General features: G+C 39.3%; 2 protein-coding genes across 2 annotated transcripts; one reads left to right on the forward strand and one right to left on the reverse strand.

Moving 5' to 3' along the window:
* Nucleotides 1-27,618: 27,618 nt before the first annotated feature.
* On the reverse strand, nt 27,619-103,886 carry LOC100630328 (nuclear envelope pore membrane protein POM 121-like). Its single transcript, XM_070234704.1, has 4 exons — nt 103,819-103,886; nt 69,673-69,796; nt 57,219-58,927; nt 27,619-34,364 (listed from the first exon to the last, which is right to left on the reverse strand). Exons 1-4 carry the CDS (start codon nt 103,884-103,886, stop codon nt 34,361-34,363), a joined length of 1,905 nt encoding a protein of 634 aa, XP_070090805.1. The 3' UTR covers nt 27,619-34,360.
* Nucleotides 103,887-125,621: 21,735 nt separating this feature from the next.
* Nucleotides 125,622-127,879, forward strand: LOC100057862 (heat shock cognate 71 kDa protein-like). The gene is given in 1 exon segment (XM_070232855.1): nt 125,622-127,879. A coding segment is annotated over 1 exon segment (1,941 nt). The 5' UTR covers nt 125,622-125,695; the 3' UTR covers nt 127,637-127,879.
* The last annotated feature ends 1,856 nt before the right edge of the window (nt 127,880-129,735 follow it).

Consider the following 129,735-nt stretch of genomic DNA (forward strand, 5'->3'; position numbering starts at 1 on the left):
TTTTGTACATGCTGATGTCTTCTATGATAAAGCATGTATTTTTACAAAATCTGTATACAAAAAAAGTAAAATGTATGTTTTCAGTAAAGAAGGTATGAAGAATAGAGATATTTTTCTTTGTTTTGTTAAGAAAGATAAATGTGTACTAAAGTATGTGGGGGGGGAGGAATAAAGACATGGGACAAATTCTGAATATAAAAAGTAAATGACAGAAGATTTGTGAAAGTAAAGCCCTGAGGAGTTTTGTGCATAGTCAAGTTGACTAAAGTAAGCTGGTGGAAAATTAGGAATTTGGCTTTCTCTCTTAAAAAAGTAATTTTCTTAAACTTTTGGTCTGCTCCTTTTTGTAATAAATTGTGTGTGTGTGTGTGTGTGTGTGTGTGTGTGTGTGTGTGTGTGTGTAGGAAGATTGGCCCTGAGCTAACGTCTGTTGCAAATCATCCTCTTTTTTTTTTCCTCTCCAAAGCCTCAGCACATGGTTGTATATCCTAGTTGTAGGTCCTTCTGGTTCTTCTATAAGGGACAGCACCTCAGCACAGCTTGATGAGCAGTGTGTATGTCTGCACCCAGGATCCAAACTGGTGAATCCAAGGCCACTGAAGTAAAGTGCATGAACTTAGCCATTTGGCCGTGGGGCCAGCCCCTGATCTGCTCTTGATAATGAAGTTATAAAAGGCCTTTCTTTATTTTTGAGTAAGTCTACCTAAAGGACAGAATATCTATACTTTATTAAAATAATTTCCTATGTTCAAGAGGACTGAGGTCTCTCTATTAAGGTTTTTTGACTGTTTTCACTCTCTGTTTCTCTTTGACATCTTCTGTTGTCACCTTGATTGAATGGATAACTAAGCATTCTTTCCTATTTGACCAAGTGTTTTAAAACTTTTTGATACTTTTGACAAACTTCCCCCAAAATTAAAGTCTTTCTTTTGAATTAAAAAGGAACTTTTAAAATTTCCAATCAGCCTTGAGACTTCACAAAGAATTTGTTCTCACTTTCTATAAAGAGGAAGGTGCTAAACTGATTAGATTTATTTGGTATGTTAAATTACATGGGAAATATTATCAAATAAATAATAATAAGCCTTCCTAGGTTATATTGTGTGCATAAACGTTATTAAGTGTTTTAAAAATTATACAAGATTCCTAAAATTCTGATCTATTCTGATGATGATTCATAATTCTGGTTATTATCTTAAGGTGTTGTATGCCACAGAAATAGTCAAGTTTCTTTGTCAACTGCCATTTTTAAGTATTTTGTCATTTGCACACAGTTGTTTTACTCTGATGTTTTTGCAAATGTGTTTCATCTTCAGAGAGATTCATAGAAAGGACTCTGACACTTGCTCTAAAATAGAGGTTTCTGGAGCTAGCCCAGTGGCACAGTGGTTAAGTTTGCGTGTTCCACTTCGGCAGCCCAGGGTTTGCAGGTTTGGATCCAAGGTATGAACCTATGCACTGCTTGTCAAGCCATGCTTTGGCAAGCGTCCCACATAAAATAGAGGAAGATGGGAACACATGTTAGCTCAGAGCCAGTCCTCCTCAGCAAGAAGAGGAAGATTGGCAGCAGATGTTAGCTCATGGCTAATCTTCCTCAAAAAAAAAAATACAGGTTTCTGATAAACTTTTAGATTATGAAACTGAGCTGGGTAAAAAATTACAGAACTGTAACTGAAAAACTGATGGCCTCAGGAAACTGCTAACAGAAGATCAAGAGGTGGTTACATGAAACTAAATGAACTGATAAGGACGATTATGATTTTTATGACATTTTGTTTGAAATATTGCTCATTTTTAATGATTTTTTCAGGTTTAAAGAAAACCTTTTCTCTTTTTCTTAAGGTAAATATGACATAACAATTTGGAAAATTAAACTTTTGTAAATAGAATTGAAACATTTACCTTGTTCTTCCTACCTTATCCCTCCAGAATTTAGAAACTCTTAGTGAACAAGTATTATTTTCATGGCAATATGGTTGTTTGCATAAGTTCAATAAGAATCTGTTCTCCTTATATCAGGACACATTTGGAAACACTGGTTATATTACCAAGGCTTTGACATGAATATCATATTTGAGAGATACATACAAACTCAGATATGACCAGACAGCTTTTGAAGAACAAAGATTGGACTTGGTAAAATAAAGCCACGTGGAAATATTGGCCTGATACCTTGCTTACAGGGTTCCCAGCAACCTTACCAGGTATGTAAAGCAGGTCACTTCTCTGGTAGGTGCAGAGTATCCCAGGATATTTGGGGGACCTCAAGAAGAGAGAAATTCACCAGAATCTGTAGGTATTTCAGGCAGAATCTGATGATAAGTCCTTGGTCTGGCTTTCCTGGCCTCGCAAGGCGTTTAAAGTTCAATCTGAGATTCCTTATAAAAAGTTCCAGTAAAGCAGATTTAAAAGAGCTGATATGGTCAATTGCTATTCTTGCTGTACTTATCTAAGTAATTGGGCCAAGTTTACTAAAACTAGACTTATTTTGCAAGCCAATGAGTCTTAGGCTGTCTTTGGTAAAAAATGAGGGTGATTTTAGAGAGAAAAATTGTTTCAATTAAAACAGTAACACACATTTGTGGATGTTAGGTTTTGGTTCTGTTCATTGTCTTTGAGGTTTTATTTTCTACCTGTAAACTGGGATATATTTTTAATTATTCTAGTCTCCTGAAATATCTGGCTACAAATCTCCAAACTAACATTTTCCATTTTTTCCATCATTTTCATTTGCAATCATGGAAAACTGAAACTACCCTTTTTCATGAAGCCCTGAAAACTGAAGTGGGACATCTTGATATAAACTTTAAAAATAGTCATTCCAGTTGCTGTGTAGCCCACTCAGAAAGATACCTGAATACCCAAAGACACCATCAGAGACATTTCAAACTGAAAAAAAATGCTTTGACCTTGAGTTCTGGAAATCTTCTTGATTGGCTGCCCCCTGGGCTCGGGAACTGATTTATAATTTGCACCATTAACCTGTTTTTTTTCTTTATCTAGAGATACTTCTTATTAAATACATGCTTACTTACATACACAATATAGGCCTAGCTTTGGGAGCCTACCTGCATCACCACCTAACTAAGAAACTGGTTCAAGAAGTGGAAGAACCTATGCCCCTTATCAGCAGGTATCCCCAGAGATATCATGTCCAGACTGATTTGCAAGTCTGTTTTCTTGGGTTCCCCAAGGGATTAACTCTATTTTTCAGGGACTATTAAAATTTGGATTGTCTATACTTCTTACACTCTGGTAAGATATTTAATGTGCCTTTAGGTGTTGCTCCAAACTGTTGAACAAGGTACAAAAGTTCTAATAATACAAAACGTCAACCTGAAGCTGGGAACAAAAAAATCTTTCCAAATGAGTGCTAAACAGTTTCATTCCTCTAACCCAGATCTACACCCTGATTCAGCAGGAAGTAACTAGATTAGTCATCACCCTAAATCACTAAATGGAGGAATGAACATAAAATAGGGGGTAAATTGATACCAACCCTGATATCAGTTAACCTACATTAAATCCAGCATATATGGGGTTAAAACCAAAAACATCCATTCCCTTTCCCTGCTTACTCCTTGGCTTCCTGGCACCAGAATCCACCATCCACCATGGAGGAAGACAACCAAGGACATCCACCTGTAGATTCCCTTGTCTTGCCATCCTCTCGTTCTTGCAAACAGCCTCACAAGGCCAAATGCAGGCTGATGGGAAAGTGCCAACCAGCCAGGTCACAGACTCCCCCTCCCTACAAGCAGCCATATTCCTCACAACCTTTAAAACCCCTTGCCTCCCATCTTTCATGGAGATTAGAGAAATTTGAGGGCTCACTCTTGTCTCCCAGCTGATGTCGCCCCAAATAAAAACCCTTTCCTTGCCATAAACCTGGCATTCCAGTTTATATTTGGCCCCTCTTGTGTGGTGGGTAAAGAACCTGAGTATGTGTCTAGTAACAATTAGACTCTCAATGTTGAAAATAACTTGGAGTTGCAATACACAAGAAGATTATACACAATTTCTCAACTGGCACGTTTATGTGGCACAATCTTATGAACAAAGGAATACAAGTTTGCAATTTGGCTGGCATTTACAGTGGAGTATTTGATGACAGAAGGGGCCAGGTATCCAAGTCCACATTGTCCTGACCACTTAAGTGGGAATCCTTTATTTACTTTGCTGTTACATAAAATAAAAATACCAGTGTGGTTCATAGACAAGGTTAGAACTGAACCTGTAGTTCCCAGGGTCTGGAGTATTCCATGACCTTTGCCACTGGTACTGTTAGTGCCTAAACAACTTCATTTTCCATGCAGTTCTTTCAATCTGTGAGAACAGAACAGATTGAGGAATAGCTGGTACAGGAGGCCTGCAGTCTGATTTTGTCAGCTATAAAGCCTGGTATTGTCACCTGACCAAGAGAGTACAGATTTTTTATCCACCCATATATAGTTTGTGGTATTGGGCAGCTTAACCATGAGGGCAGCTGCAATACCCCAAGTTGTACACGGGTGGCTCATAAGCCATCCAGAACATTTGGTGCTTTGGCAAATGTTTGTGCTGAAAGGAGTAGTGCTAGAGTCACTTATAATTCCCTTGAGAGGTTTGAAGATGCCACCTGTGGAATCAAACCACAGAGTTTGATTGCAACATTGTCCTGTGTCATGTTTACTTTCAATGCAGAGGGAAAAACTTCCACCTGTTGTCTTTACCTGGGCAAGGGACAGTCCTGGGGCTTCTATAGAGGCTTTCCTGGGCCCAAGTGACTCACCAGGAGAAGAGGCAGAGTGATGTCTTCCTTGTCAAGGATGCCATACCCTGTCGTTCATCCATCTTCCGTAGTTAGCCCACCTGGTGTTCACATCAGCAGGAACAGAGACTAGACAGATTCTTTTGTGCTATCTAGCTATTGACGTAACCAACAGTCAGAATGATTAGTTAGCATGGCCAGGGTTTGGTAAACTGGCATAAGGGGGTGTTTGATCTGTGCTCAACCTGTTGAAAAAGGGAGGGTTAGTAAAAGCAAGACACACGTTGGAAAACAGCCCAGAGTGGAAATTAAGAGAGGGGAAGTAGGACAGATAGAGACCAGTGTTCTCCAGTCAGTTTTCTAATAAATTATTGGAATGAATACATATACTCATTAATAGGTTTTCTTGGTGTGTGTGTGTGTGTGTGTGTGTGTGTGTGTGTGTGTTTGGTTGTATTTTTATGTGTGTGTATGTGTATATGGAGTTTTAAAGCAAGGGGGAGAAAATAGGTGAACCTGAGTGTTCTTGATCTATGATCTTGGGAAAAGCTGTTTATTTTGTGATGACAGCTGCTTCTGGAGCCTGGGAATTGACCCTTGAAATCCTTACTTTAAGGCCACCTGTGGGGACTGTCTCCCGGTTGTCTTGGGAGTGATGTTCTGGGTCTATTTTGGCGTGGCTTGCATGGACCCAGGAAGACTTTTCCTTTATTTTGATAGCAGTGTAGGTGGTCAGTAGGGCTGCATAAGGTCCTTCCCATTGAGGTGACAGCATGTGTTTTCTTCTAAAGACCTTGATGTACACCCAATATCCTGGTCAAAAGGGATGGCAAGGCTTGTCAGACGGTGGGGCCCTCCTTTTACCTGTTGATGATATGCTTCAAGTATATTAGTTAATTTTTGTATATAGCTAGTCATAGCATCAAATTGTTCACTTAAGTTCCCATAACATCCACTTAATGTGGAAATGGAAGGTTTAGAGATGCCAGTAGGCACTGAGTGTCCAAAAACTATTTCAAAAGGAGTCAATCCATGTCTCCTATTTGGAGTATTTCAAATCTTTATCAGGGCCAAGGGCAGAGCTTCTAGCCACTTAAGTCCAGTTCCTTGACAGACCTTTCCTAAAGTCCTTTTTATGCCTAGATTTTTATGTTCCACTTGCCCTGAAGACTGGGGGTGGTATGGGGTATGAAATTTTGATGAGTACCCCAGAATTTTTGCAAGCAAGTGGTTTATCTCTGCTGTAAAATGAGTTCCGTGGTCTGATTCAATCCGTAAAGGAATGCCCAAATGAGGAATAACTTCAGTTATTAATTTCTTTACCACTGTTGTGGCATCCATATGTCTAGTCAGATAGCATTCAGTCCCTCCACTAACCATGCAGACCATAACCAAACAGCGAGAGTAGCCTAAAGCCAGAGGCAAGTCTATGAAGTCCACTTGGAGTGTTGCAAAGGGCAGTGTGGGCCAGGGAGGCCTTCCTGGGGTATGCTGATCCTGCCCAGAAACCTGGTGAGACTTGAAAGTGGTGCACTGGGACATAATTTGGTCAGAAATCTTATGGATGCCAGGGAGAAAACAACTGTCTTTTAGTTCCTTAGCCATCCCCCATTTGCACATATGTCCCATTTGGTGGGAGATAAGTGCAAGCAAAAATTGAAAAGAGCAGGAGCTACAGGAAGTCCATTTGTCTCAATATATAATACATCTGATAATTGTTTGGCACCCTTTTGCATCCAATTGTCTTTCTCAGATTGTGGGGCATTTGCCTGACAGTTAATATCAGTCAGGGGTAAAGGCAGGTTTAAAAGTTGAGTGGGAAAAGGATAAGGGGGTCTGTTGTGTGCTGCATATTTAGCAGCTCTGTCAGTCCTGTCATTTCCTAAAGATAAGATATCAGTCTCCTTAGTATGGGCTGAACAATGAACATCAGCAACTTTAGAAGGGAGGTGAATAGCTTGTAATAAGGCTGCTATTAAGCATCCATTAAAAATAGGAGCTCCTGCAGAAGTTAAGAATCCACGGGAAATGAAAAATTCACCAGAGGGACTCAATAGCAGAGTAGATGATACAGAAGTACGGATCAGTGAGCTGGATGAAAACAAGAGGAAATCACTCAAGCTGAACAGATAAAAGAGAAAAGAAAAAGACTGAGAACAGTCTAAGGGACCTCTGGGACAACATCAAGTACACTAACATCCATGTTATAGCTGTCTCACAAGGAGAAGAGAGAGACAAAGGGGCAGAGAATCTATTTGAAGAAATAATAGCTAAAAATTTTCCTAACCTAAAGAAGGTAATAGACTTCCAGGTACAGGAAGCACAGAGAAGACCAAATAAGACAAAATCAAAGAGGTCCACAACAAGACACATTATAATCAAAATGTCAAAAATTAAAGATAAAAAGAGGATCCTAAAAGCCACAAGAGAAAGGCAATAAGTAACATACAAAGGAAACCCCACAAGGCTATCAGCTGACTTCTCAGCAAAAACCTTACAGGCTAGAAAAGAGAGGCACGATATATTTAAAGTGCTGAAAGGAAAAAACCTACAGCCAAGAATACTCTACCCAGCAAGGTTATCATCCAGAAGGGAAGGAGAGATAAGGAGTTTCCCAGACAAGAAAAACTAAAGGAGTTTATCAGCAAGAAACCAGTTTTACAAGAAATGCTAAAGGGACTTATTTAAATAGGAAAGAGGAGACCATCTTGTAAAAATAAGAATAAGAAAAGTAGCCCAAAAAAAGGTCCATTAAATGTCTGGTAAAGGCAAATATACAGTAAAGGTAGACAGTCAACCACCGAGAAAGATAATATGAAGGTCAAAAGACAAAAGTACTAAAATTATCTATTTCAATATAAGAAGGTAACAGATACACGTGCACAAAAAAAGAGGTTAGATATTATATCAAAACCATAAAATGTGTGAAGAGGGGAGTAAAAGAGTAGAGCTTTTAGCAGGAGATCAAACTAAACAGACCATCAACTCAATATAGATTTCTATATACATAAGTTATTATATATAAACCTCATGGTAATCACAAACCAGAAACCTATAATAAACACACAAATAATTAAGATAAAGGAACCCAAACATAACCCTAAAGAAAGCCATCAAACCACAAGGGAAGAAAGGAACAGAGAACTACTAAAACACTCAGAAAAAAAGTAACAAAATAGCAGTAATTACATACTTATCAATAGTTACTTTAAATGTCAGTGGATTAAATGCTCCAATCAAAAGGCATAGGGTGGCTGATTGGATAAAAAACAAGACCCATATATACACTGCATACAAGAGACAGATTTCAGATCTAAAGACATTCACAAACTGAAAGTGAAGGGATGGAAAAAGATACTCCATGCAAACAGTGAAGAAAAGAAAGCTGGGGTGGCAATGCTTATATCAGACAAAAATAGACATTAAAACAAAAACTGTAACAAGAGACAAGAAGGGCACTACATAATGATAAAGGGAACAATCCAACAAGGGGATATAACTCTTGTAAATATCTATGCACCCAACAAAGGAGCACCTAAACACTATAAAGCAAGTATTAACACACATAAGAGGAGAAATAGCCAGTAACACAATAATAGTAAGGGACTTTAACACTCCACTTACACAATGGTTAGATCATCCAAACAGAAGATCAATAAGGAAACAGTGGCCTTAGATGACACATTAGACCGTATGGACTTAGATGATATATTCAGAACATTCCCTCCCAAAACTGCAGAATACACATTCTTTTCAAATAGTCATGGATTTTTCTCCAGAATTGATCACATATTAGGCCACAAAACAAGTTTCAGTAAATTTAAAAGACAGAAATAATACTAAGCAGCTTTTCTGACCACAAAAGTGTGAAACTAGAAATCAACGAGAGGAAGAAAATCAGAAAAGCCGCAAATATGTGGAAATTAAATAAAATGCTACTGAACAAAGATTGGCAATGAATAAATCAAAGGAGAAGTAAAAAATACCTGGAGTGAAACGAAAATGAAAACATGAAATGCCAAAATTTGTGAGATATGGCAAAAGTGGTTCTAAGAGGGAAGTTTATAGCAATACAGTCCTACCTCAACAACCAAGAAAAATCTCAAATAGACAATCTAACAGTGCATCTAAAGGAACTGAAAAAGAGAACAATCAAAGCCCAAAATCAGTAGAAAGAAGGAAATAATAAAAATCAGAGCAGAAATAAGTGAAATGGAGACTAAGAGAACAATAGAAAAAATAATTGGAACTAAGAACTGGTTCTTTGAAAAGATATACAAAATTGACAAAGCTTTAGCTAGACTCACAAAGAAAAAAGAGAGATGGCTCAAATAAATAAAATCAGAAATGAAAGAGGAGAAATTACAATGGACACCTGTGACATACAAAAGATTATAAGATAATACTATGAAAAGCTATATGCCAACAAATTGGATATTCTAGATGAAATAGATAAATTCTTAGAGTCATACAACCTTCCAAAATTGAATCAAGAAGAAATACAGAATTTGAATAGACCAATAACCAGTAAGGACATTGAAACAGTGATCAAAAACTTCCCAAAACATGAGTCCAGGACAAGACAGCTTCCCTGGTGAATTCCACCAAACATTCAAAGAAGGCTTAATACCTATCCTTCTCAAACTAGTCCAAAAAATTGAAGAAGGGGGGAAGCTTCCTAACTCATTTTATGAAGCCAATATCACCCTTATACCAAAACCAGACAAGAACAACACAAAAAAAGAAAATTACAGGCCAATATCACTGATGAACATGGATGCAAAAAATCCACAACAAAATACTAGAAATCAAATACATTAAAAAGATCATACACCATGTCAAGTGGGATTTATTCCAGGGATTCAGCAATGGTTCAACATCCGCAAATCAACCAACGTGATACACTACATTAACAAAATGAAGAATAAAAATCACAGGATCATCTCAATACATACAGAGAAAGCATTTGACAATATACAGCATCCATTTATGATTAAAAAAAACTGAATAAAATTGATATATAATGAAAGTACCTCAACATAATAAAGGTCATATATGACAAACCCAGAGCTAATATCATTCTCAATGGAGAAAAACTGAAAGCTACCCCTCTAAGAACAGGAACCAGACAAGTATGCACACTTTCACCACTCTTCTTTAACAGTTTTTTTCCTTATATGCACAATGACAGCTTTAGCTAAGCCTTGGGTCTCTTGGAGCCAAATTAATACCTAAGAGGGAGATGCCGCAGGGTTGGGGAACATGTGTGGTTTTACAGAGTACTTTCTCATTGCATGGACGTTTTCTTGAAGTTGGCAGAGGACCTCTGTCATCTACGCTATTCCATGACCCAATTTATCCTTTCACAGGAGACTTCTTGAAGTGATGAGAACCCTAATGGGTTCTTAACTGCTCAAGCCACATCCACCAAGTTTGCAGCATTTTTAGCTTCCAAAATGCCCTTAGCAACAGCTTTCACTTCATGTGCATATTAAGCCACAGCATAGTTTGTCTAAACAGACGTCCATCTGGTGAGACTGCAAACTCACCTGCCTGTGAGGCTGGCCCACACAACAGGCTATACGGCCTATGCCTACGTTCTACCCTAGGGTATTTCCTTCTTATGACATACAACACAAAAGAAAAAAGAAAAACAATGACTATCTCTGGGAGGAAAGGATCAATAGAGCCAAGAACACTCTACTGAATTCACCAGAGTCACTAAAAACACAGGAAACTAGTTTCCCAAATATTTTCTCCTGCCAATCTAAATTTAGAAAGAGAAAAAATTATCACCACTTGCTTCCACTTCCACCCGACTCCACAGATAAATTCCAGGAGGCTGACATAGTAAGAAAACTTACCTTCTGCCAGCTTTCATCAGGTGACCCAAGATCTCCTCATCTGCAGTCATTCCAGGGAGAAAGCAGTTCTTCCAGCCAGAGAAGGCAACTTGCCAGCCAGTGGGGATCCTGCCAGCAACACCAAAACTGTAGGGGAAGAGGGAGAATTCCTCCCTAGCCCTTTCTCTCTAGCTCTTACGGCTGGCCAAATAATTAAAAGGGCAGGTTAGCAGGAGAAAATAAAACAAAGTTTAATGACATATCTACATGAGAGAAACCCAGGAAAACTGAGCAACTAGCCAGAATGACCAAAGCTGCCACCTTAAATATCATCTTCAGCTAAAGACAAAGGAGGAGGCTGGGGGTAGTGGTTTGGGACTTCAAAGAGGAGGAAGGAAATTTGCATGGAGACGGAAAAGCAAATGTTTCTTAGACATCTGTTTGCTGGGCCCCCTATAGAGAATGTGGCCCAAGAGACAGGACTTCTATAAGATGGGCTTGTTGGTGCCTTTCCTAGCACACCTATTTGACATTATACTATAGTTATCTTGTGGTATTAGCTCCTTCCTGGATCAGGCCTACTGTGTTAAATTCTTATAGGCAGTTTGGGGGAAGATCAAATGTTCTTCCTGAATCTTCTGAGCCTTTATTGTCTTCAGCTTGAAATAATCTGCATACCAGAGTGGCACATCTTGGGGTGGCCTGCCTTGAACCCCATCATAGCCATCATCAATGACAACTGAAAAGATCTCGGTATAGGGCATAGTCTGGTCTGGTCTCTGATGCATATCCAGTAAAACAAAAGATTATCAGGAACTAACACCAGATGTCTGCACACACCCAGAGATCAGATGCCTCCCCCACCAGAAGACCAACCCTCTATATAACTGGCCTGTAGTCTTTGTTCTGTAAGATGTTTCTTTCAGACATTAGCTGGCCATCTTACTCCTTGCTAGCAAATTATAATAAAACCCTTTTTCTCCTACTACCTTGCCTCTTGTCTATCGGCATGTCTTGCAGTGGGCAAATGAGTCCCCTTGGGTGGTGACAAATTGTCTTACAAAAGTATGATTTTTGTATGTAGAACTGAGGATGCTGACTCTCTGAAGTTGTTTTGGTAAGTCTTGTGTTTTGTATTAGAGAGAATTTTCAGTAATTTTAATAATTGGGAGTTCCCACTTAGAGGTTTGGTTACCTGCTTCTCTGAGAACTTTCACCAATGCTATCTCCCAGTTCCAGCTTTCGTTTTTCTCTTGCTTTTGTCAATGCAAATAATCAACAATCAATCTATAAGTCAAAGTTGGGGTGAGTTAATTGTATGAGCCATTTGAGGACTCTAGCCCAGGAGAAGTGACCCCCACTAGGGAAGGAAGCACACCAGAGAAGCAAGGTGTAACCCATGATTATATATCATTTTGGAACAAGGAACATACATCAACTATGACAAGAATACATTTTTTTCCTCTTCACTACATTCACAAGATGTTTTCCTATGCATAGCAGGTCAGTGGTCACAAGACATACACAGCGGGTCAATTTGACTCTACTTTCTGAGAAGAAATGCTTATTTTTAAAGAAATTCTGATATGGGAGGGAGGCATACATCCCTATCTTTAAGGGCATCATTCTTTGCTTTGGTATAGTGTAAGTGTTTAAAGCAAAAATTCTCTCCTGGACAACAGGCTAAAGAAGGAAAATCACATGATCATATCAATAGATGCAGAAAAGCACTTGACAAAATCCAACATCCATTCATGATAAAAAAAAAAAAAACTAAGCAAACTATGAATAAAGGGGAAATTCCTCAACTTGATAAAGAACAGCTACAAAAGCCCTATAGCTAACATCATACTTAATGGTGAGAAACTCAAAGCTTTCCCACTAAGATCAAGAATAAGGTAAGGATTTATTCTTTCACCACTGCTTTTCAATATTTTACTGGAAGAGCTAGCTAATTCAGTAAGACAAGAAAAAGATATAAAAAGTAGACAGATTGAAAAGGAAGGAATACAATTGTCTTTCTTTGCAGATAGCATGACCATCTATGTAGAAAATCCAAAATAATTGATAAAAACCTCCTGGAACTAATAAGCAATTATAGCAAGGTTATAGGATATATGCTTAATATACAAAAGTCAATTATTTCTCCATGTACCAATGATGAACAAGCAGAATTTAAAATTAAAAACATATTACCATGATGGATACATGTCATTATACATTTGTCCAAACCAATAGAACACACAACACCAAGATTGAACTGTAATGTAAATTATGGACTTTGAGTGACCATGACTTGTCAATGTAGGTATGTCAATTGGAACAAATGTACCACTCTGATGGAGAATGTTGATAATGGCTGAGACTATGTATGTGTGTGGGCAGGGGGTATATGGGAACTCTCTGTACCTACCTCTTAATTTTATTGTGAACCTAACTGCTTTAAAAAAAACCCAAAACCATATTACCATTTATATTAACAACCCCAAAAATAAAATATTTAGATATAAATCTAACAAAACATATAAAATATCCATATGAGTAAAACTACAAAACTCTGACAAAAAATATAAAAAAAAAAACTAAAGAAATAGAAGGATGTTCCATGGACAGGAAGACTTAATATCATCAAAATGGCAGCTATTCCCTACTTGATCTATGAATTCAATGCAATCACAGTCAAAATCCTATTGAGTTATTTTGTGGCTATTTAAAAACTTATTTTAAGGATTGTATGAAGAGGCAAAAGACTCAGAATAGTTAACTCATTATTAAACAAGAAGAACAAAGTAAGATGACTGACACTACCCAACGTCAATATTTACTATAAAGCTACATAATCAAGACAGTGTGGTATTGGTGAAAGAATAGACACATCCATGGAAAAGAATAGAGAGCCCAGAAATAGACCCACATAAATATAGCCAAGCAATCTTTGACAATGGAGAAAAGACAAAATACTGGAGCAAAGATAAACTTTTTGACAAATGGTGCTGGAAGAACTGGACACCCATATACAAAAAAAAGAATTTAGACACAGAATTGACACACTTCACAAAAATTAACTCAAAGTGGATCAGGCAGTAAATGTAAAATGAAAAACTATAAATGTTCTAGAAGATAACCTAGGAGGAAAACTAGATGACCTGAGTGTGGGGATGATTTTCAGACAGAACACCAAAGCATGACCCATTAGAGAAACAATTGATAAGCTAAACTTCATTAAAATTGAAAATTTTCTGTGAAATAAAATGTCAAGAGAACAATAAGACAAACCACAGACTGGGATAAAAAAAGACACATAAACAACTGTCTTCCAAAATATACAAATAACTCTAAAAATCAACAATAAGAAAACAAACAACCCAATTAAAAAATGGACCAAAGACCTTCACACGTACTTCACTAAAGAGGATATCTGGAAGACAAATAAGTGTATAAAAAGATGCTTCACATCATATGTCATCAGAGAAATGCAAATTAAAACAACGAGATACTGCTACACACCAATTAGAAGCAAAATCCAGAGCACTGACAATATCAAATTCTGGTGAGGACTGTGGAGCAACAGGAACATTCATTCATTGCTAGAGGGAATGGAAAATGGCAGAGCCACTTTGGAAGATAGTTTGGCAGTTTCTTACAAAACTAAACATACTCTTACCATATGATCCATCAATCACACTCCTTCGTATTTACACAAAGGAGTTGAAAACTTATGTCCACAGAAATAATCTGCACATGGATGTTCATAGCAGCTTTATTCATAATTGCTAAACTTAAACAGAAAGGACACTACAATAATAGAAAATTACAGGCCAATATCCTTGATGAACACAGATGCAAGAATCCTCAAGAAAATACTAGCAAACCAAATTCAATAGTACATTAAAAGAATCATGCACAATGATCAAGAGGGATTTATCCCTGGTGTGCAAGGATGGTTCAATATATACAAATCAATAAATGTGAAACACCACATTAATAGAATGAAAGATAAAAATCATATGATTGTCTCAACAGATACAGAAAAAAGATTTGACAAAATACGACATCCTTTCATGATAAAAACTCTCAACAAATTGTGTATAGAAGGAACCTACCTCAACATAATATAGGCCATATATGATAAGCTTATAGCTAACATCATTCTCAATGGTAGAAGGTTGAAAGCTCTTCCTCTAAGATCATGAACAAGACAAGAGTGCCCACTCTCACCACTCCTATTTAACATAATATGGGAAGTCCTGGACAGAGACAACAAAAAGAAACAAATAAAAGGAAGAGATAAAATTGTCTCTGTTTCCAGATGACATGATCTTATATAGAGAAAATCCTAAAGACTCCACCACAAAACTGGTAGAACTAATCAACACATTTAGCAAAGTTGCAGGATGCAAAACAAACATACAAAAATCAGTTGTGTTTCTATACACTAACAACGAACTATCTGAAAAAGAAGTAAAGTTAGTTTTTGGATGGTGAACGTGATGTAATCTTCACAGAATTCAAAATATATTATGATGTACATCTGAAAGCTATATAATGTTATAATTCAATGTTACTGCAATAAAAAATAAAAATTTTAAACAGAAATAAAAACAACCCCATTTACAATAGCATCAACAATAAAATATTTGGAAATAAATTTAACCATGGTGGTGACAGATCTGTACACTGAAAGCTATAAAACATTGATGAAAGAAATTAAGAGAAAGATAAACAGAAAGATGCCCTGTGTTCAGGGATGGGATGAACTAATATTGTTAAAATGTCTATACCACCCAAAACCATCTATAGATTCAATGCAATGCTTATCTAAATTTGAAGGACATTTTTCACAGATGTAGACAAAACAATCCTAAAATTCCTATGGAATCTCAAAAGACCCCAAATCGCCAAAGCAATCCTGAGAAAGAATAGAAAAGCTGGAGACATCACATTTCCTGATTTCAAACTATGTTACAAAGACATATTAATCATAACAGTATGGTACTAGCATAAAAACAGACATATAGACCAATGGGATAGAATCAAGAGCCCAGAAATAAATCCATGCATATACAACGAAGTAATATTTGACAAGGGAGCCAAGAATACTCAATGGAGAAAGGACAGCCTCTTCAATAAATGGTGTTGGGAAAACTGGATATCCACATGCAAAAGATTGAAATGTGGTTGAAGACCCATGTCATACACCACTCACAAAAATTAACTCAAGATGAGTTAAAGTATTAAATATAAGACCTGAAACCATAAAACTCCTAGAAGAAAACATAGGAAGAAACCTCATTGATACTGGTTTTGGCGATGATTTTTTGGATATGACACCAAAAGCACAAGAAACAAAAGCAAAAATAAACAAGTGGGACTACATCAAACTAAAAAGCTTCTACAAAAGAAGAAATCAATAACATAAGTTTTTTCCTTGAGCAAATGAAAGGAAGGGATGAGCTGTCTTTTTAGTCATTTAGCATTATTAGGAGGCAAAGTATAACTCAAACACAGTAAAAGCCCCATTATAAAATGCCTGACTGTATCATAGATTAGTTACATCGTCAGTTAGTCTATGTCCTGAGTGAAGAGTAAGGAGCAGTCAGTGTTTTATGAAAAGCATCCTCCTTGGGGAAATCTGGCGGACTAAAGATTGCATTGTTCTTACATAAAAATAAATTTTTTAAAAAGAAGAAACAATCAACAAAATGAAAAGGCAACCTATGAGATGGGAGAAAATATTTGCAAATCGTATATCTGATAAGGGATTAATATCCAATATATATAAGAAACACATACAGCTCAATAACAACAACAAAAAGGCCTAATAATATGACTAAAAGATGGGCAGAGGACCTGAATAGACATTATTCCAAAGAAGACATCCAATGGCCAAGAGGTGTATGAAAAGATGCTCAACATCACTAATTATCATGGAAATGCAAATCAAAACAACAATGAGATATCACCTCACACTTGTTAGAATGACTATTACTAAAAAGACAAGAGATAAGAAGTGTGGCAAGGATGTGGAATAGGGAACCCTTGTGTACTGTTGGTGGAAATGTATATTATTACAGCCACTAGGGAAAACAGTATGGATGTTACTCAAAAAATGTTAAAAAGAGCTACCAGAGGCTGGCCCCATGGCTGAATGGTTAAGTTCGTGCACTCTGCTTTGGCGGCCCAGGTCTCATGGGTTCAGATCCTGGGTGCAGACATGGCACCACTCATCAGGTCACGTTGAGGCTGTGTCCCACCCGGTACAACCAGAAGGACCTAAAACTAGAACATATAACTATGTACTGGGGGGCTTTGAGGAGAAGAAGAAGAAAAAAAACCCAGAAGATTGGCAACAGATGTTAGCTCAGGTACCAATCTTTAAAAAGAACTACCATATGATCCAGCAATCCCACATTTAGGTATATATCTGAAGGGAATTAAATCACTATCTTAAAGAGATATCTGCACCCCCATGTTCACTGCATCATTATTCACAATAGCCAAGACATGGAAACAACCTAAGTGTCCATCGATGGATAAAGAAAATGATAAATAGATTACAGAGAGAGAGAGAGAGAGAGAGATCACCCATAAAAAATGAGAAATCCTGCCACTGCAACAAGATGGATGGACCTTGAGGGCATTATGGTAAATGAAATGACAGACAGAAAAGACAAATACTGCATGATCTCACTTATGCATGGAGTCTAAAAAGCTGAACTCAGAAATAGGGTAGATTGGTGGTTTCCAGAGGCTAGATGGCGGAAGAAATTGGGAGATACTGGTCAAATAGCACATCATCATCAGTTATAAGATGAATGAGTTCTGGGGATCTAGTGTACAGTAGGGTGAGTATAGTTAACAATACAGTATTATATAGTTGAAAGTTGCTAAGAAAGTTGATCTTAAATGTTCTCAGCAAGAACAAAAAAAAGGGGTATTTACGTGAGGTGGTGGATGTGTTAACTAATCTCATTGTAGTAATCGTTTCACAATATATTTGTGTACCAAATCATCATGTTGTACATCTTAAACTTACACAATATTATATGTAAATTAAATCTCAATAAAACTGGGAAGAAAAGAAAGCTAGTCAACCTTTCACTGGCTACTCCATCTGAAAAGCAGTATGGGAAAATAAAGGGGGTCAATTGCAAAAGGTTTAGATAAAAGGGAGCCAGACTTAGGTGTTAGTTGAATACTGTCCAGGAAAGAGAGACTCAAATCCACTGGGAAAGTGTCCACAGTAGTCAGCTTTGTTGGGTTGGAGATGCTTCAGATAATATCACCATCGTAGTCTGTTCAGGCTGCTATAAGAAAATACCACAGACTGGGTAGGTGGCTTATTAACCAGTTTATTTTTCAGTCTGGAGCCTGAGGAGTCCACAGTCAAGGTGCCAGCCAGTCTGATACCTGGTGAAAGCCCACTTCCTGATTCATAGACAGTCATCTTCTTGCTTCTCACGTTGTGCAAAGTGAAGGAGATCCCAGGGAGCTGTATATATACACTGAAATACTACTCAGCCCTTAAAAAAAAGACAAAATTGTACCATTTGTGAGAAGATAGATGGACCTTGAGAGTATTATGCTAAGGCAACTAAGTCAGACAGAAAAAAAACAAATACCATATGATTTCGCTCATATGTGGAAGATAAACAAACACATAGATAAGGAGAACAGATTGGTAGCTACCAGAGAGGTAAGGGGGTGGGGGAGGGCACAAGGGGTAAAGGGGCACATAGGTATGGTATGTGACAGATAAAAACTAGACTATTGGTGGTTAACGTGATGCAGTCTATACAGAGGCTGAAATAAAATAAGGTACACCTGAAATCTACACCATGTTATAAGCCAATATGACCTCAAAAAATAATCAAAATACATATTTATACATCTAGGCATATCATATTCAAGCATCAGAATATCAAAGACAAAGTCTTGAAGGAAGTTGGGGGTGGAGACAAGGGGGGAATACCTTATCTATAGAGGAACAAGGATAAGAATTACATCAGAAGCCATGCAAAAAGATAGTGAAGTGAAATATTTACACTGCTGAAAGAAAAAAAATGCCAACCTAGAATTCTGTATCCAGTGAAATGGCCCTTCAAAAGTGAAGGAGAAATAAAGTCTTTCTCAGATTAAAAGAAAAATGAGAGAATTTGTCACCAGTAGACCTTCCTTGCAAGAAATCTTAAAACAAATTTGTCAGAGGTAGAAAATGATACAGGTTGGAAACATGGATCTACATAAAGGAAGAAAGAATGTTAGAGAAAGAACAAATGAACGTATAGTAAAATCTTTTACTTTTCTTATTCTTCATTACTTAACAGATACGGTTTATTCAAAATAATAAGAGTAACAATGTATTTGGTGATTGTAGCTTACAAATAAGTGAAATGAATGACAGCAATGCTATTAGGGATGGGAAGGAGGAACTGGGAATGCTCTGTTGTAAGGTACTTGTACTTCCCATGAAGTAGTACATTGTTATTCGAAAGTGTATTTGGATTAGTTGTAATCATATATTGCAAATTCAAGGTCAACTACTAAAAAAAAGTATTTTAAAAAGCCATATAATTGATATGCTAAGAGAAAATGGAATTATATTGTTTAAAAACAATAAAACAGACCCAAGGTGAAGTCACTTGCCCCCAGGACAACAAATCAAGACCTATTTGCAGTTTCAGCCCCTCCCGAGTATGACCTTAAAGCCCATCAGTCCAGAAATTCCTGATCAACACTAGTGAGGTAATCTATTTGCTAAGACCCAGCAACCATGCTCCAAAGAAAAGTTACCTTGCCTGAAACAATCTTTTCGTTTCTTCTGCTAATAACTTTCTTGTCCTGCCCAGTTTCTGACTATAAAAATCTTTTTTTTGTATAGCTCCTCAGAGCACCTTTCTATTTACTAGATGGGAAGCTGCCGCATCGATGAATCATTGAACAAAGCCAATCAGATCTTCAAATTTACTTAGTTGAATTTTTGTTCATTAACAGATTTAGTGGCAGCAGCAGGACCAAAAGAGACTTCCAGCAGCTTCTAGAGCAATGAGAAACACAGGCATAGTTCCCAAACCCTTTGAGTTCTGCCTTTCTTGCCATTTCTGAGGGCCACTGGCAAGTTCCTCTTGGTTCTGAGCTCCACTTTCTTTGCTTCAAGCTCCCAGTCTCACCGGCTTTCCTTTACAGGGCAGGGCAGCTTGACTCAGTAGACAGTTCTACCTGGAGCCCAGTTGAGCTGGTGGATGGTTCCGCCTAAAGCCAAAGCCCTAGACTTTCAGATCACCATTCCTGGGCTTTTGCCAAAGTCCCATGGGAATTGTTGGGGGTCACCAGCCAACGTCAGACTAGATCTGACTTAAAAACTGGACTGAGTCATATCTGAGCTATACTGGGTCCAATTTAAGAACTGGACTGGAAACAGGATGGGATTAGGTCTGATTTAGGCTGCCTGGGTCCACTGGGAGGCCTCAGGTGAATAAAACTTTGTTTAAATGGGATTCTTTATATCCACAGAGTTCAGTATGCCATCTTCTGTCCTACCTGCTTATATTATGTATAAGAACTGTAGTCCTGGAAGTTGCATCAACATGGCAAAATTTTACTAAAAACAAAGTAAAATTACAGTGGCCATTATGGGGAACTTCCTATTAGACAAGATCATTCATTTAAGAAGTGCACTTGAGAGCAAGGGATCCCAAGTTGAAGAAACAGAATGAGATCCCTGTTTTAATTGGTATGCAGAAGCTTCCAAAGGGCTTCAAGATTCCAAAATAGCTTCCTTAGAAGATTCATTTCAAAAGGGTGATGAAAAATTAAAGGCATAAGAGGTGACCTAAAAGATGATAAGATGGATGTGACTCTTACTGCTCTTCTCTATCCTTTTTTACCTGAGTCATCACATGTTAGTAATTCTCTGTCTGAGCTGCCTTTCCATTCTGAAGAGACTATTAGACAGTTACCTTTTAAAATAAAAGTACCTGAGGTTGCAGACGAGACCCCTCAGGCATCCTTCACCCCTTGGTCAAAGATGGAACTAAGAGCTGTAGTTAAAGAATTCTTAAACCTAGGGTGCAACCCCAAAAGTTTTTGAAGAATTTAGAGTCATTATCAGGCCTATAACTCTAAGTTCTGGATCTTCATCAGCTCATACACACGTTGGTAGGATCTGGGGAAGCCCAAAAATAGATGGAGGAAACAAGATGGCAAACCCTTGAGGATGATATTTGAGGTCCTCAACCAGAAATGGCTTGCAAAGTAGCAACTGAACTTTTTTTGTGTGAAGAAAATTGTCTCTGAGCTAACATCTGTGCTAATTCTCCTCTATTTTATATGTGGGACGCTTCCACAGCATGGCTTGATAAGCAGTGTGTAGGTCTCTGCGCAAGATCTGAACCCATGAACCCAACCTGCCAAAACAGAGCATTCAAACTTAACTGCTACACCACAAGGCTGGTCCCACAATGGAACTTTTATAAGCCATTCCTAGAGTCTTCCCTGCTCATGCTGAGTGGCCTGTTACACAAACACGCAGATTTTAAAGCTTGGAAGCCCTCTTTCTATGGCATTGAGGTTCCATACAATAAATAAGGTCACCAGCCTGCTCCAGCTGCCTCCGTTGTAAATGGATTATCTCCTGAGATTAGTGGATTGATTAAAAGGCAGAAAATAGGATGAGAGTCTATCAGCCTGACTGAACTCATGACTATAGCTGAGCATTTTGAAAGGGTCCTGGAGATCCTTTCAAAGGATCCTTTCACAGATCACAAACAAAAACCCACCAAGATAGTAGCTTTATGGCTACAAGCTCCAAGGCCAGAGACCCAAATAACACCTGGGCCTCCCACATTACACCCTCTTAGGGTTCCATCATCAGAAGATGCTGGTCCAAAGATCAATGTCTCAGCTGTAATCAACTAGGACTCTGGAAAACAGATTGCCCTTAAAGCTTCTCGAATGTCCTCATATCTACCTTCAAAGGAGGGTCCCTCCCACAGCTGGCAAGACTCCAAGGGGTTGCTGGTAAACTGATACCAGTAATCCCCTTACACAGCTGAGGGGAAACTAAAGGCAAACTTCGTGGGAAACCATGCCAAATCCTAGTTCATACTGGAGCTACTTCAAACCCCACCCCCATAGGACAACAAATCCCTTGGAATAAAAAGGAAGTTTCCACAGTGGGGATATCTAATAAGGTTTAGAGAGAATTTTTATTTCAACCAGTATGAATGACTCTGGGACCTTTTACTGATAAATATTCCTTTTTGCAATGTGATACAGCTCCAGTCAATCTACTAAGCAGAGATCTCCTTTCCAAATGAAAAAGGGCTAATACATTTTGCTTTCAATGGAGACCTCATCTTGGCATGTCCTGACCAAGCTGTACATGTGTTTCTTACAGTCCAGCCTTGAATAGAAGAGGAGGAGTGTCAACAAAAGTCCCTGATTTAATCATGGTGCCTGAAAATCTGCGGGCTACTTCTAGTGCTGACATTGGAAGTATAAAAATTGCAGAACCTATAAAGATTAAAAAGATATAGCTAAACCTCTCCCTAAATTACCTCAATATCCATTAAAGCCTGAAGCTGATACCAAGCAAGGGCTCGATCTGCTTGCTGCGAGATAAAAGGCCAAGCAGGATGTGGTAGAGAAAGAACTTTAATAAGTAATAAGCTGGCAGATCAGAAGATGGGGTACTATCATCCTAAAAAGAATCCATCTTAAAGAGATTGGAGGTGATTTGGAGGTGACTTATATAAGGCAAACAGGGTTGGGGAGGGGCTCAGGAGTATGAGCTGATGGATGACCGTAGACTCTTGGACGCCTCTCCATAGCGGATCTGCTGAATGCAACATTCCTGAGGAAACTAAGAAAACCTCAGTTCCTTCCTTATCTGGCACGGAAGCAACAGTTTGGGCAGAGGACAAAGAAATTTTCTACTAACTTATTCTTTTTCCTGGTTACAGATTAGCTTGCTTACATGTAGTTCTAAGCATTTTTTCAAAGCGCATTGTGAGAATAAGACCGGCAGGGGAGCATGTGGCCTTGGGGGCTGAAGTTCTCCATGGGCTGCCTGTGTAAATGGGGAGGGGCGGTTTCTATGTGTTGCACACGGTGGGTCTTTAGTCTATGAAGTGCAAAGCTCACAATGGGCCCTTTTAACTTCTCAGTGCTCCTGTGTGATGCTTAGTGAGGCAGAGGGCTGTCAGCGAGCTACCTTCTTATCAGCGGTCCTCCTGCTGTTCTGCAAAGCAGCTCAGAAGCTTTGGTTACTTTGTTTAACACATTAACCTGGTGGGTACAGGCACAGTTTCATCCTAATCAGGGAAACTTTAACTCCTTTATCCTTGGTGTCAAGGCCATGCAGGGCCTCATAGTCATAGTAGAAGACCTGATCCCCCAAGGGCTGACCGTGCTCTGTACCAGACCCTGCAACTCACCAATCTTTGCCAGCTCAGAAATCCCATGGATGAGGCTGGCAATTTGTCCAGGACTAAAGAGCTATTAACAAGTTATCCTCCATTTCCCAGTTGTCCTGAACCTGAAAACCCTTTTGTCACAAGTTTCACCTGATTCAAAATGGTTTAATGGTTGTAGACTTTTGTTCAGCCTTTTTCAGCATTCCTGTTGTCCACACAAATAGATAAGAGAGAGAGTTAATGAGCTAATGTGAGGACTAGCCCAGAAGCGCTGTCTTGCCCAGGGAAGAAAGCACTCCAGAGAAGGTGGTTCACAGCAGGTTACATACTGTTTCAGAACAAAGAACATACAGCAAGCAGGACAGGAATACAATTTTTTTCCCAAAGTCACAAGGAGATGTTTTGCCACACATCAACTTGACCTTGGTTCTCTGGGAAGAAAAGCTTATCCTCAAAGACGTACTGGTATTGGCGTCAGCGAGAGGGATCCATCCATTCAATCCCCCATCTTTAAAGACTGCATTCTCTGCTTTGGGAAAATGTCTGAAGCAGATGTTCAGGGCATGTTTGGTGGGGTATAAATCAGGCTGCTCTGGGAAAAGCAAGTTTCAGACTGAATAAGATTTAAACCAGAATGGCTTCCCCATATACCTCAATATGTGAAAACTTATTATTATTCTTATTATTTTCATCACTGTAGACCCCAAAGCTAATGTCTATTTGCCTTTACTTGGAACAATCGACAATCTACCTGGACAGTCATGCCTCAAGGGTTCACCGAGGCCCCTTCTTATTTCTTCCACGTGCTCCACCAAGATTTAAATGCCCTTCAGTTCCTTGGGAAATGGACCCTTTGACAATATATGGATGACCTCTTCTTGTGCTAGCTACCAAAGAGGCATCCATAAAGGATTCCATTTATTTGCTGTAACAGTTGGCTGAAAAAGGACACAAAGTCTCTAAGAAAAAATAGAGTTATCTATAGACACTGTATGTTTATTATTTCATTACCTAGGTCATAACCTAAGCACTGAAGAAATTCAGTTGTCTCCAAAAAGAATTAAACTAATCCAGGAATTTCCTAGACCCACAGCTAAATGACAGCTTCCTGGGTTTCTAGGCTTGGCTGGTTACTGCAGGCTATGAGTTCCCAACTTTTCTCCATGAGCTTCCCCACTCCTTGAACTTACTAGAATTTCAGTCCCTGAACCCCTTCCTTGGGAAGATAAACATGAGCAGGATTTTATAAGACTAAAACGAGCTCTGCAAGTACTGCCTGCCTCAGGACTACCTAACTATGTAAAACCTTTTACTTTATTTGTGCATAAAAGGGATAATCACACCCTGGAAATCCTCATAGAAAGAACATGGCAATAGGGGCCAGCTCAGTGGTGCAGTGCGGAGCGAGGTCCCGGCGGCTCCGCGTTCGGGGACGCCCCTCGTGGCCTCGGGCTCCGGGCGCAGCGCGCGGCTGCCCCTCGGAAGTTTCTGAAAAGAGGCCCCGCCACCGCCTTTGACCCGGCCCACTTGAGGCCCTGGAGACAGAGTCTCCTGGAGCGCCGTCCTGAGCCGGATCCCTGGGGGCTCCGCCAGCGTGGCGGGTGAGGTATTGGGGGGTCTGCCCCTGAGACTCAGGGGACCGGGGACCGTGAGCAGGAGGTGCGGACATGCCGCCTTCGGGGGCTGCAGGTTCCCGCCTGGACTCTAACCGACCACTGTTGAAATCCCAGCTGGAGGCGAGAAAAACGACTTAGAAACCTGCGTCCCCGTCTTTAGGTATTGATGCCCTTTAGTGAATCTTTGTACAACTAGCGTGGAACTTTGCAGTCCTGGCTCAGAAACGCTGCTGGTTGTCCTGGAGAGGGTGTGACCGCAGGACACTGACAGAGGAACAGCGCCTCTTTGTGGTCACTGTGTGGCGGCTTCAGTGATGCTGGGAAAACCTCAAATGCTGGTGAAGCTCAGTGATGGAGCAGGCGAATGACAGATGCCGCTGGGTTGCGGAGAGCTTCTGAGCAAATTAGAGCAATGGAAGATGGTTTCTCCTGCCAGGCTGGGGAACGTCATAAAATAGGTAACACCCAGTGTTTCCAGGAGTACGTGGAAACTGGCGCCATCGGAAACTGCTAGAGGGCAAAGGAAAAATGGGATGCTTTCCCTGGGAGCCTTTTGGAATAAGGAATCAAAAGGCTTTCTTAAAAGTGCATCCGCTTTAATCTAGCTCTTCCTCTTTTATGAATTTGTCCTTCAGATTCTGCTAAGTAGAAAAAGGGATAGTAAGTTAAAGGATTACACAAGCATTGGGTATCATAGCAAAATTAAGAAAAATATGCGATTATTTAAACATAAAATTCATATAATGGACTACTATGCAGGTATTAAAAATGATGCTGTGACTATGTTGTCATTGAAGTGACTGCAAAATATTGCCAAATTAACTGAAAAAAGGGTTTAAAACAATATGTACTCTGTGTCACAGGCTGGGTTCTTCAGAGCACATGATGTGGAGCCTGTGGAATAGGGGGAATCAATGAGGGACGAACACCCAGGAAAGAAGGAAGCAGAAGCAGGCTCAGGCAGAGGGAGGAGTCAAACCATGACACGGGGCTCAGGAAAACTTCAGCCTGCTGACAGGGATCCAGAACAAGCACAACCCGTCAGAGTTGGCTGGCTCCACACAAGGTGGCCAGATCTTTATATGCACCCCTCTCTCTCAGGCACAGGAAGGGGCTTCCAGGGGAGGGCCTGGCCTCTGGAGGCATCTGTCTGCAGCCAGAGCCGTCCACTGAACAGACTCCTCACAGGAAGGCGGCAAGTCTTCCCTTAGATGGAGAGCCAGGCAGTGTGTCTCTACATCCAGCACACTGCAGGTACATGTGGTACGTGCTGTATGTTTTCAGAAAATAAAGCACACCTGTCTTTCCCCATGGAAAAATCCAAAAGAGAAATAAAACAGGGACTCCAGCAGAACAACTGGCAAAAGTGAAGAGGCCTTGACTGGCCACAGGGTGCCCAGATTAAACCTTTTTTCTGGTGTGTTGGTGAGGGTGGTTCTGGGTGAGATTAACGTTTGAATCAGTGGGCTCAGTAGAGTAGATGACCCTCCCCAGTGTGGCTGGGCATCAGCCAATGCCTTGGGGGCCTGAACAGAACAAAAGGCAGGGGAAAGAATTCACTCCTTTTTCTTCCTATCTGATAACTTGAGCTGGGGCATCTATCTTCTGCCCTCGGTGCTTCCGGTTCTCAGGCCTTCAGATCTGGACTGGAATCTACACCATCAGCTTCCCTGGTCCACAGACCTTGGGATTCAGACTGAATTACACCACCAGCTTTCCTGGGTCTCCAGCTTGCACATGGCAGATTGTGGAATTTCTCAGTGTCCATGATTATCTGGAGCAATTCCTTATAATAAATATCTTTATTTAGAGAGTCACGTGCCCCATAACAATGTTTCAGTCAATGACAGACCAACTATACAATGGTGAGCCCGTAAAATTAGTACCATAGAGCCTAGGTGTGCAGTAGGCTACACCATTTAGGTTTGTGTAAGAACTGTAGGGGAGGAAGACATTTCCTCTACCCTCTCTGGGTTCATCTGGCCGGAGAAGGAATTAAATTCACATGAGACAGAATAGCAGGAGAAAATTAAACAAAGCTTTATGAGGACCATGGCCCAGGGCCTTTCTTCCCTATGGAAGAAAGGGCTCCGAAGAAGTGGGGTGCACAGAGTGGTTATATACCCCCAAACAGGATGTTTCACATATGACTGAAATGTCCCTCCCACAATATTCAAAAGATTACCCTGTTGGCACAGCGCTTGATGGACACAGCAAGTAGTGGGTCTGCCATCTTAGTGGGCATAGCAGGAGGCAAGGCTATTGTCTCAAGCTGGGCGGTCACAGGTGAGCGCAGAAATCAGTTCCTAGCCTAAGGGAAGATGCTTAATCCTTAAGGAAATGCCAATGTTGGGAAGGGGAGGGAAGTTGCACCTTTATCTCAAGGGCCTTTGTTCTTGCCATAGTAAATGTTTTAAAGCAGATATACAATGCACGCCTTGGTCAGGCCCTTTTGGAAAGACAAGGTCAGGCCGAATTAGGTTTACACCAAATGGGTTCCTCATGTACTCCAACACATCCCATTGCTTGCCATTTCTATTTGTCAATGTATAGATGGGAGAGGCTCAGGCAAGCCCAGCAACTCGCCAAAATGGCCAAAACCACCACCCCAAACATCATATCCAGCTAAAAGACAAAGAAGGATGTTGGGGGTAGGGGGAGTCAGTTACAGGAGGTTACCAGACAAGCACAATAAACAAATGCAAATTTAAGTCCTTGCCTTCCCCATTGATTAAGAGTTTCTAGAGAAACTCTTGATGTCAATAATGTCAAAATGTCAATAGTGAGGCAGTCTCCCCTGTTTTACTATCCCTCAGGACTGCATGTTTTTACCCACGACCTCATGGCTGCATTGCAGGCTGGTCCTGCACACTCACGTCCGGCTCTAGATGACGAAATTCCACTTAAAATCTCACTAGGGCTTCTGTGGTGATTGGATAAAGTGACCTTAACATTTATATGAAAGACAATATCACTGGTTAATTGCAGACAAATTTTAAATAAGAAAAATAATAATGGCAACTTTATTAGACATTAGAAAACACAATGCCATTGTAATAAACAGTTTACTATTAATAAGGGTAAAGACAAAATAATGCAATTAGAGCCAGGAGCAAGATTCCAGAATATTTTATTTATAAGTAAGTTGGTATTTTGGTGAGAGAAAAATAGACTATCTAATAAATGATGCTGCAGTGCCTGACTATCTGTAAGAAAATATACTGGACCATAACCTTAAAGGATATAATGCGGTGCTTAAGGATTAAACAAATATTTAAATATGGAAAAACAAAAAGTAACCTTAGCAGAATGTATTGGTTTTCTATTGTTGCTGCAACAAATTACCACAAACTTAGTGATTTAAAATGACACAAACCTATCGCACAATCTGGAGGTCAGAAGTCCCATGTGAGTCTCACTGAACTGAAATTAAGTGTCAGCAAGGCTGTGCTCCTTCTGGAACATCTAAGGAAGAATCCAATCCCTTGTCTCTACAGCTTCTAGAAGCTGCCTGCATTCCTTGGCTCCTGGTTTCTTGCACTTTCAAAGCCAGCAACCGCATCCCTCCAGCCTCTGCCTCTCTTGTCCTCACAGCTCCTTCTCTGACTCAGAACTCACTCTCCTGCCTCTCTCTTTCACTGACTGGGACTCTTGTGACTACATTGGGCCCACCCAAATAATCCAGGAGAATCTCCCCATCTCAAGGTTGGCTGATTGGCATCCTTAATTCCATCTGCAGCCTTCACTCCTTTACTCCCCCTTGCCATGTAATAGAAGATGTTCACAGGTTCTGGGGTAAGACACGGACATCTTTGAGAAGGCCATTATTCTGCCTACCACAGAGGCTGAAGAGATAATCTAGGAGTTGGGGAGCAATTTCAAACCAAGACGTGAAACCCAAAATCCATTTATTAACCAAATAATATGTTTTTAAACTCATAAAAAATACGAAAGGCAAAAAATATGATAAACAATATGGAAAGGAAAAGTAGATTGGGGAAAATGGATATATATATATGTAAATGAATAAGATAAAAAAATATACAACATATGGATTTCCAAATTGAAAACAAAATTAAAAGAAAAAACCAGTCAAAGCATATCAGTATCAAATTCACAGGGCAACTAAACAAATAGCAAACACATATTTGAAAAGGACTCTCCTAGTAGTGGGAAATGCAAGTTGAAATTATGATAAAATGATGAGCTATCATCTTACTTAGACCTATCAGACTGATACAAAATGAAGAACAGTGAAGACCCGTATTCCAAGTGATGTGCAGGGTGCAATCAGCCCATCCCACACCACTCCCGAGGTGGAGGGATGCAGGGGGAGTAGAGGGAGCTGCGTTCTTTCCCTGTCTCTGGCCGGGGGTAGGAAAACGCAGCAGGTGGGTAAGGCCAAATACTGCAGCCCCAGCTGACTCCCCTCCACCCAGGAAGAAGAGAGTCCTTTTGGCCAGCGCTGGCCGGGGCACTGTGAACTGCAGTCCTGTTTCCTGTGCCCGTGAGGCAGCTCTGCTGAGCCTGCCCCTGCCCCTAGTCTCCTCAATTACGAAGGCTGCCTTCCACAGGCCTGAGGGCAAAGAGGACCCCTGCCAGCGAGTATGGTCAGTCTTCTGGGGTGGGGGAGCCAGCAAGTCTTCTCTGGTAGGCTGAATAATGGGCCTGCAAATATGTCCACATCCTAGGCCCCAGAACCTGGGAATTTGTTACCTTGTGGAGCAAAAGAGACTGAGTAGACGTGATCAAGTTAAGGATTTTGAGATGGGAGGGTATCCTGGATTACGTGGGTGGGCTGCATGTCCCAGTTAGAGGGGGGCAGGAGAAACCAGTCAGAACGAAGGCAATGTGATGATGGAAGCAGAGGTTGCAGTGAGGTGATTTTAAGATAGAAGAAAGGGCCACAAACCAATGAATACAGGTGGTCACTAGAAGCTGGCCAGGGTAAGGAAATAAATTGTCCCCTCAGACCTTCCAGAAGAAGCCAGCCCCACCAACACATTGACTTCAGCCCAGTAACAGTGATTCCAGACTTCTGACCTCCACAACTGTGAGAGAATAAATGTTGTTTTAAGGCGCTAACACAGTGGGAATTTGTTCTGGCGACGATAGGAAACTCACACATCCTCCTGGCAGCAGTAGGCAGGTGCTCTGTCCTTCCTCTCAAGGTCTCTGGATGGCCGCTGCCTCTGATCTGCTGCTAAACCTTCCTCTTCCTGTTGACCAGGCTCCCATCTGGCCCAGGGAGGAACTGTCACTGCCAACCTCTCTCCACCCAGGCCCACCAGGGCCCCAGGCCTTGCCAATGGGAAGTCCTGCTGGCCTGGAGATGGTGGAGAGGGCCAGAGATGCATTCCAACTGTGACGAAAGCAGGATCTCCTGATGAGGGTCCCCATTTGAAGATATGTGAGACAGTGTTCAGCTTCAAAATCTTAGAAATGTCTTGGAATTTTCTCCTTTACAGCTGGAGGGAATCTCTGCCTCATGGCACAAGACAGAGCAATCTGACCAGAAGTATCTGGCCTTCCAGGGGAGATGAAAGCTGAAATGGAAGACCCGGTACAGAGTTGGGGAATGTCCCTGGAGTGTCCTCCTTCCCGGATCCCCCGCCAGGGTGAGTGTCTTCATTCTGGACAAGCAGAGCTGGACAAGAGTCCCCTCAGGTCCACCTTCTGGAGCTTTCTCTGCTCTGCTTCCCATGCCGAACCTTCTAGAACCTCCAGTACTGCCCCCTCCTGGAGGCTGTGAGCACCGAATAGCCACCGTTGCCCCATACTCCCACTCATTGCTGTCCTAGGCTTTCCCTCTCTCCCCCAGAGAAAGACTCCAGCGAGAAGAAGCTGGTCACTCAGACTGTAACACCCTGCCTGCACCAGGCAGCGAGCCTGGAGACAGGAGCCCTGCCCTTATTTCTCCTCTTTGCCCTCAGACTCTCCTTTGTTCTGTTCTCTCCATTTTCTTCCCTAGAAATTCTCCACTTTTCTCCGTTTTGGTAATGCTCTTAAAATGGGTTTGCTCAGTGCATTAATGGAGAGGGGCAACCCTGTTCCTCCTCAGGGCCTTTTCCAGGAACCTGGCTCTCACCCTGGGGGGAAACCCCTGTCGATGCAAATAATCCATAATCAATCTGTAAATCAAAATTGGGGTGAGTTATTATGAGTCAGATCTGAGGACTAGTTGGGGGACTTCCTTCGCCAAGGAAGGGCACCAAAGAAGTGGGGTGTACAGAGTGGTTATATACCGTCTTGGAACAAAGAGCATACATCACATATGACAGGAATGTCCCTTTTGCAATTGTCATGAGATGCTTGGCTGGCACAGCAGATCAGTGGTCAGCAGGTCAGTGGTCACAAGGTGAGCACAGCAGGTCAGTAATTAATCTTTAGTTTCTGAGAAGTGATGCTTATCCTTAAAGAAATGCCAATATGAGGGGAAGTTACATCCCTATCTCGAAGGGCATCATTGTTGTCTTTCGGACATAGTAAATATTCTAAGGAGATGTACAACGTATGCTCAACAGGCCACGCCAGGCCCTTTTGGAAAAACGAGGTCAAGCTGAATTAGTTTTAAATCAAGTGGTTTTCTCATATCCTCCAATATATCCTGTTGCTTATTTGTTTATCATCCCCTAAATGCAGGTGGAAGGCCCGCTCCCATCGGGAGGGCCGGACGCAAATGAGCGGACAGCGCTCCCGGAGCCCGCGCCTCTGCCTCGCTCCCAACGCTGGAACGCCCGCAGCCCGGAGCCAACCGCTTCTCCCTCGGACCTTGCCTCGGGGCTCCAGATCCTTCCGAGTCTCCCGCGGCCCCTCTCACTCTCTCTGCATCCCTTTCCGTGCTAGCTTGAGTTTCTTTCAGGCTTCTGCTTGTCTGACCCCCCTTCTTTCTTCGAAATTCTCCCCTTTCTCTCGTGGCTTTCCCACCCCAAGTGAAACAGGTGTTTCATTTAAAGGTTTAGGGCGGCTGGCCCACAGAAGCAGCGCCTGGTCGTAACGCCCCCCGCTTTGGTCGGGGACGCTGGATGTTGGGCCCGCCAAGGTCTCAGGCCAGACGTTGCGAGCTGGAGAGGGTCCCTGCTCGGCCAGCGCCAGGCAACTGGTTCTTTCCTTCTTCCCAGTTCCAAGGAGCGGCGTACGGGGTCTCCCTGAGGACGTCAACATGGGGGTGAGAGCACCTCTTCCCAAGTCTCTCTCCCTCCCCGGATGTGGATCTCGGGAGGGGTCCCTGGGCGCCCGGGAGCCCCTTTAAGGTTTAGTAATGATTGAGTGGAGACCTGCCCTGTCCTCCCACCTACCTCCGCTGGTCAAAGGCTACTTCAAGTGGAGAGAAGTTCGCCGCGGTAAGGAATCCTGTTTCAGGTGGTGAGGCAGGAAAACAGGTCCTCTTACATATCGCAGGGACAAACAACTTTCTTTTTTGGAAAAACAATTTGACAACGTCCAATAGCATTAAAATATATCTGCCCCTAGACCCAGTCATCTCATTCCTGGATATCCATTCCGAGGAAATAATCACTAAGATCACATACAAGGATGTTATTGCAAAATTTTTCCTGGTGCTCCTCAATAGTGAGAGGCCTAGTGCATTGCAGTTTATTTCCACTGTGGGTTAGGGCCTCAGAATTAGTGTTAGGGTTTGTAGGACTAGGGCATGGGGATTAGGGTTCCAGTGAGGATCCTACTGTTAGAGTTTGAGTTAGGGTTGGGGTGAGGCTCACAGGTAAGATTTGGGTTGGTACCTTAGGCTTAGGTCCTTAGGGTTAAAGTGACTGTCCGGATTAGGTCTTAAAAAGAATGTGCTAGATCCCTATCATCTGATTCATGTGTATTTCTCAGATGTGTTTAGGAAGAAAAGTAAGATGCAGAGAAATACATACATCATAATCCCATTTTTGTAAACCAAATGGTGACCAACTTTCTCTGGGTGCCATTTATGTTTATACATATATATTCACATGAGAATGTCATTAACATTGGTTAAAGGCAGGGAGAGGAGGGGAAAAGATTTTTTTTTTAAGCTGCACTTCAAAGAAGGGGCACCCACCTCTTATGACCTCACTGACCTCACAGGGAAACAATCACCTGTCCCCAAGCTTCCCTCTTCTGCCTGGCTCCCATCCACCTTTCCATGTCTGTGGACACCTTGATGTACAAGATGAGGAATACAAATGCTATCCACATCCTTCAGGAAAGATCCAGACCCTGCCTTTCATGGCCCCAACACACAAAATAGAATACAATACAAAGTTCACCATCTCAATAATAAACCTAAGGCCTCTAGAAGAGAGTCTCACCTGCAGAAGCAGGGGTGTTGTGTTCTTGCAGGACACCATACAGAAGTGGCAGTGGTGGGGGCCCCTGTTCCAGGTCAGTACTTGCCTCATCCAAGGGGCTTCTGCTCCAAGAACCCAGAGTCTCTTAAGTTGTGCTAGACACTCGTCCTGCACTTAAGCCTTGAGGAATCTGGTGTGAATCTCCTGAATCACTCATCATATCTTGAGACCCTGAGCTGAGGGCCAGCCTACTGTGTAGCTGTCTGTCACTATTAAAGGAAGGAGGAGAGTCCTGGCTGTAGCCAACCTTCTGAGTCCCCTGGTGCTGCCACCCCCTGGTGCTCAGCAAACAATGCCAGGCTCCAGCCCTAAGCAGCGAGGGTCATATAATGCCTGTCTGGCATCTGTCATTTCACAGTGAGTGACCCTAGCCCAGGACAGGCTGCTATGGTACCCTTCCATCCTCCACACCCGTGAAGGGGTGCCTGGGGGATGATTTAGAGTAGGATTGTTTTGCTCTGTATCTAACGCTAGGTTCTCACCTCACCAGTCCTGTCCCTGTCCCATTCTAGAACAGTCTGGCCCTCTTCTGGTGCTGGCCACACAGGGCCTTTGGCCCCAGTGTTGGTGGGACATCTTGCCCCAGTCTTCCCTCCTCCTTCAGGACTTACCTCTGAGGCAGGTCTCGGGCCCTGCTTCTCTTTTATCATGGCTCGTTGAAGTGCTGCCCTGTAGCCCTCACTACCTGAGAGCAGGACACTAAATTGGATTCAATCAAGTTAGCAATGGAGAGAAGATGTGTAGGTGAAAAAATGGGTGGCTGGAAGCAGGACAGTGGGGTGGGAAGGTAGGTGGAATTTATGGAGAACAGAAACAAGAGAGAAGAAGGAGGGTGTGTGCAGGACAGTGGACTGGCATCTATCCTCAACCTGGTCCCATATTATCTGACTTGATATCAGAGGTTGAAGCTGATGGTGCCACTGAAGAGGAGTTTTGTGATGCTCTGGACAAAAGCACAGATTCTTCAGTGGCATGACACATAGAGTGGCTCCAGGAGGAGGAAGGGGCACTTCCCCCAGGCTCTGCATGGAAGCTGTGATCAGTATGGTGCCCTTGAGGAAAGAAGGGTTGAGGAGTACCCTGATGAGGAGCTCTCATGATGGCCAAGGGAAGTGGGAGGGTTCTCTAAAGGGCTGTGTGGGCCACAGATGGAGCGAGAGGGGAGGAAATCATAATAAGAGATAACATGCCCCGAACACTTAAGTATAGGTCAGATACTACATATAGCACTTTAGATGAGTATCTTCTTTAAGTGTCAAAGTGACTCTACATGGAATGTGATAATCCACTACATGTACAGAACACAGCCTAGGCACTCAGGTTTGAAGGTCAGCTCATAAGCAGATGATCATGATGTCTCCATCCTCAAGTTATTTAATTGCTCTGGGTCTTAGCTCCACTACCTGTAAAAGATAAAAATAATAGTGACTACATGAAGAGGATAAAAGGGCTAATAAACGCGAAGCACTTGACCTCATGGAGGACTCACATGAGCAAGTATAACTCTCACTTACTATGATTATCCCCATTTCTACTGTAAGTAAACAGAGGGTCAGTGACTTATCCAAGACACATACTGGGTTGTACAGGATCCACATTTGAATGGCTGACCCTGACACCAGAACACAAAATCTTACCATGGAAATGCATTTGCCCAATGGACTCAAAACTCAGAGTGTCTTCAGATGACCACGCCCTAGTATCCAGGTGGCAAGGGGATTTAAGTGTCAACCCAAAAACTTTATACCAACCTATATATCTCTCAAAAGTAAGGGCTAAAAAAATCATTGAAGACATAAAATTACTAAGAGAGCTTCCTCCCACACAGCATCACCAGAAGAACTATTGAAGAATAATGTCAGCAGGGCAAAAGAGGGCCCAGAGAATAGACCGGGATACAAGAAAAATGGCCCCAGAAATGTATAATTATATAATATAATTAATTTGTTTACCCATTTTAAGAACATAAATGTCCAAATAACAAAAAATCCATGGGAATAGTTGATGGATATTTGTGCTAGGACCCTTGTGAAGAGGATACAAATATGGGGGAAAAATGTTACTTTTGTTAGAAAATTTATAATTAAACTGATTTGGGGATGGGAATTCCAGAATGGCAGAGCAAGGAGGTCAGAAAATTCTCTCCTCAAAGAGCAATGTTAGAGACACCAGATCCAACTGGTGTAGGTTGTGGAGATGATGTATACTTACTTTTCTCTGCTTCTTCCCTCTAATGCAAATACTACCTTGTAAATTATTAAGCAGACAACAATAAAAAGACTCTGAAGACTGGAAAAAATAAAGCAAACTGACTATGGACCTCAGGATTTGAGGAATGACATGTGATGAGTTCCCTGTGTTTTTCTTTTTAATCTCTTATATACCCAGGACTTGGTGCCAGAGAGGTCTGAAACCTGGATCAACCAACAGGCATAGACAAAAAAACATAACAGTGAAAGCCTGCTCTCTCTGGCCAAAGGACAATAAAAGGGAAGCCCAACAGAGACTGAGTGGGGAGCCTCAACCTTCACTCCACAACTGAGTCACCAGCCAGCTACCTCAAATGCCCAAAGCAGCATCAGCAGCAAAGTCCTTGGTCTGCCTGCCATCACCAATGGCATAAGGAGACGGGAGAGCAGTGGCTTCTGACCCACCCCCGTTTCCAATATAAGGTGGCCCAGGGACACCAGGAAACACTTTTTGTCCCAAAGACAGCACCAGCAGGCATTGAACAGGAGCACCAGGAGCTCCAGAAGAATGAAGCAGACCAGAAGAGCATTGCAAGGCTCTGAAAGCTAAACCGTCAAGTTCACAAAAATAGGCTGGAACCTACAGGCTAAACCTACACAGACAAACAGCCTGCTAAATAGAAGACTGAAATAGGTTCAAGAGTCTCTTACATAACAGCCAAATGTCAGGGAAAATAGAAAATCATTCCTCATACTGAAGACTACAGAAACTGCAATTTGAATGAGAAAGAACAATCAACTGACACCAATACCAAGATGCAACAGATGTTGGAATTATCAGGCAAGAATTTTAAAGCAGTCGTCATAAATATGCTTCAATAATCAATTACAAATTCTCTTGAGACAAATGAAAAAAAATTAGAAATTTAAGTAATAAAATTAGAAGTTGTAAAAGAAGAACAAAACGGAGATCATATAACTGAAAAATAAAATAACTAAAAGTTTTACACTTACTAGATGGACTCAATAGTAAGTGAAGATAACAGGATAGAATCAATGAACTTCAAAACAAGTCAATAGAATTTACTCAATTTGAAGAGAGAGAACAGAGACAAAAAAAAAAAGAGAACATACTCTCAAGTAGTGGAAGAAATAATGCCTAAAAATGTCCAAAATGTGGCAAAAGACACAAACCTACAGATTCAAGAAGCTGAGCAAATCACAAAAAGGATAGTAAAAAAAATCCACACCAAGACACAACATAATTAAAATTCTGAAAACTAATAATTAAATTTCTGAAACTAACAAGGAATTTTAAAGCAGCCACAAAGAAGCAAGATATTACATAAAAAGGAATGCCAATTTTAATGACAGCAGATTTCTCACTAAAACAATGCAGGCCAAAAAGAAGTGGCACGTTTTTCAAGTGCTCAAAGAAAAGAGCTGTCAATCCTGAATTCCACATACCTATCCTTCAGGAATAAATAGGAAATAATGATATTCTCAAAGGAAAACTAAGAGAATTTATTGATAGCAGAATCTACCCTTAAACATTCACTAAAGGAAGATCTCCAAACAGAAAGAAAATAGTAGCAGAGGGAGGCTGAGACCTTCAGAAAAGAAATATTATCAGAATGGATAAAAATAGAAGTAAATATACAATCTTTCACCTCATGAGCTTCTTTAATCACATTTTATTGTTGAAGCAAAAGTTATAACACCATCTGACATGGTGCTCAATGTATATAGTGGAAATACTTAAGACAATTGTATTTAAAAAGTGAGGACGGTAAAGGGAAGTAAAGTTTCTACATTTCACTTGAAGTGGTAAGACATCAACACCATAGGCTGTGATATTACATATACTTATGTTTATGCCTTTAGTAAATACCAAGAAAACCATACAAAAATGATAGGCTGAAAAACATTGCAAATAAAGTGGAACTGTAAAAAATGTTCAAGTAACTCACAGGGTGGAAGGAAGAAGAAACAGAGGAATGAGAAATAGTGGGAACAGACAACAAATAAGATGACAGAAGCATGCCCTAACATATCAATAATTACTTTAAGGTGCATGATCTGAATACACAAATTAAAAGACAAAGATTGGCAGACCTAACCATGCATTGCCTACAAAACACTCACCTCAAACATTATGACATAGGTAGGTTGAAAGTAAAAGGATGAAAAAAGACAAAACATGTATGTAAACATTATTTTTTTAAAAGCAGAAGTGGCTATGTTAATATTAGGTAAAGTAAACGTCAGAGCAAAGAAAATTATTACGGACAAAGAGAAACGTTACATAATGACACAAAGATCGATCCACCAAGAAGATACAGTAATTCTAAATGTGTATGTACCAACCAACAAAGCTTCAAAATACATAAAGCAAAAAGTGAAAGAGCTGAAAGGAGAAATAGATAAATCCACAAATGTAGTTGGGGACTTCAGTGCCCACTCATCAATTGATAAAACTAACAGAAAATCAGCAAAATAGAAGGATTCAACAATGTTATCAATAAAAATAATTTAATTGACATTTATAGAACACTCCCAACAACAGCAGAATACACACTCTTTGCAGCACCCATAGAACATTTATTAAGGTAGCCCTTATCCTGGGTCATAAAACAAACCTCACAAATTAGAAGAATTGAAATCATAGAGTATGTTCTCTGACCATGCTAGAATAAAACTAGACATCAGTTACAGAAAGGCAAGAAAAAAATCTCCAGTACTTGGAAATTAAACAACATGCTTCTAAATCATTCATGAGTCAAAGAGGAAGTCCCACAGGGAATGAAATATACATAGATTTGAATAAAAATAAAAACACAATATATCACAATTTGTGGGATGCATCTAAAGCAGTGCTGACAAAGTTATTTATAGCAACAAATGCTTACATTAGAAAATAGAAAAGAACTGAGTAGAACTCAATGATCTAAGTTCCTATCTCAAGAAACTAGAGAAAGAAGAAAAATAAATATCAAGTGAGCAGAAGAATTAATAAAGACAAAGGCAGCAGTCAATGAAATTGAAACAGGAAAATATTTTAAAAATTAAACAAAAAGCTAGATCTCTAAAAAAGAAAAAGAAAATTGGTAAACCTTTAGCAACGCTGATAAAGATAGAAAACACTAGTCACCAATTATCTGTAACTAAAGGGGATAGGACAACAGATCTCACAGCCATTAAAAGAATAATGAGGGAATACTATGAATAAATTTATGTTCATAAATTTGACAGCTTAGAAGAAATGGAGGAATTCCTCAAAACTACAAACTACTAAGACTGGTGAAATAGATAACCTGAATATTCCTATAACTAGTAAAGATATTGAATCTGTAATCATAAATCTCCCAAAGAAGAAATCTCCAAGCCCAGATAGTTTCACTGGAGTATTTGCCAAATATTTGAGGAAGAATTAATGCTAATTTTATACAATATTGTCCAGAAAATATAAGAGAATGGAATACTTCTCAACTCATGTTTTGAAGCCAGTATTGTTCCAATACCAAAACCAGATAAATACAGCACATAAACAAAAAGACCAAACTGTTCATGAATGTAGATGCAAAAATCCTCAACAAAATTTTAGCAGATCAAATCCAACAATGTATAAAAATAGTATGGGCGGGCTCCATGGCCGTGTGGTTAAGTTTGAATGCTCTGCTTCTGGTCCAGGGTTTCGCAGGTTGGGATCCTGGCCGTGGACACGCACCACTCATCAAGCCATGCTAAGGCGGCATCCTACATAGCACAACCAGAAGGACCTACACCTAGAACATACAACTATGTACTGGGGGCCTCTGGGGAGAAGAAGGAAGAAAAAAAGATCAGCAACAGATGTTAGCGCAGGTGCCAAACTTTAAAAAAAAATGTTGATTCTTAAAAATAATAATACACCAAGACAAAGTAGGATTTATTCCACGTATGCACAGCTGGTTCAATATTCTACAATCAATCAATGTAATCTACCATATTGACAGGCTAAAGAGGAAAAATCATATATGATCATATCAGTTGGCAACAGAAAAAAACTTGACAAAATTCAACAGCCATTCATGATTTTAAAAAACAAAAATTCTTACTACAGTAAGAATAGAGATCATCCTCAACCTTATAAAGAAAATCTTACAAAAAACCTACAGCCAACATCATAATTAATGGTGAAAGATTGAATGCTTTTCCTCTAAGATCAGGAACAAGGCAAAAGTATTCACTCTCATTCTTATTCAACAAGGGAAATTCCAGCCACTGTAATAAAGCAATTAAAAGTGATAAAAGGGATATTTATTGGAAAGGTAGAAGTAAAACTCTCTCCATTTCCAGATGACATGATTGTCTATGTAGAAAGTCCCAAGGAAATCTACAAATAAAAATCCTCCAAAAATGAATTAGTGAGTTTGATCTGGTCTCAGATACAAGATCAACATACAAAAATGAATTGCATTTCTTCATACTGACAGTGAACAAGTAGAAACCAAAATCAAGGCCACAATACCACTTATAATTGCTTCAGAGAAAATGAAATACTTGGTATAAATCTAACAAAATATGCACAGGATCTGTGTGATAAAAATTACAAAATGCAAATGAAAGAAGATGTAAATTCTTGGAGAGACATACCATCTTCAAGGACTAGAACCTCAACATAATGAAGATGCCAGGTCATCTATAGGTTTAACACGGTCCCTATCACAGTCTCAGCAAGGTTTTTCACAGACATAGACAAGCTAATTCTAAAGTGCTTATGGAAAAGAAAAGCTCCCAGAATGCTCAAAACAATTTTTAAAAGAAGAAAAGTGGTGGAATCACTCAATGTTAAGTCTTACCGTATAGCTACAATAATTAAGACAATGTGGTACCAGAAGAGGAGAGACAAACAGACCAATGGAAAACAAAGTACAGAACCCAGAAACAAACATACCCAATTGATTTCTGATAAAGGATGAAAGAAATTCAATGGAAAAAGGATAGTCTTTTCAAACAATGGAGCAGAAGCAATTGAATATACATAGGCCAAAAAAGTGACACATGACCTAAACCTCACACCTTACAGAAAAAGTAACTCAAAATGACCATGAACTTAAATGCAAAACTATGAAACTTCTAGAAAAATAACCACGAGAGGAACTATTCTGGACCTAGAATTGGCAAGGAATTCTTAAATTTGATACCAAAAGCATGAACCATAAAAGGAAAAATTGAAATATTAGACCTCATCAAAATTAAAATCTTTTGCTCTGAGAAAGACTGTTCAGAGTATGAAAAGACAAATTACAGACTGGGAGATAATATTTGTAAATTACATACCTTACAAAGGAATTATATCTAAAATTCTTATATAAGAATAACTCTCAAAACTCAACAGTAAAACAAATAATCCAATTAAAACATGGGCAAAGATGTGGATATATATTTCACCAAAGAGGATATACAGAGGCAAATAAGAAAGGAAAGATGTTTAACATCGTTAGCCATTAGGGACAAATTAAAACCACAATGTGATATTACTACACACCTATCAGAGTAGCTAAAATAAAAAGTAGTGATAATGCCAAATGTTGGTAAGGATGCAGAGAAACTGGATCATTCATGCACTGCAGGTTGAAATATAAAATGATACAGCAGTCTGGAAAACAGTCTGGCAGTTCCTTTGAAAACCAAAATAGACTTACCATATGACCCAATAATTACACTCTTGAGCATTTATCATAAGGAAATGAAAATTTATTTTCATGAAGAAACTTGTTCATAAATGTTCATAGCAGCCTTATTTCTAATAGACCCAAACTGGAAACTACCAAAGGTTCTTCAATGAGTAAATGGTTAAACAAACTGTGGTACCTCCATACCATGGAAGACTACTCAGCAATTAAAGAAATCACCATCAATATACACAATAACTTGGATGAATCTCAAAGAAATTATGCTAAGTGAATAAAGCCAATCTCCAAAGGATACTGTGATGTTGTGACTTAAAACAAGAAATATATATTTGGTCTTTGTCCTGTTTCTGATACAGAGCTCCTAAAACCCCTGTAATTTCCTAAGTAATAAGAACAATGGAAGTATCTTTTGTTATAACAATTTTTCTTTTGTCCTCAGTTTCTGAAATAGCTTCAGAACAATAAAGGTGAAAGGAGTATCTTGCTATTCACAGTAAGCCCCTTTAAACCACACCCGAGTTTGTTAAGGAGGTGACTTTTAGAAAACCCCTACGTAAGCTAAGGAGAGGGGCTGGTTGCCAGGGGAACCAACCATGATTAGAGGGTTGGAACTTTCATCCCCAACCCCAACCACTGGGGAAGGGAGAGGTGCTGGAGATTGAGTTCAGTCACCAAAGGCCAATGATTTAATCGATCATGCCTATGGAATGCAGACTCCATAAAAACCCAAAAGGACAGGATTTTGAGAGTTTCTGGGTTGGTGAACATATCCACATGCCTGAAGGGCGGCACACCTCACTTCCATGGGGACAAAAGCTCCTGTGCTGGAGACCCTTCTGGACCACCCTGTGTACCTCTTCATCTGGCTGTTCATCTGTATCTTTATAATATCCCTTATAATAAAGTGGTAAACATATGTAAATGCTTCTCTGAGTTCTGTGAGCCACTCTAGCAAATTTATTGAATGTGAGGAGGGGGTTGTAGGAGCCTCCAGTTTGCAGCTAGTCAGTCAGAAGCACAGGTAACAATTTGGACTTGTGAATGGAGTCTGAAGTGGAGGCAGTCTTGCGGGACTGAGCCCTTAACATGCGGGATCTGATGCTATCTCCAGGTAGCTAGTGTCAACATTGAGTTAATAGCCTGCTGGTGTTAGAAAACACACATCAGAGATACATACTGCATGACTTCATTTATATAACATTTATGAAATAACATGATTATAGAAACGAAGAACAGACAAGTGGTTCACAAGGGTTAGGGATGGGTGGGGTGACTATGAAGGTGTAGCAGGAGGGAATCTTGTGGGGATGGTACAGTTAGCATAGTAAATGTGGTGTTTACATGACGTTCCATGTGATGAAACTGTATAGAGCTATATATACACACACAATGAATGCACGTATAATTGGTGAAATCTCAGTAAGTTCTATGGATTGTACCAATGTCAGTTTCCCCTTTTTTATGTGGTACCATAGTGAGTCACAATATTAACACTGGGTAAAAGGTGCACAGGACCCTCCTGTACATTGTCTGTGATATATAATTAATTAAAAATCATAATTTTAAAAGCAATGATAAGACTGGGAAAAATTGTCATAAATAACAGTTTCAGGATTCTTAGTAATCCACCAAAGGCATACAAGTTGAGAAATATCAACAAAAACTACTGAACTTCGGGAGAGAACAATGGCAGTATGGTGCATTTAGCTTGGGTATTCCCATCTGCCCACCCCCAGCTCCGTCACCACAGTATTTCTACCAGAGAAGAGCCAGCTGTGAAAACCAGAAACTTTCTATTGCAGGTGGCTGACTCGATTTGTAGCAGAGAATATAATAAACCACATCTGAGTGTGTTGTTGGAAACAGTGGCAATCTTGATGGAGAACAAAATGGGAAGGCTAACATCACAGGAAGCCTAAGGTTGGATTTCTTGGTTACAGCAAGCAACAGACTAGAAGAATAGTCAGAAATTTAGTAATGAGATCTGGGAAGCAAGAAAGGCATAGTGAGTCTTAATAAATTGCCACATACACCTAGAGATCTGGAAGTCTATGCACAATGGTCAAGGCTGAATGCAGGCTCAGGAAAAACTAGAGAAGGCTCTAGCCATGTGCAAGTCACCATCCAAAGGTGAGCTCTTAATGCATGCACAGGGGATATGCAGAGACTTTGTGAGAAGCAAAAGTTTGAGTTAGACTTATAAGTGCCTGAACTTTGATGTGTTCCCCAATCCACACACAGATCTACCAGCAAAGGGTGGAAACCCTACTGGCTCAAAATGTTTCAGCACAACTTTTGACCAGTTGTTGGCTAATCACAAAGATATGCTGATGCACAGACAACCTCTAGGAAGCCAGGCTTAAAAATCAAAACAAGGGGTCAGTCCAGTGGCACAGCAATTAAGTTCGCATGTTCTGCTTCAGCAGCCCAGGGTTCGCCAGTTTGGATCCCAGGTGTGGACCCACGCACCGCTTATCAGGCGATGCTGTGGCAGGTCCCCACATATAAAGTAGAGGAAGATGGGCATGGATGTAGCTCAGGGCCAACCTTCCTCAGCAAAAAGAGGAGGATTGGCAGTAGATGTTAGCTCAGGGCTAATCTTCCTCAAAAAAAAATCAAAACAAGAAAAAAAGTGAGCATAGATATCAGTGGCTGCTCACCACGGAAAAGGCAGACTCCACAGAATTTGCCCAGGCAGGTCACTAAAACAGACAAACAAAAGCAACAACAAAAAAAACCTTCAGAGTAGGGAGAGTCAGAATTCAAGTTTGTTACGTGCATTATCTAAAATGTCTAGTTTAGTTTTCAACAACAACAAAAATTTAATTTTAAATGCAAAATAATAGGGAATTGTGACTCATACTTATGGAAAAAACTAGACCATAGGAACAGTTTCTGAAGGGGCCAGTTTCTTGGACACAGCAGATAAAAATTCAAAGCAGCTATTATAAATATGTTCCAAACGCTAAAAGAAAATGTTTAAAGAATTAAAGGGAGACAGCCCTGATGGTCTAGCGGTTAAAGTTAGGCACTCTCACCACTCGGGGGTCCTGGATCCATTTCCCAGTCACAGAACCACATCGCCCATCCAGCTGCCATGCTGTGGGGTGGCTCACATAGAAAAACTAGAAGGACTTACAACTTGGATGTACAACCATGCACTGGGGCTTTGGGGAAAAAAACAAAAAAAGAAGCAGCTTGGCAATAGATGTTAGCTCAGGAGAATCTTTCCCTGCAAAAAAATTTTTTAAAGAATTAAAGGAAAATATGACAGACTTATAAAATTAAAAATTTCAATCAAGAGAAAGAAATTTTTTTAAATAATGAAATGGGAATTATGGAGTCAAAAATGTAACTGAAATGAAAAAACAGCATATTTGAGATAGCAGAAGAATAAATCAGTGAACTTCAAGATTGACCAACAGAAATTATCCCATCTCATGAACAGAAAGGAAAAAATGAAGAAAAATAAACAGAAGCCAAGAATCCTGTGGAAAACAACACAGAGGTATAATGGGAGTCCTAGAAGGATAGGAGAGAAGGGGGAAGAAAAAATATTTGAATAAATAATGGCCAAAAACTTCTCAAACTTGATAAAACATACTGATCTATGGATCCCAGAAGCTTACTGAACTCCAATAGGATAAATACAAATAGATCCACACCTAGACACAACAGAGCCAAACTGTTTAAAGACAAAGCGAAAATCCTGAAAACAGAAAGAGAAAACGATTCATCACCTACAGAGCAATCACAGCAAAATTAACAGCTAACTTCATGTCAGAAACTCAGGAGCCAGAATGCAGTGGATCGATACAGTCAGAGTGATAAAAGGGGGAAAAAGCATCAACCAAGAATTCCATATCCAAAACCATCTTTCAACAATGAAGGTGAAATAAAGAAAAACCCAGACTTAATACGGTGCTAGCAGACCTGCTGAACAAGCAGAACTAAGAAAGCCCTTCAGGTAAGACGCTAACTTGAACTCATATAAACAAAGAGTACTGGAAAACGAAAATACACAGGTAAACATAAACACTGATCAATTTTTTGTCTTCTTCCTGTGATTTAAAAGGTGTGAGACTGCATAACAATAATTATCAACCTGGGCTTATGAAGATGCAGTATGTTTACAGAGGAGAGGAGAGAGAATGTATCTTTATTGAAGCAAAGTTTCTCTTATTTACTGGAAATAAATTAGTATTAATTAATTAGTATTAATCTGAGGAATATTTCTTTTAACCTTTTATTTTGAAATAATTATATATTCACAGGAAATTGAAAAAGAAGTATGGAGAGTTCCTCTGTAGCCTTCACCCAGTTTCCCTCAATGATAACATATTGTATGATTATAGTACAATATAAAAAGGAAAATGATACTGGTAGAATCTACAAAGTTTATTCATATTTCACTATTTTACATGCATTATGTGTGCATGCATACAGCTCTATGTAATTCTGTTATGTGTAGATCATGCTACCACCACCACAATCATTATATAGAACTAATCTATCACCAAAAGATTCCTTTGTGACACTTCTTTATAGTCACATCCATCCACTCCCCCCTCATCCTGAATCCCTGTCAAGCACTAATCTGTCTCCATTTCTATACTTGTGTTATTCCAAGAATAATACAAATGTTACATAAATGGAATCACATGCTATGTAACCTTTTTGGGTTTGCTTTATTTACTCATCATAATTCTCTTGAGGTTCATCTAAACTGTGTGTATCAACAGTTCAGTTCTTTTTGCTACTGAGAAGTATTGCATAGTATGGATGTACATAGTTGTTTATTCACCCATTGAAGGAGTTTGGAGTAGGTTCCAGTTTGGGGCTATTAGGAATAAAGCTGCTATGAACATTTGTGAACAAGTTCCTTCATGAAAATATGTTTTACATTCTCTGTGACAGATGCCCAGAGTGCAACAGCTGGGTCATATGGTAAGTCCATTTTTGGTTTTCAAAGTAATTGCCAATCTGTTTTCCAGAGTGGCTGTATCATTTTGCACTTAGACTAGCAATGGATGATGATCTAGTTTCTCTCCATCCTCACCAGCATTTGATACTATCACTACTTATTTTAGGCATTCTGATAGGTGTGTAGTAATATCTCATTGTGGGTTTAATTTGCATTTCCCTAGTAGCTAATGGTGTTAAACATTTTTCATGTGCTTATTTGTCATCTGTATGTCCTAAAGTAGAATTTTGAAAATTTAAGATATACATTGTAATTTTTAGGGCAATCACTAAGAAAATAACTCAAAAAAATAGTGAAAATACCTTAAAAAATAGCAAAAATAAGGGGAAGTGGGGGAATTTAAATGATACACTAAAAAAATCTATGTAACACAAAGCAGGAACAGAGAAGATAAAAAAACCAACATGAGACAAATAGAAAATAAGAAGCAAAATGGAAAAAGTAAATCCAATCATGGCAATGATTACAATAAATGTGAACGGATTAAAAAGCCCAACACAAAAGCAAAGATTGGATTTTAAAAATCAAGACTCAAATATAAGCTAACTATAAGATCCAAACCTTAGATTCAAATAGACAAGTAGGTTGAAATTAAAAGAATGGAAAAAGATATTCATTGCAAACAGTATCCATAAGAGAGCAGGGTAACTGTAGCAATATTTGGCAAAGCTGACTTTAAGGCCAAAAATATTACTAGGGAAAAAGAGGGACAATTTATAGTGGCAAAAGAATCAATAATCAGGAAGATATAACAATTTAAAACTTACATGCAGCTAACAACAGAGCCCCAACATCCATGCAGCCAAAACTGCAGAATTGAAATGTGAAATAGACAATAAGACAATTATAGTTCAGTATTTTAAGACTCCACTCTCAACAGCTGACAGAAAAACTAGACAGGAAATTAGTAACGCTAAGAAGACCTGAACAACACTATCCAACAACTTGACCTGATATTTATAGAACACTCTGCCCCAAACAGCAGAACGCACCTTCTTTTCAAGGACACATGGGACATTTTCCAAAGTAGAGCATATGGTTGGCCATAAAAATGCCCCAATAAATTTAAAAGGATTGAAATCATTAAATGTACATTTAAGGCCACAGTGGAATAAAATTACAAATCAAAACCGGAACGAAATATGGGATAATCCCCAAATATTTGAAAATTAAAGACCACATTTCTAAAGTTATGGGTCAAAGAAAAAATCACAAGGGAAATTGGAAAACATATTGAACTGAATGTAATCCAAATATAACATCAATGTTTTTTGGAATGCCAATAACGCAGTGCTTAGAGGGAACTTCATAGCTTTAAACACCCACATTAGAAAAGAGAAAGGTCTCAAACCCATAGGCCAATCTTCCATCTTAAGAAACTAATAAAAGGGGTGATATCAGCATCATAGCAGAGTGAGCGCTACTGTAAACTCTCCCCTCTAAGATACAACGAAAAGGAGATTCATATTCCAACAGAGGACATCCACACAAAAGATGTCTGAGAGAGGGACACAGCTATGCATCACAAGGTGGAGGTGCTGGAGCCCCTCCCAAGGAAGTGGAACAAGGTAAGAGAACACTCCTCTTCCTTGCCAAAGGAAAGTGGCCCAGGGAGTGCGCTTGGCCTCTGGGAAGAAAGCAGCGGGGGGAAGGGAGAAGCAGCCCTCTCCAGGAACTCCATAGATCCCTGAGGTCCCTCACAGCCTGAAGGAAAGCCCCTCACAGAAGGGACTAGCTATCACGGAGGTGTCTTCATCAAGTCAACACCCCAAGGGAGCAGATGTGAGGGCAGAGTGAGAAGCCCCGGAGATTGTGCAGGAGAAGAAACTGTCCCTCCCCCACACCTGGAGCCACAGCCCAGCACCTTGGAGCTGTCCCCGCAGATCCCAGCGAGCTCAGAATACTCAGCTCTTGACCCCCACACAGTGGCAAAAGGTGGAAGTGGCAATCAAACACTATGACAATGTGAAAGTACAAAACCATGCTGTCTGGCAGTATGAAAAAATATATTAAATCTCCAGACCAGAAGGAAATGACAAGTACCCAGAAATCAATCCTGAAGACACAGAAATCTATAACCTAAATGACAGAGAATTCAAAATAGTTATCATTAAAAAACTCAATGAGTTAAAAGGGAATGCAGATAGATGATACAATGCGTTCAGGTGCTACTTCACAAAAGAGATTGAAACTATAAAGAAGAACCAACCAGAAATATTAAGATGAACAATACAATCAATGAGATAAAGCAGAATATAGAAGCCCTGAATGGTAGAGCTGATAACAGAGAGATGAATCATGATCACTGAGGATAGAAACATAGAAGTGCTTCAGAAGGAGGAAGAGAGAGAACTAAGACTAAAAAAGAAATGAAGTCTCTGAGAAATATCCAACTCAATTAGGAAATGCGACATAAGAATTATAGGCATTCAAGAGGGAGAAGAGAAGGAGAATGAAGCAGAAAGCACGTTCAAAGAAATAATAGCTGAGAACTTTCCAAAGTTGGGGAAGGAGATGGAAATCCACTTGAAAGAGGCTATCGGTCTCCTAATTACATCAATGTAAAAAGACCTACTGCAAGCATATAGTAGTGAAGCTGGCAAAAGTCAGCGACAAAGAAAAAATACTAAGGGCAGCAAGGCAGAAGAAAGCAACCTACAAAAGAACCCTTATCAGGCTTTCAGTGGATTTCTCAGCAGAAACCTTACAGGCTAGGAGAGAATTGAATGATATATTCAAAATTCTGAAAGACAAAATCTTTCAGCCAAGAATACTCTATCCAGTGACAACATCCTTCAGATATGATGGAGAAATAAAAACTTTCCCAGATAAACAAAAGAAGGGAGTTCATCACCACAAGACCCCCTAAAAGAGAACCTCAAGAAGGCCCTCATATCTAAAAAGAAAAAAAAGAAGAAGAAGAACGGGGTTACAAAGCCCTGAGTAAGGAGATGAATAGGTAGACGAAATCAGAAAATTAGAGCTATCTAGCAGAACAGGTTAGCAAATACTAAGGTAAAACATTAAAGATAAAGGGAAGGAAAACACCAAAAACAAAGATAATATTGTCATTTTAACCACAAACTCACAAAACAAGATGGAATAAGATGTGACCAAAATAACTTAGGAGGGGAAGAGGAAAGGGACTGAATTGGCTTAGTCTAAGGAAATAAGAGGTCATCAGAAAATAGACTATCTCCTCCACGAGATTTTTCATAGAAACCTCAGGGTAACCACTAAAAAAAAAGGAGAACAGAGTCACAAATAATAAATAAGGAGAAAACTAAGAAATCCAGCATAAAAAACTATCTAACTGAATTGATAGACCAAATACATGGGACAAGAAACAAAGTACATGCAGGAGAATCAGAAAATGAGTGATAAAATGGCAACATTAAGCCCTCATATATCAATAATCACTCTAAATGTAAATGGGTGGAATTCTCCAATCAAAAGACACAGAGTGGCTGGATGGATTAAAAAAGAAGATCCAAGAATATGCTGCCTCCAGGAAACACATCTCAGCTCTAACAACAAACACAGGCTCAGAGTGAAGCGATGGAAGACTCCAAGCTAATGGCAAACAAAAGAAGGCAGTGTTGCCATACTTATATCAGACAAAGTAGACTTCAAGATATTACAGGTATAGAGAGACAAAGAGGGGCGGTATATAATGATCAAAGGGACACTCCACCAAGAAGACATAACACTTATAAATGTCTATGCACCCAACACAGGAGCACCAAAGTATGTAAAGCAGCTATTAACAAACCTAGGAGATATTAACAACAACACAATAACAGTAGGGGACTTCAACACTCCACTCATATCAGTGGATAGATCATCCAGACAGAAAGTGAACAAGGAAACAGCAGAACTGAATGAAAAGCTACACCAGATGGACTTTATAGATATATATAGAACACTCCATCCAAAAGCAGCAGAATACACATTCTTCTCAAGTGTGGACAGAACATTCTCAAGGATAGACCAAATGTTGGCAAATAAGGCAAGCCTCACTAAATTTAAGAAGATTAAAATAATAACAAGCATCTTTTCCTACCACAATGCAATGAAACTAGAAATCAACTACAAGAAAAAAATCTGAGAAAGGAACACAGTTGTGGAGACTAAACAACACACTACTGAACAACAAATGGATTATTGAAGAAATCAAAAGAGAAATCAAAAAATATTTGGAGACAAACAAGAATGAAAACATACCATACAACTCATATGGGATGCAGCAAACGTGGTACTAAGAGGAAAACTCATCACAATACAGGCTCACCTTAACAAGCAAGGAAAATTTCAAATAAGCAATCTCAAACTACACCTAACTGAATTAGAAAAGGAAGAACAAACAAAGCCCAAAGTCAGCAGACAGAGGGAAACAATAAAAATCAGAGCAGAAATAACTGCAATTGAAACAAAAAAGACAGTAGAAAAGATCAATGAAACCACGAGCTTGTTCTTTGAGGAGATAAACAAAATTGACAAACCCCTAGAGAGACTTACAAAGAAAAAAAGAGAGAAAGCTCAGATAAATAGAAATAGAAATGAAAGAGAAGAAATTACAATGGATACCACAGAAATACAAATGATTATAAGAGGATACTATGAAAAGCTATATGCCAACAAATTGGACAATCTAAAAGAAATAGATAAATTCTTAGACTCTTACAACCTTACAAAGCTGAATCAAGAAGAAATAGAGAATCTGAATAGATCAATCCCAAGTAAAGAGATTGAAACAGTAATCAAAACATCCCAAAAAATAAAAGCCCAGGACCAGATGGCTTCCCTGGTGAATTCTACCAAATGTTCAAAGAAGATTTAATACGTATCCTCAAACTATTCCAAAACATTAGGGAATATGGAACACTTCCTAACACATTCTACGAGGCCAGCATCACCTTGATACCAAAGCCCGACAAGGACAACACAAAAAAGGAAAACTAGAGGCCAACATCGCTGATGAACATAGATGCAAAAGTCATCAACAAAATATTGGCAACCCAAATATAGCAATACATCAAAAAGATCATACACCATGACCAAGTGGGATTTATACCAGGGACACAGGGATGGTTCAACATCCACAAATCAATCAATTTGATACACCACATTAACAAAATGAGGAACAAAAACCACATGATGATCTCAATAGACGGAGAGAAAGCATTTGACAAGATCTAACAGCCACTTATGATCAAAACTCTTAACAAAATGGGGATAGAAGGAAATTACCTCAACATAATACAGGCCATATATGACAAACACACAGCCAACATCATACTTAACAGGTAAAAACCAAAAGCCATCCCTCTGAGAACAGGAACAAGACAAGGATGCCCACTCTCACCACTCTTATTCAACATTGTACTGGAGGTTTTGGCCAGAGCAACTAGGCAAGAAAAAGGAATAAAAGGAATCCAAATAGGAAATGAAGAAGTGAAACTCTCACTGTTTGCAGACGACATGATCTTATATATAGAAAACACTAAAGAATCCATTGGAAAATTATTGGAATTAATCAACAACTACAACAAAGTTGCAGGGTACAAAATCAACTTAAAAAATCAGTTGCTTTTCTATACACTAACAATGAACTAACAGAAATAGAGCTCAAGAATACAATCCCATTTACAATCGCAACAAAAAGAATAAAATACCTAGGAATAAATTTAACGAAAGAGGTGAGACACCTATACAATGAAAACTATAAGATATTATTGAAAGAAATTGATGATGACATAAAGAGATGGAAGGAGATTCCATGCACATGGATTGGAAAAATAAACATAGTTAAAATGTCCATACTCCCCAAAGCAATCTACAGATTCAATGCAATCCCAATCAGAATCCCAATGACATTCTTCATGGAAGTAGAACAAAGAATCCTCAAATTCACACAGGGCAGCAAAAGACCCCGAGTAGCTAAAGCAATCCTGAGAAAAAAGAACAAAGCTGGAGGCATCACAATCCCTGACTTCAAAGTATACTTCAAAGCTATAGTAATCAAAACAGCATGGTACTGGTACAAAAACAGACACACAGATCACTGGAATATAATTGAAAGCCCATAAATAAAACCACACATCTACAGACAGCTAATCTTCGACAAACGTGCTAAGACCTTACAACGGAGAAAAGACAGTCTCTTCAATAAATGATGTTGGGAAAACTAGGCAGCCACATGCAAAAGAATGAAAGTAGACCACTATCTTACACCATACACAAAAATAGACTGACTTGAAATAGACTTGAAGGTAAGACCTGAAACCATAAAACTTCTGGAAGAAACTATAGGCAGTACACTTCTGACATCAGTCTTAAAAGGATCTTCTCAAATACCATGTGTTCTTGGACAAGGGAAATAAAAGAAAAAATAAACAAGTGGGATTTCATCAGGCTAAAGAGCTTCTGCAAGGCAAAGGAAACCAGTTTCAAAACAAAAAGACAACCTACCGAATAAGAGAAAATATTTGCAAATCACATATCCAAAAAGGGGTTAATCTCTGTAATATATAAAGAACTCACACAACTGAACAACAAAAAAAAAAAACAATCAAAAAACAGGCAGAGGATATGAACATTTTTCCAAAGAAGACATACAGATGGCCAACAGGACCATGAAAAGATGTTCAACATCTCCAATTACCAGGGAAATGAAAATCAAAATTATGCTAAGATATTACCTTACATCAGTTAAAATGGCCATAATCACCAAGACAAGAAAGTAACAAATGTTGGAAAGGATGTGGAGAAAATGAAATCCTCATACACTGCTGGTGGGAATGCAAACAAGTGCAGCCACTGTGGAAAACAGTATGGAGATTTCTCAAAAAACTGAAAATACAAATACCATATGACCCAGCTATCCCACTGCTGGGTATCTATCCAAAGAACTTAAAATCAACAATTCAAAACAACTTCTACACCCCTATGTTCATTGCAGCGCTATTCACAATAGCCAAGACATGGAAACAACCCAAGTGCCCATCCACTGACAACTGGATAAAGAAGATGTGGTATATATATACGATGGAATACTACTCAGCCATGAAAAAAAGACAAAATTGTCCCATTCGCAACAACACGGATGGACCTGGAGGGTATTACCTTAAGAGAAATAAGCCAGATGGAGAAAGACAAACAACAGATGATTTCACTCATATGTGGAAGATATACACATGGACAAAGAAGAGTTCAGTGGTTACCAGGGGAAGGGGGCTTGGGGGTGGGCAGAGGGGGTGAAAGGGAGCACTTAGATGGTGATAGACAATAATGTACAAGTGGATTTCACAATGTTGTAAATTATTATGAAGTCAATTAAAAAAAACTAGTAAAAGCAAAGTAAACCCAAGGGAAACAGAAAGAATGAAATAATAAAGATTAAAGTCTAAATTAATGAAATAATAAACAGCAAAACAACAGAGAAAATGTAAACCACAAAAATAGATTACTTAAAAAAAATCAACACAATTGACAAAACTTTAGCCACACTGACCAAAAAGAGAGCAAAAGCAAGGATGAGAGAGACAGACAGACAGAGAAAGAAAAAAAAAAGACATTAACAAAATTAGGAATTGGGGATCGGCCCCGTGGCCCAGTGGTTAAGTTCACGCGCTCCGCTTCTGAGGCCCAGGGTTTCACCGGTTCGGATCCTGGGTGCGGACTGATGCAGACTGGCTCATCAGGCCACGCTGAGGCAGCATCGCACATGCCACAACTAGAAGGACCCACAATTAAAATATACACCTATGTACTGGAGGGATTTTGGGAGAAAAAGCAGGGAAAAAAAAAAAGATTGGCAACAGTTGTTAGCTCAGGTACCAATCTTTAAAAAAAAACTCTCCCACATTTAAAAAAAAATAGGAATTGAAGAGAGGACATCATTTCCTGCCTTACAGATATTAGGATTATAAGGAAATACTATGAACAATGTTATGCCAACAAATTAGACAACTTTGATGAAATGCGCACATTCCCAGAAAGAGACCAAGTACTGAGACTGGCTCAAGAAGAAACAGAAAACCTTGGTAGACCTTACCACACATAAAGAGTAATTTAAAATCTTCCCCTAAATAAAAACCCAAGCCGAGATGATGTGATTTGTAAATCCTCCCAGATATTTAAAGAAGAAATTATACCAATCCTTCTACAAATTCTTCCAGAAACAGAGGCGGTAACTCTTCCCAACTCATTCTAAGTGGGCAGTATTACTCTGATACCAAAACCAGAAAAGACATTACAAGAAAAAGAAAATTTCAGACCAATATCTCTCATGAACACAGATGCAAAACAGTCAGCAAAATATAAGCAAACTGTACACCACCAAGAGTGAATTTTACTGTTTGCAAATTAAAATCAACCAGGTTGCTAGAGGAACTCAAAATGGAATGCAGATTGTGACAAATGCAGATCATGACAAATGAATCTGAGTGTTACAAGAGGATCACATAACCTCGCTGAAGGGGAGCTGAAAGGAGCTGAACGGAGTAATTTATGTAAAGTAGTGTTTGACTGGATAGGGTGAAGCTAACTAGGAAAGAACTGTACACAAACACTTTGGTAAGTTGTTCACGGGGTTGGCAACTCTGAAACTACTCTACATGTATTCTAGGACTGAACAAATAAGTAAATATATTGCAGATAATTAGACCAGGTTTCTCTGGAGAAAAGTTACACATAAGCAAAAGGAGACATTTCTAGAATGAACCCTGTGGTTCTGGATTAGAGTCTGAGGCATCAGTATGAACGCATTTATACACACACATGCATACACACATGCATAAATAAATACAGAAATATAGGTAAGTATGTCTAAATGGGAACATATACTTCCTAGTTCTGTCTGCTGAGGACCTGGGAGGAGAGACTCCCTAGAAGCTATGAGCACACCTGAGCACCCGGAACTTGTTTTTTCAAATTCCGTTCTGCAATAAAAGGAACCAGAACTCCTTGGAGAAGTAGTTGACTCCAGACTGGGGCAAATAAAGGACAAGAGGGTCCTGGAGCACCTTGTAGGGCTAGAAGGTAAAGTCCTTGAAAAAAGCTGGAAGGGGATGCAGGCATGTGAAAAGGACTCAGGAGCTAACCCAAAAGAACTCACAATGGTCAAATCTGGAACAATTTGGGCAACCAAATTCATAGTGATACTAGATAATAGCCCAAAGAATAAAATAAATATTGATGAGTCCATACAGATATAAGTGACTGAATACACAAATAAATTGAGAGAACTCTTCCTTAGAGAAGAATTCTAATTAAGTGTAACAAAACAAGGGAAGTAGAAAATCACCATTAGAACACCACAATAATAATCGCTGCAAGATCCACTGGTGATGCTAAAATCAATGGTGAAAGTTGAAAGATAAACAGGATTTTTGCGTAGCATCAAAGTATAGCCCCCAAATATTTATTACACAGGAAAAAATAGTAACTATACAGTGGAGAACTACGGCAGCCACCACCCTAACCAGGTGACCAAGGTTAGCATTTCCTATAATAAGACATGGATATTAGGCACCGTCTGAGATGAGGTGCTGAGAAGGGAACACCACCTCTGTGAGATTCTTCTTAAAAACCCGTAACCTGAATATACTCATCAGAGAACAGCAGGCAAGCCCAAACTGAGGGAAATTCTACAAAATACCCAACCAGCACTCTTCAAATGTATAAAGGTCACACAAGATATTAAGACAGAGAAACGGTCACAGTTTGGAGAAGACTAAGGAGACAAGACAAGGCATTGTGGGATTCTGGACTGATACTGGGACAGAAAGAAAACTTCACTGGAAAAACTTGGGAAATCCAATTAAAGTCTGAAGTTTTGCTAATAGCATTGTATCAATATTAATTTCCTAGTTTCAATGGTTGTTCTGTAAGATAGTAACATTAGGAGAAGCTCTCTGAAGACTAGACGGGGATTCTCTGTGCTGTCTTTGCAACTTCCTGTAACTCTAAAATTACATCAAATTCAAAAAATTTAAAAGACCGAGTCATTTCCTAACACACAATAGGCATGACCTAACCAATAGGGAGGTCAGGTGGGCAGTGAGAAGCAGAAGAGGGAAAAGGCAAGTGCATGGGTCGCCATCTTACAGAAGCAAAACACAGGAATCAGGAGCTAACATCCAGAGGCGTAAAGTAGTGCTACTTTCCCATCAGCTGGACCACAGACAACCTGATACGGTTAGGTCCGGCCGCTCAGGAGTCAATTATTCTTCCACTTGGATTCAAAGAGCAAAGACACAGGAACATTCAGTAAATTAACAGAAGGTCACATATATATTCAATATATATTATTATATGTAATATAATACATATTACAATATATTCTATACATAATATATTGCACATATTATATATGTATATAGGTTATATACACATATACGTAATACACATTGTTATACATATTACATATATTACACACATGTAAGTAATATGCATATAATATATATTGCATATTGATTATATATTAAACTATAATTATATGCTAATTATACATACATACATATATTGTTATACAGATATACATAATTACTGTACATATATAATATATATGTATTATGTATTCTTATATATTACATTATGTATGTAATATATACATATTACATATAATATACACATATATATTATTATACACATACATGACTATATAAAAATAATGTGACATATACAAATATCTATGACTATAAATACGTGAAAGATATGATTTTGTTCATTTACAGAATCTTCATGTGGTACACCAAATGTTCACAGAGAGAGAGAATATTATGTAGATTCTAAGAAAGATGGACAAGGGCCCAATTCAGCAAACTGGGAAGGTGGGAGGAGACGACTCCAGGAGCACTGGGCCTCCTGCTTCCCTCTTCTGTTCAGGGATCCTGACCACTGGGCTGCGCCAGGCTAACAAGTTCCAGCCACCCAACTTCTAGGGGCACATCTGGCAGAAAGACGATGGGGATGAAACATTGTCTCTCTGGAGAGAGCTGACCGACTTGGCGGCGGGAGTGGCCCCCAGGAGCAGCACCCTAGGCCCCTCAAGGGCAAAGCTGGACTCTCATCGTCTCCTACAATGCTCCTCCAAGGAACCAGCGAGGGCCAAGCAGCAAAGTACTGGGGAACAGACCCTGGTGGGCCCGGGAAAGGGAACCAAATCTTTAAAGCCAGGCTGAGCAAGGCGGAGGTTTGGGGAGAAGGAAGACCAACAGCCCACAGAAGCAGCCACTCCAGCTGATTAAGGGCAGTTGGTTGAGCCTGGGGAGCTCAGCACCTGCTGGAAGCTCTTCCACTGTGAATTACTGCTGGGGACTGGAGGGGGCCAGGCCGTGCAGCAGGTGGGCGTGGAGGAACAGGAAGGCTGAGGGCCCCGCGGTCTGAGTCCGCCTGTCTTACCCTTCCAAGACCTTGTTGATCCTCCGAATCGCAGCTCTCTTCTCTAAGTCAAGGTCTTCAGCAGTGACTCTGTAACCTAGCTGCGGGGCTGGGGGGAGGATCAGTGGGCCATTTCGCCTAGAGGGCAGCAGCAGAGGAACCTTGCGTTTCCGGGGCCTGGAACGGTCCAATGGGGGTGAGCAGTTCCTCAAGTTTTGTTTCTGCCCTGAGGGGACATCTGCAGCCTTTTCATGCTTGGTCTGACTTTGCGGTTCCACTGAGGCTGAAGATCTAGACTGATGGCTTTCCTCGCTGGCTTTCTTTGCAGGCACGTGGGGAGGGGATGCTGCTGGGCCCTGGAGCCGAGCTGTGCCTGGACCGCTTCTCTGCAGCAGCGGGAACCCTCGAGTGGAACTGTATGAACTGATGATGGCATTTCGTTTGCTGCAGGAATTCAAAAAGCAGGTCTGAGATTTCTCAATCAGGCTGTTCTCTGAACTGTGGAAACAGAAGTCTCTCCCCAGAGGCCCAGGCCTGGGCACGAAGGAAGAGAGGACTCCGTTGACCATCAGGCTCCTAAACGCGGACCGCGCACCCCCGCTGCTGCTGGAGCCCCTTCTCTGATCCTCCACCGTCTCGGCGCCTGGGTGCCCCTCCTGTTTTGCTAGCACTTTCCCGCTCTCAGTCAGGACACTCAGGTCCTTCTCTTTCTTGGCTCTCAGCTGACCGCTCCCTTCGAGAGCCCTCACCAGAGTCTCCCTTACGCAAGGGTCTGGGAGGTGACCATTTAGTGAAGACCACATACAGAGGACTGTCTGCTTCAGAGCCAAACGGAGCGTCACTTTGCCCCTAGCAGATGCCATTTTCAGGATCACCGAGGCGCAGAGCCTCTTAGAGCCGCAAGCGGACAGCACTGGCTGCGTCTGAGGGCCGCTCCGGGGCACCGAGGAAAAGACGCCCAGAAATAAACACCGGGCCTGCTGGACTGGATACTGCCGCCGATGGACTATGACAATCCGCCGACGGTGCCGACGACGACGGGGCGAAGCCACAAGATCCTCGTAAGACAGCCTGCGAGCCGGTTCCAGGGTCGGGGCGGCCGAGTGGACGCAGCCGGCCGGGGGCCCGCGGCAGGCGGGGTGTGCCGGCCCCAGGCGCTCGGGTCTCGCCCGGGGGTCCCCGCTCAGAACAGCCGAGGCCGGCGGCGCAGGGCGAGGCCGGCTCAGGCAGCCGCCCATGAGGAGCAGCTCTGCACGGTCGCGTCCTTCCAACGGAGTCCGCGGCTCAGCGAGGTTTCCGTTAGCTGCCCCAGGGCCCGGCGCCGAGCGCGCACTCGTTGGAACGCGCGAGCGAAGAAGGGGCGCGCGACGGCCGGGCTGCCCGACGCCTTGCTGCTGCCGGGCGGTGTTGGCAGGAAGGGGACGGGCTCCTTGCGGGCGCAGCTGCCTTCCGCAGGCCAGGCGCCAGCTCCCGGGGGGACAGGGACGGTGCAGGCCCGTGGTCCCGCGAGCCCGAGAACGGCTCTGGCTCAGCAGCGCCCACTCCCGGCGGGAGTTTCGGGGTCGACGCCGTCCGCCCGTCCTTCCCTCCTGGTCCCACCGCCCCCCCCCCCCCCCCAGAAGGGAGCTGCTCCGGACCCGACCGTCGGATGCCAGAGTCGCTGCCCCTACCCCTGTCCTTCCCAGATACCCTTCTTGGCTCCGCCTCCCGTCGCTTGGAAAGTAAGGATTCTAGACAGTTTATAATGAACAGAAATCAGAACTGAGAGGGAGAAGACTGGCATTTTTTTGGACGGCTCCGACAGCCAGGACCAGTATTATCTGGTACCTAAAACTTAAATTCCTATTTTGAAGGCCATGCTTTGCCATCGCCCGAATCTTTACTTTCTGCGCCTCGCGCCCCCGCAGATCCTGGAGGCCTCCGCAGCGTTCTTTCTCGGTAAATCTGTGTCTACAGGATGGGAGAGGTGACCTGGCAATGCAAGTTGGGACTCAGAATTTGGCTCCTTACAAACCTTCTGACTGAAGTTAATATTATTAGTTGAATGGTGAACACATTCAAATATTCAGACTATTTAAAATGTTTTGATGTTCTGATAGTTACACCCCCCCCCCCCCTTTGGTTTGATTCTTTTTGTTCTTATCTTTTTGCCTTATCCCAAGCGGAGAGGCAGCTGTCATTTTGTGTAACCGACAGCTAAAGGGGTGTCCTTTAATGAGATACACAAATGGCTTCTAAAATTCAGGAGTTTGACTTTCATTTTTGTGCAAAAAGATTTTAACAATATTGAGTTCTCAACCTCCCCGTGTTGTATCAGCCTGTTGCGCTTCAAAGCCCTTTTTAAAATGAAATAGAAAAATTCACGATGGGGTGCCTATACCACCACAATATTAAGGGAATTATCCCACGTGTTTAAAGGTAATCCATTTCTCAATTAAAGAAATAAATCTTAATTATAGACTCATTAAAGTAAAATGTAATCATGTTTTGTGACCCAACAAATATCATCTTGAATAATTCTTTTCAGCAATTAATTTTTTAAACAGCTTTATTTACACACCATAAAATTCGCCTATATTAAGATTGCACTTCAAGGGTTTTCAGTAACTTTACAAAGTGTAACTTTCACCACAATCGAACCTTATAACATTTCCATTCACCCAAAAAGAAAATTCATGCCTATTTGCAATCACTTCTCATTCTTGTTCATAGGCCCATTTTTGCACAAAAATGAAAGTCAAACTCCTGAATTTTAGAAGCCATTTGTGTATCTCATTAAAGGACACCCCTTTAGCTGTCGGTTACACAAAATGACAGCTGCCTCTCCGCTTGGGATAAGGTAAAAAGATAAGAAGAAAAAGAATCAAACCACTAATATGTTTTTGTTTCTGTAAATTTGCCTTTTTTGGACATTTCACATAAATGGACTCTTAGAATATGTGGTCTTTCGTGTCTAGTTTCTTTCACTTAGCATGTTTTTGAGGTTCATCCATATAGTAGCAGGTATTAGTACTTCATTACTTTTTTTGGCTCAAACAACACAAATTAATTTTGTCACTACTCTGAGATCAAGGTGTCAGCAGGGATGATTTGTTTTGAGGCCTCTCTCCTTGACTTGTAGATGGTGTCTTCTCCCCGTGTCTTTGCATGGTCTTCCGTGTGTGTGTGTGTGTGTGTGTCCTAATCTCCTTCTAAGGACACCAGGAACATTGGGTTAGGGCCCGCCCAATGACCTCATTTAACCTTAATCACCTCTTTAAAGACCAAATACGGTCACATTCTGAGGTACTAGGGGGTTAGGACTTCAATATGAATTTTGCAAGGAGACAACTTAAGCCATAACACTCCACCATCTAGTTCCCCAAATCCATGTCCTCAAATGCAAAATACATTTGTCCCATCCCAACAGCCACAAAAGTCTTAACCCATTCCAGCACCAACTCTGAGTCCAAAATCTCATCTAAATAGCATCTAAATCAGGTATGGGTGAAACTAGAGGTATGATTCATTCTGAAGGAAAATTCCTCTCCAATGGTGAACCTGTGAAATCAAACAAGTTATCTGCTTCCAAAATATAACAGTGGGAGGGGCATAGGATGGACATTCCCATTCCAGAAAGGAGAAATTGGAAAGAGGGAAGAGGGGACCAGCTCTAAGCAAGTCTGAAATCTAGCAGGGAAAATTCCACTAGATTTTTAATTTATTCAAAGATTTAGTGTATCATATCAACGTCAGAACTGTAACTTACATCTTTGACTCTCCAGTCTGCAATATTTCTACAGCACACAATTATGGACATTGATATCTGCAGCTAATTTTAAGAAGCTTTTGTATAAAATTCTGTTAGATTTTAAGACTCGAGAATAATCCTCTTTGGCTCAGTGTTCTGTCCTCTAGGCCATCCAGGGTGGTGGCCGGGCCCCCTCAGCCCTGGGCTGCTGTTGGAACCCACTGGAACCAAAGAGAAGACAGTCTTGCTGCCTGGGCCTGTGCCCTCTGGCCCCTGGTGACAGTGGCAGCCCTGCTGACCTCTGACCCACCTTCAGGGTCATTCCTCCCTGTTCCTAAAGGATAATGCATGTTTGCAGGCAGACAGATATATGGTCCCGTCTCCTGCCTGTAGAATCCCAGAAGTCTGACAGCCTTTTTGGATTTCACCCTACCTCTGTCCTCTTCAGTCCAAGCTGGCAGTGATTCTACTGAGATGGTTGATTGGATCCATATGGCACAGACGCATAATCTCTTTAAGGTTGTCCAGCCAGACCCTTGGTGTTCTCTCCTGAGCACACTTTCTCATTTTTTGTAATATGCACAAGCTGAGAATTTTTTAAATCTTCGAGTCCTGGTTCCTTTTTGCTTAATAATTCCTTTTCCAATTAGCTCCTTTCATATTTTACTATAAGCAGCAAGGAGAACCCAAGGCATGCCTTCAACATTTCCTTAGAAATATCCTCAGCTAAAGGTCCAAGTTCATCACAAGTTCTACTTTCCACAAAACACAAGAACACAATGTAGCCAAGTTCTTTATTAACAAAGATTCCTTTTCTCCAGTTTCCAATAACATGTTCCTCATCTCCCTCTGAGACATACCCAGAAGTATCTTTGATGTTCACATTCCTACCAACATCCTGTTTGTGGTGATATGAATGCACACATGGTACATATATATACACACACACACACATATACATGGCAGTAGAACTTTCTCTACAGTTCTCCTTCCTTTCTGAGTTCTCACAGAATCACATTTAATGTCCATATTTAGTCTCTTTAAGGCAATCTAGGCTTTTCTAACACACACCTCAAAACTCTTCCAGCCTCTACCCGTTACCCAGTTTCGAAGCCTCTTCCACATTCTTTAGTATTTGTTACAGCAGTACCCCACTTCCTAGTACCAAAATCTGTTTTGGGCTGCCATAACAAATCTGGTTTTGGCTGCCATAACAAAGGGCTATACACTGGGCGGCTTAAGCAACAGAAATTTATTTTCTCACAGTTCTGGAGGCTAGAAGTCTGAGATCAAGGTGTCAGTAGGGTTGGTTTCTTTTGAGGCCTCTCTCCTTGGCTTTTAGATAGCCATCTTCTCCCTGTGTCTTCACATTGTCTTTCTTTGGTCTTTATTACTTTTTATGACTGAAAAAATATTTCATTGCATGGCTATACCACATTTCTTAATCCATTCACAGCTGATGGACCTTTGAGTTCTTTCCTCTTTTTGGCTATTGTAAACAATGCTGCTATGAACATTCACATACAAGTCTTTGTGGGGACTCATTTGGCTGGGGTGATTGTTGGGTGATACAGTAAATCTATGTTTAACATTTGAAGAAACTTCCAAACTGTTTTTTCAAAGAGATTGCTGCAGTTTAAATTCCCACCAGCAATGTATGAGGCTTTCCATTTCTTGAGGTCATCACCAACGCTTGTTTATTGTCTGTCTTCATCTGTAGCCATCTCAGTGGGTGAGAAGTGGTACTTCATTGTGGCTTTAATTTGCATTTCTCTAATAGCTAATGATATTAAGCATCTTTTCATGAGACTATTGGCCATTCAAATTTCTTCTGTGGCAAAATGCCTATTCAAATATTTTGCCCATTTTTTAATTGGATCATTTTTCTCATTACTGAGTTTGAGTTCTCTATGTATTCTGGATACAAGCCCCTTAGCAGACAAGTAAGTTGAAAATATCTTTTCACTTTATTGATGGTGTCCTTTGAAACACAAAATTTTTAGTTTTGGTGAAGTCCAGTTTATCATTTTTTCTTTTATCACTTGTGCTTTTGGTGTTATTTCTAAGAAATATTTGCATAACTCAAGGTGTAATATTGTGATTTATAATAAGAAATATATATTTTGTCTTTGTTCCATTCCTGGCACAAAGTTCTTAAACCCTTGTAAACTCCTAAGTGATAAGAGCACTGGGAGCATCTTTTGTTGCAATGAGGTAACTGGTTGGGCTCCTGGATGACTCCTGGATGGGGGCTGATCGCCAGAAAGACCAAGCCATGATTGGAAGCCTGGAATTTTCAGCCCCACCTCCCATTCTCCAAAGAGGAGAGAGATGCTAGAAATAAAGTTAATAATTAATCATGCCTATGGAGAAAGCCTCCATAAAATCCCAACACGACGAGGTTCAGAGAGCTTCCAGGTTGGTAAACACATCCATGTACCATAAGGGTCGTGCACCCCAACTCCATGGGGACAGAAGCTCCAACACTCAGGACCCTTCCAGACCTCATCTGGTCTATCTCTTCATCTGGCAGTTCATCCACATCCTTTATCATATCCTTTACTATATAACTGGTAAACACAAGTAAGTGTTTCCCTGAGTTCTATGAGGTGTTCTAACAAATAATTGAATCTGAAGGGAAGGAGGTCACAGGAAGCTTTGGTTGAAAGCCAAGTCAGACAGAGTTGTGAGTAACCTGGGGACTTGTCTTTGGCACTTGAGTAAGGGGGCACTCTTGTGGGACTGACTCAACCTGTGGCATCTGAAATGCTATCTCCAGGTAGATAGTGTCAGAATTGAGTAAAATTGTAGGACACCCAACGGTGTCACAGAATTGCTTGGTATGGGGGAAATCCCACACATCTGGTGTCAGAAGTGTTGTGAGCATGGTAGTAGTGTAAGAGTAAAGGAGAAACACATAGGAAGAAGAGTGAGGTTTTCCTTACATAACAATATCTCCATATTTACTTCTATGTTTTTTTCTAGGAATTTTATAGTTTTAGCTCTTATATTTAGGTATATGATCTATTTTGAGATAATTTTTGTGTATCGTGTGAGGTAAGGGTCCAAATTCATACTTTTGCGTGTGGCTATCCAGTTGTACCAGTGTTGGGTATTGAAAAGACTATCCTTTCCACCCTGAATTTTGTCTGTACCTTTGTCCAAAATCGATTAACCATAAGTGTAACCGTTTATTTCTGGAGTCTCAATTCTGTTCCGTTGGCCTATGTGTCTTTTCTAATGCCACTATCAAACTATCTTGATTAGTGTAGGTTTGTAGTTAAGTTTTAAAATTGGGAAGTATATGTCCTCCAAATTTATTATTTTTAAAACATTGTTTTGGCTATTCTTAGTTCCTTGCATTACCATATGAATTTTAGGATCTACTTGTCAATTTCTAGAAGAAAAAAAAAGAAGACCAGCTTGGATTTTGATAGGAATTGCACGAATTTGTAGATGAACGTAGGGAATACTGCCATCTGAACAATATTAAGTCTCCAGTCCATGAACACGGGACGTCTTTCCATTTATTTAAGACTTCTTTAACTTTTGGCACCAATATTTTGTAGTCTTCAGTGTACAAGTCTTTCACATCTTTTGTTAAATTTAATCATAAGTATTTATTATTTTTGCTGCTAATGTGAATGAAATTCTTTTTCTTACATTCATTTGCAGACTGTATATTGCTGGTTTATAGAAATGAAATTAATTTTTGTATATACATCTTCTATCCTACAACCTTCTTGAACTCCTTTTTTAGTTGTAGAAGCACATTGTGTGTGTGTCTCCTTGTCTGTGTATTCCTTAGAATTTTCTATATATAGGAACTTTTTCTATGTGAATAAAGACAGTTTTACTTATTTTTAATATGGATGGGCTTTTTTCCTTCCCTAATTCCACTGGATAGAGGCTCGAGTGCAATGTTGAATACAATGATGAGAGTGGATTTCTTTCTCTTTTTCCTGATTTTAGGTAGAAGGCATCTAGTCTTCACCACTAAGACCATTAAGTCTGGTGTCAGATGTGGATATTTTCCAAATGCTCTTTATCAGCTTCAGGAAATTTACTTCTACTCCTAGGTTATGAAGAACTTTATTATGAGTGGATGGTGGATTTTGTGAAACATTTTTATGCATCTATTGAGATGATCATATGGTATTTGTCCCTTATTCTGTTAATATCATGAATTACATTAGTTGATTTTCAGATATTAAACCAACCTTGCATTCCTGGGATAAATCCTACTTGGTCATGGCGTATAATCATTTTGATATTTTCCAGATTCAGTTTGCTTTTATTTTGCTCAGATTTTTCTTTGTGTGTGTGTTTATATTCATGAAAGATATTGGCCTATAGTTTTCTTTTCTTGTGACGTCTTTATCTAAGTTTACTACCAGGATAATCTTGGCCTGATAGAATGAGTTTGGAAGTATTCCTTCCTCCTCTATTTTCTGGAAGAATTTGTGAAGGGTTGGTATTATTTCTTATTTTAAATTATTGAAAGAATTCACAAGTGTACCCATCTAGGCCTGGGCTTTTTTATTGTGGGAATATTTTTTAAACTGTTTATTTTCAAATAATTATACATTCACAAGAAGTTGCAAAAAATGTACAGGGAGATCCTGTGTACCAGTTTCCACAAATGGTAATATCTTGCATAGTTATAGCACAATATCAAAACCAGGAGATTGACATTGGTACGATGCACAGAATATATTCAGATTTCATCATTTTACATGCACTCATTTATGTGTGTATGTGTGTATGTGTGCGTGTGTGCATATGCATGTGTGTGTGGCTCTATGCAATTTTATCACGTGTAGATTTACATAACCATTAACACGATCAAGATTCAGAACTTTACCATCACCACAAGGCCCTCTAATGTTACCCTTAATAACTACATCCACACTCACTACTTTGAGAAGAGTTTTAATTGTTATAATATTTACTTCTTACAGATGTATTTAGATCTTCTGTTTCTTCTGGGTTCAGTTTTGGTAACTTGTATCTTTCTAGGAATTTTCCATTTCATTTTAGGAGTCTCATTTGTTGACATAAAGTTTTTTATAGTACTCTCTTAAAATTCTTTTGGTTTCTGTAAAGTTGGCTGTGATAGCCTCTCTTTAATTCCTGATTTTACCAGTTTGTGTCTTCTCTCATTTTTCTTGGTTAATCTTACTAAAGCTTTGTCAAATTTTAAAAATGGTTTCAAAGAACTAACTTTTGGTTTCCTTAATTTTCTCTATTTTCTTCTGTTTCCTATTTAATTTATTTCCACTATAATTCTTATGATTTCCTTCTTTCTGCTTACTCTGGATTTAGTTTCTTATTGTTTTTCCAGTTTCTTAAGGTGGAAGTTTAGATTATTGATTTGAGATCTTTCTTCTTTTCTAATATATGTGTTCTAGCTATAAATTTCCCTCTAAACACTGTTTTATGTGCATTCCATAAATTTGGTTCATTGTGCTTTTTATTTAATTCAGCTCAATTTCTTAATTTCTAATTTCTTTTGTGATTTCTTCCCCTACCTATTGGTTACTTGAAAATGTATTACTTAATTTTCACATATATATGGATTCCCAAATTTCTTTTTGTTAAATTCTATACATTTATTTTATTTATTTGTCATTTATTTATTTATTTACATTTATGAGAATTGTTTTATGGAATGGTATATGGTCTATCCTGAAGATTGTTCCATGGACGCTTAAGAAGAATGTGCATTCTGGGTGTTGTCAGGTGGAGTGTTCAATAGGTGTCAGTCAGGTGTAGTTTGCAGATAGTGCTATTCAAATCTTCTACACTTTTCTTGATTTTCTGTCTAGTTGTCCTATCCATTACTGGGAGTGGGGTATTGAAGTTTCCAACTATTATTGTTGAATTACTTGTCCCCCTTCAGTTTGGTTAGTTTTACTTCATATATCTCAAGGCTCTATTGTTGGGTTCATATGTGTTTATAATTGTTATATTTCTTAACTAATTGTGACTTTAATCATTATAAATTATCATTGCCTCTGGCAACACTTTTTGCCTTAAAGTTTATTTTACCTTAATATAGCCTTTCCTAATCTCTTGTGGTTACTGTTTACATGGCATAGTTTTTTGCATAATCCTACTCCTGACCTATTGGTATATTTGAATCAAAAGTGTCTCCTTTACACAGCATGCAGCTGGAACTTGTTTTCCTATCCAATCTGAAAATCTTTTCATTTTGATCTGATGGCTTGATCTAGTCACATTTAATGTCATTATTGATATGGCTAGAATTACATCTGTCATTTTTCTATTTATTTTCTATATATCTCATGATATTTTTGTTCTACTGTTTCTCCCTTTACTGGCTTCTTTTCTATTAAGTGGATTTTTCTAGTGTACCACTTTAAATCTTTTATTGATTTTTAAACTATTTTCTTCATGGTTGCTCTAGGGATTATAATATATGCCTTATGAGAGTCTGTTTCATATTAATATTAACTTAATTCTAGTAAAATACAGAAACTTGATCCAATATACCTCCATTCCTTCCCTCTTCTTTCTGCTATTATTGTCATATTTACATCTATATATGTTATAAACCCGACAATACAGTGTTATAATTATTGTTTTATATAATCTTATATAAATGTGTCTTTCACAGAAGCTATAAGAAGGAGAAAAATATATTTACAGAATTGTTTTATATTAACCTACGTATTTATCATTTTTGGTACTCAATTTCTTCTTATGGATTCAATATACTGTCTGGTGTTGTTTCCTTGCTTCAGTATAACTTCATTTCCTACCGCTTCCTTTGTGCTATTATCGTTATATTTATTACATCTTTATATGCTAACAGGCCACAATACAATTTTATAATTACTGTTTTATGCAATTTCTTTTAAATAAGGTAAGAGAAGAAAGAGAAAATATAAACTTATACTGTATTATAATTACCTATATAATTGCTTTTATTGGTGTTCATCCTTTATTCTTCAATTACTGTCTGGTGTCACTTATTTTCAGACTGAAAAAAATTGCTTTAGTATTTCTTATAATGCAGGTCTGCTAGCAATGATTTTTCTAAATTTTTGTTTATCCGGGAATGCTTTTATTTCACCTTCATTTTTGAAAGATAGTTTTGCTGGATATAAGATTCTTACTTGAGAGTGTTTGTTTGTTTTATCACATTAAATACTTTATCACACGTGTGTCCTCCTTTGTTTCTGATGAGAAGTCAGCTGTTATTCTTATTGCTGTTACCCTGTACATGACGAGTCAATTTTATCTCATTGCTTTCAAAACTTTCTCACTGTCTCCAGTTTTCAACAGTTTGACTATGATAAGTGTGAATAACTTTAAATATATCCAACTTGGAGTTCACTGAGCTTCTTCTTGTACTTTTATTCTTCAAACATTGATTGTTCTTAGTTGTGTCCCACAGAAGTCAAGGCTCTGTTCATTTTTCTTCATTCCTTTTTCTTTCAGATAATCTCTATTGATCTCTCTTCAAGTGCATTCATTCTCTTTCCTGCCAGCTCAAATCAACTGTGAAGGCCCTCTAGAAATTTTTTGTATCACTTTTTTTTTCAGCTCTAGAAATTCCATTTGTTTCCTTTTATTTTTAATAATTTGTACTTTATTAATAGTCTCCATTTTATGAGTCATTATCATCATAATTTTCTTTATTTGCTTAAACACAGTTTTCCTTAGTTCCTTGAACATGACTACACTAGCTGCTTTAAATTCTGTTTGCTAAATCCCACATCTGGGCCCTCTAAAGGCAGTTTCTATTGCCTGCATTTTTTGCTATATATGTTTCTTGTTTCTTTGTATGTATCATATATTTTTGTTGAATATTGGACATTTTAGACAATATATTGTAGCAACCCTGAATTTTGATCCCCCAGAACTTGTTTACACTCTTTTTTGTTGGTTTAGTGACTTTCCTGTGAAGTCTGTTTCCACTGAAATGTTCAGCCTCTGATGTCACTGCTCATCACACTTAATAGTGAAAGACTAAATGCTATTCCCAAGGATCAGAAACAAACAAGGATATCTGCTCATACAACTTAGAACCAACATTGCATTAGAGGTTCTAGCCAGTGTAATAACTCAAGGGAAAGAAATAAAAGACATTCAGATTGAAAAAGAAGTAAAACTTTTTATTCCGAGACAACATAACCTTCTATGTAGAAATTTCAATGAACTCTACCAGAACTAATGAGTTAGTTGCAGTATACAAGATCAATAAACAAATCCAGGGATGTCATCATTGTGGCAGCATGAGGGGATCCCTTTGTCTCTCCCCTTCAATCTGTAGTGAGTAAAAGATCCATAACCCAACAAAGGTCACATTGCCCAACACATCAAGATACCAGAGAGATCAACATATCAATACATATGAAGGTGGGTGGATTAAAGTACATATATAGGAGGGGGAACAGGGGAACAGCAGAAGTGGTGCCTAAGATCCTATACCCCCTGCTGCAACAGCTAAGCCAGCCACCCCTGGCCCCAAAGAACCCAGTGGGCAACAACAGAAGCATGAGTGAGACTCTGGCCAGCCAGCCATGGCCGTGCCTGCAGCCATGGGGAGTAGAGCAGCAGCAGACGTGGAGCCCCATGGTCCCAGGCTCCCACCTGTGGCTCACAACCACAGTGCTCACCTCGCAACTGTAGTGGCTCCCATGGCCACGAGGTAATGGGTAACAGCAAAGGCAGTGCCTCACAAACCTGGCTTCCACTCCACCCTCCCCCACCCACCGACATGGCAGCAGAGCTTCTGACCCAGGTGACCATGGATGTGACAGAGGCATCAGCCATCCCTTTATTCCTGGTGGCAAAGACAGCAACCACAGCAATACTGGCAATGGCAAAGCACTGGTGACTGCAGAGGCACAGACAGTGAAGGTGAGAGTACCAGCAACAGCTGGGATACAGATGGTGAAGGTTGTAACATGCCAATCCTCAGACACAGCCAGACACAGCTCAGGTAAGAGAAACTAAAAACAGGCACTATGTCACCACTTACTGAAAAACAAAAGAAAGGCCTCTAATCTCCAACTGGTTGAATGGTTTGAATCAAAACAAAAAAACTATACCTAAATAGGAAAAATGTTTGCTATGACAAATGCACCAGCAGAGGAATAACTCAGCAAGCAACACAAAAAGTGGTGGTAACACAACATCACAAAAAGAAAATAACAAATCTCCAGAAACCAAACATAAAGTCACGGAAGACTGTGACCTAACTGATAAAGAATTCAAAATAGCTGCCACGAAGAAACATGAAGTGCTACAAGAAAACTCAGAGAGGTAGATCAATGAATTCCGGAATAAAATCAGTGAAGAGAAGGAGTACTTTACTAAAGAGATTGACACTCTAAGAAGAACCAAACAGAAATTCTGGAGGTGAAGAACTCAATGTATGAAATGAAGAATACATGAGAAAGCATTGGAAATAGAGCAGACCATATGGAAGACAGAATTAGTGAGCTCAAGGAGAGAAACCTAGAAATGATGCAGGTATAAGAGGAGAGAGACAACTAAGTGAAGAAATTCTACAAGAATTATCTGACTCCACTAGAAGGAGAAGATAGAAAAAAGGGAGCAAAAAGATTATTTAAAGATATAATAGCTGAGAAATTCCCAAAGCTGAGGAAGGAACTGGATATTCAAATCCATGACGCTAGTAGAATGTCCAATTATTTCAACCCAAAAAGGCTTTCTCCAAGATACATGATGATGAAACTATCAAAAGTCAAAGACAAAAAAGAATATTAAATGCATCCAGGGGAAAAAAACAATAACCTACAAAAGAACCCCCACTAGGCTATGAACAGATTTCTCATCAGAAACACTACACGCCAGGAGAGAGTGGAATGATTTATTCAAAATGTTGAAAGATAAAAATTCATCCAAGAATACTCTATCGAGCAAAGTTATCTTTCAGATATTAAGGAGAAATAAATGTTTCCCCAGACAAACAAAAGCTGAGGGAGTGTCACCACCAGACCTGCCTTAAGAGAAATGTTGAAAGGGACTCTCCAATCTGAAATGAAAAGGCAAAGGTTTACAAAGCTTTGAGCAAGCTTGTAACAGACAAAATTGGACAATTTCAACTCTGTCAGAATAGGTTAGTAAGCACTTAATTATATCACAAAGGTTAAAGGGAAAGGAAGGATTAAAAATAACAATAAACATTTCAATGTGGTAATGAGCTCACAGTATAAAAAGGCATCATTTGTGACAACAAAAACAAAGAAGGGAAAGAGGAAAATGACACAACCTGCATAGGCAAATGAAGACAACAAGCTATCAGCACAAAAAAGACTATCTTTTCTATGAGCTCTTTTACCCAAGCCTCACAGTAACCACAAAACAAAAATTCAGGCAAGAGTCATGAAACATAAAAAAAAGAGGAAATTAGTTAGAGTGAGGTCAGCATCACAGCAGAGTGAGTTTTCCCCTTAGTCTCTCCCCTCTAAGTTACAACTAAATGGACATTCATTAAGCAGAAGAGGATTCCCTGCACAGCACAACAGGATGTCTGAAAGATCCACACAGCGGTGCACCTGAAGGTGGGTGGACTGGATCCCCAGGAACCAGTGGAACTAGGTGAGTGCACCCCTCCCCCTCGTTGGCAGCAGTGAGCCACACCACAGATGCTCACACAGCAGCCAGCACAACTGTAATGAGGGGGCAGCCTGTCTTATGAGAGCACCCACCACACCATGACAGCCCTGCTGATGGGAAAGCTCTACACCAACTGGCAGCATCTCAGCCCCTGGGAAGGCACCTGTCTGCCAAGTGCAGCACAGATGAGAAGGTGCTCTGTCTACTCAGAAGGCACCCTGGCCATGGGGCACAGCAGCCCACAGAACCCACTGAGTGGTGGTTCGGTCCCCACATAGGCGCCCCTCCCACCTAGTGCAGCAGCTCAGCTAGTCCACTGCTGAGTGAAGCAGCCCCACTTGGGCAAGAGCAACCCATACACCAAGCACAGAAGACCTGCCTATGGTGCATGATCCATCTGCCCAGCAAAGAGGTCCTGCCCACATGAGTGCAACCTGCAGAGCTGCTGTGGCTAGCATGCACAAATGCAGAGCAGCCCTACCTGAACAACTTCCTGCAGACAGCTCCTGCACCCCCACCAGCAGTGGCAGGTGGAATCTGTGACCTAGTACTACCACAAGTTCACCAGCAAGGGATCAACTCATCAAACACCATGAACAATTATAGTAACACTTCAGAGCAGAAGGAAAATGACAGGTCTCCAGAAACCAATCCTGAAGTCACAGAAATTTACAATCTGAATGATGGAGAACTCAAAATAGCTGTCACAAAGAACTCAATGAGTTACAAGAACACTCAGAGAGACAGTTCAATGAGCTCAGGAATAAAATTAATGAGCAGAAGGAATACTTCACCAAAGAGATTGAAACTGTAAAAAAGAAACCAAACAGAAATAGTGGATATGAAGAACACAATTGAGGAGACAAAAAATAATCTAGAAACCATAAAAAATAGAGCTGATGCTACAGAGGATAGAATTAGTGAATTAGAGGGCAGAAATACAGAAATGTTTCTGGTAGAGGAGGAGAGAAAACTAAGATTTTTAAAAAATGAAAGAATTATTCAAGAAATATCCAACTCAATTAGGAAAAACAACATAAGGATTATAGGCATTCCAGAGGGAAAAGAGTGGAAGAAGGGAGCAAAGAGCTCATTCAAAGAAATAATAGCTGAGAACTTCCTACACCTGAGGAAGTAACTGGACTTGCAAGTACATGAAGTCAATAGAATTCCTAATTACATGAATGCAAAGAGACTTCCTCCAAGGCATGAAAGAGAAATAAAGTCAGAAATGCCAAGGAAAAGAAACAATGAACAATGAAACAGAGAACAACTGGAAAACAAGAGATAAAATGGAAATATTAAGTCCTCATATATCAATAATTACTCTAACTGTAAATGGATTGAATTCAACAATCAAAAGACACAGAGTGGCTGGGCAGATTAAAAAACAAAACCCAAGAATATGCTGCCTCCAGGAAACACATCTCAGCTCTAAAGACAAACATGGGCTCAGAGTGAAAGAATGGAAGATGATACTCCAGGCAAATGGCAAACAAAAGAAAACAGGTGTTGCCATATATACAAAGCAGACTTCAAGATAAAAAAGACAATAGGAGACAAAGAGAGGCAGTATATAATGATAAAAGGGATACTCCATCAAGAAGAATCAACACATAAATATTTATACACTCAACACAGGAGCACCAAAGTACATAAAGTAACTATTAACAGAACTAAAGGGAGAAATTAACAGCAACACGATAATAGTAGGGGACCTCAACATCTGACATAAAACAATGGAGAGATCATCCAGACAGAAAATCAACAAGGAAATATTGGAATTAAATGAAAAATAAGACCAGATGAATTTAATAGATATATATGGAACACTCCATCTGAAAACATCAGAATACACATTCTTCTCAAGTGCACATGGAACATTGTCAAGGATAGACCATATTTGGGGAAACAAATCAATCCTCAATAAATTTAAGAAGACTGAAATCACATCAAGGATAATGCTGATGCTTTTCCAGCCATAATGCTGTGAAACTAAAAATCAACCACAAGAAAAAAGCTGGGAAAGTGACAAACATGTGGAGACTAAACAACATGCTACTGAACAACCGATGGATCAGTGAGGAAATTAAAGGAGAAGTCAAAATTATCTGGAGACAAATGAAATTGAAAATACATCATACCAGCTCATACAGGATGCAGCAGAAGTGGTCCTGAGAGGGAAATTCATAGCAAAACAGGTTCACCCTAACAAAGAAGAAACATCTCAAATAAGTAATCTAAACTACACCTAACAGAATTAGAAAAAGAAGAACAAAGCCCAAAGTCAGCAGAAGGAGAGAAATAATAGAAATTAGAGCAGAAATAAATGAAATAGAGACAAAAAAAAACAATAGAAAGGATCAATGAAAGTAAGAGCTGGTTCTTTGAGAAGATAAACAAAATTGACAAATCCTTAACCAGACTCACTAAGAAGAGAGAAGCCACAATTAAATAAAATTAAAAATGAAAGAGGAAAAATTACAACAGATATCACAGAAATACAAAGGATTATAAGAAAAGACTATGAAAAACTGTTTCAACAAATTGAATAACCAAGAAGAAATAGGTAAATTCTTAGACTCATACAATCTCCCAAAACTGAATCAAGAAGAAATAGAGAGCCTGAATAGACCAATCACAAGTAAAGAGATTGAAACCATAAACAAAAAACCTCCCCCAAAACAAAAGTCCAGGACCAGATGGCTTCTCTGGACAATTCTACCAAACAATCAAAGAAGAGTTAATACCTATCATTCTCAAAATATTCCACAAAATTGAAGAAAGTAGAATGATTCCTAACTCATTCTATGAGGCCAACATCACTGTGATCCCAAAGCTGGACAAGGACAACACAAAGAAGAGAAATTACAGGCCAATATCGCTGCTGAATATAGATGCAAAAATCCCCCCCAAAATATTGACAGACCAAATACAGCAATACATTATAAGGACTATACACCATGACCAAGTGGGATTTATACCAGTGATGCAGGGATGGTTAGACATCTGCAAAATCAATCAATGTGGTGCATCACATTAACAAAATGAGGAATAAAAATCACATGATCATCTCAATAGACACAGAGAAAGCATTTGACAAGATCTAACATCCATTTATGATATTATAAATCCGTCAAATAATGGCATAGAAGGAAAGTACTTTCAACATAATAAAGGCCATTTATGACAAACACACAGCCAACATCATACTCAATGGAGAAAAACTGAAAGCCATTACTCTGAGAACAGGAACAAGATAAGTGTGCCCTCTCTCACCACTCCTATTCAAGATAGTACTGGAGGTTTGGGCCAGAGTGATTAGGCAAGAAAGAGAAATAAAGGGATCCAAATTTAAAAGTAAGAAGTAAAACTCTCACTGTTTCTGGATGATATGAATCTATATAGAGAAAAACCTAATGAATCCATCAGAAAACTATTGGAAATAATCAACAACAACAGCAAAGTTGCAGGGTACAAACCAACTTACAAAACTCAGTTGCACTCTGAAACACTAATAATGAGATAACAGAAAGAGAACTCGAGAATACAATCCCATTTACAATTGGAAGAAAAAAAATAAAATATCTAGGAATAAATTTAATGAAAGAGGTGGAAGACCTACATACTGAAAGCTATAAGACATTATTGAAAGAAATCGATGACAACATACAGAAATGGAAAGATATTCTATGCTGATGAATTGGAAGAATAAACATAGTTAAAATGTCCATATTACCTAAAGCAATCTACAGATTCAATGCAATCCCAATCAGAATCCCAATGATATTCTTCATGGAAATAGAACAAAGATTCCAAAAATTTCTATGGAACAGTAAAAGGCCCTGAATAGCCAAAGCAGTCTTGAGGAAAAAAATAATAAAGCTGTAGACATCACAACCACTGACTTCAAAATATACTACAAAGCTATAATAATCAACACAGCATGGTACTGGTACAAAAACAGACACACAGATCAATGGAACAGAATTGAAAGCCCAGAAATAAAACCACACATCTATGGACAGCTAATCTTCAACAAAGGAGCCAAGAATATACAATGGAGAAAGGAAAACCTTTCAATAAATAGTGCTAGGAAAACTAGACAGCCACATGAAAAGAATGAAATTAGACCATTATATTTGCCACACACAAAAATTAACTCAAATTGGATTAAAAACTTGAATATAAGACCTGAACTCATAAAACCCCTAGAAGAAAACACAGGCAGTACACTCTTTGACATCGGTCTTAGCAGTATCTTTTCAAATACCATTTCTACTCAGGCAAAGGAAACAAAATAAAAAATAAATAAATGGGACTATAGACTAAAAAGCTTCTGCAAGGCGAAGGAAACCATCAACCAAATGAAAGACAACCCACCAACTGGGAGAAAATATCTGCAAATCATATATCTGACAAGGGTTTAATTTCTAAAATATATAAAGAACTCATACAACTCAATGACAAAGAAACAAACAAGCTGCTCAAAATGAGCAGAGGATATGAACAGAGATTTTTCCAAAGAAGATATACAGATGGCCAACAGGCACATGAAAAGATGTTCAACATCAATAATCATTAGAGAAAGGCAAATCAAAACTACAAGATATCACCTTACGCATGTCAGAATGGCTATAATTAACAAGACAAAAAATAACAAATGTTGGAGAGGATGTGGAGAAAAGGGAACCCTCATACGTTGCTGGTTGGAATGCCAACTGGTGCAACCACTACACAAAACAGTACGGATATTTCCAAAAGAATTGAAAATAGAAATACTATATGATCCAGCTCTCACACTATTGGTATTTCTTCCACAGAACATGAAATCAAGAATGCAAAGAGATTTATGCACTCCTTGTTCATTGCAGCGTTATTCACAATAGCCAAGATGTGGAAGCAGCTCAAGTGCCCATAAACTGATGAATGAACACAGAAAATGTGGTATATATATATATATATATATATACACACAATGGAACACTACTCAGTAATAATAAAAAAAAAAGATGAAATCCTCCCATTCTCAACAAAATGGATGGACCTTGAGGATATGATGATAAGCGAAATAAGCCAAACAGAGAAAGGCAAATAGTGTATGATTTCACTCATACATGCAAGATAAACAAACACATGGATAAAGAGAACAGATTAGTGGGTACCAGAGAGGAAGGGGGTCAGGAGGGTGGGTGAAAGGGGTACAGGGGTACCTATGTATGGTAACAGATAAAAATTAGACTATTAGTTGTTAGCACAATATAGTCTATACAGAAACTGATATATAATAAAGTGTACCTAAAATTACACAATGTTATAAGCCATTATGACCTCAATAAAATAATTTCTTTAAAAAAAGGAAAGTGAGAAACACATCACAAAGAAACCCACCAAACTAAAAAAAAAAAAAAAAACTATGGAAATATAGAGCAACAAGAAACAAAAGATAAAAATGTCAATATTAAGTCCTCATATATTGATAATCACCCTAAATGTGAATGGATAGAGTTCACCAATCAAGAGACACAGAGTGGCTGGATGGATTAGATTGCAAGACTCAACAATATGCTGCCTCAAGGAGACCCATCTCAGCTCAAAAGACAAACATAGGCTCAGAGTGAAGGAATGGAAGATGACACTCGAAGCAAATGGTAACCAAAGGAAAGTGAATGTAGCCATACTTATATCAGAAAAAGCAGACTTCAAGCCAAAAAAGATAACAAGACAAAGATGGACATTATATAATGATAAAGAGGACAATCCATCAAGAAGATGTAACATTTGTTAATATATCTGAATCTAACATGAGTATCAAAATATATAAAACAATTATTAACAGAGGAGAAATTTATGGCAGCACAATAACAGTAGGGGACTTTAATACCCCACTTACATCAATAGATATAGCATCCAAACAGAAAGTCAACAAGGAAACACTGGCCCTAAATAAAACATTAGACCAGATGGACTTAATAGATATATGCAGAACATTCCCTCCAAAAGCAGCAGAATACACATTCTTCTCAAGTGCACATGGAATATTCTCAAAGATAGACCACATGTTGGGAAACAAATCAAGTCTCAATAAATTTAAGAAGAAGAAAATCACATCAAGCATCTTTTCTGACCATAATGGTATGAAACTAGAAAGCAACTACAAGATGAAAGCAGGAAAAGTCACAAATATGTGGAGACTAAACAACATGCTACTGAACAACTATTGGATCAATGAAAAAATCAAGTGAGAAATAAAAAAGTAACTGGAGACAAATAAAAATGCAAATACAATATACCAAAATCTATGGGATGCAGCAAAAGTGGTACTGAGAGGAAGTTTATTGCAATACAAGCTCACCTTAAGAAACAAGAAAAATCTCAAATAAACAATCTAAAAGTACACCTAAAGGAACTAGAAAAAGGAGAACAAACAAAACCTAAAGTCATTAGAAGGAAGGAAATAATAAAAATCAGAGCAGAAATAGATGAAATAAAGACTAAAATGACAATACAAAGGATCGATGGAATTAAGAGGTGGTTCTTTGAAAAGATAAACAAAATTGACAAACCTTTATCTAGACTCACTAGGAAAAAAAGAGAGAAGGTTCAAATAAATAAAATCAGAAACAAAAAAGAAGACATTGCCATGGATACTACAGAAATACAAAGGATTATACAAGAATACTATGAAAACCTATTCACCAATAAATTGGATAATCTAGAATAAATGGATAGATTCTTTGAATCATATAACCTTCCAAAACTAAATCAAGAAGAAATAGAGAGTTTGAATAGACCAGTCACTAGTAAGAAGAGTGAAACAGCAATCAAAAATCTCCAAAAAAACAAAGTCCAGTACCAGATGGCTTTTCTGGTGAATTCTACCACACATTCAAAGAAGATTTAATACCTATCCTTCTCAAACTCTTCCAAAAAATTGAAGAGGGAGGGATGCCTCCTAACTCAACAGCCAAGACTTGGAAACAATCTAAGTGCCCATCGATGGATGAATGGATAAAGAAGATGTGGTATATTTACATGGAATACTACACAGTCATAAAAGAAAATGTAATCTTGCCATTTGCAACAACATGGATGGACGTTGAGGGTATTATGCTAAGCAAAATAAGTCAGACAGAGAGAGCCAAAAACTGTATGGTTTCACAAAGATGTGGAAGATAAAACAACAACAACGAGCAAACACATAGATACAGACAATAGATTCATGGTTACCAGAGAGGGAGGAGAATGGAGGGAGGGCAAAAGGAATAAAGGGGCACGTTTGTATGGTGACAGATGGCAACTAGACTTTTCTTGGTGAATACAATGTAGTCTATTCAGAAGTCGAGATATAATTATATACACCTAAAATTTATATAATGTTATAAATCAAAGTGACCTCAATTTTTAAAAATAATTGTATTTCGACAGGCTTGCAAAGGACTATTGGAATTGAAATTTATAAAGCAATAAAAACAACCAAAAAAGAAAAGAAATAGAAAACATTGAAATTAAGAAATAAGAAGCACAATTAAAAATTAAAATTTTTTTAACCTGCAAATAACTCTGACAACAAATATACATGATCCATACACTGAAAACTACAAAACATTGCTGAGAGAACTTTAAAAAGATGTAAGTAAACTGACAGACATTTTCTGTTCATGAATCAGAAGACTCAATATTGCTATGATGTCATTTCTTCCTAAATTGATCTATAGACCCAATGCAATTCAAATTGAGAGCCCAACAGAATATTTCTAAAACAGAAAATGATGAGCTGTTTCTAAAATTCATATGGAAATGCAAGGGACTTAGCATAGCCAAAACAACTTTGAAAAAGATGATCAAAGTTGGAAGACTTGCTCTACCTGATTTCAAGCCTTTTTAAAAGTCACAGGAATCAAGGTAGTGTGTCATCGGAGTAAAGATATACAAGTAGATCTGCGAAGTCCAGAAACAGACCCACACATAAATGATCAATTAACTCTTTTTATTTTATTGAGGTCATAATAGTTCATAACATTGTGAAATTTCCGTTGTACATTATTATTTGTCAGTCACCATATCAATGTGCCCCTGCACCCCTTCTGCTCACCCCCAACACTCTTCCCCTCTGGTAGCCACTAAACTGCTTTATTTGTCCGTGTGTTAGTTTATCTTCCACATATGAGTGAAATCATTCAGTGTTTCTCTTTCTCTGTCTGGCTTATTTCACTTAATATGATATGTTCAAGGTCTATCCATGTTGTGAATGGGGCTATTTTGTCTTTTTTATGACTGAGTAGTATTCCATTTTATATCTATATACTACATCTTTTTAATCCAATCATCAGTCAGTGGGCACTTGGGTTGCTTCCACTTCATGGCTATGTGAACAATGCTGCAATGAACATAGGTCTCTTTGAATTGTTGATTTCAACTTATTTGGATAAACACCCAGTAATGGGATTGCTGGGTCCTATGGTAGATCTATTTTTAATTTTTTAAGAAATCTCCATACTGTTTTCCATAGTGGCCGCATCAGTTTGCATTCACACCAGCAGTGTATGAGGGTTCCCTTTACTCCACATCCTCTCCAACATCGTTACTTTTTTTTCTTGGTGATTATAGCCATTTTAACAGGTGTAAGGTGATATCTCAGTGTAGTTTTGATTTGCATTTCCCTGACGATTAGTGATGTGAACATCTTTTCATGTGCCTGTTGCCCACCTGTATATCTTCTTTGGAAAAACATCTGTTTATATCCTCTGCCCATTTTTTGATGAGGTTGTTCTTGTTGTTGTTTAGTTGTGGGAGTTCTTTACATATTTTGGAAATTAAGCCCTCGTCGGATATACGATTTGCAAATATTTTCTCCCAATTGGTGAGTTGTCTTTTCATTTTGATCCTGGTTTCCTTTGCCTTGCAGAAGCTTTTTAGCCTGATGATGTCCCACTTGCTTATTTTTTCTTTTGTGTCCCTTGTCTGAGTAGACATGGTATTCAAAAAGATGCTTCTAAGACCGATGTCAAAGAGTGTACTGCCTATATTTTCTTCTAGGAGTTGTATGCTTTCAGGTCTTACCTTCAAGTCTTTGATGCACTTTCAGATTATTTTTGTGTATAGTGAAAGATAATGGTCTACTTTCATTCTTTTGCATGTGGCTGTCTAGTTTCCCCAACACCATTTATTGAAGACACTTTCCTTTCTCCATTGTCTGTTCTTAGCTCCTTTGTCTAGGACAACCTGTCCATAGATGTGTGGTTTTATTTCTGGGTTTTCAATTCTGTTCCATTGATCTGTGTGTCTGTTTTTGTACCAGTACCATGCTGTTTTGATTACTATAGCTTTGTAGTATATTTTGAAGTCAGGGGTTGTGATGCCTACAGCTTAGTTCTTTTTTCTCAGGATTGCTTTATTTATGCAAGGTCTTTTGTTGACCCATGTGAATTTTGGGAATCTTTGTTCTATTTCCATGAAGAATGTCATTGGGACTCTGATTGGGATTGCATTGAATCTGTAGATTGCTTTAGGTAGTATGGACATTTTAACTATGTTTATTCTTCCAATCTATGTGCATGGAATGTCCTTCCATTTCTTTATGTTGTCATTGATTTCTTTCAATAATGTCTTATAGTTTACATTGTATAGGGCTTCCATCTCCTTTGCTAAAGTTATTCCCAGATACTTTATTCTTCCTGTTGCAATTGTAAATGGAGTTGTATTCTTGAGTTCTCTTTCTGTTAGTTCATTATTAGAGTATATAAATGCAACTGATTTTTGTAAGTTGATTTTGTATCCTGCAACTTTGCTCTTGTTGTTGATGATTTCTAGTAGTTTTCCAATGGATTCTTTAGGGTTTTCTATATATAAAATTGTATCATCTACAAACAGTGAGAGTTTCACTTCTTTATTGCCTATTTAGGTTCCTTTTATTTCTTTTTCTTGCCTAATTGCTCTGGCCAAAACCTCCAGTACTATGTTGAATAAGAGTGGTGAGAGTGGGCACCTTTGTCTTGTTCCTGTACTAGGAGTGATGGCTTTCATTTTATCCCCATTGAGTAGGATGTTGGCTGTGGGTTTGTAAATGTAGCCTTTATTATGTTAAGGTACTTTCCTTCTATACCCATTTTATTGAGAGTTTTTATCATAAATAGCTGTTGGATCTTGTCACATGCTTTCTCTGTGTCTATTCAGATGATCATGTGGTTTTTATTCCTGATTTTGTTAATGTGGTGTATCACATTGATTGATTTGTAGATGTTGAACCATCCCTGTGTCCCTGATATAAATCCCACTTGATCAAGGTGTATGATCTTTTTAATGTACTGCTGTATTTGGTTTGCCAGAATTTTGTTGAGGATTTTTGTCTCTGTGTTCATCAGCAATATTGTCCTGTAATTTTCCTTCTTTGTGTTGTCCTTGTCAGGCTTTGGGATCACAGTGATGTTGGCCTCATACAATGAGTTAGGAATCGTTCCATCTTCTTCAATTTTTGAAATAGTTTGAGAATGATAGGTATTAACTTTTCTTTGAATGTTTGGTAGAATTGTCCAGAGAAGCCATCTGGTCCTGGACTTTCATTTTGGAGGGGGTTTTTGATTACTGTTTCAATCTCTTTGCTTGTGATTGGTCTATGCAGATTCTCTATTTCTTCTTGATTCATTTTTGGGAGGTTGTATGAGTCTAAGAATTTATCCATTTTTTCTAGATTGTCCAATTTGTTGGCATATAGTTTTTCATATTATTCTCTTATAACCCTTTGTATTTCTGTGGTATCTTTTGTAATTTCTCCTCTTTCATTTCTAATTTTACTTATTTGAGCCTTCTGGTTTTTTTCTAAGTGAGTCTGGCTAAGGATTTGTCAATTTTGTTTCTCTTCTTGAACAACCAACTCTATGTTTCATTGATCCTTTCTACTGCTTTTTGTTTGTTTCAATTTCATTTATTTCTGCTCTAATTTCTATTATTTCTCTCCTTCTGCTGACTTTGGGCTTTGTTTGTTCTTCTTTTTCTACTTTTGTTAGGTGTATTTTAAGATTGCTTATTTGGGATTCTTCTTGTTTGTTAAGGTAAGCCTGCACTGCTATGAACTTCCCTCTTAGGACTGCTTTGGCTCTATCCCATATGAGTTGGTATGATGTATTTTCACTTTTATTTGTCTCCAGATGTTTTTTGACTTCTCCTTTAATTTCCTCACTAATCCATTGGTTGTTCAGTAGCATGTTGTTTAGTTTCCACATATGTGTGCCATTCCCAGCTTTTTTCTTGTAGTTGATTTGTAGTTTCATAGCATTATGGTAATAAAAGATGCTTGATATGATTTCTATATTCTTAAATTTATTGAGGCTTGCCTTGTTTCCCAACATATGATCTATCCTTGAGAATGTTCCATGTGCACTTGAGAAGAATGTGTATTCTGCTGTTTTTGGATGGAGTTTTCTCTATATGTCTTTAAGTCCATCTGGTCTAGGTTTTTGTTTAAATCCACTGTTTCCTTGTTGACTTTCTGTCTGGATGATCTATCCACTGATGTAAGTGGGGTGTTAATGTCCCCTAGTATTATTGTGTTGTTGCTAACATCTCCTTTTAGGTTTGTTAATAGTTGCTTTATGTACTTTGGTGCTCCTGAGTTGAGTGAATATATATTTATAAGTGTTATGTCTTCTTGGTGGAGTGTCCTTTTTATCATTATATACAGCCCCTCTTTGTCTCTCTTTACCTGTTTTATCCTGAAATCTACTTTGTCTGATATAAGTATGGCACCACTTGCTTTCTTTTGTTTACCATTAGCTTGGAATATTGTCTTCCATCCCTTCATTTTGAGCCTGTGTTTATCTTTAGAGCTGAGATGTGTTTCCTGGAGGCAGCATATTCTTGGATCTTCTTTTTTAATCTATCTAGCAACTCTGTGTCTTTTGATTGGAGAATTCAACCCATTTACATTTAGAGTGATTATTGATATATGAGGGTTTAATACTGCCATTTTATCACTCACTTTCTGGTTCTTCTGCATTTCCCTTGTTTCTCATCCTGTGTATTTCTGACTACAGATTCAGTTTGGTAGTTTTCTATGAAGCTGTTCTCAGCTTTCTCTTTATTTATCATTTGCGTCTCTGTTCTGATTATTTGTGTAGTGGTTACCATGATATTTGTATAAAAAATCTCATAGATGAGATAGTCCATTTTCTGATAGCCTCTTATTTCCTTAGACTAACCTGACTACATCCTTTTCCCTTTCCCCTTCTACGTTACTATTGTCCTAACTTATTTCAACTTGTGCTGTGAGTTTGTGGTTAAAATGTTGAGATTGTATTTATTTTTTATGTATTCCTTCCCTTTACCTATAATATTATAATTGTTTGCTAACTTGCTGTGATACAGAGCTGCAATTTTCTCACTTTTGTCTACCTGTTTAACTCCTTTTTGAGGCTTTGTAACCTTTTTCTTTTCTTTTTTCAAGTATGAGGGCCTTCTTTAGCATTTATAGTAGGGGGAGTCTTGTGGTGATGAAGTCCCTTAGCTTTTATTTATCTGGGAAAGTTTTTATTTCTCTAACATATCTGAAGGATATTTTCACTGGATAGAGTATTCTTGGCTGAAAGTTTTTGTCTTTCAGTGTTTTGAGTATATCATTCCACTCTCTCCTAACCTGTAAGGCTTCTGCTGAGAAATCAGCTGAAAGCCTGATAGGGGTTCCTTTGTAAGTTATTTTCTTCTGCCTTGCTGACCTTAATTTTTTTCTTTGTCATTGACTTTTGCCAGCTTTACTACGATATGCCTTGGAGAAGGTCTTCTTACATCAATATAGTTAAGAGTTCTATTAGCTTCTTTCACTTGTATTTCCAGCTCCTTCCCCAGGTTTGGGAAGTTCTCAGCTATTATTTCTTTGAACAAGCTTTCTGTTCCATTCTCCTTCTCTTCTCCCTCTGGAATACCTATAATCCTTATATTTCATTTCCTAATTGAGTTAGATATTTCTTGGAGAATTTCTTCATTTCTTTTTAGTCTTAGTTCTCTCTCCTTCTCCATCAGAAGCATTTCTATATTTCTATTCTCCAGACTGTTAATTCTCTCCTCCATAATATAAGCTCTGTTATTTAGGGAGTCCACGTTTTTCTTTATCTCGTCCATTATTTTTCTCATCTCCTACATTTCTGATTGGTTTTTCTTTATAGTTTCAATTTCTTTTGTGAATAATTCCCTCTGTTCATTAATTATGTTCCTAATTTCATTGAAGTGTCTATCTGTATTTTCATGTAACTCATTGAGTTTTTTTATGATATCTATTTTGAATTCTTTGTCATTTAGATTATAAATGTCTGTGCTTTCAGGATTGATTTCTGGGTGCTTGTCATTTTCCGTCTGTTCTGGAGAGTTCATGTATTTTTCATAATGCTTGACGGTATGGATTTGTGCCTCTGCATAGTGACAGTATCTGGTTGCAGCTTCCACCTGCTGCCAGTGGGTGGGGGTCAAGAGCTGTGTATTCTAAGCCAGCCATGACCCATGGCTTGCTCGCAGTCACTGCTTTTCTGTCTATGTGGTACTCTGGCCAACTGGCTGAGCTGCAGTGCCAGGCAGGGGGAGGAACACTTTCTTTCACCAGCATGATCCCAGGGGTGTTCTTGCCCTGCCCTCAGTATCTGCTCTCTTGGGGTGTTAGCCTGATGAAGACACCCTTGCAATAGCATAGCCACCTTTGTGTGGGGCTTTCCCATGGGTCATGGGGGAACTTGGAGGGTGAAGATGTTCCTGTGGAGCACTGCCTCTCCCCTATCTCCTCTCAGAGCTGCACAGGCTCCCACACCCTGGGTTGCTGCCATTGAGGGAGGAAGAGTAGATCCCCTTACCTCCTTCCACTTCCTCTGGAGGCTCCAGCACCTCCACTTTCAGATGTATGGCTGTGTGGGTCTCTCAGATATCTTTCATGTTGTGTGAATGTCCACTGTTGGTTTATGAATGTCCTTTTTGTTGTATCTCAGGGGGAGAGTCTAAGGGAAGAGCTCACTCTACTATGATGCTGACATCACTCTGATCAATTAATTTTTTAAAAAATAGATTATTTTATATTAAAAACCCTCAAAGTTTTATTAGGAAAAACAGATGAAAATTCAAGTACAAGGAGAAGTGTATTAAACACAAGTACCAAGATGTAAATACATATTGCTAAATGCAAACAAATTCAATGAAATTAAAATCTAATTCCTTAAAGGATATTTAAGACAATAACTGTAAAAGTCTCTTGAAAAAAATTAATAGGTATGAACAGCAAAGGACTACTCAGTTAGTAACAAATATTATAGTATATTATAAAACAACAAACCTTAAAACTATTGATACTGGTACAAAAGTCAAAATACAGAGTACTGGAACAGAATGGAAAGCCAAAAAATTGATATGATGCTTCACTTTTATTTTTTTTATTTCTTTTTTCTTTTTTTGTAAAGTAAGCTTTTTTAAAGCAGGAGTAGGTATAGAGTTGACGGTAATGTAATGATAAATGGTATAACAATTTGGTAGAAATAAGTTACATATTTCGGTTATAAACTTACATATTAAATGAACCCTGGATGTATTAAATAATTAAATATTTCAAATGAGATGAAAAAAACTTTAGATCATATATACTGAAAAAATGATAGCAAATGGAACCAAGTATTTATTACTTCTATGGCAGATTTCAAAGCCAGTAAAGAGATTAAAAAGAAAAGACTGACAGTCTTTTCATCAGATGATGCTGAAACAATTGAACATAGAAATGCAACAAAATAACTTCAATCCATACCTCAAACCATATTCAAAAATTAACTCAAAATGGATCATACACCTAAATGTAAAATATACAAGTATAAAACTTCTAGACGAAAACAGAAAATCTGTGTGACCTTGTATTTGACAATGAGCTTTTAGATACGAATGAAAGAAGAGACAACATACTGGGAGAGGAAACTTTCAAATCATATATCTGATAAAGGATTTGTATGCAGAATATAAAGAACTCTTAAAATTCAACAATAAAAAAAACCAATTTTTTAAAAGGGACAAAATATCTGAACCCACTACACCTAAAAAGATATGAAGATGGCAAGTAAGCACACAAAAAGACACTCGACATCACTAATCATTATGGAAATGTAAAATAAAACTACAATAAAATACACTACACACCCACTAGAATTGCTGAATTTTTTAAAAAGTGACAATAGCAAGTGCTGAAAAAGCCACAGAGTAACCAAAACTCTCATACACTGCTCACAGGAATGCAAAATGGTATAGACACTCTGGATAACAGTTTTGCAGTTTCTTATGAAGTTATTCACTCACTTATTAGCCAACAATCTTATTCCTAGGGGAAAAGCTTATGTTAACTAAGCTTGTTTACAGCAGCCTTATTCATAATTGCCAGAAACTGAGACTAATACAAATGTCTTCTAACTGGTTAATAAACAAACAGTGGTACATCCACACAATGGAATATACTATTGGGCACTTAAAAGGAAGTAATTGAGTGCTGTAACCAAAGATGGCAGAGTAGGGAACTCTAACATTCCATCCCTCCATAAAAGCAACAAAGAAGCTTACAAAAAGTTCAGAATCAAGTTTTTAATAACTCTGAAATCTAATCAAAAACTTACAGCAACAAGGGAATGCTTAATGAAGTATTAATAAATAATAATGAATGCTTAATGAAGCTGCTGAATTTCACTGAAAGTCCTGTGGCATTTTAACTTACCTGCTTAGTTTCCCCCACTTCCCAACTTGGAAGCAGCCAGAAAGACAGCAGCAGGCTGCTGCAGGTTGCTGGCACTAGAGAGATCAGTAGAGACCTATTCTCATTGTGCTTGTATCTTTGACCAGTCTGGCGGCTCCCTGAAGGAACAACTCAAGAGCTTGCTCTTGTTTCACCTGCCTTGGAGCCTTTCCAGAACTGAGTAGCTTTCTGGGTGACATTTGTCAAAAGTATTTAAAGGCAAAAGTATTCACTGCAAATATATTTGCTGCAGTTGCTGGGGCAAAGGATAACCATCTGGGCGAGAAATGCTCAAAGCAAAAACCTGGGAAGCAGATACTTGGGGGAATAAGGGCTTTGAAAATCTCCTGCCTATATTGGGGAATCTGGAATGCCATATCCAGGCCCAGGGCTTGATGTGTGCTCAAAAGAGACCTGAGAAGATCCTAAACTTTCACCTCTGGCTGACCTTTAGGCTATGAGCAAAAAGGAAGAGGGGTTAAGGCAGAGTTGTAAATAGCCTGGTAAGCATTGAAGGTGTGCCTCAACATAAAATCAATCTTAAAATACTGGGAGAATTTTGGGGGTCTCCAGTCATTTAAGGAAATCTCTGTCAAATAATGAGACTGCTAAGTTAACAATACATAGACGTGAGTGGCCACACACAACGAAGAACACAAATTTTAAAAAATTGTTTAGAAAAGCCACTACACAAACAACAACAATCCAAAACAAGTATCAACAACAAATCCTAGGAAAGGAGGAGAATCAGATTCCAGAGTTGCCATGTTCTAATATTTAAAATGTCTAGTTTTTAACAACAACAACAAAATTATCAGGCTTGCAAAAAAAAGAAAGTATGGTCCAGGGAAAAAAAGAGATTTAAGTGAAACTATGAGGAAGCCTAGTTACTGGACCTACTAGACAAAGACTTAAAACCAACCATCTTAACTGTACTCAGAGAATTAAAGGAAACCATGGACAAAGAACTAATAAAAAAAACAAACAGGAGAATGTCTGAACACATAAAATCAGTAAGGATATAGAAATTATAAAAATGAACCAAAAGAAATTCTGAATCTGAAAAGTACAATAATGAAATGAAAAATTTACCAGAGGGTTTCAACAGCAGATTTGAATGGGTAGAAAAATCAACAAATTTAGGTATTATTCAGTCTGAAGAGCAGAAAGAAGAAAGAATGAAGAAAAATAAACAGATCCTTGGAGACCAATGGGACACCATCTGCATACTAACATATGCACAATGGAAATCTGAGAAGGGGAAAAGAGAGAGAGGGGCAGAAAGAGTGTTTGAAGAAATAATGTCCAAAAACTCCCAAATTTCATGAAACATATGGAAATACACATCGAAGAAGCTCAACAAACTCCAAGTAGGATAAAATTAGAGATCCACACAAAGACACACAATCAAATCGTCAAAAGCAAAGGCAAAGAGAAAATGATCAATGCGGCAGGAGAGAAGTGACTCGTCACATAGGAAGGACCCTCAATAAGACTAACAGCTGATTTATCATCAGAAATACAGAGGTCAGAAGCCAGTGGAATGATATATTTAAAGTGCTGAAAGAATAAAACTGTCAACCAAGAAATAGACCTGTTAAAACTATTCTTCAAAAATGAAGGAGAAATTAAGATATTCTCAGAAAAACAAAAGCTGAGGGAGTTCCTCGCTAGTAGGCCTTCCCTACAAGAAATGTTAAAAGACGTCCTTCAGGCTGAAATGAAAGACTCTGGACAGTAACTCAAAGCTGCATGAAGAAACAAAAAGTGCAATTCAATGTAACTACCCAGGTAAATATAAAAGTCAGTATTACTAAATTTTTAGTTTGTAATTTCTGTTTTCTATACAACTTAGGAAACAAATACATAGAAAAATAATTATACATCTACAGTAATGGCACATGATGAATAAAGACGTAATTTGTGACAATAACAACATAAGGGGGGTGATGTGCTGTGTAGGAACAGAGTTTTGTATACCATTGAAACTAAGTTGGTATTCAATCAAATGATATTGTTATAAATTTAAGATATCAGTTTTAATCCCCAATGTAACCACTAAAAAATAACTATAAAATACACAGAAAAGGAAGTAACAGGGAAATGAAAATAGTACACTAGAAAAAGTGAATTAATCACAAAATAGGATAATAATGGAGGAACAAAAAGGATATTAGACACATGGAAAGCAAATATCCAAATAATAGAAGTAAACACTCCCTTATGGATAATTTTTTAATCACAGTAAATAGATTAAACTCTCCAGTTAAAAGCCAGAAATTGCAGAATGAATAAAAAAGAAAAAAACATGATCCAAATATATGCTATCTAAAAGAAACTAACTTTAGATCCAAAGACACAAATAGATTGAAAGTAAAGAAATAGATACTCCATGCAAATAGTGTCCAAAGAGAGTTTGTGTGGCTATATTGATAGCAGACAAAATAAACTTTAAGTCAAAATTATTGCAAGAGATAAAGAACGACATTAGATGTTGACAAAAGGGTAAATCCATCAAAATATATAACAATTACAAATACATGCACATAACAACAGAGCCTCAAAATATGCGAAGAAAAAATTGACAGAATTGAAGGGAGAAATACATAGCTGTACAATAATAGTTGGAGATTTCACTACTCAAACATCAATATTGTATAGAACATCCAGACAGAAGATCAATAAGGAAATAGACAACCTGACCAACAAGACCTAACAGACATTTACAGAACACTCCACCCAAAGAGTGGAGTACACATTCTTCTCAAGTGCACATAGAACATTCTCCAGGATACACAATAGGTGAGGAGATAAAGTGTCTCAACAAATTTATTTAAAAATAAAATTTTAAAATGTGCTGAAATCATACATTGTCTTCTCCAACCAGAATGGCATGAAACTAGAAATCAATAACAAAAGGAAAAGTAGAAAATTCACAAATATACAGAAAGTGAAAAAGTAAAAATGAAAACACAACATACCAAAACTTATGGGCTACACTGAAAGCAGTGCCTAGAAAGAAATTTATGCCTGTAAACGCTTATGTTAATAAAAAGAAAGATCTCAAATCAATTACCTAACTTAACACATTAAAGACCTAAAAAAGAAGAAAAAACTAAATCTAAAGCTAGGCAAAGAGAGAAAATAATAAAGATTAGAGTTGAGATGAATTAAAAAAAAGAGAATAGAAAACAGTAGAGAGAATCAATGAAAATAAAAGTTTATTGTTTTAAAAGTGCAATAAAATTGACAAACCTTTAGCTACAACTAAGAAAAAAGAGAAGACTCAAATTACTTAAATCATAAATGAAAATGGAGGCATTACAACTGACCTTATGCAAATAAAAAAGAATCACAAGATGATGATATTTGCTACCAGCAAATTAGATACACAGATGAAATGGACAAATTCCTTGAAACAGAAAAACTACCTAAATTGGCTCAAGAAGAATTAGAAAAGTTGAAAAGACCTATAACAAGTAAATTGCTTGAATCAGTACATCAAAACCTTCCCAATAAAAAAGCCCAGGGCCAGGTGTTTTCAATGGTGAATACTACCAAACATTTAAAGAAGAATTAATATCAATTCTTCTCAAACTCTTCCAAAAAATAGAAGAGGAGAGACCACATCCTAACTCATTCTATGAGCCAGCATTATCCTGATAGCAACACCTGATAGCATTATCCTGATAGCAATAAAGACACTACAAGGAAAAAACTGCAGAGCAGTACCCCTCATGAATATAGATACAAAGTCCTCTATAAAATACTAGCAAAAGACATCCCATGTTCATGGATCGGAAGACTTAATATTGTTAATTAAGTCTCCCCAAGCAATCTATTGAGTCCGTGCAATCACTGTCAAAATCCCATGGCAGGAGTTCTCGTCAAGATGGCGCCGTGAGCAGACGTTGAACTTGCCTCCTCCCACGAACACAACCAGGTTACAACAATTTTGGGAAGAATCACCCTGGATTGAAAACTGAAAACTGGATAAAAAGAACCCCCATGACAAGGGACAGTCCTGACGAAAGGAGAAGAGGCAGTAAGTCTGGCCGGAGAGGAAAAAAGCCACCTTTGGGAGCAGCGGAGCTTCTCAGCTGGCCAGGCGGGAGCCACCCTAAGGTACGCAGCCCTCCCTGGAGGAGTTAGGTCCGGAGCAGGGGCAATACTGCTATAACCATCCTTCGGACTCAGCCCAACTGAGATGGGGGTCTTACTATCTGGCTTTGCTGGCTATTAACTGCAGCGAGGACACTCCAGAAAAGCTATCGGCCGAAAGCCAGAAAGATCCGGGTCTTAAAGGGCCCATGCACAAACTCACTCATTGTAGCAACCTAAAATCACCAGAGAGCAGGCTGACTGTCCTTTGGTGAAACAAGACTCACCTGGTGGGCTCTGGGGGCATCTTGGTGAGAGGAGGATCCTCTCCTGAGACTGAGACATTGGTGGGGGGCCGTTGTTCTGAGCTGGTCCAGGCGTGCTGATACAGACACTGGTGGGGGCCACTGAGGTGCGTGCGTCCCTTAGGCTGTTAGCCCAGGGGTCTGCCACACCCACTGGAGCACAGATTTAATCCAGTTCAGCCAGGGCAGGCAACCCGCCCTAGGGACTGGCCCCACCTAACAGCAAGCCCTCAGGCTACTTTTCAGCCTGCATTGACTGAATGCCTTGATCCTCTACAGGCAGGCAAGGGTGTCTGCCTCTGTAGAGCAGGGCTTGTGTGAGGACCAGGTGAAATGTGGGGGGCATTGGGGCAGAGGTGGGGACCTCTGCAGGCTGGAGTTGGGGTACACTCCAGGGGGTTGAGAAGTGTGCATGGACCAGGACCATGTTGACAGTGTATGTGGTCCAGTGGGGGGGTGAGGCTTATCAGCGGCAGAAGACTTGTGCTTCATAAATAGCCATAAAAAGGATCAGCCCCACATTCCAAAGCCTGAAACAACTGAGTGCCTCCATGCCAAGGGCTAGCCCCACTCAGCTGCACTCCTAAGAGAACTGACATCAGCCTTGTTGGCCTCAGGCCTATCACAACTGTACACCCCTGAGCCTAGCAACCAGCTACACTGGGTACCAACCCAATTAAGAGGACACTTGCAATAAGAGTGTGCTAATAGACTTTGTAGCCAACAGTGCTGAGGCCCCTCCAAACCAGATTTACAAACAGCTGGCCAGGGAAGGAAAGATCAGACTCCCTGGGTACCTGCAGTGGGAGCAACCCTGCCACAGCAGAAGAACACAAGTAGCCCGCAAAGGAGTCACTCCTGGTTCTTATGGTCTGATGGCGAGAGGGAAGCAAACTGTTTGGCCTCATAAGGCATCTCATACATAAGGCCACTTCTCCAAGATCAGGAGACATAGCCGACTCACCTAGTACAAAGAAAACAGCACAGAGAAAGAGGCATAATGAGGAGGCAGAGGAATACTTTCCAAGCAAGGGAACACCACACAACACCAGAAAAAGAACTAAGTGAAACAGAAACCAGCAACCTCCTTGACAAGGAATTCAAACAAAATATAATGAGAATGCTCACAGATATGCAGAGAAGAATGGATGAACACAGTGAGCACATCAGCAAAGAATTGGAAGATATAAAAAAGAACCAATCAGAAATGAAGAATACAATACTCAAAATGAGAAATTCACTAGAGGGACTCAATAGCAGAGTAGAGGAAGCAGAAGAACGGATCAGCGAGCTAGACGAAAGATTAGAGGAAATCACCCAAGCAGAACAGAAAAGAGAAAAAAGAATTAGACAGAATGAGAACAGTGTAAGGGAACTCTGGGACAATATCAAGTGTGCTAACATTCGGATTATAGGGGTCCCAGAAGGAGAAGAGAGAGTCAAAGGGGCAGAAAATTTATTTGTTGAAATAATAGACGAAAATTTTCCTCACCTGAGGAAGGAAACAGACATCCAAGTTCAGGAAGCACAGAGAGCTCCAAACAAGAGAAGCCCAAAGAGGCCCACACCAAGACATATTATAATGAAAATGTCTAAAATTAAAGACAAAGAGAGAATCCTAAAAGCAGCAAGAGAAAGGCCACAAGTGACATACAAAGGGAAGCCCATCAGGCTTTCAGCAGACTTCTCAGCCAAGACCCTACAGGCGAGAAGAGAATGGCATGACATATTTGAAGTGCTAAATGGAAAAAACCTACAACTAAGAATACTCTATCCATCAAGGCTGTCATTCAGAATGGAAGGAGAGATAAAGAGCTTCCCAGACAAGCAAAAATTAAAGGAGTTTATCACTAAGAAACCAGTTCTACAAGAAATGCCGAAGGGACTTATTTAAGTGGGAAAGTAATGACCACAAATAGAGATAAAAGAAAAAAAATTATCAAAAAAACACAAAACAACAACAAGAAAAAACAGGCAATAAAATCACTTGTAAGGTAAAAGTATAGTAAAGGCAGCAGGTCAACTACCTGTGAAGGTAATATGAAGGTTAAAAGACAAATGTACTAAAATTACCTGTTTCAATGATAAGAGGGTAATGGATAGACACACACTAAACAAAAGACTATATATGATGTGAAAAACATACAATGTGGGAGTGAAAAAGTAGAGCTTTTAGAAAGAGGTCAAGCTAAAGAGTCTATCTACTCAATATAGACCGTTATATGCATAGTATATTAAATAGGATCCTCAGGGTAACCACAAACCAGAAACCTATAACAAGCAGGAAAAAAAGTAAGACAAAAGAAATCAAACATATTACTAAAGATAGTCATCAAACCACAAGTGAAGAGAGCAAGAGAAAAAGAAAGGAACTGAGAAGAACTACTAAAACACCCAAAAAAAAAGAAAAAGTGACAAAATGGCAATAAATACATATTTATCAATAGCTACTTTAAATGTCAATGGATTAAAGGCTCCAATCAAATGCCATAGGGTGGCCAACTGGATGAAAAAACAAGATCCATGTATATGCTGCATACAAGAGACACACTTCAGACCTACAGACACTCACAAACTGAAAGTGAAAGGATGGAAAAAGATATTCCACGCAAATGGCAAAGAAAAGAAAGGGGGGGTAGCAATACTTATATCAGAAAAAATAGACTTTAAATCAAAAACTGTAATAAGAGACAAAGACGGGCACTACATAATGATAAAGGGAACAATCCAACAAGAAAATATAACACTTGTAAATATCTACACACCCAACATAGGAGCACCTAAATATATAAAGCAATTATTAACAGACATAAGAGGAGAAATAGACAGTAACACAACAATAGTAGGGGACTTTAACACTCCACTTACACCAATGGATAGATCATCCAAACACAAGATCAATAAGGAAACACTCGCCTTAAAGGACACATTAGACCAGATGGACTTAGTAGATATATGCAGAACATTCCATCCAAAAACCACAGAATACACATTCTTTTCAAATGCCCATGGAACATTCTCCAGGATTGATCACATACTAGGCCACAAAGCAAATCTCAATAAATTTAAGAAGATCGAAATAATACCATGCATCTTTTCTGACCACAAAGGTATGAAACTGGAAATCAACTACAGAAAGAAAACCAGAAAAGCCACAAAAATGTGGAGATTGAACAAAATGCTACTGAACAATGATTGGGTCAATGAAGAAATCAAAGAAGAAATCAAAAAATTCCTGGAGACAAATGAAAATGAAAACACAACATGCAAAAATCTGTGGGACATAGCAAAAGCAGTTCTACGAGGGAAGTTTATAGCAATTCAGGCCTACCTCAACAAAGAAGAAAAATCCCAAATAGACAATCTAAAAGGGCACCTACAGGTACTGGAAAAAAAACAACAAACAAAGCCCAAAATCAGCAGAAGGAAGGAAATAATAAAAATCAGAGCAGAAATAAATGAAAGAGACTAAAAAAAAACAATAGAAAAAATTAATGAAACCAAGAGCTTGTTCTTTGAAAAGATAAACAAAATTGACAAACCCCTAGCTAGACTCACCAAGAAAAAAAGAGAGAAGGCTCAAATAAATAAAATCAGAAATGAAAGAGGAGAGATTACAATGGACACCTCAGAAATACAAAAGATAATAAGAGAATACTATGAAAAGCTATACGCCAACAAATTGGATGACCTAGAAGAAATGGATAAATTCTTAGAAACATACAACCTTCCAAAACTGGACCAAGAAGATGTAGAAAATTTGAATAGACCAATCACCAGTAAGGAGATCGAAACAGCAATTAAAAACCTCCCAAAAAATAAAAGTCCAGGACCAGATGGTGAATGCTTCCCTGGTGAATTCTACCAAACATTCAAAGACTTAATACCTATCCTTGTCAAACTCTTCCAAAAAATTGAAGAGGAGGGGAGGCTTCCTAACTCCTTCTACAAAGCAAACATTATCCTGATACCAAAACCAGACAAGGACAACACAAAAAAAGAAAATTACAGGCCAATATCACTGATGAACATTCATGCAAAAATCCTCAACAAAATACTAGCAAATCGAATATAACAATACATTAAAAAAATCACACATCATGATCAAGTGGGTTTCATTCCAGGGATGCAGGGATGGTTCAACATCTGCAAATCTATCAACGTGATACACCACATTAACAAAATGAAGAATAAAAATCACATGATCATCTCAATAGATGCAGAGAAAGCATTTGACAAGATACAGCATCCATTTATGATAAAAACTCTAAATAAATTGGGTATAGAAGGAAAATACCTCAACATAATAAAGGCCATATATGACAAACCCACAGCAAATATCATTCTCAATGGAGAAAAACTGAAAGCTATCCCGCTAAGAAGAGGAACCAGACAAGGATGCCTGCCCACTGTCACCACTCTTGTTTAACATAGTATTGGAAGTCCTAGCCAGAGCAATCAGGCAAGAAAAAGAAATAAAAGGGATCCACATTGGAAAAGAAGAAGTGAAACTGTCACTCTTTGCAGACGACATGATTTTATATCAAAAAACCCTAAAGAGTCCACTAAAAAACTTTTAGAAATAATAAAGGAATACAGTCAAGTTGCGGCATACAAAATCAATGTACAAAAATCCATTGCATTTCTATACACTAACAACGAAGTAGCAGAAAGAGAAATTAAGAATACAATCTCATTTACAATTGCAACAAAAAGAATAAATAACCTAGGAATAAACTTAACGAAAGAGGTGAAAGATCTGTACACCGAAAACTATAAAACATTGTTGAAAGAAATCGAAGAAGACACAAAGAAATGGAAAGATATTCTGTGCTCTTGGATTGGAAGATTTAACATTGTTAAAATGTCCATACTTCCTAAAGCAATCTATAGATTCACGCAACCCCTATCAAAGTTTCAACAACATTTTTTATAGAAATAGAACAAAGAATCCTAAAATTTATATGGAACAACAAAAGACCCCGAATAGCCAAAGGATTCCTGAGAAAAAAGAACAAAGCTGGAGGTATCACACTCCCTGATTTCAAATTATACTACAAAGCCATAGTAACCAAAACAGCATGGTACTGGCACAAAAACAGACACACAGATCAATGGAACAAAATTGAGAGCCCAGAAGGAAACCCACACGTGTATGGACAGCTAATATTCGACAAGGGAGCCAAGAGCATACGATGGAGAAAGGAGAGTCTCTTCAATAAATGGTGTTGGGAAAACTGGACAACCACATGCAAAAGAATGAAAGTAGACCATTCCCTTACACCATGCACAAAAATCAACTCAAAATGGATTAAAGACTTCAACGTTACACCCGAAACCATGAGACTTCTAGAAGAAAACATAAGCAGCACGCTCTATGACATTGGTCTGAGCAGCATATTTTCAAGTCCTATGTCTGACCAGGCAAGGGAAACAAAAGAAAAAATGAACAAATGGGACTACATTAAACTAAAAAGTTTCTGCACAGCAAAGGAAACCATCAACAAAACGGAAAGACAACCTAACAATTGGGAGAAGATATTTGCAAATCACATATCAGATAAGGGGTTAATATCCAAAATATACAAAGAACTCATACAGCTCAACAACAAAAAAACCAACAATCCAATTAGAAAATGGGCAAAAGATCTGAATAGAGATTTCCCCAAAGAAGATATATGGATGGCCAACAGGCATATGAAAAGATGCTCAACATCATTAGCTATCAGGGAAATGCAAATCAAAACTACAATGAGGTATCACCTCACTCCGGTCAGAATGGCTATAATTAACACGACAGGAAACAACAAATGTTGGAGAGGGTGTGGAGAGAAGGGAACCCTTGTTCACTGCTGGTGGCAGTGCAAACTGGTGCAGCCACTATGGAAGGCAGTTTGGAGTAACCTGAGAAAATTAAGGATAGATCTACCATATGATCCAGCTATTCCACTGCTGGGTATTTATCCAAAGAACTTGAGAACACAAAGGCATAAAGATACTTGCACCCCTATGTTCATTGCAGCCTTATACACAGTAGCCAAGACTTGGAAGCGACCTAGGTGACCATCAAGGGACGAATGGATAAAGAAGATGTGGTATTTATACACAATGGACTACTACTCTGCCATAAGAAATGACGAAATCCAGCCATTTGTGACAACATGGATGGACCTTGAGGGTATTATGCTGAGTGATATAAGTCAGAGGGAGAAAGTCAAATACCGTATGATCTCACTCATAAGTAGAAGATAAAAATGACAAAAACAAAAACAAAAACACAGCATTGGAGATTGGACTGGTGGTTACCATTGGAGAAGGGGGGAGGGCAAAAAGGGTAATTAGGGTCACATGTGAGGGGAGGCACTATAATTAGTGTTTGGGTAGTGAACATGATGTAATGTATCCAGAATTTGAAATATGATGTACATCCGAAAAAAATAAAAATTCAAAAAAAAATCCCATGGCAGTTTTTTTAAAAATGGAAAAGTCAATTCTCAACTTATATGGAATTGCAAGGGAACTACAAAAATAATCTTGAAAAAGAAAAAGAAAATTGGAAAACTCACTTCCTAATTTCAGCTTACTACAAAACAGCAGTAATCAAGACAGTGTGGTACTGGCATAAGGATAGATACAGAGATCAATGAAATAGAATTGGGAGTCCAGAAATAAGCTCATACATCTATAGTCAATTGAATTTCAACCTGGGTGCCCAAGACAATTCAGTGGGAAAAAACAGATTCTTCAACAAATGGTACTGAGACAACTGGATATCCAACATGCAAAAGAATTGAACTGGATCCCTGTCTCACACTGTAAATAAAAATTAACTCAAAATGAATCAAAGATCTAACTGTAAGAGCTAAAATTATAAAACTCATAGAAAGAAGGTGAGGATAAATCTTTGTGACTTGGGATTTAACTATGGTTTCTTAGATCTGACATCTGAGGTATAAGCGGTAAAGAAAAAATAAACTGGACTTCATCGAAATTAAAAATTTTTGTGCTTTGGGCTGGCGCAGTGGTGTAGTGATTAAGTTTGTGCATTCCACTTCGACTGCCTAGGGTTCACTGCTTTGGATCCCTGGTGCGGACCTAGCACCACTTGTCAAGCCACACTGTGGCGGCATCCCACATAAAATAGAGAAAGATTGGCACAGAAGTTAGCTCAGGGCCAATCTTCCTCACACCAAAAAAAAAAATCAATATACATTCAAAAAATATTTTTAAAAAAGAAAAAAAATTTGTGCTTCAAAGTACACTATTGAAAGAGTGGAAGGACAGCCCACAGAATGGGAGAAAATATTTGCAAATCATATATCCAATAAAGTTCTAGTATCCAGAATATATACAGAACTCCTACAAGTCAATAACAAAAAGACAAACTATCCAATTAAAAACTGGGCAAGGGATTTGAATACACATTTTTCCAAAGAAGATATACAAATGACCAACAAGCACATGAAAAGATGTTCAATGTGACTGGTCATTTGGGAAATGCAAATCAAAACCACAATGAGTTACCACTTCGCACCCACAAGGATGGCCATAATCCAGAAAAGAAAAAAATGACAAGTGTTGGCCAAGATGTGGAGAAACTGGAGTCCTCATACATTGTTGGTGGGAATGTAAAATAACGCAGCTGCTATGGAAACAGTTTGACGGTTCCTCAACAAATTAAGCTACAACTACCACATGACTCAGCAATTCCACTGCTAGGTATGTACCCCAAAAAACTGAAAACAGGTACTCAAACACGTACATGAACACGTCTTCATAGCAGCACTATTCACAATAGCCAAAAGGTGGACACATCCTAAATCTCCATCAACAAATGAGTGGGTAAGCAATAATACAATGGAATATCATTCAGTCGCAAAAAGGAACGAAGCAGGACACAGCCTACAACATGATGAACCTCAAAAACATGCTCAGTGAAAGAAGCCAGACACAAAAGGACACACATTGTGTGGTTTTACCTATCTGAGTATCTAGTATAGGCAAATCACAGAGACCAAAAGCAGATTTGTGTTTGCGGGGGGATGAGGAGCGGGGAGTGGGGGATGACTGCTTAATAAGTACTGCATCTCCTTTGAAGGAGATGAAAATGGTATGGAACCGGACAGAGGCGAGGGCTGCACAGCATTATAAGGTACTAAATCCCACTGAACAGCACACTAGAATAGTGACTTTGGTCATGTGAATTCTACCTCAGTAAAAAAGGAATTAGTTACTGATACACACAACTTAGATGAGTGTCAAAAGCATTACGCTAAGTGAAAGCAGCCACACCCAAAAGACTGCCTACCTGCTGCATGACTGCATTTATACGATATTCTGAAAACGCCAACTAGACTAGTGCTTGCCAGGGCTTGAGGCTGGGGGCAACAAGAAGGAATGTGGGGAGTGATGGAATTCTCGTGTATCATGAGTATGGTAGTTGATACACCCGTCTATGCATTTGGCAAGATTTATAAAGCTGTGTATCACAGATTTTATTATAGGTAAATTTTTAAATACATTTTAAAATGGATACAGTACTAACATTTCTTTCGTTTCCTGGATTCTGATGCTTTAACATCTGGAGCCTGCTGACCCTGGAGGGACTGCCCCTCCCAGGGTTCACCGATTCCCAGAGAGTGAACCACTCACTAGGGAGCGTGATTTTCAAATGCAAAGCACCCAATCCAGACCGCACCCCCAACCACCTCTTCTATGGGGCTCTCGCGTTCAGGCCACTTGCCCTAATCACCCCAGGGCCGGGTACCAGACACCTAGGGGCAGCTCCTACACCCCAGAGTCCCCTGAAGTTATTCAAATTATTCCTAAGCCTGCTTGCCCTGCCTCGCCCTGTTTCCTCCTGCAGAAACCACAATAAAGGCTCTTGCTGTCTCCGGCCTGCCCCCTGTGCTTCCTTGTGTGGCCCCCACGGTGTGGCAGGCTGTTCCCTCCTCCTGGGATCTTCTCAATGACAGTCTTCTCATCACCTGTTGGCCTAGCCTCACACAAATAATGAATCAACTTACATTAAAACACACACACAAAATTTATGGACTCACTATTGGGATCACTAAGATGCTTCCAAAAGAGAAAATAAAGAGACGTGATCTGTTATACAAAATCTCGGGATTCGTTCTGAAGTTGTGATAATTAGGACAGTTTGGTCCTGTGCAGAGGTAGATAAATCGACCAGAGCTGAGAGCCCGGAAACAGACCATCTCAGACCAGCCTTACCACGTGGCATAAATGACCGAGCTCCGTCGCTCAAGGGTCTGGAGGGCTGCTCAATGTGTGTGTGTGAAGTAGTCAGCATTTTTGGCAAAGAAATACTTAAGTCTTACTTAATTTTATGAGTGGGTAAAATACTAATTGAAAATGAAGATTCACTTCTTTATGGCACTTCTGTTTTTCTTCAAATATAAAGGGAAACTTGCGGGCGGGCCTGGTGTTGTAGCAGTTAATTTCCTGTGCTCCAGGTGGGCAACCCGGTTCAGAAGCCCCAATCCCAGGCCTGGACCTAGGCACCACCACTTGGAAAGCCATGCTGTGGCAGGCATCTCACATATAAAGCAGAGGAAGATAGGCATGGATGTTAGCTCAGGGCCAGTCTTCCTCAAAAAAAAAAAAAAGAGAGAGAGAGAGAGAGACTTGTTTTACCAGCTGCTTTACAAGGGCTGAGCCCCCTGTCACTGAAAGTATACAAGCCCAGGCCAAGGCCCCTGCAGAGGCCTCTGCAGAGGGTGCTGTGCTAGGCCAGACAGCGAGCTGGATCATCTCTCAGGGCCCTTCCAACTTCAGGTTCCCACTCGGAGCCCTGAAGGGTTGTTCATACGTGTGCCTCCAAGAGCTCCTTCCACAGGACCCATGTGTCTCTGCTGAGTGAGCGAGCAAGTGGGAAATCCACAAGTGACAGAGGTCTGTGGAGATCTTCTGGTGTGCTAGGCAGCGCTCCTCACATCTGTGGCCCTGCCTGACTGCGTGATCCATCCCTAAGAGATGCCTCTGCTGGGAACCGTGGAGGGCAGAGGCATCTCAAACCACTGATGGAGTAATGCCATGGGCAAGTCAGTTCACTGCGCCGTGACTCAGTTCCCCAATAGAAAAGCGAAGATTGGCATAGTACATACCTCACAGGCTTGTGGTGAGGCCAGTAGATTCTATAGAGGAGCACGGAGCTCCTGCTCATTCACCCCTATATCCTGAGTGCCCGCCACATGGTAGGAGGGCAAGAAATAACCGGTGAATGAAGAAGTAAATAAGTAAACGCGTGGAATGCTTAGCATGGAGGCTGACCATAGTCAGTGCCAGGTAAATAGGGCAACCACTACCGGATCTGTCACCGGCTTTAAAGAGGGGTTTTCTTCTCTGGGCACAAGCATTCCAGCACAGGTGGAAAGAGGAAAGATGGACCCTCTTGACTCATATTGTCTACGCAGCTCTTCTTCAAAGTAGTTCAGCTCAAGCGTCTCCTGGTACACTCTTGTTTTCTATAGGTATAAATTATATGAATTTGAAATTGCATGCTAAAAGTCATTCATAAAGCCTCACCTTGACACACTGTTTTTGAAGATAATGTGAATCCCTCTAAATTAAAAAGGTAAGAGGGGCAGTGATTTTTAAAGATGTGTTGAGCTCGTGGCCGCGTGGCGCAATATGGCCACACGGTGGCGACCTTTAGGCAGTGACCAAATTGTTGCCATGGCTGTGTAGGATCTTGAAACCCAGGCTGCTGTACCCCTGCATCCGGCCTTCTGCAAGCGGCCTCTGTGACTCTGCTGTCTTAAAATTCTTATCACAGTGTGAGCTTGGCATTAGGTGGCAGCATTAGTGCCAGAGCTGGGAGCCACAAACAAGAATCACTGTTTGAAATTACATGTGGCAAAATGTTACGAAGCAGACAAACTCTGCCAGGGTTATGCCATGACTCGGTCCCAGACAGTCTGTGAAGTAGAAGAGACAACTGGAGAAGAGGGAAGACAGCCTTAAACCAAGGAGACGCACGCACACACACCCAGGGCTAAGGGAAAAATCAGTCGTGCTAAGTGTTTGTTTTCAATTATGCAAGGTCTTCAGAAACAAAATTGAACCACTTGAAAATTCGATTGTCCCCTAAATCAGTCGTTCAGAGACAGACAGAAGGAATCAAATCCTGTTCCCACAAGCCCGTTAGGTCTTTGAGGATGAGGTACTGTCCCCATGTAGGACAACCTGGAGGGAAATGAAGTCGTGGGCATGCCCTGTGCAGGGAAGGAATGAGGACTAACAGGTGGGGCGGCCCATGAGGATGGGGCGGGGCTGCTGGTGTGTACGAGGGGCTCCAGCGCAAGGAGGCTTGCTCCTCCTCCACTCCAAGGGCCCAGGCCTGCTCAGCCTTCCCACCCACCTGCTCTCCTTTATCTCACTTAAAGGGGATCACACTGTGTGTTTTGCTCTGTCGCTTGCTTTTTTCCCCTTGATGAGATGTCGTAGGTGTCTCTGCTCATCAGCACATACGAAGCAGGCTCCTCTTTTCAATAGCTGTCTTGTGTCCCACGATGAGTAACTATATTGATTTATTTAACCAAATCGTTTCGTGGGGCTTCCATCTCACACACAAATGTGGAGGTTTTGACATACACACGTTATAACTCAGAGGCACAGAAATGTATGTTTCTTTATCCATAATTGAATGAAATTATTCTCAGGCACCACCTCCATTTCCATAGATGGGGTAAACACGCAACTTGTGCCTGGATGTTTGTTCAGCCATTTCTAGACTGAACCTCAGATCCTCTCAGGCTGACTCAGGTTCCTTTTGGTAAACGCTCTGTCTGTCAAGGTTTCCTCCGCTCTGTGTCCTTCTCCTCCCTGAGGCTGATCTAAGTTTGGATGTCACAGAGGCTCCCTGAAGTCCACTCCACCCTCAGCAGCAAGATTGGGGTCTCCTCTGTCTTGGACCGCTGGTGTGTGGCTGGGCTGCCTGGTGCCACGGCCCTACTGTGACATCCTATTGTGATCATGGTGCCTCCAAGCCACACCTGCATTGTTGTCATGGGAATGGTTCCTCTCTTCAGCCTCCCTGGCCTGCACTGTGTGGGCTCCTCTCTGGGAGGCTGCCTTGGGCCTGTCATTGTGGGCATCTCCCTCAGCCCTCACTTGTCTACTGTCCACAGGCCAGAGGGCTCCAGCACGATGCTGGACATGGGCTTCTCTGTACTGCCCATGTTATTCCTGGGTAATCCCAAGCAAACAGAGCACTGCCTCCATGCCCTGAGATAGGCCCCAGCCATCATCTCAAGACCCCCTTCTGGGCCAAGGCCCATGTACTAGGAACACTGGGTCCCTCTGAGGACCCACCCTCATCAGACTCCTACTCAGGTCCCTACCCTTCTTCTTGTTGAACTATGACACACATGTCTTCCTGGGAGAAATGCCTCTTAGACCATACCTACAGCCCTATTTTGTGACTTCATTTTACAAACTGTGTGGTCTGAGTCCACACTCCGCCTTTTCTGGCCAAGCCAAAATCTTTTTTCTAGCACTTGCAAATCAAAAGCCCTCCAGTTTTCGGCCTGTTTTCTCTGTTCTGTGCATTAAACATTTAGAATTCATTCATCTGCAAGTCACAGCAGAGTCATTACTTGCCAGTGACCCCTCTGCTTCCTGTCCTCCAGCAGGCCACTCTGGGCATGTACGTGTGTGGTGGCAGATTCTCAGAGTGCAAAGGAATAAGGTCTTCACACTGTCACTTCTCCCAAATTCTCTTGGCTAAAGGAAGACAAGACACCAAGGAAGGAAGAAATCAATATCAGCTCTTCATGGGAGAAGCTGCAAAGTCACATTGTAAAAGTGCGTGGACACAGGGACAAGTAAGGGATGGTGGCCATCTCTGCAATCTACCACATTAATAGGAGATAAAAAATATAGTAGTGAAAAACACTTAACCCACCTTGAGCTATAGCCTCAATGCAATCCAAATCAAACCTCCAGCACCTGATTCTGTGGATATGGACAAACTGATTCTAAAGTTTAAATGCAGAGGCAAAACACGCAGAATAGCCAACTCAATACGGAAGAAGAAGAAGAGAATCAGAGGTCTGACACTCCCTGACTTCAAGACTTCCCACGAAGCTACAGCAATCCAGACAGTGTGGGACTGGCAACAAGAATAGACAAGTAGATCACTAGAACAGAATAGAGAGCCCAGAAATAGGCGTCATAAATATAGTCAACAGATCTTTGACAAAGGATCAAACGCAAAAAAGATAGTCTTTTTAACAAATAGTGCTGAAATAATCGGACATTGTATGTTAAAAAATAAATCCAGACAGACCATACACTCTTCACAAAAATTAACTCAAAATCAATTATAGACCTAAAAGTAAAATGCAAAACTCCTAACATAGGAGGAAACCTAGATGACTGGGGTATGGCAATGAATTTTTAGATACAACACCAAAGAGAGGATCCGTAAAAGAAATCATCTGACTTCATTAAAATTAGAAACTTCTGCTCTGTGAAAGACAATGTCAAGAGAACAATCAAACAAGTCACAGACTGGGAGAAAATCTTTGCAAAAGACACCCTGATAAAGATCTGTTACCAAAATTTACAAAGAACTCTTAAAACTCAACAATAAGAAAACAAACAACCCAATTAGAAAATGAGCCAAAGACTTTGACGCCTCACCAAGTAAGATATATGGATAGCAAGCAAGCATATGAAAAGATGTTCAGTATCATATGTCATCAGAGAAATGCTTAAAACAACAATGAGATACCACTACATAGCAATTAGAATGGCCAAAATCCAGAACACTGACATCAGGTGCTGGTGAGGATGTGGAGCAACAGGAGATTTCATTCATCGCTGGCGGGAATACAAAATGGTACACTTGGAAAACAGTTTGATGGGTTTCTTACAGACTAAACATACACTTACCATACAGTCCAGCAAGGAGTTGAAAACTTATGTCCACACAAAAGCCTGCACATGGATGTTTATAGCAGCTTTCTTCATACTTGCCAAAACTTGGAAGCAACCAAGATGTCCTCGAGCAGGTGAATGTATAAATAAACTGTGATCCATCTGGACAACAGAATATTATTCAGCGCTAAAAAGAAATGAGCTACCAAGCCATGAAAAGACATGAAGGAACCTCAAATGCATATTACTAAGTGAAAAAAGTCAATCTGAAAAGGTTACATACTGTATGATTCCAACTATATGACATTCTGGAAAAGGCAAAACAATGGAGACAGTAAAAAGATCAGTAGTTGCCAGTGGTTAGAGGATAGGGAGGGATGAATAGGCAGAGGAGAGAATTTTTAGGGCATGAAACTACTCTGTAATGGTGAATATATACATTTGTATAAACCCATAAAATGTACAACACCAAGAGTGAACCCCAATGTAAACTATGGACTTTGGGTGATAGTAATGTGTCGATGTATGTTCATCAGTTGTAACAAATGTACCAGTCTGGTAGGTGATGTTGACAATGGGGGAGGCTGTGCATGTGTGGAAATAGGGGTTATATGGGAAATCTCTGTACCTTCTGTTCAATTATGCTGTGAACCTAAAGCTATTCTAAAAAATAGAAGTCTATTTTAAAAAACCACTTGATGGATCCATAGGAAGTAAGAAAGAAGAAATAAATTAACAACAAAAAGATGGGACAAATAGAAAACAAATAGCAAGATGGTAGACATAAACCAAAATATCTTAGTACTATCCTCCCTCAAGGGGTTGGTTCCATCACCCCACCCCCACCCCCAAAGATACCAAAATCCAAGGATGCTCAGGTAGTATTTGTGTATAAACTATTCACATCTTCTTGTATACTTTAAATCATCTCTCAGTTACTTGTAATACCTAATACAATGTAAATGCTATGTAAATTGTTGTTATACTCTATTGTTTGAGTAATAATGACAAGAAAAAGTCTGTACATGTTCAGTACAGATGCAACCTTCATAGGCCTTTCAATCAGCAGTTGATTGCATCCAGGAATTCCAAACTTGTGGATACAGAGGGTTGACTGTAATTACATTAAGTGTAAATGGACTAAAGTCAAAGATTGTCAGTCTACTTGTTTGGGTTTTTTTTTTTCTTTTGATTCAACTATATGGTGTTTACCAGAGACATTTTAAATATCAGGAAACAGCTATAATCAGTTGTGCTGTAATGCTTGTTTTGAATATTTGGATTTTATCCAACACAATATATTAGGGAACAATTTCAGCATAACATGAATTTTGCATTTGCTCCTGGTGATTTCATTTGCAGGAAACACTAGTGAATGCATAAAACTGTAGTCAGTCGCAGCTGATTCAGATGTAGAAGTGCACAAAAGGCACAAAAGCATCCACCTCCAACACCTACCAGCTCCGTCATTTCATCACATGTGTGTTATGAACCATACCTATCCACATTTGGTATAACAACTTTCCATCCCACCCCAATTTCAGATAAGCTCGCTTCCACCACTTCACAATGTCTTATAAGATGCAACCTTTCCAACAACCATTTCCACAAGAACCTTGAGGTTTTGTTCAGGGTAAAATGGCATACTTATTGCAGTTTATGTATTTATTAACCATTTAATGTATAAAACTGTGCTACTAAGTCATATACCATAGAATTTGTCCATTTGAAGAGTATAATTCATTGGCTCTTTGTATATCCAACCAACACCATGATCAACTTTAGAATGTTTCATCACTTTAAAAGAAATCTTTGTACCCTTTAGCTATCACTGCCCTATGCTCTTATGCCCCCGAGAGCCAAGCAACCACTAAAATACTTTCTGTTGCTTCATATTTGTCTGCTCTGGACGTTTCATACAAGTAGAGTCATACAATATGTGATCTTTTGTGACTGGCTTCTTTCACTTAGCCTCAAGATTTTAAGCTTCATCTGTGTTATAGCATGTATCAGTACTTCATTCATTTTTATAGCAGAATAATATTCCATTGAATGCATATGCCACATTTTACTTATACATCCATTAGTTAATGGAGATTTGAGTTGTTTCCAACTTTGTGCTTTTCCAAATAATGATGCTATGAACATCTATGTACACATTTTTTCATGCACATATGTTTTCATTTCTCTTGGGTATATACCTAGGAGCGAAATTGGTGTCTCTATGCTTAACTTTTTAAGGAACTGCCAGACTGTTTCAAAAGTGGTTGCTCCATTTAACATTCCCACCAACAGTGTATGAGGGTTCCAATTTCTTCACTTCCTCATCAAAACTTGTCACTTTCCATTGTTTTTATTATGGCCATCCTAGTAAGTGTGAAGTGGCATCTCATTGTGATTTTGATTTACGTTACCTTGATGGCTAATGATGTTGAGTATCTTTTCATATTCTTATTGACTATTTGTAGCTCTTCTTCAGAGAAGTGTCTATTCAGACTCTTTGCCCATATTTAATTGGATTATTTGTCTTTTATTATTGAATTATGAGAGTTTTTTATAGAGTCTAGATATATGATTTGCAAATATTTTCAAACATCCTGTGGGCTTTTTTCACTCTCTTGATAGTATCTTTTGATGCACAAAATTTCTTAATTTTGATGAAGTCCAATTTATCCATGTTTTTCTTCTGTTGCTTGTGCTTTGGGGGTCATATCTAAGAATCCATTGCCAAACCCAAGGTCACAAAAATTTACCTTTACATTTTCTTCGTATCTTTGGATCTTACATTTAGATCTTGATACATTTTGAGTTAATTTTTGTATGTGGTATGAGGTAAAGGTCCAATTTCACTCTTTTGCATGTGGCTTTCTAACTACCATTTGTTGAAGAGACCATCCTTCCCCCAATGAATCGTCTTGGCACCCAAAACGCTCAATCGATCGTGGATAAATAGGTCTATTTCTGGACTCTTAATTCTATTCCCTTGACCTTTATGTCTATCTTATGCCGGTGCCACACTGTCTGGATTACTGTTGCTTTGTGGTAAGTTTTGAAAACAGAAAGTTGTGAGTCCCAACTTTGCGGTTCTTTTTCAAGATTGTTTGGCAATTCTGGGTACCTTGGGCTTTCATACAAATTTTCAAATCAGCTTGTCCATTTCTGCAAAAGGGCCATTTGGATTTTGATAGGGATTACCTGAATCTGCAGATCAGTTTGGGGAATATTGCCACCTTAACAATATTAAGTCTTTCAATCCCAAAACATGAAATATCTTTCCATTTATTTAGATCTTCTTGAAAGTTTCAACTATGTCTTGTAGTTTTCACAGTATAAGATTTTTACTTCTTTTGTTAAATTTATTCCAAAGTACTTTATTTTTATGCTATTATAGATATAATTATTTTTGTAATTTCATTTTCAGATTGATCATTGCTAGTGTACAGCAATAGTTAATTTTTGTATACACTCATGTGTTGCTTAACAACGGGGATACGTTCTGAGAAACGCATCATTAGGCAATTTCATCATTGGGCAAACATCATGGATTGCACTTACACAAACCTAGATGCTATAGCCTACTACACACCCACACTGCATGGTATAGCCCATTGCTCCTAGGCTACAAACCTGTACAGCATGTTACTGCACTGAATACTGTAGGCAACTGTAGCAATGGTATTTGTGTATCTGAACATAGAAAAAGTACAATAAAAATATAGTATAAAAGATAAAAATGGTACACTTGCATACAGCACTTACCATGAATGGAGGCTGCAGGACTGGAAGTCGCTCTGGGTGAGTCCGCGAGTGAGTGGTGAGTGAGTGTGGAGGCCTCACACGTCGCTGGGCACTACTGAAGACTGTACAAACACCGTAACTTGGGCTGCACTAAATTTATAGACAATATTTTTATTTCTTCGATAATAAATTAATCATAGCTTACTATAACATTTTTACTTTATAAACTTTTTAATTTTTTTAACTTTTTGACTCTTTCATAATGACACTTAGCTTAAAACACAAACACATTGTACAGCTGTACAAAAATATTTTCTTTCTTCATATCCTTATTCTATAAGGTTTTTCTACTTTTAAAATTTTTTATTTTTTAAACTTTTTTGTTAAAAACTAAGACACAGGGGCCAGCCCAGGGGTGTAGTGGTTAAGTTCAGCATGCTCTGCTTCAGTGGCCCAGGTTCATGGGTTCAGATCCTGGGTGTGGACATACACCACTCATCAGCCATGTTGTGGCAGTGACCCATGTACAAAATAGAGGAAGATTAGCACAGATGTTAGCTCAGGGCCAATCTTCCTCACTAAGAAACAAACAAAAAACTAAGACACAAACACACATATTAGCCTACTAGTAGGTCTGGGCTAGTAAGATCATCAATATCACTGTCCTCCACCTCCACATCTTGTCCCACTGGAAGGTCTTCAGGGATAATAATGCACATGGAGCTGTCCTCTCCTGTGATAATAAGGCCTCTTCTGGATCAGCTCCTCAAGGATCTGCCTGAGGCTCTTCTTGAGGAGGAGTGACTCTTTTCAGAAATATGTCCATGTTGTTTGCTTGGTTTATTTTTTTTTTATCATAGATTTGCTTGTAAGCAGATAATGCACCATGATCATTCCTCTCTTAATGAAAACCTTTTGGTGTTAGGGTCCAATCTCTCAAACTTTTTAGGAGCTTGTTGAGGTCTGCAAAACCTTCTGATAACCCTCCATTGTGAATTATCTTAGGGGTTTTTCTTTTCTTCTCCTGCAGTTTCCCTTTCTCTTGCCTCTTCTCCAGCTATGCATTCCTGTTCCAGTTCCAACGACTCCTCATTAGTCAGCTCCTCAGGAACCACCTCTAGGTGCCCCTCAGTGTCATCCTCACCCACACCCAGGTCCATAATGTTTGTCATCTCAACCACAGCCTTGTTGACTTTTGCAACCTCCTCATGCTTGGAAAATCATTTCAAGTCATGGACAAATTTCTTGAGTGTCTTCTTCCAGATGCCATTCATACACATTCATGACATCACCCCAAGCCCAAGAAAGGTTCTTGATGCAGTCATAGATGTTGTAATCCTTCCAGAATTGCATCAGTGTCTTCCTCAGTTGCAGCAATAGCCTGGGCAAAGGTCCCCCTCAGGTAGTAGACCTTAAAAGCTGCTATAACTTCTTGATCCACTGGCTGGATCAAAGAAGTGGTGTTTGGAGGGAGAAACACTGCTTCGGTATTGGGATGAAAATCACCAATAAAATGATTCCAGGAGCATTATCAACAATAAGCAAAATCTTGAAAGATATGTTATTCTCTAAACAGTACTTCTCCATTTTTCTAGTATAGCAATGCAGGAAGGCATCTTGGAAGAGGAGTTGGGTCATCCATGACTTCTTGCACACTGGCACTGTGTGCTTCTTGATATGCTTAAAGGCTCTGTGGTTCTCACTGTGCCAGATCACAAAGGGTTTGTAGGCTGCCACACTGTCCCCAGGCAGAACTTTTATCCTGTCTTTAAAAGCCTTGAAACCTGGTGTTGACTTGGCCTCCTTATGGATGAAAGCCCTTTCAGGCACCTGTTTCCAGTTTCATCCATATTGAATATTTGCTCTGACAAGTAATTTCCCTCCACAATCAGCTTATCTAGAGTTTCCAAAAATTCTTCAGCTGCCTTCACATCAGCACTCGCAGACCCACCACTCACTTCCACATTGTGTAATGAACAAGGATTCTTGAATCATTTAAACCACCCAGAGGCAGCAGTAGATTCGACGTCATAGTCAGGTCCAGTCCTTTCTTTCAACATTGCAAACAAACTTTTTGCTCTGGCGTGATTATCACGGTGCTGAGAGGGATACACTTCTGTGTCTGGTCTTCAATCCAGGTCATTACAAGTTGCTCCCTGTCTGATATAGGCTCTTCTTGAATTTAATTAGTCTCTTTACCTTCAATGAAGAAGATCCCTTAATAGCTTCTGTAACTTTGTTCTTGTTCTTCAAGATCATAGCTAGGGTGGAATGGGACATTCCTGACTGGTGAGCAATAACCATCACAGATTTTCCACCTTCATAGACTTTAATCACATTTAATTTTGTTTCCAGGCAATCACTCAACATGGCCTCTTACTGGCAACATTAGCAGTGGATTTTGTACACTTAGGGGCCACGACAAACAAAACAACACGAGATTAAATCAGGCACAAGAGAAAATGTTGCAATCAAGAGATGTGGTAAATACAAGATGTATGAGGTGGCTGCTGGAGTTACACAGCGTACTGTTTTACAGTAAACTTTTTTACAAGTAGAAAGAGTACACTCTACAATAATGATAAAATGTGTAGTCTAGTAAATACATAAACCAGTAACATAGTTGTTTATTATCATTATCAAGAATTATATTCTGTACATAATTGTGTAGGCTATACTTTTATACTACGGGCAGCGCAGTAGTTTTCTCTACAGCAGCATCACCACACACATGGGAGTAATGCACTGCACTACAATGTTCTGACAACTACTACCTCAGTAGGTGATAGGAATATTTCAGCTCCGTGTATAATCTTATACATGGTCATATATGCTGTCCATCACTGACCAAAACGTCCTTACGTGGTGCATGACTGTATTGATTTTGTGCATTATAACCTCACTTAACTTGTTTGTTAGTTCTAATAGTTTTCTTAGTGGAGTCCTTAGACTTTTCTACATGTATAACATCATGTCATCTGCAAATAGAGATATTTTACATCTTCCTTTCCAATCTGGATTATTTTATTTAATTTTTGCCTAATTTCCCTGGCTAGAACCCCCATACAATGTTGAATAGGAGTGGCAAGAGCAGATGTCTTTCTCTTGTTCCTGACAATAGGGAGAAATCATCCAATCTTTCACCATTAGCAATGGTGTTAGTTGATTTTCATGGATGCCAGTTATCAGACTGTGGAAGTTCACTTCTATTCCTAGTTTCTCAGTGCTTTATCATGAAAGGCTGCTGGATTTGTCAAACATTTTTTATACAATGATTCGGAGGATCTTATGGGTTCTGTTTTTTAGTGTACTACATTAATTGATTTTCAGATGTTAAACCAACCTTGCATTGCTAGGATGAATCCCACTTGGTCACAGGGTATAGTTATTTTTATATGTTGGCAGATATGGTATGCTAGTATTTTGTTGAGGATTTTTGCATGTAGACTCATAAAAGACATTGGGGTGTAGTTTTCTTTCTCTGTGATGTTTTTGTCTAGTTGTGGTAGCAGGGTAGTAATGGCCTCATAGGATACGTTGGAAAGCATTTCCTTCTCTTCTGTATTTCAGGATAGGTTGTGAACAATTGGTATCAATTCTTCTTTAAATGTTTAATTGAATTTAGTAGCAAAGCCATCTGGGCCTGGGTTTTTCCTTTGTGGGTAGTTTTTTGATTCCTAATTCAATCTCTTACTTATAGGTCTATTCAGATTATCTATTCCTTCCTGAAGTAGTTTTGGTAGTTTATATCTTTCTAGAAATTTGTCCATTTCATCTCAGTTTCATGTCATACAATTGTTTATAGTATTCCTTTATAATCCTTTTTATTCTTGTAGGGTCCCATCTTTCCTTTCTGATTCTACTAATTTACATTGTATTTCTATTTTTTCTTGGTCAACCTAACTAAAAGTTTGTCAATATCATTGATCTTTTCAAAGGACCAGCTTTTTGTTTCATTAATTTTCTCTATTGTTTTTCCATTCTCAATTTCATTAATTTCCACCCTAATCTTTGTTATTTCTTTCTATCTTTTTTCTTTAGGCTTAGTTGTGCCTTTCTTTTTCTACTGTCTTAGGATCGAAGGTTAGGTTACTGATGAGATCTTCCTTCTTTTCTAAGGCAGGTGTTTACAGCTATAAATTTCCTTCTAAGCATTGCCTTGTCTGCATCCCATAAGTTTTGGTGTGTTATGTGTTCATTTTCACTCATCTGAAAGTATTTTTTTTATTGAGGTCACAATTGGTTTATGACATTGCATAAATTTTAGTCATACATCATTATATTTCAACTTCTGTAGATTGCATCGTGTTCACCACCACAAGTCTAGTTGCCATGCATCACCATACAAATGTCACCCTTTCGCCTTTCCCCCATCATCCCTTCTGGTAACCACCAATATATTCTCAATATCTATGTGTTTGCTTGTTTTTGTTGTTTTATCTTCCACATATGAATGAAATCATATGGTATTTGGCTTTCTCAGTCTGGCTTATTTCACTTAGTATAATACCTTCAAGGTCCATCCATTTTGTTTCAAATGGCAATATTTCATCCTTTTTATGGCTGAGTAGTATTCCATTGTATATATATTCCACATCATCTTTATCCATTAGTCTGTTGATGGGCAATTAGGTCATTTTCAAGTCTTGGTTATTTTCTTTTTTTTAAGGATTGACACCTGGGCTAACAACTGTTGCCAATCTTTTTTTTTTCTGATTTACCTCTCCACCCCCCCCCCCACCCCACCCCAAACACAACTGTATATCTTGGTTGCAGGTCCTTCTAGTTGTGGGATGTGGGACGCCACCTCAACGTGGCCTGACAAGTGGTGCCATCTCTGAGCCCAGGATCCGAACCCTGGGCCGCCGCAGCAGAGCGCATGAACTCAACCGCTCAGCCACAGACCCGGCCCCTTGGTTATTGTTAATAATGCTGCAATAAACACTGCAGTGCATATATCTTTTCAAATTAGTGTTTTCATGTTATCTGAATAAATACTCAGAAGTGGAATAGCTGGATCATATGGTAGTTCTATTTTTAATCTTTTAAGGAATCTCCACAGTGTTTTCCAGTGTGGCTGCACCAATTTACATTCCTGCCAGCAGTATACAAAGGTTCCTTTTTCTCCAAATCTTCTCTGCACTTGCTATTTCTTGTCTTTTTAATAATAGCCATTCTGATAGGCATGAGGTGATGTCTCATTGTGGCTTTTATTTGCATTTCTCTAATGATTAGTGATATTAAGCATATTTTCATGTGCCTGTTGGCCATCTGTATATCTTCTTTAGAGAAATGTCTGTTAAGATCCTCTGCCCATTTTTTAATCGGGTTGTTTGTTTTTTTGTTGTTGAGTTGTATGAGGCCTTTATATTTTGGATATTAACTCCTTATCAGATATATGATTTGAAAATATCTTCTCCAAATTGTTAGGTTGTCTTTTTGTCTTGTTGATGGCTTCCTTTGCTGTGCAGAAGCTTTTTAGTTTGATGTATTCCCACTCATTTATTTTTTCTTTTGTTTCCCTTGACTGAGGGAACATATTCAAAAAGACACTGCTAAGACCAATGTCAAAGAGCATACTGCCTATGTTTTCTTCTAGGATTTTTATGTTTTCAGGTCTTAAATTCAAGTCTTTAATCCATTTTGGGTTAATTTTGGGGTATGGTGTAAGATAGTGGTCTACTTTCATTCTTTTGCATGAGGCTGTCCAGTTTTCCCAACACCATTTATTGAAGAGACTTTCCTTTCTCTATTGTATATTCTTGGCTCCCTTGTCAACAATTAGCTGTCCTTAGATGTGTGGGCTTATTTCAGGGCTCTCAATTCAGTTCCTTTGATTTGTGTGTCTGTTTTTCTGTCAGTATCATGGGGCCTTGATTACTACAGCTTTGTTGTATACTTTGAAATCAGGGAATGTGATGCCTCCAGCTTTGTCCTTTTTTCTCAGGATTGCTTTGGCTATTGGGGGTCTTATGTTGTTCCATATAACTTTTAGGATTCTTTGTTCTATTTCCGTGAAAAATGTCATTGGGACTTTGATAGGGATTCCAGTGAATCTGTAGATTGCTTTAGGTAGCATGGACATTATAACTATGTTAACGATTCCAATCAATGAGCCCAGAATATCTTTCCATTTCTTTGATTTCTTCCAACACTGTCTTACAGTTTTTAGTGTACAAGTCTTTCACCTCCTTGGTTAAATTTATTCCTGTGTATTTTATTCTTTTTTGTTGCAATTGTAAATGGGATTGTATTCTCGATTTCTCTTTCTGCTATTTTATTGTTAGTGTATAGAAATGTGACTGATATGTATGTTGATTTTGCACCCTGCAACTTTACTGTATTCATTTATTATTTTGAATAGTTTTTTTGTGGATTCTTTGGGTTTTCTATATATAAAATCATGTCATCCACAAATACTGACAGTTTCACTTCTTCCTTTCCAATTTAGATCTCTTTTATTTCTTTTTCTTGACTAATTGCTCTGGCTAGGAATTTCAATAATATGTTTAATAAGAGTGGCAAAAGTAGGCATCCTTGTCTTACCTTGTTCTTGGAGGGATAGCTCTCAGTTTTCCACCATTGAGTATGATGTTGGCTGTGGGTTTGTCATATATGGGCTTTACTGTGTTGAGGTACTTTCCTTCTATACCCATTTTATTCAAAGTTTTTATCATAAATGGATGCTGAATCTTGTCAAATCCTTTCTCTGCATCTATTGAGATAATCATGTGATTTTTATTCTTCATTTTGTTAATGTGGTGTACCACATTGATTGATTTGTGGATGTTGAAGCATCCTTGCATCCCTGGAATAAATCCCACTTGATCCTGGTATATGATCCTCTTAATGTATTCTTGTATTCAATTTGCTAGTATTTTGTTGAGGAGTTTTGCATCCATGTTCATCAGTGATATTGGCCTGTAATTTTCTTCTTTTTTTGTTGTCCTTGTCTGGTTTTGGTATCAGGGTAATGTTGGCCTCATAAATGAGTTAGGAAATATCTCCTCCTCTTCAATTTTTCAGAAGAGTTTGAGAAGGATATGTGTTAAATCTTCTTTGAATGTTTGGTAGAATTTGCCAGGGAAGCCATCTGGTCCTGGACTTTTGTTTTTTGGGAGGTTTTTCATTACTGTTTCAATCTCCTTAATAGTGATCAGTCTATTCAGACCCTCTATTTATTCTTGATTCAGTTTTGGAAGATTGTATAATTCTATGAATTTATCCATTTCTTCTAGATTATCCAATTCGTTGGCATATAGCTTTTCATAGTATTCTCTTGTATTCTTTTGTATTTCTGTGGTATCTGTTATAATTTCTCCTCTTTCATTTCTGATTTTAGTTGAGGCTTCTATCTTTTTTTCTTAGTGAGTCTAGCTAAAAGTTTGCCAATTTTGTTCATCTTTTCAAAGGACCAGCTCTTAGTTTTACTGATGTTTTCTATTGGTTTTTTTTAGTCTCTATTTCATTTATTTCCACTCTGACTTTATTATTTCCTTCCTTCTACTGATTCAGGGCTTCTTTAATTCTTTTTTTTCTAGTTCCTTTAAGTGTAATGTTTGTTTACTTGTTATTTGTTTATTGTTTGTTTGAGATTTTTCTTGTTTCTTCAGGTAGACGTGAATAGCTATAAACTTCCCTCTTAGTATTGATTTGCTGTATCCCATAGATTTTGGTATGTTGCATTTTCATTTTCATTTGTCTCCAGATATTTTTTATTTCTCTTTGATTTCTTAATCAACCCAATAGTTGTTCAATAGCACTTTATTGAATCTCTACATATTTGTGACTTTCCCTTTTTTCTTCTTGTAAATGATTTCTAGTTTCATACCATTGTGCTTGGAAAAGATGGCTGCTATTATTTCAATCTTCTTAAATTTAATTGAGACGCGTTTTCTGGCCTAATACGAGATCTATCCTGAAGAATGTTCCATGTGCATTCAAGAAGAATATGTATTCCCCAGTTTTGGTACAGAATGTTCTGTATACATCTGTTAAGTCCATATGGTCTAGTGTGTCATTTAAGGCCACTCTTTCCTTATTGATCTTCTGTTTGGATGATCTATCCATTGGTGTAAGTGGAGTGTTAAAGTCCCCTACTATTATTGTGTTGCTGTTTGTTTCTCCTTTTGTGTCTGTTAATATTTGTTTTATGTATTTAGGTGCTCCTATGTTGGATGCACAGATATTTACAAGTGTTATATCCTCTTCTTGGCTTGCTCCCCCTTATCATTATGTAATGCCCTTCTTTATCTCTTGTTATACTTTTTGTTTTATAGTCTCTTTAGTCTGATATAAGTATTGCTACCTCAGCTTTCTTTTCATTGCCATTTGCATGGAGTATCTTTTTCCATACCTTCACTTTCAGTCTGTGAGTGTCTTTAGGTTTCAAGCATGTCTCTTGTATGCAGCGTATATATGGGTCTTGTTTTTTAATCCATTCAGCCAACCTATGTCTTTTTTTAACTTTTTTTTTGAGGAAGATTAGCCCTGAGCTAACTGCCACCAATCCTCCTCTTTTTACTGAAGAAGGCTGGCCCTGAGCTAACATCCATGCCCATCTTCCTCTACTTTATATGTGGTATGCCTACCACAGCATGGCTTGCCAAGGGGTGCCATGTCTGCACCTGGGATCGGCAGTGCCATGTCTGCACCTGGGATCTGAACCAGTGTACCCCAGGCTGCCAAAGTGGAATGTACGCACTTAACCACTGTGCCACTGGGCCGGCCCCTTTTATAATGCCTAACACTTATTTTTTTTTAGGAAGATTAGCCCTGAGCTAACTACTGCCAGTTCTCCTGTTTTTGCTGAGGAAGCCTGGCCCTGAGCTAACATCCGTGCCCATCTTCCTCTACTTTATATGTGGGACACTAACCACAGCATGGCGTGCCAAGCAGTGCCATGTCCACACCCAGGATCTGAACTGGCAAACCCCAGGCTGCCAAGAAGCGGAACGTGCGCACTTAACCACTGCGCCACCGGGCCAGCCCCAATGACCTATGTCTTTTGATTGGAGCATTAGTCTGTTTATATTTACAGTAACTATTGATAGGTATGTACTTATTGCCATTTTGTTACTTTTTTCTGCATGTTTTTGTAGTTCTTCTCTGTTCCTTTCTCCTCTTGCTCTCTTTCCTGTGACTTGATGACTTTCTTTAGTGTTATGTTTGGGTTCCTTTCTCTTTATTTTTTGTGTATTTATTATAGGTTTTTGGTTTGTGGTTACCATGAGGTTCATATATGATAACCTATGTATATGGCAATCTAGATTAAGTTGATGATCTCTTAAGTTCACTCTAACACTAAAAACCCTACACTTTTACTCTCCCTCCCCCATATTTTATGTTTTTGACATCAAATTTTACCTCTTTTAATTTTGTGCACCCCTTAACCTCTTATTGTAGATATAGGTGATTTTGGCACTTTTGTCTTTTGATCTTCCTACTGGCTTTATAGGTGGTTGATCCACTACCTTTACTATATATTTTCCTTTACCAATGATATTTTTTAATCAATAGTTTCCTTATTCCTATTTGTGGCCTTTTCCTTTCGACTTAAAGAAGTCCCTTTGATATTTCTTGTAAGGCCAGTTTTAGTGGTAATGAACTCCATTAGTTTTTGCTTGTCTGGAAAACTCTCTCTTCTTCCATTCTGAATGATAACCTCATCAGATAAAGTATTCTTGGTTGTAGGCTTTTTCCTTTCAGCACTTTGAATATACTGTGCCACTCCCTTCTAGCCTGTAAGGTTTCTGTTGTGTAGTCAACTGATAACCTTACAGAATTTTCTTTGTATATAACTTGTTGCTTTTCTCTTTCAGCTTTTGGGATCCTCTCTTTATCTTTAATATTTGACATTTTAATTACAATATGTCTTGGTGTCGATCTTTTTGGGTTCATCTTGTTTGGGACTCTGTGCTTCCTGGACCTGGATGTCTGTTTCCTTCCTCAGGCTACAGAAGTTTTCAGCTATTATTTCTTCAAATAAGTTTTCCATCCCTTTGACTCTCTCTTCTTCTGGGATGCCTGTAATGCACATGTTAGCATGCTTGATGCTGGCCCAGAGGTCCCTTAGATTGTCTTTTTTTTTTTTAATTCTTTTTTCTGTTCAGCTTGGGTGATTTTTCTCTCCTCTGTCATCCAGACCACTGGCCCATTCTTCTGTGTCATCTACTCTGCTGTTAATTCCCTCTAGTGAATTTTTCACTTCCATTATTGTATTCTTCAGGTCTGATTGGTTCTTTTTTATATTTTCTAATTCTTTGTTGAAGTTCTCACTGTGTTCATCTATTCTTCTCCCAAGATCAGTGAGCATCCTTATGACCATTACTTTGTACTATTTATCAGGCAGTTTATCTCTGTTTCATTTCTTTCTTTTACTGAGGATTTGTTCTGTTCTTTTATTTGAGGCATATTCCTTTGTCTCCTCATTTTTCCTAATTCTCTGTGCTTATTTCTATGTATTAGGTAGATCAGTTACATCTCATGGCGTTAGAATTGTGGTCTTATGTGGTAGATGTCTTATGGGGTCCAGCAGCATGTTGCCTCCTCATCTCTCATGCCAAATGCTCCAGGGGTGTCCCCTGCATGGGCTGCATGTGCCCTTCTGTGTAGCAGAGCTGCTATTACAGTGGCCACACAAGTAGCTGGGCTGGTCCCCCAGCTGGCTGGTTGCCTCGCTTGGCCAGGTACAGCTCCTAGGAGTGCATTATTGGGTGGGGCAAGCCCCCAGAGCTGCTGGCTGTGAGGTCTGATAGACCACAACTTCTTCAGGTTCATTAGTGAGTGAGTCAGGCCCCCAGTGTTGCTGGTTGCTAGGCCCAAGTGTTCACAACTGCAGCAGCCCTCCTCCCCCCACCCCAGCGGTGGCTGGCTGTACACTGCTGTTGCCAACTCACTTTCAGGCAGGGCAGGCCTCGGTGCAGGCTGGCTACATGGCCCGGGGGCATGCAACTTCCGCAGGTGTGCTGATGGAAAGGGCAAGCCCCAGTTTCAGGCAGGTTGGTGTGCAGGGCAGACCCCTTTGTGGCTGTTTGTAAGAACCAGTGGCTCAAGTCTGCTGCAGGCTCACTGTGGGTGGGGAGCAGTCCCTGGAGTGGGCTGCCTTCTGCCTGGCTGAGCTCAATGGCCTTGGGAGCTCTAGTGTGTGGGGCAAGCCCCTGTACTACCAGGCTAAAGGAAGATGCCTGCCAGCATCTGTGTCAGCAAGCCTGAACCAGGTCACAGTAATGGCTGCTGCCAGTGTCTTAGTCCCTGGCAGGTGGGCCCAGTGACCTCCTGCCTCTCTGGGATGCACCCTGAGCTTAGTAAATCAGTCTCTTTTACCAATGGACTACACCCTTTTCCATGTGGTGTTTTTGTGCTGGTTTCCATGTTGAGTGAGCCTGTGCATGGGCCCTTTAAGAGTGGGTTTTCCTTTCCCTGATGTTCTGTAGTTTACCTGGGCATATTCCCCATTGGTTTTCAAAGCCAGGTGTTTTGGGATCTCATCTCTCTTGTGCTGGACCTAAGGGTTGGGATGGCTAACGTGGGGCTCAAATCCCCCACTCCTCCAGGAAAAGGTCTGCACCGCTGAGCTTGCTCCTGGCCACACAGTCTGCCGCTGGGTGTGGTCTGTCCTCAGCAGGACTGCACGCTGCCTCTCCCCCCACCCTCTGTGCTGTTTCTTGTTGGGCAGGTTCTTTTCATCCAGTTTCCAATCTCCCTCAGAAGTAATTGCTGCACAGGTAGTCGAGGTCTGTGGTGTCCCACGTGGGATGAGGTGAGTTCAGCCCCCACCACCATCTTCCAAACTCCCACTCAAAGTATTCTCTAATTTCCATTTTGATTTCTTGTTTGACCCATTGGGAATTTAGGAATATGTTTGATATTCCTAATATGTTCCACATATTTGTGAGTTTCCCAAATTTCTTTCTGTGATTGATTTTTAATTTCTTTCTATTGTGGTCAGAGAACAAATTCTGTATAATTTCAACCTTTTTAAGTGTATTGAAGTTCATTTCATGGCCTAGCACGCAGTCTCTTCTGGAGAGTCTCACCTGTGCACTTGAGAAGAATCTATGTTTCTGCTGCTGTTGGGTGGGGCGTTCTATAGGCTCATGGGTTCAGCTGGTTTACAGTGCTGTCAGGTCTTCTATTTCCTCATCCATTATTGAAAGTATGGTGCTAGTGTCTCCAAGTTTGTAATTAATAGTCTGTTTCTCCCTTTATTACTGTCTGTTTTTGATTCATGTATTTTAATGCTCTGTTGTTAGGTCATATATGTCTATAATTGTTATATCTTCCTGATGGATTGATCCTTTCAGCATTACAAAATGTTCCTATTTATCTCCAGTAACATCATTTGTTCTAAAATCTATTTTGTCTGATGTTAGCATAGCCACTCCAGCTTTCTTATGGTTGCTGTTCACATGCTATATCTTTTTTCCATCCCTTTACTTTCAATCTATTCGTATCTTTGAACATGTATCTCTTGTAGACAGCATGTAATTGGATCCTTTTTTTTGTACTGTCTGATAATCTCTGTCTCTTGATTGAATTATTTCATCCATTTACATTTAATGTTATTATTGATATAGACAGATTTACATCTGCCATCTTATATTTTTGTTTTCTGTATGTCTCAGGTCTTTTGGGTTCCTCTATTGCTCCTCTGTTTTCTTTTACAGTAAGTGAATGCTTTCTTAAGGAAAATTTTAATTTCGTTAATGATTTTTTGCACTATTTTTTTGTTATTTCTTTAGTGATTGCTCTGAGGGTTACATATACATCTTAACCAATTGGAATCTAATCATATTTATACTAGATTAATTCTAGTAAGATATAGAAATGTTACTACTGTATAGCTCTATCTTGTTTTTCCCTTTTTTGTGGTATTATTGTTATCCATACTTCATCTATGTTACAAATACCTTGTTATCATTATAACTTTACATAATTTTATGTCTTTACAGAAGCTGAGAGCAGAAAGGAGATAAAGCATATAGTTTTAGCTTTTGTCATATTTGCCTTCTTATTTACCATTTCTGGTTCTCTTTATTTGTTCCTGTGGCTTAAAGTTACCATCTGGAGTCATTTCCTTAGCCCAATACAGCTTCGCTCCTACCATCCTCCTTTGTGCTATTATTGAAAATATATTACATTTCTATACATTAAAGGTCCAACTACACAATTATATACATATTGTTTTAGACAATTGTTTTTTAAATATGTTAGGAGTAGAAAGGAAAAGAAATGTGCATTTATATTGTCATTTACAATTACTTGTATTGGTTCTTTGTTTTTACATATGGAATTGAATTACTGTCTGGGATAACTTGCTTCCATCCTGAAGAACTTCCTTTAGTATCTTGTAAGGTGGATTTTCTAGCAACAAATTCTCTCAGTGTTTGTTTATCTAGGAATGTATTTATTATGCCTTCACTTTTTAAAAAGAAGTTTTATTGGATATAAGATTTTTGGTTGACAACTTTTTTCTTTGAACACTTTGAATATGTCATCCAAGTTCCTTCTGGCATCCATTGTTTCTGCTGAGAAGTCAGCTGTTAATCTTACTGGGGTTACCTTGTAGGTGATGATTTATTTTTCTCTAGCTGCTTTAAAGATTTTCTCTTTAGCTTCTAGCACTTTTAGTAACAATGTGTCTGCTTATGGATCTGTTTGTGTTTATCCTACTTGCAGTTCATGAGCTTCTCAAATGTGTAGATTACAGTTTTTCTTCAAATTTGGGAAATTTTCAGCCATTGTTTCTTCAAATATTTTTTCTGCTTTCACTGACTCCTATCCTTCTGGCACTGATTACACATATGTTGGTGCACTTAATGGTGTCCCACATTTCTACGAGGCTCTGTTCATTATTCTTCATTCTTTTTTCTCTCTGTTCTTCAGATTATATAATTTTTATCAATCTTTCTTCCCCTAGGTTGATTCTACTGTTGAGCCTACTACGGTGAGTTTTTTATTTCAGTTATTATACTTTTGCACCCTAGAATTTCCATTTGTTTCTTTTTAATAATTTCTATCTCTTATTGATGTTCTCTATCTGATGAGGCATTGTCATCATACCTCCTTCACTTTAAGCATGGTTTAGTTTGGTTCTTTGAAGATATTTACAGCTAGTTGGAAGGTTTTCGTCTGTTAAATCAGATGTCCAGTCTTTCTCACAGGAAGTTTCTGTTGCCTGCTTTTTTCTCCATGTATGGGTCAGATTTTCCTAGTTTTTCACATCTTGTAACCTTTCTTGTTGGAAGGTAGGCATTTTAGGTAATATATTGTAGCAACTCTGAATACTGGTCTCCACTGCTCCATTCCCCAGGACTTGCTGTTCTTTGTTGCTTATTTGTGAGTGACTGACCGGACCCCTTTAGTGAAGCAAATGTCTCCCCTGCAGTGCGAAGCCTGTGCTGCTCCCTGAAGGGCACGACCTTGAGCATGTGCAGTCGCTCTGAGACACAGTGACTGTGGCCTCTTTGATAGTCTCTCTCCCTGTGCACTGCCAGATGTTCAGCTCCACTAACTGCTGACTGATTGCTATATTGTTTAACAATGCCCTAGGGCTTGCATTGCTGCACAGACTGATCAGATTAAACATGGGCTCCTGTACAGGAATAGATTCTGAAGTCAGTGTTTGAGATTTGTTCTGACCCCAGGAGGGCTCGTCTTAGTTGTCTTATTTCCTGGTTCTCTCTGGTAAACTAGGCACCCCATGGTTTAGTTTATATCTCTAACAAATCTAACAGTGTCCTCTTTTATTATTTTTTACAACAACCTCTATTGTTTTTTAGCATACCCGCAGGCTTGAACATTCCTACTTTCTGTTGCAAATGAACTCAGCTCCCTTTGGAACAGCTTCAAAGGACCCTGTTTTACACCTACCTCTCCCTCTGGGCAAAATCTCTGAGCCATGGCTCTAGAACTTGGAGCAGGGTTGGTGGTATGCTTCTCTCTGGGAAAAACACCTGCTTTAGGAGCTAGGCGCTCCATGGAAGAGGAGGGGAGGATACAGCCTCTGGCATTCTTGGCTTTCCTGTTGTGGGGCATCTACTTTACAAACTAACTGGGGCACGGGCAATCAGGGCTCCTGTATTCTCAGTGCACTACACCCAAGGCAGAGTTCCTGCCCCATGAGTAGGGGCTGTACAGAAGATGGGAGCCCTCACCTCTTGGCCATACTCACCTGAAACTTAACCTCTGTAATGGGTAGCCAGGGGCAAGATGAGAAATGCTGATGCCCTGCCCCTGCTGGGAAGATACCATGGGCCTCCAATAGGGGTTGGAGGAGGGGGCGCCCCGCATTCTTGGCTACATCTGCCTGCAGTGGGGTTTCCATCACTCTGTGCTGGGGGAGGGGAGGGAGAGAGCAAGCTGTGGTTCAGTTGCCACAGACACTCACTGTTCTTACCACGTTTCAGTAGGTTTTCTTGAATAAATCTTTCTTTATTTTCTGTATGCCCTTAGGACCATTTCCAGAGACTTTAAATGGATATTTTAAATAATTTTCACCAGCGTCCACAGAGCTTCTCATGTTGCCAGGACAAAGTAGAAGCTGTGCTATTATTTTTACCAAGTTCCTATCTTTTTTTATGTGTCCTTGATGAAGTTTTTGAGTATTCTGCCCCTGGTCCCATTTTTCCCTTATACTCTGTTGTTTTAATTGTGGGATTTTGTGTAGTATGATGATTTTTGGCAACCCATACATTGAATTAGAGCAGAATTGACTGTGGGGTGGAAGTAAAAGGATGGTAAAAGATGGCCTACACAAATAATAACCAATAGAAAGCTGGTGTTGAAACCGGCTTAACACAAGGTTGACATAAGGGAAGCCATATTGTAGAAAAGAGACCATGTTGTAACTTTGAATGACCTCTAACTAACCCAGCTAGATTTGCAACATCCAGGAGATCCACCTGCTCTGTAGATTTCACGACCCCTGCTTGTGCATATACCTCCCAGCTGTGATAAGATGATAACTTGATTCTTTTGAGTTCCTTAGGAATGTGATGACCCACAAACAGAGGGTCTATGCTGGTAGCCATCATCAATGACAACTGAAAGATCTGGTGTGGTGACTCCCAGTCTGTAACACCAGAGGATCAACATTTCTAACACCCTCCCCTGGAACCCACCAGACTATGTAACTGTGACAAATACAAATGGCAAGCAATAGGATATACTGGAGTATATGAGGAAGCCACTTGGTGTAAACCTAATTCGGCCTGACTTTGTTTTCCCAAAAGGGCCTGACTGTGGCCATTGAGCACGCATTGTATATCTGCTTTAAAATATTTCCTATGGTGCTCATTGAACGCGGCTGCAGCTTTCTAGGTTCGTGTCGTTTTCGCAGCCTGAGCCGGTCTACTATCAAGCAACCATGTCTGAGGGACCTGCAGTTGGCATTGATCTTGGCACCACCTACTCGTGTGTGGGTGTTTTCCAGCATGGAAAAGTGGAAATAATAGCCAATGATCAAGGAAACCGAACCACCCCAAGCTATGTCGCTTTTACTGACACGGAACGATTGATCGGTGATGCTGCAAAGAACCAAGTTGCAACGAACCCGACCAACACGGTTTTTGATGCCAAACGTCTGATTGGACGTAGATTTGATGATGCTGTTGTCCAGTCTGATATGAAGCATTGGCCCTTCATGGTGGTGAATGATGCAGGCAGGCCCAAGGTCCAAGTAGAATACAAGGGAGAGACAAAAAGTTTCTATCCAGAGGAGGTGTCTTCTATGGTTTTGACAAAGATGAAGGAAATCACAGAAGCCTACCTTGGGAAGACTGTTACCAATGCTGTTGTCACAGTACCTGCTTACTTTAATGACTCTCAGCGTCAGGCTACCAAAGATGCTGGAACTATTGCTGGTCTCAATGTACTTAGAATCATCAATGAGCCAACTGCTGCTGCTATTGCTTACGGTTTAGACAAAAAGGTTGGAGCTGAGAGAAACGTACTGACCTTTGACTTAGGAGGTGGCACTTTCGATGTGTCAATCCTCTCTATTGAAGATGGAATCTTTGAGGTCAAATCTACAGCTGGAGACACCCACTTAAGTGGAGAAGACTTTGACAACTGAATGGTCAACCATTTTATCGCAGAATTCAAGCGCAAGCATAAGAAGGACATCAGTGAGAACAAGAGGGCCGTCCGACGCCTGCGCACTTCTTGTGAACGTGCTAAGCGTACTCTCTCTTCTAGCACCCAGGCCAGTATTGAGATTGATTCACTCTATGAAGGAATCGACTTCTATACCTCTATTACCCGTGCCCGATTTGAAGAATTGAATGCTGACCTGTTCCGTGGCACCCTGGACCCTGTAGAGAAAGCCCTTCGGGATGCCAAGCTGGACAAGACCCAGATTCATGATATTGTCCTAGTGGGTGGTTCTACCTGCATCCCCAAGATTCAGAAACTTCTACAGGACTTCTTCAATGGAAAAGAACTGAATAAGAGCATCAACCCTGATGAGGCTGTTGCTTATGGTGCAGCTGTCCAGGCAGCCATCCTATCTGGAGACAAATCTGAAAATGTTCAAGATTTGCTGCTGTTGGATGTCACTCCTCTTTCCCTTGGCATGGAAACTGCTGGTGGAGTCATGACTGTGCTCATAAAGTGCAACACTACGATTCCTACCAAGCAGACACAAACCTTCACTACCTACTCTGACAACCAGCCTGGTGTGCTCATTCAGGTTTATGAAGGTGAGCATGCCATGACCAAGGATAACAATCTGCTTGGCAAGTTTGAACTCACAGGCATACCTCCAGCCCCTCGTGGTGTTCCTCAGATTGAAGTCACTTTTGATATTGATGCCAATGGCATTCTCAATGTCTCTGCTGTGGACAAGAGTACAGGGAAAGAAAACAAGATCACCATCACTAACGACAAGGGTCGTTTGAGCAAGGAAGACATAGAGTGCATGGTCCAGGAAGCTGAGAAGTACAAGGCTAAAGATGAAAAGCAGCAGGACAAGGTGTCTTCTAAGAATTCACTTGAGTCCTATGCATTCAACATGAAAGCAACTGTTGAAGATGAAAAACTTCAAGGCAAGATCAATGACGAGGACAAACAGAAGATTCTTGACAAGCGCAATGAAATCATCAACTGGCTTGACAAGAACCAGACTGCAGAGAAGGAAGAATTTGAACATCAGCAGAAAGAGCTGGAGAAAGTTTGCAACTCCATCATTACCAAGCTGTACCAGAGTGCAGGAAGCATGCCAGGAGGAATGCCTGGGGGTTTCCCTGGTGGTGGAGCTCCTCCATCTGGTGGTGCCTCCTCTGGACCCACCATTGAAGAGGTGGATTAAGCCAACCTGAGCATAGATTTAGCATTGTTCCACATAAAACAATTGAAGGACCCAAATTTGTAGCAAATTCCATGGCAGTTTTAAAGTTGAGCTGCTATAATAAATAACTGGGCATTCTTGATACTTGAATATGGAATATATGCACAGGGAAAGGAAAATAACATTGCACTTTATAGGCACTGTATTGTAAGTGGAAAATGCAATGTCTTAAATAAAACTGTATTTAAAATTGGCAAAAAAAAATATATATATATATTTCCTATGGTAAGAACAAATGGCCTTAAGATAAAGGTGCAACTTTCCCCCACATTGGCATTTCCTTAGGGATAAGCATCTTTCCTCAGGCTAGGAACTGATGAAGGTGACTTTGACCACCCAGCTCACCTGTGACCACCCAGCTCCAGACAGCAGACCTGCCACCCTGCTGTGTTCACCAAGACAGCAGACCTACCTGCTGTGTCCATCAATCGCTGTGCCAACAGAGCAGTCTCACAACTATTGTAAAAGGGAGATTTCAATCATATGTGAAACATCCTGTTTGTGGGTATATAACCACTCTGTGCACCCCACTTCTTCAGTGCCCTTTCTTCCTTTGGGAAGAAAGGCCCCGGGCCATGGTCCTCAGATTTTAGCTCAGAACAAACTCTCCCAAATTTTCATTTATAGATTGGTTATGGATTATTTTCGTCAACAACTGATTCACGATTCTGTGCCCCCTTAAGATGGTTCTTTTGGACACTAGTTGGCCATTTGCCTCTTGCTAGCAAGTTGTAATAAAATGCCCTTTTTCTGCCACTATGTTGCCTCTTAACAATTGGCTTTTGTCTCTCGGTGAGCAGATCATGCCCTTTGTGTGGTAACAGTGTGGTGATAACAATGTCAGACCAAGTAAACTTTAAGTTAAGAGATATTACAAGAGATAAAAATTACAAATATTACATACAGCTATAAGGGTCAATTCAACAGGAAGATATAACAATCTTAAATTTTCATGCCCCAAATAATATTCTTTCAAAATATATAAAATTGATGAGAGAAGCTGCCAAGTCACATTGTAAAGGGCATGGGTACAGAGAGAAGTAAGGGATGGTGGCTATGTACACAATCTACCACATTAATAAAAAGAAAAAGTGTAACAATAAAAAATACTTGATTAATCCACTGAAAAAGAATAAAAAGCACTTATTAACCCATAGAAAGCAAATACATAAATAAATAATAATATACATTCAGATTACATAAAGCAAAAATTAACAAAACTAAAATAAAAATTAACAAACCCAAATTATAATCAGAATTTTATCATACCTCTTTCAGTAATTGGCAGAACAAGAACACAAACAAACAAAAAGTTAAGGACATGGAGATTTGGACATGATTAACCAGCTTGACCTAGGTGCCACATACAGTGCCATGCTACATGAAACAACCTTTTCAAGTATGTTATCTTCAAGGGCACAGGGTGCATTTACCAAGATAGACCACAAGCTGAGCCTAAAAGCAAGTTTCAACAAATTTCATAAGATTGAACTCAGTGAGAATACATTTTCTGATCACAGACAAATTAAACTAGAAATCAAACATAACTCAAAAATCTCCAAACATTTGTAAGTTAAAGAATATATTTCTAAATAACTCACAGTTTGAAGAAGAAATTACACTGGAAATTAGAAAATGCTATGATCTGAATTACAATAAAACATAACAAATCAAAACTACAAAATGTTATAGATAGAAATGAACAAAAAACTAGGTAAATGGATGGACAGCATATTCATAATAAAAATTGTTAAGATGGTAACTCCTTCAAATCCGTCAATGTAATTCTGATCAAGCTTCTAGCAGATTTTTCATTTTTGAAAATTGACAAGTTGATTCTAAAATTAATAGGGAAATGCAAAGAGCCAATAAAAAGTAAGACACTCTGGAAAAAGAAGTAAGAATTTCAAGGACTAAGACTACCACTCACTGAAAGTTATTGTAAAACTTGGGGCCAGCCTGGCAGTCTAGTGGTTAAGTTCGTGTGCTCTGCCTTAGGGGCCCGGGGTTCACAGGTTCATATCCCGGGTGCGGGCCTAATACCGCTCGTCAAGCCACGT

The sequence above is a fragment of the Equus caballus genome, chromosome 14 (assembly GCF_041296265.1).
Source record: "Equus caballus isolate H_3958 breed thoroughbred chromosome 14, TB-T2T, whole genome shotgun sequence".
Lineage (NCBI taxonomy): Eukaryota > Metazoa > Chordata > Mammalia > Perissodactyla > Equidae > Equus > Equus caballus.

Bases quoted from the DNA above. Each gene is read 5' to 3' on its own strand.
- LOC100630328 (XM_070234704.1), bottom strand. From the start codon at position 103,886: ATGGGCAGTACAGAGAAGCCCATGTCCAGCATCGTGCTGGAGCCCTCT. The intron at 69,797-103,818 runs GTGAGGGCTGAG...GTGCCTCTGCAG, and splicing joins GGCCTGTGGACAGTAGACAA to TCACCAGTGCTTTGCCATTG. The intron at 58,928-69,672 runs GTGGGTGGGGGA...TAAACTGTCTAG, and splicing joins GAAGCTCTGCTGCCATGTCG to AATCCTTACTTTCCAAGCGA.